At 38.9% G+C, this 121896-nt stretch overlaps 4 protein-coding genes across 7 annotated transcripts in view; 1 reads left to right on the top strand and 3 right to left on the bottom strand.

The window, feature by feature from the left end:
- Positions 1-234: 234 nt before the first annotated feature.
- Positions 235-51603, bottom strand: bcam (basal cell adhesion molecule (Lutheran blood group)). The gene is made up of 16 exons (XM_082151004.1): positions 51371-51603; positions 15513-15640; positions 14765-14978; positions 12149-12225; positions 11894-11990; positions 11007-11189; positions 10782-10906; positions 10555-10699; positions 9373-9488; positions 8208-8349; positions 6048-6172; positions 5794-5935; positions 4410-4448; positions 3471-3612; positions 3283-3382; positions 235-3178 (listed from the first exon to the last, which is right to left on the bottom strand). Exons 1-15 carry the CDS (start codon positions 51432-51434, stop codon positions 3286-3288), a joined length of 1836 nt encoding a protein of 611 aa, XP_082007130.1. The 5' UTR covers positions 51435-51603; the 3' UTR covers positions 235-3178; positions 3283-3285.
- Positions 51604-70772: 19169 nt separating this feature from the next.
- Positions 70773-78205, bottom strand: rps19 (ribosomal protein S19). The gene is made up of 6 exons (XM_082149449.1): positions 78140-78205; positions 77402-77478; positions 77180-77280; positions 72050-72233; positions 71637-71691; positions 70773-70829 (listed from the first exon to the last, which is right to left on the bottom strand). Exons 2-6 carry the CDS (start codon positions 77476-77478, stop codon positions 70803-70805), a joined length of 444 nt encoding a protein of 147 aa, XP_082005575.1. The 5' UTR covers positions 78140-78205; the 3' UTR covers positions 70773-70802.
- A 7100-nt stretch (positions 78206-85305) lies between these two features.
- On the top strand, positions 85306-91610 carry LOC309484332 (adenosine receptor A1). The gene is made up of 2 exons (XM_082150561.1): positions 85306-87051; positions 87240-91610. Exons 1-2 carry the CDS (start codon positions 86711-86713, stop codon positions 88045-88047), a joined length of 1149 nt encoding a protein of 382 aa, XP_082006687.1. The 5' UTR covers positions 85306-86710; the 3' UTR covers positions 88048-91610.
- A 63-nt stretch (positions 91611-91673) lies between these two features.
- cadm4 (cell adhesion molecule 4) overlaps positions 91674-121896 on the bottom strand; it is a 162775-nt gene continuing 132552 nt past the window's right edge. For 2 of the 4 annotated variants that reach the window (XM_082150556.1, XM_082150555.1), the window contains exons 5-9: positions 117477-117567; positions 110379-110551; positions 104714-104791; positions 96656-96784; positions 91674-92747 (exon numbers count right to left, since the gene is read on the bottom strand). In XM_082150556.1, coding sequence (XP_082006682.1) covers positions 92638-92747; positions 96656-96784; positions 104714-104791; positions 110379-110551; positions 117477-117567 — 581 coding nt within the window. In that variant the 3' untranslated portion in view covers positions 91674-92637. The remainder of the gene's footprint in view (positions 92748-96655; positions 96785-104713; positions 104792-110378; positions 110552-117476; positions 117568-121896) is intronic. The other 2 variants (XM_082150558.1, XM_082150557.1) reach the window with 1 other exon arrangement.

The following is a 121896-nucleotide window of genomic DNA, read 5'->3' as shown; positions in this document are numbered from 1 at the left end:
ATGATTAACAAGATCATGCATGATATACTTACCTGACTGTTACAAAGATAAAAGCCTGTTAAATATGAACTGTCATTACAGGTAAAGAACAAAAACTGAAACTCCAAAGGGAAACTCGAGATGAATGTTAAGGTGAGAAACAACGTTTAACATTCTCAATTGATTCAGCCATTTAAAGTGTTACTTCAAGGTTACAGCAATTTTAGAACCTTTTGGACACAAAACATGAGACAGTTTGGGATTTGTTGTTGTTTTTTTGGCAGTATAAACTCTACACAGTTCCAATCAGAAGAAGACAAGCTACAAAGTTCACAAATGCGTACCACAAAATATACAGTAGACCTGGAGGGCATAAGCATACATACAGACATCCGTAAAGTAGGACACCTTTTTCAAAACAGCGATCTTCTTTCTTGCAATACCAGCTAAATTTGCAAAAACATTCAGTAGTTAAGACATGTAGCCTATATCCTCTTTAAGAAAAACATATTTTTCCTTTTACAATATAAAAAAAAAATGGTGTTCAAATATCCTGGTATGCAAATATTGACCATAACTCTAAATCACACATCGCACTGACAGAACATATGAGTACATTTTGCAAAATTATAGCAGTAAATGTGAAAAATAGCATTAAGATAAAAAGTACAATGAATTCCATGAGGAGTCTGAGACAGAGGCCTTTACAAACTGGCCATCATACTTTTTCCAGTGTTTGAGATGTTCAGAGGTGTATTAGCTCATGTTCCATGTGTCTAGTGGAAAATTAAAGCATACGGATTCATTAACACTCAACTACATACAAGGACTCAGTAGGTAAAGAAAAATAATGTTAGGCTATATCCAAACAAAACCCTTTCCCACCCTCTACCAATCTAATTTCTCCTCAGTCCCCTCTTTAACCTCATTTAATTGTACTTAACCAATCTAACAATCTAGAATCACTGTTTTGTTGGTACAGAAAAGCACTGCATGTATGTGCATATGTGTCTATGGCCTTATTGAGAAATTGTCTCTGAGTGTTGCTCTGACATGCAGAAGACTCGACTCAAAGAACAGCAGATTGTGAATCTGTTATTTGAAGCAAATAACAAGGCTCGTGGCTTTGTTAAACATTAGGGCCTGGGGAAAAAATGACAGGGTGTTCCAACAACATAGTGATTCTAGAATGTTCCAGCTGTGACATCTGAACAACAGTGTGCTATTATTACTGAGAAAGATACACAAAATACATATATATGCAAAACACAAAACCCTGGAACATCACATACGAGCTTAAAGAAATCGCTTTTTATGTTCATATTTTGGTTTAAAAAACAAAACAAAACAAAATGAAAGCTGCAATGAATATCAATATTGATAAATAACAAAAAAGATTATTACTCTGTAACAACAGTGGAAAAATTCTCTGTCCCTCAACTGTTCCTTACTCTCAGAATTGAAAGGTATAGTTCACCCAAAAATGAAATAATTGTCATCATGTACTCACCCTCATGTCATTGCAAACCTATATATATATATATATATATATATATATATATATATATATATATATATATATATATATATATATATATATATGTGTGTGTGTGTGTGTATATGTATATATATATCCCATTCATACAATGAAAATTAGTGAGATCCAGCGTGGTTCGGAGTCCACTAACTTTAATTATGGAGAGTTGAAACTCTTCAAAATATCTTCTTTTGTGTTCCATGGAAGATTGAATTCACATTTAGATTTGGAATGACATGAGGATGAGTAAATGATGACAGAATTCATTTTTGGTTGAACTATGCCTTTAACAACTAAACACAGAGCAACAACTTTTAAGTAAAAAAAAAAAAAAGGCTGAAGGTGTTTCATTTTATATGTTTCTCTAAATGTATACATATTGCCAACCTAGTGATATTAATAGCGTTGGTAAAATAAATTGAAGAAAAGTATATTGAGACAGCATGTGCATTTAGATTTGTGCTCATTAATATTTTCCAATCACTTTTTAGCACTTTAATCATTCAAAAAGAAAAGTTCAGGTGAGAATATATAAACTAATGAACGCTTAATCCCACTAGGAGCCATTTTAAAATACAAAAACCCAGAAGATAGGCCTGACCTGTCCCATTACTAACCCATGTTTAATAATTAAAGAGTTGGGTTAAAGTCTTTGAACATGTTCAAGCTTGTCGAGATAAATTCAGTGCAGTACAGAGGAAATGAGATGATTGAGTTAGTTCTGTAATTCTGAACCACTTCCACAACTCTCAGACTTGAGCTAAATGGGTCTGTGCATTCAGATATATGCTCTGAGAGAGATTCACACACACTTTCATTCTTTGTGTCACCTCTGGCTTTTGGTTTCAGCTCAAAACATAGGTGTAAGACAATAGAGTGTGGAATTTAGGACATGGTCTTAAATACGGGCAAAAACATAAATGTTTGACTATACAAAAGCCGATATGAATAACAGAGTTTTTACATTTCACCAGTGTTAAATGTACAGCCAGACAGTGTATGTAATGGCACATCCAAAAGCTTCATGCAGATCATGACCAAAACATATAGTGGTCTGTAGGGTCTACGACTTGGGATAATGGCATGTGTGCAATTCTCAATCAAAAACGTACACAGTAAGTGCAGTGTGTAATGCAAAAAGTGGCTGTACTGCACTATTCAACAACATGAACTAATCAACATTACCAGGGTGCAGCACAGTATGAAGAGCAACATCCAGTGTCCACAGTGACTTTTCTGAATTGTTTTGGGTATATGAACACTGAGCTGCATTAAGTCATGCTTTATTCTATAGAATTGTACTGCCCAGCAAATTTCTGATTGGACAAAGATTGCCTTGATTACGCAATCAGGACACAGTAGTGGCAGATTTACATTTATTGCCCCTCCCACTTCTAAACTGAAACCCACCCTCAGTTCAACATCATAGCCCAGTTCAACATCATAGCCCGTCCTACAAACCCCCCCCCCCCAAAAAAAAAACTGTACAGCAAAAACAAATTCATATTCTTTGTCCTCCATCTTCTCTCTTCTCCTCCACATATCTTTGTCCTCCATCTTCTCTCCTCTCCTCCATCAGATCACTCTTAATTCCACCACGTCATCCTCTATGTCTCTGGAGATCTTGTTCTTATTTGTCTCTTATCTTCTTCGTTTTTAACACTGTGAAAAAGGGAAAGGTTGTTAATGAACGCATGCTATTGTTATTCCACAGTGCTGAATCAAAACCAGAACCACTGTGCTAAACCTAGTCTTTGACCCCTCACCTGTTATGCATGAGGTTTGTTTAACAGACCGGCCTCTTCATTGCCTTTCTCACTGGACTTCATCTCCACCACTATATCACCTTTCACCTCCTCAGATGCCCTGCAAGGAGGAAGTACAAATAAAGAAGAGATGAGAATGAATATGTGGACATGTGGTTTGCAAGTATTGGTTATAATGGTTTACTTACACATCCTTCTTGTCCTTTTTCCCACAGCTCAGCTTGCCCTTCTTACTGAGGAAGAAGAGCAGAGCCACCAGGATGAGAAGCAGCAGAACGCACACCACCACCGCGATCACGACCGCACTCGAACCCCCCTGCTGTTTCTCCGCTGAGAAGAGCGACAGAGAAAAGAGTTGGTAAGAAGTTGATGGTTAGTGTGAAGAAGTAATACTTATGGGTGGGGGAGGAAGAGAAAGGGGGACACAGAGGGATAATGTGTGTGTTGAGGAGGGTGGGGAGGAAGTAAACCAGAACAATGACCAATTGTTCTTTTGTTGACAGTAAATGCGAGACCCATAAAGTAGTCAGTGTTAAGGTCACAGTTTGAGAAATTATATGCAAACACACACATACAGAAAAGAAGCAGGGGTTATACAGACCTGTTTTAAACATGGGGTTTCCTTCGAGCAGCATTATGGGAAAGAGAAAGTTGAGTACCATTGAACAGCACACGGAAAAAAATTAATAAAAAAAACCCCACTCCAGCATTAACCCACAAACACACACATAACGAGGCCCATCAATGAGATGAAGACGAACACACACACACACACTCTCTAAAGTGACTGCACAAGCTAAACATTTGACAGCACGCTCAAGGAAAGGACATCAGTATTAAGCGACAAACACCCCAGACACAGAGCGGAAGGAAAGAGAGGAAGGTAAAATAGAACAGAATCCTTTATTGTCCCAAATAAGGGAAAAGTTAAAGGTGCACCATCAACAAAATAGAGGACAGACATCATACAAAGATCACATACGTAATACAATATACAATATACACAGTGTTTGGAAACCATACATAATATACAGTGTAAAGAGTTGAAGAGTTAGATTATGGAGTATGTACAAGAAAGAGTCCTGAGAGGGAGAGGAGGAGCAGAGAGAGCTGGGACAAGTGTCTACCTCGGTTAGCAGCATTGGGATCTGAGCCTTTTTCTGGATCTGCACAGATGAAATAAAAGAATGAGGTTTGGAGAACAGCTAACATTTTACACATAAATCTGGGTCTGTTAAGACACAAGGTATGTTCGGAATTGTATACTAAATACTATTTATTAAAATGATTTGCATTAATGAAGAAGCCTCATGCCCAATTAAACTGCATGCTGATAGTTTGAATTGATTAAATACAGATATGACATGTCATTTCCAATAAAGTTAAATTGTTGAAATTTCAGAGGTCTACAGAATTCATCTGGATTTGTGATGTAAAAAATATCTGAGTAAATACAATACTGTTCAAAAGTTTGGGATCATTTCAAAAAAAAAAATATATATATATATATATATATATATATATATATATATATATATATAAATATATATATAAAAAAATCCTGATTTTCTCACAAATAAAATAATAAACAATGAGCAAGATTTTAATAAGCAATCTCTCTTGAGCATCAAATCAGCATATTAGAATGATTTCTGAAGGATCATGTGACACTGAAGACTGGAGTAATGATGCTTTGGCATCACAGAAATAATATTAACATTTAAAATATTTTAATCAGAAAACAGCTATTTTAAATTGTAATATTTTTTCACAACATTTCTGTTTTTACAGTATTTTTGATCAAATAAATGCAGCCTTGGTGGGCATAAGAGTCTTCTTTCAAAAACGTTTTAAAAGAATTGTACAGTCTCCAAACTTTTGATCAGTAGTGTATAAAATGGAAATTATTCTGAAGAGTATTCAAGGCCATGCAACTTGAGATTTGACAGAGCAACATTAATGCACGCTGTTTAATATTCGCGAACATGGTCTTTTTATACAGTGATGTTGCTCTTTGCCCATAATCCCACCCTCTAAAAATTATATATCAGTTCAGGATGACCAATAACATTTTCCGAAAAAGTGCAGTATACAGCCAGAGCACACTAGGTAAGATACCCACTGTGCACTTGTCCTTCACAAGTGTATTAAATGAACTAGAAGCAACATCCATGAATTTTTAGATCTTCTCGACTTAAGCAGATTCCAAAATTCTCACATTCTTACACAAAATTTGATTAAAAAAAACTTAATAATAACAGTATTCATATTTAGCTGAGATATCTGGTTGCTACAGGCTAAATTAACCAGACAACAATAAGGTCATGTGACTGTGTCCCAAAGTACTGTCTGAACTAGATAAACTAGATACTAAACTAGATAAAACTGGAAGTTTCTGTCTGATATTTACCCATTGCTGGATTACGAGTGGGGTTATTTTTAACCCAGTCATTTTTAGAGTGTAGTATTCCAATCCTAACATTGCCTCAGTTTTGAGTAGGAAGCACTAACCTGATTTGAGGGACACCTTGAAGTTCCTGCTGTTTCTTCCATGCTCATTGTATGCTTCACACATCACACCATTCGCCAGAACCGTAGCTGTGGCCTCAAGAGTGACCGTGCTGATCACCCTATTCCCCACTACTGTCACTGACTACACACAGACAAACAGACAGATGGATAACATTACAAAATACAATGAATAGAGTTTTCTCTGATCTAAAGATCAAGTTCAAACCGAATCTATTTGGAGCACACAAATGCACCTCTTTGCCTGAAGGTTTCCAGATGAATTGTGGAGAAGGATAGCCAAGAGCAGAGCAGTTGAGAGTGACCATCTCTCCCACCTTATCAACCGCACCATTCCCTGAATCATCAATCTCAGGTTCACCTTCAAAACAAAAGCATGTGTTTATTATAAGTCGCCAATCTTTGAGTTCATTTGCTTTAAGCCTGTCTTTGAGTTGTAAATTCCTTGATATGTTTGTCAGCCGTTCAAAGAGGCATTCAAAACTTCCACATGTTCATCCTAACAAATCTACTTTTCATCTAATACATCCAAATGTTTGGGTGAGGACGCTAAACACGTCATCTCTTTTAATAGCGCAAAAAAAGCTGTTTGGACAGGAGATATCAAGAAACTAAAAAATAATATCTAGTCTAAATAAATAGAATAATGTACATTAATGTGTTTATTCTTTTTGACAGTTGTTTTTTTTTATGATTATGAAGACAAATTAGGATACCATGGCAAACCAAATTATATAAAACCGATGAAACCACAAAACCTGGCATGGAGGTTTGTATATAATTATGACATATTTGGCTGCTATTTTTATTGTATATAATTAAGATAAAACCATGTGACTGTGATGTTGTTTCTGCAACAGCTTCAGCTCTCTTACACACGAGTGAGCGATTCCAGACACAGCAACGGAGTCGACAACCAGAGTCAATTACTGTGCTGGAGTCGACTCCGACACTAGGGCTATTAAGAGTCAAGGAATCGACTCTTTTGGAGTCGACTACCAAACGCTATCCATATGGCTCTGAAAACAATGGCGGCATCCTACACAGTAGCCATGACATCATATTCCATGTGCTAGGTAACAGTGGAGAATTTATGGACCACACTAAATTCCTCACCATCCTTTCGTGGAAACCAGGAAGGTGTGAACTACACCCATGAATAAATGCCATGAAGACGTAAAGAACAAAACCAGGAAATCAACTGTAGAATGAAAGTTTTCCTGATTGCACAGATAAGATAGATGGCACACTGCCTAGTGTTACTGTATATGTCACATACTGCAGGACGACAAAGTGTTTAACTCATGTTAGAGTTTTATTATAGGAATTAGTTCAACAGTAACTGCTCGTACTGTTAAGTGGCCGTGGAAATATATCTCCCATTCATTTTCACCACAGGCATTTCAGGAAGTTGCCTTGAACCAAATTAAAGTGCACCGAGCAAAAAGGTCTATATGAGGATCAGAAAACGGATGAGTTTTTTTCTTCTAACACAACTCTACTGCTTTAATGCAACTTTCCATATTATCTAGCTAAGCAAGTTTGGACTCTTTAAACATTCAGGAATTCTTATCAGAATAAAAGTATTTACAAGAATGCAAATGAGCAGCTTAATTAAAGTCTGGGAAATTTGTTACTTTCTTTACACCCTGAGTTCTGGGTGTAAAAATTGAATTTGTATAGCGGAAGCAAATTGTAATGGATCATAATTAGCTGTAAATGTGAATGTTGACAATGCCATTTAGTTTGTAAGCATTTTGTTTACTGCCTGAAAACCTGAATCATTTAGCTGGTTTATGAAAAGACAAACATTTCCCATTATCCTTCATGGCAGCACAAGAATGATAAAACACACAGATCAGCGTCAATTACACACCTAATGTGCTTTCTTTACTCTTCATTAGGGAGCATTAGCGGCAAATGGCTTCTTGACATTTTGGTGGGCGGGGATAAATATGAAATAATTTGTTCCCATTTTCCATTGACAACATATGAGCCATTGTAGTTTTGTCTTTAAATGTTTCATAATTCTTTTTCATTTAATTTTTGATAAGGAGATTTTGAATGGTGTTTTACCTACTATTGAGCTCGACTGGTCAGCCATGACACTGGCCTGACCAACATTTTAATGTTCTTACAATCGCTGCAAGTTACTCTAGATTAAACATAGCATTTTCAAACAAACACGCTTTCCTTCTGACATTGAACTCCTACCTGCATCTAAACAATGTTCACACAACGGAAACCAGCTGGTATAACAAGCATCAACTGTTTGTTGACAACTCATGTTCTATCTCTGCAATACAACCTGCTTTGTCATTGATGACAGCTTATATTGACACTTTGCACTGATCAACCACAATAAAGCTGTATGTGTCCGTGTATGCACTTAGTACCTCTGACGTTAAGGGTGACATTGGCTTGTTTTTGGAGACCTGGCACTGAAGGTACAGCTCCGACACATATATACACACCAGCATGAGCCAGAGTCACGACCTGTATAGTCAACGCCCCCGAGTTCAACAACATCTTTGAGTCCTATGAAATACAGTGAGATGAAATGAGATGTTGATTCAAATGAGATATAGTATAACCCACTATTTCTATTAGCCAAAAAGTGTACATCCATACAATATGAACAAGATTTTTTTTTTTTTTTTTTTTTTTACCTTATGTCATTCCAAACCCACAAGACTTTATTTTGATGGTCCCTTTTACACATTCTGTTGACTACAAGTGACATTGCACCACATGTCTACTAACTCTCATTATGTGTTAGTAGAGTATTAGTAGACTGGTAGGGTTAGGGTTAGAATAAGTTGGCAACTTGCAAAGTTACTTATTCAGTAGAATGTCTGTTGGAGGACCAACACAATAAAGTGTTAGCAGATACTAAGCAGACAGTCTACTAATACTTCAATGAGAGTTAGTTGACATGTAGTTGAAAAGTTACTTATAGAATGTCTGTTGGAGGACCATCACAGTAAAGAGTTAGCAGATATTAAGCAGACATTCAACTAATACTCTAATGAGAGTTAGTTGACACATAGGTGCAACATTGCTTATAGTGAACAGAATGTACAAAGGGGACCTTCAAAATAAAGTGTTACAGACTTTGATTCTTCTTTGAAAGAAAAATTAAGATATTTTTAATGAAATCAGAGGTTTCTGTCCCTCCACTGAAAGTCCAGGTGTCTTAAAATTGAATATGCGATCGCTTTCTATACGACCTTTCGTGTTTACCATATGTGATGCATATGTGTGTTTTTATATGCGAATAAAAGCTTAAAAATAAATCTGTTCATTATATAAAGCAAAAGTTTCTCTCCACAAGACTTGGATTAATACCTTGATTAACTTTTTGGATCTTTTATGTTTAGGTTACCTGTACTTTCAATGGAGGGCCAAAAACATCTCATGTTTCATTAAAACTATTTTCATTTGTGTTTCAAAGATTTAACAAACTCTTAAGGGTTTGGACCAATATGAAGGGTAGCAAATGATCAAAGTGAGGTACAACAACTGGAGAGGGGATGGAAGCTTGTTGAAGTTTATACTTGCCTTTATCCAATGCACGGTGTAGGCATCAGATGACTTGGTCTTACACTGAAGCTCCACAGTATCTCCTTTAGAAACAATCAAGGGGCTTTCGGGAGTCACTTCCACAGGGTCAATGTCTGACAGAGCGACACAAGAATGAATGTAGCTATGAGGTGATGGAAAATTCAACTAAACGTGAACTTAGCAACTGATCCTTTTTTAAGCCCCACCCTCAAACATTACTGACAAACCTTAACAACTGCCATTTGCCATTTTCTCAGACAAGCTTTTGCTCTTTTCTAATGTATCTAATATAGAGAGGATCTGGGTGTTTCAGAATCAGAATAGCTCCAAAACATCTGTGCTTGGAAAGTTAAACACTCGTTATCCAAAGATTTTGTAAAAAGATATTGTATTGTCATGGATGAAAAACAAAAATGTATTTGTGTTGATAGCAACTAAAGTGTTCACAGCAGCAGAATGAATGTGTTGTATAAACATTAGGAACAGTTGTGTTCCCTTGTAATCACTTTCAAATTATGCTCTTTTCAGTTTATGTTGAGAAGCAGTGATGTTATTGTAAACTTAATCTAAAGTTATTAAAAATGTATTTTCATTAATTAAAATAAAGCTGAAACAAAATAAAATAAATATAAGATGAAAAAATAACAAATGAAAAATAGAAACAGAAATGTTACTTTGGCAAGTGAATTGAAATAAGTTTAAGTTCAAGTACTAAAATTACTTAAACTAGAACTGAAATCAAATTAAAGCAAAATCGAATTATATACAAATTGAAAAGCACTTAACAAAATTACAAAAACTTAAGCTAAAAAAAAACCCCTCTAATAGTAGCCTATATAAAATAATACAAAAATAACAACAAACATAAAGAAAAATAATAATGAGAAGCGTTTGCCTTGATTGCCATGACAGTTTTAAATGAACTTAGTGTGTAATTTTACATATAAAATGTCACGATTCATTCCAGACCATGTAAGAATAATATCCAGCCGATTTTTAACACATCATAAGCACATTTTACTGATAATCACACTATTCTTGGAAATCTCTTTTTTACGGTTCTGTAAATCTTGTCTGAATTAGCGATGGTAATGAAGAATGTTTAACAAAGAATCAGTTATGCATGTCATTTAATAACTTGCCCACATTTGTATTTATTATAGAGTTTGGAATACTTACAGTGCACGTTTAAGCGTAGAGTTTTGATAAGTTCGACATCATCTAAGGCATCAAAGTCATTAGCGTCACACTGATAGATTCCACTATCCTTTCGAGTGACACTCTTCATATGTAATGTGCCATGCTGTCCTTTCAGTTGTGAGCCCTTACAAGTGAGAGTAAATACGGGAGTGAAAATAATATACTAGATCATTTGGCTGTGATTTACATATTACTTGGCCTCTCACCTGAATTTTAGCAAATTCAAACTCTGGCTGAGGGTTTCCATCGGTCTCACACACCATCTCCACATCATCCCCCTCTTTGATTGGCCCCCGATTCTTCACTTTGAAGTAAACATTTTCTGTCGAATCTGATTGGAGGAGAGCACAGGATGAGGAGTTTGAGACGTATAGTTGACGCATGAGGCACGGGTTAATGTTTCTTTGTAAGTGTGTGTGTGTCTGACTCACAGAGCAATGAGAGGTTGAATTTATCAGAGTTCTCGTGTAGGGTTTTGTTTTCAGGCATGACGTATTCCACCGTGCAGTGGAAGACAGATTTAGCATCGGCTTTAACCGGCTGCATGTACAGCGTGCTGGTGATGGTGAACAGGCCTGAGGCTTCCTTCACCGAACTAAGTATCATATAAGTTTCTGAGAAAAAGAGAGGAACAAGATTAAATTTACAGTAAGAGATCTAAAAGTGTGGGAGGAGTCGCAGAATGCGAATTTAACAGATACATTATGTATATATTCTGAAAGGTATTTAATATAATATATTACTGCTCACAAGTTTAGGGTCGGTAATTTTTTTATGTTTTGGAAAGAAGTCTCTTATGCTCACCAAGGCTGACATTAATTTGATAAAAATACAGTATAAACAGTAAAATTGTTAAATAATATTACAATTGATCTATTTATCTAATATTTAATCTAATCTAATCTAATCTATAATCTAATATTTATTTAATATTATCAATTTTTCTATTTGAAAAATGTCATTTTCAGCATCATTACTCCAGTCATGAGTTGCATGATCCTTCAAAAATAATTCTAATGTGCTGATTTGGAGCTCAAGAAACATTTTTAATTTTCAACAATTCATTTTTTGTTACAACGTAATTGTTTTTGTTGTCACTTTTGATCAATTTAATGCATCTTAGCTGAATAAAAGTTTGTTTGTTTTTTAAACAAATGGCCCCAAACTTTTGAACGGTAGTGAATATAAGTCCCCCATTTGAATCCTACATGTTTGGACCCCACTATGATTCCAGTAATTCTGCAATGGGTGGGAAAGAACATTTAAAGGACTTTAAAGAGCTGACTTATTCTGACCACTTTTCAGATTATGCACTTACTTTCCTTTTGGCTCTTTTCATCAGGCAGCGGATTGTCGTCTTTAAACCAGATAATACGAGGTTGAGGGTAAGCATTCCTGCTGGTGCACTTGCCCACCTAAACAAACATACCACACAGAAATTTGACATGCTAGATGTTTTTATAAGATTTTTGACAAGCTTTTCATTAAGTCATTGTAAGGCTGCACAAGTGAAATATACATTTCAAGACTCATAGCTATCATATATAGCTAAAAACATCTACACAAGATTTACCTCAGAGGAGGAAGTAGTGTCATGACTGACAGTGATGGCCTGATTATTGTCTGTTATCACTGGTTTCTCTGGAGCAACTGTGAGAGGAAAAGGGAAGATCATTTTCATTAATAACTTAAATCAAGTCTGAGATATGGTTTCCTAAACCAATTACATGCAAATGGCCACTGCAATTGGCCATATAAATACCAACACATTGAGGGGGAACTCAATGAAAGAATCATGACAGCTGATAACTGGCTCTTTAAAATGTGCGCTAAACCATATATACCCAGGATGCCCATTTATAATTTTCTTCTTCAACTTTTTATCATTATTTTAATGAATAACTGCTGCCATGATCAAAAGAAATATACACAAACATCTCTTTTTTCTAAATAAAATTCAGTTTACCACCTGCTTTCTATGGGCGGTAATACCGTAACGTTAAATGTGTCAGTCAAATTGTGCTGAGTTTTGTGAATATGGCACAATATAACGAGCCTAATTTGCATGCATAGGCGCGATAGTGTCGAAAAGAATGACATTCACTCAGTTTAAAATGGTTTTGCCAGGTATAACTGGATTGGAGATAGTTGGTGAATAAGAATAAGGTTTTTGCACTTAAATACCTTGTGCAAAAACTTTTGTGAATTTGCTGCTTAATTTTGCCCATGGAAACATGAAAAATTAGCTAAATATGTTAAAAAGCAAACATTAAGATGCATTAACATTATGACACTTCCAGCTCCATTTCCAAATTACGCTGCAGCCACTCCCCAACCCACCAATTCACACGCAAGGTCATCATATCACTGCTCCCAGCTGTCATCTGGTTCAAAAATAAACTGAATCATTTTTAATAACATTAAGAGTCGTGCCATTCTTTCCAGAGCACTTAGTTTCGGTCGGTCTCTCAGTCACCAAAGCATCGCCCTCATGTCTTAATCTTTCTCAAAAATATTTTAAAAAGACACTTAAAATAAAGACCCAGCACAGAGAACATGTGTGAGTTTGCATGTCTCTTTCTCTCTCTACATAAGGACATGTCCCTCTGGTGCAGCCATTAGCCATGAAGCAGGCAGCAGCATTCGTCTCCTGGGAGGAGATGCCATTGTTTTCCAGTCCCACTGCTCTCATTCACAATTATTACAGCCATTACTGCCTCTCTCGCTCCATGCAGTCTGGGACCGAAAATGAACAAAGAGTCTGTTCTGCTGTTTTCTCTGATCTGTGTCTGATCACACACACACACACACACACACACACACACACAATACTACGCAGCCTACGCCCTCCTACACACAAACAATTGTCTAGTTTTTCATAAAGTGACCCTATCACACAGAGCTGGGGGAGGGTCTCTAAAGAAATAATGAATTGCTGAGCAGGGGGCTGAAAGTTCAATACCATCTAATGCAGGCCAATTAGAGACGCAAAATAATAATAATATAAAAAATCTATAAACCGTGATAAATTAAATATACCATAAATTGTGATAAATATGCCATGTACCCTGACTGAGGTCTATAATATATAATATACATACAGTGTTACACCACCTTTTACAGTAAACTCAAAGTTCATTCTATGGGTGCCATCTCAGTGATTAAATATAAATACAATTTCTTACGCACTTTTTTCAGTATAATATCTAAACATTCATCTAACCATTTGAGAAGATTTATTTGTTAATCATATAAAATTTTTTACATACATTTTAATATAATAAACAATTCAATCTAGTCAATATTTTGTTTTTCAGAAACCGTGAAATCCAATCAGAATTCTTTTAAGAATGGAAAGTTCAAAATAACAGCATTCATTTTAAATTGAATTTTTTTTTTTTTTTTTTTTTTTTTTTTTTACAATTTAACATTTTAATGCATCTTTGTTGAATAAAAGTATTCAAAACTTTTGAATAGTAGCATATTAAACATTTTTCTTGTTCTTGTCAAGACAGTGTATCTTGTTGTTTTACGATTGTTTCAATATTTTTACAGGAAAACGAGATGATCTTTTTACTGTGAATTTTACAGATGTCAAATTCTGACAGTTGCAGTTCTGACAAAAAAGTCTGTTTATTCTAACATCTATTTTAGTTTATGTATTATTTGGCACACAAGAAACATGATTATAATATCTAGCTCTACATCTTACATTTGTGCTAGTCAGCCAATCATGAAGACTCTACAGAAAACACACCTCATCCCATCACTGATTAGATGTTTCTCCCTTAATTGTGTTTTCTCAGTATAAGATCTCCCAGCATTTCTGCGATCAGCGAGGCAAGGACAAGCAGCTCTTGCCTTAGGTCAGTGGTCATTAACACAGTGCTCAATGCACATAGAGCTTTTTGGCTCTCATAATTCTTAAAATGACATCCATCAAACATGACAAGTGCAATCACTCTATTAATCAATAGTGTCAAATGCAATCTGTACGGCCATAATTGACCCCGGGCCAACTCAAAACAACACCCAAGACTAATGAATAGGGGTAAAAATGGCTGGCCATATGTCCCATTGAGTTTATGGAAATTGTGAGAGGAGTGGATACAAGCACTCAAACCAAGTATAGGCTAAGCTAATAAAGACGTAAGAAATATGACATGCATTCATTTTCAGTCAGACTTACAGAAAACCTTGACCTCGGTCTTAGCTTCAGACACCCCAAAAGGCCCTGCGGTCACTTGGCAGTAGAAGCTTCTCTCATCTTCCACCATGACTGGGGAGACGGAGAGGGACAAGTCCTCTCCCATGTTTAAGCGTTCTGTCAACGGTGTGCCAGCGTCAACACCAAAACCTTGCGGAGACTTGTAAGCGATTTGCTTTCTTGCATTTGCGACTTCCTGAGGATGATGGAAACACAAATTCATCAATGCAGTACAGAATTTGGTCATTAGGAGTCTTTAACTACTATGTACTTACATCAAAAAATAAATAATTGTACAATGTACTTACTTATTGTTTGTATGTTGTATTGCAAATTACTTTTGTTGTTGAGGTGGGTTAAGGGGTAAGGTTAAAGACGGGTTTGGTGGTATGGTTAGGTTTAAGGGTGGGTTAAGGGGTAAGGAAAGGGTCAACAGTGTAATTATAGATTACATTTATACATTTAAAATGGTTTATTTTATAAATATGATTTTTTTTTATAAAAAAAACAAACAAAAAAATTATTACAGCTGAAATTACATTAACTTTTTTTTAAGTACAATGTACAGTATGTGCACAGTAAGTGCATTGTATCAAATGATTCATTTAAATGCTAGTACATAGTAGTTAAAGACACTTAATATAAAGTGGGACCCAGCATTTTACATGATCCGTATATAAAATAAGAAAAGCAAAACAAGTTATATATTCTAAGTCATTCATATACTCACAATGTACCACTGGACCACAACATTAGAGGTGGGCTTAGAGACGACGTAGCTGCAGGGCATTATGGCGGTCTCTCCTTTAATCACCTCCACCACTGGGGTCACAGTGACCGTTACAGAAGCCAAACATACTGTAAAGAGAAGGAAAAAGAGACCAAAAATTACTTGTGTGATAGCAATGATGTCTATTTTAATTGAGAATTGGGATTGTTTTGGCGGGAAGGATCGAGGGCTGGATGGGCGGCAGTGAACAACACTCATAATAATTTGCCAGACGGCTTTTCACTGCAGCAGTCTCGGAGTCACACGCAGTGAGAAATGATCCACACGCTGTGAGACTGAAACAGCCATTGTGTTCCCGCTGCCACCAAACATGAAGCCCAGCTGCAGAGAACCAGGTGCAAGAGAGAGCAAGAAAAAAGACTGCTGATAACCCTTTGCTCTCGTGAAATCGGGTAGTAGGAGTCCACAGTAGGGCTGGGCAATATATATTTGCAATTTTGCAATATAATATATTTGCAATTTTGAAGGCAATATAAAACTAAGCAACATTATGAATATTTAAATATTTTAATGCGTTTTTAATTTCTCCATTAAGTTTCCTTAAAAAAAAATTGTTATGCAGCTTGAGATGGCTGTGAAAGATATTTTAAATGTGTCCATTTTAATTCAATAGCAAAAATGGTGTAGAAATTGCATTAATTTTAGTGAATCTTTCCAAATTGTCTGTTTTAAATTATGAATCTGACAGATGCTTTTGTTATATAAGCACATATCCCATAAATCCATTTAAAGATCTTAATCTTATAACATTTCTAATTGCTGTTTATTGTTTCACAGCTGTTCAAAAGATTGGGATTTGGTTTACAAGTAAAAAAAAAAAAAAAAAAGCAAGGCTGAATTTATTGGTACAATTTATTTTATTTTATTTATTAAAAAAATTTGGGGGGTAACATTTTTTTTTTACAAATTAAAAACATTAAAATAACTGTTTTCTATTTGAATATATTTTAAAATGTAATTTATTCCTGTGATGGCAAAGCTGAATTTTCAGCATCATTACTCAGTCATCAGTGTCACGTGATCCTTCAGAAATCATTCTAATATGCTGATTTGCTGCTCAAGAAACATTTATTATAATCAATGTTGAAAACAGTTTTGCTGCTTAAAATTAAGACTTTTGATCAAATTAATGCATCCTTGATGAATACATTTCTTTAAAACAAAAACAAAAAAAATCTTATTGACATTTTAAACAGTAGCCTATATTGGTGATATATATGATATATAAATGAATAAACATAATTTTTATTTGTGTTCATTTAGAAAAAACAAACACACAAACAAACAAACAAAAAAACAAAAAAACTAGAATAGATAACTAGATTTTTCAAAAATGGCCATGCTGCCTTGTTTAGAAATATCTCAGGAGTAGTGTGGCATCCAGACAGACAATAATCTCTTCTAAGATCCTCCCTCTTCCCTAGATCCCTCTGGCTGATAGACAAAACACATAAACACACCCACCAGCAGATTCTCATGACTCCCACCAGGAGCACAGAACCCAAACAAACAGCTCATGATCACTCTTATACAGTGCACGCTGTCTGAAGGGTTAAAAACAGTTCAGAAGAGAGCTACTTCACATACTGAGCTCTACAGAAACAGTGAAACAAAGAGAGTCTGTACTTTCCCTTTAAAAATAAATCAGCACAACAGATGAACCAAAGCACAGCAGTCAGGTCCAGAAGTTGAAGGGTTCTGCATTAGCACTCAATTAGCACTGAAATGGGCTGATGTGGACAACACAAGTCATCTAATGTCAGAATACAAATGATTTGTGTATATTCGCTAGAAGCTTGTAGTAACTATTTGCGTCAATAAAGTTCAGAGTGCCTTACAATTGTGTGTGTGTGTGTGTGTGTGTGTGTGTGTGTGTGTGTGTGTGTGTGTGTGTGTGTGTGTGTGTGTGTGTGCGTGCGTGTGTGTGTGTGTGTGTGTGTGTGTGTGTGTGTGTGTGTGACATTCCTCTTGTGATTGACAGAACGCTTCACAGATCTCAGTATGTTATAGTGGGGTCAAAGGTCTCTCTGTCTCCCATACGTTTTCCTCTGTAGTCTATGACATTCAAAAACAATACTCCTTTTTCATATCCTTTCTCATATTAACTGTCTCCCTTGATTTGACTCCCTCCTACATCTCCATCACTTACTATCTGGTCCTGTCCCAAATGCCAGCCTTTGCAGTGGTATGTAGTTCATCACCGACTGTTTTGTAATATCCACTGAGAGTATAGTGATCCAAGAGTGAGCACAAAGGTCATCGCAAGGTCACAAGTGCACATTAAAGAACTGTTCACACCAAAGACGATAACTACAATAACTACTATAAATTTTTATTAATCGTTATTATTCTTCGAGGATATGGAAGTTCGCACAAACATTATAACGATTACAACACAGAAACTATATAATTGGAATCACTTTCAGAATGATTTTTACCAGCTGAACGATAAAACTCTTACAGCCAATCAGAATGCATCCTGCTTTAAAGAGGTTGAGCATTTAAAGCAGCAGACGACCCATGGAAGGATTGGTAGGAATGCTTTGGAAACCTTTGTTTTCATTCTTCAAAACATATATTTTTTTGGTTGTCCTAACAAAAGTAAACGAGTAAATGTTTTATGTTGAAAGAAATTAAATTTTTATGTGAACTATCCCTTTAATATGTCTGTTTAAAACTCTCACCCCTTTCTGATCAATACCAGAGAATGTCTAATAGGAAGAGAATTGGCACTCTCTGCTTACTTCCGGTTTCTGGACTGGCTGCAGTAACACGTCTCTGTCCATGCGGGGGCGCTCGCAGGCGAGTGCAGAATGAATGGAGGTCTATGGCGAAAAACCCTCAAAATACACTTTTCTCAGGATATAATTTTTTGTCTAGTAATTTGAATGTTGTATTCGAAAGGAGATGCAAAGAAATTACACATTGCTTGATGTTAGATTTTTTAGAGTCACTTATTTGGTTTAAAATGTCAATGACGTCAGAATGCTGACGTCATTAGCAGAATGCTAGCGTGTTATGGGCAACAACAACTCAAACTGTAAGAAATCGAAAAGAAATAAGTACTCGTTCATTCAACTTTCGACCTATAACCCATGTTGAACTTGCAAAACCTACAATAAAATCTGAGATTTCTCAACGGCAATCGGGTGAAAGAGACACATTTAGCCGTCTAGCCCCATAGACTCTCATTCAGTCTGCACTCGCCCGCGATCACCTCCAGTGGAATTCTAATGGAACTGCAACCAAGATCGATACAATGGGGCTAATAGGAAGTGCCAAGGCTCTCCGTAGACGGGCTCTGTCAATACTACTTCTTTTCTGCCTAGGGGAGCAGCTGGACAGACAGAGGGGCAATTAAGGGGCAATTAGTGCCTCCTCTGTTCAATCTCCCCCTCAGCAGGGGCGGGATGGGGTGCGGTCAAGGGCACGTGCGGGTGGGTGCGAGTCATAGCAAGTGGTAAAGATAATCGGATTTAAAGAAAGAAAGACAGCATGCGTGATCAGTGGCAAAAGAAGCAGATGGACAGGAGACTTTCTGACTGTGAGCAGCAGACACATCGACAGACACTCACACTGAGAGGAGACCGTACGTACACACACACACACACACACCCTCACATTCAGTATTTATGAAGCGCATCAGGTCGGCACACTGCATTCTGAAAACTCAAGGCAGTTTTGAGACAGATGGATCGTTTCAGTACTGGCAATTGCTGGCGAGACAGTAACAGACAGAAACGGGCCAGTCAATTTCAGAGAGACAGAGAGCTGCCTCTGTAAAAGACTTCTGTTATACCCCTGAAGTTCTACCCCAAAGTTGTAGCTGAATACTATCCCTCACACACGCGCACACACAGTAGGAGAACAGACGCCGCTGTGATAAGAGCCAGCTGCCTCTCCACTTCAACTTCCAATGTCTGTCTTTTTATTTTTGTCCTCTTTTTACTAATCTTATACCTCTCTTATATAACAGTTCTTGTCCTCAAATTTGATTGGCTCAGTGAGCTGACAAACAGTTCAACAGCACTGACTTTTCACTGCTTCTATCAGTCTGCTCGTCTGTGTTTGCACGTTCCAGACAAGACTGTCAGTCTGTATATTAGTGGTGGTTACTTTTCAGTTTTTGTTTCCACAGGTTACATCGCTACGCATTCAGGAACGAAAGAAGTGACTTATGAGTGAATCGTTGAATCATTCAGTCAATCGTTATTATTTAAATTCACCATGAAATCGAAATTGACTATTTTTATTTGTTTAATGGAATGTTACAGTATTTATTATAAATGATTAATCCATGCACATCATTATTTTCTAAATTAACGTGCCCTCTAATCTTTAATATAAAACATTAACATCCCTCCCCCTCAATCACAATTTCTTTTTCATGTCGACTTTCATGTCGACAAAATAATGTTATTTGTGTAATATGTTTTAAATATTCTTTCATAATATATTTTAAGGCAGAGGCTATTTACAGTGTAAATTGTGATGTTTCTACCAAGTGTACAAAAGCAACAAATATTATCTGTTTACACCAAGTGCAAATAGCAATATGCCATTCACAAAAAGAGCAAATTTAAATACTATAAAGTACGATAAATTGTGTAAGTAACAGTGGGCAGACTCAGTGCCATTTTTAATCTAACAATATGCCCTCCCCTCTATTTTATAACTTCTTTTTTTATGTTCTGGCTGGTGCCAACACATGCACACACAGAGGGAATGATGTATTATACAAATGAATGATGTGTATACAGTACTTTTCCACTGGGCGGACATACTGTACACTTTTGCAGGCCCGCACACACATATGGTTTGATATGTGGAAAGGTGATCGCTCCCTCATGGCCAACAGTTTCAAATGTAAACTCAATTTTCCATTAACACCCTGTCACGGGTACATCATCTGTCTCTTCTCTGAGGGCTCAAGCAGCAGGAGCAGCACTAACTGCATGTGTTTCAATTGGTGCTCACATGTTTGAGTCCGGCTTGCAACAGTTGCCTCGCAAATCTTATTCCTTCATTTCAAAATGGCCTTAGGTCAAAAAACATCTCACTCCTTAAAGCTATAGTTAATTGTTGTTCACTGAAAAACTGAATTATCAATAGACTAGTTTAGTAGTGTGTTTGGATGCTGCACACAGAGGTTATAAACTGTGAGAGAGTGTCTCATGGGAGCGGTTTGAGATGTGGTGTGTGTGTTTGTGGTTGGAAACAAAACCAACAACCTTCTAAGGAGCCCTGTGGCTGATCTTAGTGACTGTAAAAAGTCATTGTAACCATTGCTGCCCACAAACTATGATAATCTAACAGTTCTCTGAAAGTATCTTCACTCTGCGTTTATATATCTGCTTGGCCACTTTCAGTTTACTTTTATTATTAAAATAAAACTTGACCTTTCACGCTTTTCATTTTATTCTGACTACCTTTATTATATCCAGTCCATAAAATAACCTCCTGAACCAAATCCTGTTCAGAACAGTCTGAATGGATAGAAAATGTCTGTCTAACTGCATGTGACAGTGGGTGAGCACAGCTGAAAGGTTTCATTAATTCAAAAGGTTCTGTAAAAACTGTCTGTGCATCTGACACAACCAGCGAACACAGCTGAAATCAATCACTGGGGGCAACTCGTTTTTGTTTTGGTGAACATAACATAGGATAAATTCACTTGAGAAACTGCATAAGAGATTGTGATAGACTTTTCATAGAAAAACTTCAGAGAATTTATTATGATTTAAACGCGTTTTATTTTTCTCAGACCACTGGACAAGAGTTTTTCTTGTTGGTTTTTCTTGTTCAAAATGTACTGAGATTCATGCTTTTAAATTCTCAAATAAGTTCTGGTCTAACTTAAAACTGCAGTAATAATTGCTTATAGGCCTAAAAGCAGAAGTATACTTTAACGCATATAGAATTTTAATTCACTTTAACCTCTTTAAGAATTTTTTTTTAGACCCTCAAGTATGGATTCTGCATACACAAACAGATTCTTATATTTAAATGATATAAACAGAAATGCATACAGACACAAACAACATGAATATTCATGAGAAAATATCCACCCACACATGTGTACAGTACACAAACAGAAAAAGTGTTAACCTTGCTGATTTTTATGGAGAGCTGTAATTTTCAGCGATTATGTTGTGCTGAATATTATTGCTATGGCAACAGGGTAGCAGAACTGCCGATGGGGAAACAGCAGTGAGTGGGAAGGGAAAGTATCAGTGCTGCCTCAATGTCAGTAGTTACAGCTGGATGACGTTCACTACAGCCGATGCTGACAGCAGATGTCAAGACTTAAAATGCAATCCTTTTGACACACAAAGTTATTGTATGCATTCATTAGACTTAGAATATAGTGTAAAAGCCATATGGACCACTTTTAGGGAGATTTATTAAACTAAAAATATTACATTGTTTTTGTTCATTGAAATAAAATATAACTATTTGATGGAAAAAACTTCCATTTTAAATGCCTTGGCAACTAACTAAAATAAGTACTAAAATTACTAAAACTGAAATAAAAATAGAGTTAAAAATAGTCAAAATGACAAGCAAATCAGAAAACTTAAACTAAAATTGAATTGAAAATTGAAAATAAAATAAACGCTTATTCAAAATATTAATAAACATAACAGTACATAGATAATACTAAAATAACACTGCTGCTTTTCTTTTTGGTGGTATCTTTAGAGCTTGGCACTTTAACTACAGTGGCCAGTAGTTTCTTCAACAATTCAAGAAACCATGCAGGTTTAAAACAACAACAACAGCATGCAGAATAAATACTCACAAGACCTCAAAATGACATTACAAAACACTAAGAAAACAGCTGCTTCAGAACAGGAAGTGGGTGGGAAAAGTAGAACTTCCTTCCTGGCAGCTTATTTACAAAAAGAGTAAACTGTAGATAAAGAGTATCTGTGAGTATGTGTGTGTGTTTAAAGGATGTGGAGGGTGGAGAGGGGCATGATGGGTCCATGTAAGGCCTGGCATCCATCATCACTGCCATGATGAGACAAGAACAGGTGCAAGAGCACCAACAGCAGCTGCTGGCTCTCTCGTTGACTTTGACACACACACACACACACTGGCACACAAACCCTCAGTCACAAGGCAAAGAGAAGAGATCAGGGTGAGCAGAAAAAGACAGACACGTACTGGAGCAGGAGAGAAAAAGAGAAATAAGTGAGAGAAAGAATGAGAAGTGAAACTGGGTTTCACTGGGATGAGTAGCAGGAAATTGCCAAAAGCAAAAAGACAGGAAAATTAAAGAACTAAACTTTTAGTCCATAGGTTGATCTACACTTAGAATAGCCAGACATTTATCCTACAGTCACCTATTACACCAACAAACTGAGACAAATTGAAACCATGTGAATTGAGTCACCCTAGTCAGACGCTCTGAGCATTTGTTTTGCATTTCGGTACGTTTTGTAAAGTGCATGTGTGAGCCAGTCATCAAATGAAGACATTCCTCATTATCAATACACTTTACTCAACTTATTTGATAATTCCTGTTTGAGTTAAGCACATGACTGCCATAAACCAGAAAGTGGTCACATCTGAAGCACATCTTTCCCTGGTTAGACTGCACTTACACTTTTACTGACATAAGACTAAGGCTTGAATATTTACTTTAAGCGTTAAGGCTTAACTGACTGAGATTTAAAGACTGTCTGTGTGTGTGGTCAGAGTCTTCTACTAAAACAGAACATCAAAAGAGCATTTAATCTTTTGGCTCCTGCCAAGCGCTAAATTCCTCCGCCTCATGCATCTCTCTGTTTTCCTTTTGGGACCGTGGACCTGTGACAAATGACGCTATAGTATATATTTACAGTCATGCGGTTATGATTGCATGCTATTGGTTGTTAAACATTCAGCCATACTTTACATCATTGACTAGCCTGACACACTTCTCTGCACTTTAGTGACTCTGGTACACAAATCTCTCCTTCCTTCTCTGTTCCTCTTTCTCACCTTTGCTTGCTTAAAGTTGCTGTCAATTGCAGTTTGAAACCCATTGCATTCAGTAGTTTGGTGCCAATTTAAATTTTGTTGCTATTAAAAATAAATTGTGTTTTATTGAAGAGCGATCTGAATGGTGTACAGTCACATAAGACTGTACTAAAATGGTTTCCTTTCAAAAGTGTATGATGTGGGTCATTCCCCTCAATGTATCGCCATGTTGAAACGACGTGACCCACCATGTTTCTCTAAATAAAGGAGAGACTTCTCAAGCTCATTGATACACCACCTCTATAGACTTAAAACTGATGAAGTTAGGTGAAGAGCAAAAATCAGACAGTGAAACAGAGATTTTATTTAGCAGCAGACATAAGAGGAGAATCAGTACCAGAGTCGAAGAAAAGCAGAATAGGGCTGAAAGCGGAAGACAAAAAAACGTGCGCAAACATCGGTACGGCATACACAAGGTGGACATATTTGATGATGGAGAAAATCCTGAGCAGTGATGCCCAAGTTGTTTTTTCGTTGGAAAGGTATAAGGAAATTAATTATTGTGTAGACCGATCTCTAAAACTCACTAGTATCAGTGTAATTTAAATAAAATTCAAAGACAATCATGCTGCTGCTCGACGTTGACAGAAGGCAGTGCAACGTCTAACACTATTGTGGTATCAGTACTTAACTCAATCAGAGCAAAGAACAGCAATGTTAAAGCTAGCTAAAGAATTAGTGAATTTTTCTTTAAGCAGAATATTCAGTGAAGAAAAAAAAAAATAGGCATGACTTCCATCTCATCCCATATTGGTCGAGAACTGGCTGGATTGTGAAAAGTCGGCATTACCAAAGTCCCTTTAAGACAAGTCATTTCACTCGGCGGCCATCTTTAAAACGCCTCTCGGGGATGCAAGTGCAGCTCCTATCTCTTTGAATGGGGAAACATAAAATTCACCAAAACTTAAGCCAAGCTTACTGTAATGAGGTTAGATGTTGGAGGCAGGAACCGGCGAACGTTCAACAACTTAATGACGTAAAATAACCAAACAACAAAACAAAAGTAAAGACAGTAGCCCCTCACAGACGACTGCTGTCACATATAATAAAAGAAAACACAACATAAGTCCAGGCCTGTTCCTCTCTCGATCTTCACCTCCTTTTATGCTTCCGCTCCTCCGTGAGAGATACGAGACCTGTGCGCCGCGCAGGTGTCGCTCATTATCAATCACGCCACTGGCCTCGCGCCATTCTCTCACGGCCCTCGGTCTCATCCTGCTCGCCAAACTTACAATTAAATTTCATATTTGAAATCACCAATGGAATCTGAATATAACTGTCTCATAAAAATTTTTTTCTAAACGCTCGAATCATGACAGAAAAAAATACAATTTCAGGCTGGATGCGCATGCACAGTGGAAGCGCGCCTCTCACTGTTCTGATGTATTGGTAAATCGTTGGTAAATTGAATTTACCAATCGGCGATTGGCTCTTATTTAGAAGGCGGGACTTATTCTGGCATATTGAGCATTGCACTTTTCCCTGTTCAAAACAATACGAGTGACGCGTCTTGTGTAATTCTATAGTCTTTGGCATTACATACCAAATTTTAGCCAAAATGGAGCTAAAACCTTGCTTGAGTAACTATTTTGCTATCAGTAAACATTACTTAATAGGCCGTGTGGCCTAAGTTACATTAGAAGAAAAGGAAAGTCAGAAGAAGAGCAAGTTATTATGTCCTGATTAAAAATTACAAGATTTCCTATAGGCTGGAATACACCACACAACAGTTTTTCTACAGATTTTTGCCCCAATTTGAGTCGGCGCTAGTTGTGAAAGTCAGAGTTAGTCCACATATTTTCAGCAGTCAGAGTTTGACAAATTTGACAAAAAAATTGCATAGTGAATAATGAGCACAGACTCTTGCCTCACACAGTCCAGCGGACCTCAAACTTTTTCCCCCAGACCCCACCCACACATAACTGGGCACACACCTTAAAGCCCCACACAACCAAAACACATAACACATGAAAGAAGACACATGCACCTAGATCACACCTGATATAGAACATAAACAGACTTGCTACACTACAATAAAAGGAAGCACATTAGAAAAGTAAAAACATGATTTCGTATTGACTAAGTCAACCATAATTATTATTTTCCAGGCCCTCTCTCTCTCGATGATAAAGTAAACCCAGGACACTCTAGTTTTTCTATAAATAGGTAAATAGTCTCAGTATCTTGATGTCTGAGGATGAACAGTGGGAAGTGGTATACAAGGTCAGTTCACACTTGGTCTTTTGTGCTGCTGGCATTCCACCCCGCTATTGCTGTCGCCCTGACAATGGCATCACGAGTCAAACACATTCAATCTGAGGGCCAGCCCTAACAACAACACATAACTTGAGAGAAAGAGGAAAGAAACATCGGAAACTACATTTACACAAATAAAATGGAGCAATGTGAAGATCACATTACGATGATCTGTATGATAAAATTAATAAAAGATGGGTGTTATTAAACATGCACTTCATCATCAAATGCTAAATCTATGTAGGGGATATATTAAAAGCTATCCAATACACTGTTCTGCATCTATAATTTATAGTCTGGTTAGTTAGGCTGGTGCATTTTGTCTAAGAAGGTTATGCCGCAAATCCAGAATGAATAATTCAGACAAAATATATCCTCTGCAGCCAACACAGCTGATGTTTTATTCTTTTTTTACTAAGTAACTTCAAATTTAAATGAGGAAAATATCCAAATCTTAGATATGTAAGCTTGCACTGCAAGACTAAATATAGAAGCATATCTGTTTGCCAAAATGACACAAATTATATCAGAATACATGATGTATGTCACTTAATCTGATCATAGTTCGTTATGCGGTCAGCAAGAAGGGACGGAACGCAATATCAGGGCCCGTCTCGAAAGTTTCAAATGACCTGTTTCAGGAAACTCGATTTGAAATCGCCTCTAAGGAACTGGAATGAACCTCACATGACATTGACAAAACTGAAGAGATGGGATTCTTATTAGGGCATGTCAACAAAGAGGCAGATATGAAAAAAATAGTTAATATTTAATGCTGAGGGACAACTCCCGCTCTCCCGATCACCTCACCGGCCCCCAGGCGGTGCAATTACAGCCCCGTATTCCTAACTTCGGCTCCCAGAGCAGAGACCAATGTGAGAATGAAATCTGGGGAGGGAGATGGGGTACTCTTTGGGGGTTGGGCGGTTACATTTGAGAGCGTAGAGTGCAAAAACCCCAAAGATGGATGGATGCAAATGGGGAAATATAAAAAGAGACAGAGATGTCTAAATGGAAGGAGTCTAAATGCTCCAACTGAGTGCATGTCTGCACTCACCCATTTATTTGAGCAAAAAATGAGCATCTATAGCAGGAGCCAGATATATGCATTGTTTGGCAGAGCAATCAGTTGGACTAGATGGCAGTTAATGGTGGAACAGCCAGTAATGGACATCTAAAATGAAGTGAATTAAATAGGAGAGCTCTAAGAGAGAAAGAGGTGGAATAAAAACTGAAAATGGAGGCAGGCAGCAGTAAAAAAATAACTTGATTGACAGCAGTGGGGTGGGAGTGGATGAAGGGGTTGTGTGGGGTGTATTAGTGCTGACAGTTACTGTATGAGAGCTGCCATGCTGCTGGTGTTTTAATCCTACAGCTCCCGCATCCACAATGCAGGCTCTGCTGTACCACCCAACCTCATTATTGAGATAGAAGGATAAGGAAAAAAGAAAGAGAGCTGAGTCAGAAGATAAATAGTAGGGCCATGTGAGAGAGACATTACGGCTCGAGTTAATCTCGCTAAAAGGGTTAGGACAGCGAGCGCTGCCCCTTCACTCTCTCTCTCTCTCTCTCTCTCTCTCTCTCTCTCCCTCTCTCACACACTCGCTTTCTCTCCATCCAGAGCCACTTCACTTCTCTACTCCTTCTCTCTCTTGCTGCGTCCCAACGTTCCCTTTGTGCAGCATGGTTTTCTTCGAGGAATGATAATAAGTTGTATTTATAAATATTGAGCGGACAGAGCGGTGTGTTTAGGGTGTAGATAACCAGAAGGAAAAGGGGTTATCCTGGCTCAATCAACAGAGCTTTGTTCCAGCAGGAAATATGTTTCCAAGGAATAAAAATAAACATGAACCCATAACACTGCAAAACTGTCCACTGAGGTTCCAGATATCTATGTCAATTATATCTCTATTAATTTCTCCTGAAATCCCTTCATATAAAAATAATTAAAAATAATTAAATTATTGTTTATTTTATTTATTAAAATGACTGATGTTTGGCTAATTGTGTATTTTTATACAATTGCTCACAAATTAAAAACATAGAAATAGATGAGAAAATTGTTGAAAAACATAGTCATTTTTTTTCATTGGAAATTGCAAAAAAAAAAATTTGTTTTGAGTTGACCGGAAAAAAATTTTGATGAAAGAAAAAAGAAAAAATACTGAGTGTACTTCACATCATTAATGAGGGAATAAACTGCAATTGTGCATAAAGCATTGTAAAATGAGATAATCTGATGAAAAACACACAACTATTGATTTAAAGTTGTTGATTGCACACTACTGTTCAACAGTTTAGGGTTGGTAAGATGTTTTAATGTTTTTCATTTCACATTTATATATAAAACATGTGAAATGTTATTGTTATTATGAATGGTATAGTGTAAGTAAAGAAACAATATATTTTATGTTTATTGCTGAATAATGACACTATTTTCACAATTGAATCAATTAATTTCCTGTTATCACTGTAAAGCTGCTTGAAACAATCTGTACTGACTTGACTTGACTATTGTAAAATAATCAGATACAAATATATAAGTAGTTTGAGAGAGAAGGAAAACCGAACCAATTACATCAATCACAATGCTTGACCTCATTTTAATCTCCATGTCTAAGAGAAAAATTGGAACTGAGAACTGAGATCTCATGTTATATAGTTCCTCTCTCCATGTTTTCTTATTGGTCATTATGAACTTAAGTTCAAACGAAGGTCTGCTTTCAGCCAGGCCACACACAAATACATGCTTCCCTCCTCCAGCCCTCTGCTGCTCATGTCAGTTTTAATGCTAGTCTCCTGACTTCAGTTAACACTTCTCCTTTTGTCTGCTCTTTCACTGTTTCTTTCACCCTCCTTAAGCTCCACATTTCTCACACTCAGGTGCTTTATTAGCTGGACAATGGTGCGGGTGACTTTTGAAGGGAGGGGCTATGAGGTGGGGACTTTGCGGGTGGCTGGGACACAAACTTCATAATACGCAACCGTCAAGTAAACTTTACTGTAGCTTTACTGTAAACTGGGGAAGTAACAGGATCCTACAAACAAAAAAATCCTGCAACTTTAAGCCCACAAATTTAAAGATTTAAGGAGATGATTATGCATTACACCACATTTTGTTTTAGCGCACAGTTATGTTTTTCACCAGGCCAGTTTTAACACTGGGTTCAGTAACGTTTCACATTTGTCATTTTGAAAGGGGGTTGGCACCATATCTAACCCTGGGGTATGAAGCCCTGCTGAATTGCTGTGCCAAAAAAGTAGTGTGAAACAATGCGGTACTAGAATGTTAGACAGCCAATCATATACAATACAATGCCTGTCTCATTAAATATTCATGAGCTCTGCACAGAAACTTTCATGCGCTGTGTATAGTTTCAGTGTCTGAGGGAACCTGTAAAAAATGTCAACACATATTAACTGAAGTGATGACATTTCCATAAATGAAACAGATATTAAAATGGGTTATGTGCTTGTTGCATGCCGTAGTTGCCCGATCTATGTTATTAAACCTCATAAACATGCAAATAAGAATCTTAAGGTTTACAGTGTAAAATTTCAAATTCTAAATCTAACAGACTGCACACAATTACTTACTAGTGAAGGTTTTTTAATTAAAATTTGTATTGATTGATTAAGATAAGAATACAGAGGATAAGCGGTTTAGAGAATCGATATATACAGTATATATATATATATATATATATATATATATATATATATATATATATGTGTGTGATAATTTTAATTAATATATTTCCTCATTTCTACTCACTTTTCTCTTTTTTTCCCTCTCTCCCTCATCTTTCACCCAGTCTGGCAGGAGCCCCATTCTATTTAGTCAGGAATCCCTTTTCCTCTAATGAGCTTCGGTTTGGCAGCAGAGAGGAGAAGAGGGAGGGAGGGATAGTGACTCCAAACCCTGAGGCTGCTGATGTTTGACTGTACATCCCCGAGCCTGCTTTCCTGTCAACCGGCATATAGTTAAACTAGTGTCGTTTTCCTTTCCCGTTTCCAGGTTGGTGAGAATGGGAAGAGAAGGAAATGAGGGCAGGATATAAGAAAATGAGCATCTGTTGTGGGCCGAGCGATAAACGCCGAATGACTGTGCATAATTACATCTGCAATGCGTATATTGACAGCTTCCCCCATGAGCGAAAATTTAATCAAATGATACGGTGTTAATCCGATAGGATTAAAGGAGACTGTTATCATAACATTGCACGTCTCCATGGTGAAATACAATAAGTGGAGTCTTGTCGAACCGGTCCCGTGAAAACAGGGAAAGCGAACACCGGGGAAGATCTCATGAGGTCCACTTACCGGAGGCCCCGCCGCTGTAGTGACCGCAGTCTGTGTGTGTGTGTCAGGAAAAGATAGCGAGACCCACTGGGCCGTGTAAATCTCAGCTCTGATGGAGTAAATCGGAATCTGAGAGAGAGTTTTAAGAGTCTGAGTGGAAGAAGGGAGGACTGAGGGCTGATAAGGGGGATGAGAGGGTGAAGGACAGAGCAAGGGAGAGGAGCAGGTCAGGGTTTGCTTGTGTCCTGCTGTTTTCCGCACAATGCTATTACAGTCAGTCCTGCACCTGCCTGCCTCCTCTCCTCTCCCCTCCCCTCCAACCTCTCTCTCTTCACTTTTTCTCAGCCTCACATCTCTCCCTCCAGAATGTCTTTTCTTCCCGCTGCTTCTGCTTCTTTTTTTTTTCTCTGAGCCTGTCTCCGGTATAAAGTGAGTCTGTTTACAATGTTGACAGTGCTAACAGCAAACTGAAGGCTAAAGGTCAGATTCACACACATACACAAACTTTCAAAACACCATTTCATCTTTCCTCTCCACTGTTTCACTCACTGTTCAGTTGCAGATCAGAATTTTCTATTCTATAGAAAGTTTTTATATTCCCTTTGCAAAAAAGTACTATGGTGGTATATGGCACAGTGATAACATCAGATGGTAAAACCAAGGGACTTCAGAATAAATGTACAATATATTGGGGACCATATCAGAATCACAATATTACTGTATTTTTTCACTGGCATTTTTTATTGCCATTAGTCTTTGTTTTAAGGTTTCATTGTTACAGTGTAATTATAAATATAGGTACTGAGTAATAATAATTAACAGCATGTACTTACTACAGGGTTAGGGTAGGATTAGGTTTTGGTTGAGGGTTAATTGCATGTAATTATGCATTATTTACTGTTATTACAACGTTAAGAACATGTAACATATGTAACAAGGACACTGTAAGTGTTACCCACTTTACAATAAGGTTCATTAGTTAACATTAGTTAATGTATTAACTAACATTAACTAACAATGAGCAATACATTTGTTACTGTATTTATTAATCTTTGTTAATGTTAGTAAGCTGTTCATTGTATGTGCATTTAGGATCGCAAAATAAGTATTATCTCCTCAATTTAAAAAGTTGACATGTCTATACATGCAAATGAGATTAACTAATTTAAATACGGATTACAGGTTTGGTACTATGTTGGATAGTCACTTTTTTTAAAGCATGGACCACAAACAAAGAATAGTGTTATAAATGTACGTAATTTTTTTTAAATGAAAATATTAAAAACTTAGCTAGTTTTACAATTTTAGTAACTGTGCAACTGTGTCATTACAGTTTGTGAAAAGAATCCATATATTGGCTATTGTTCGGTAACATAACATGACTGTCGTATCTGCCAAAAGAAATATTATAAATAAAATTATATTACATTATTTTAATATTCCATTGAACTTAAAGAATACCATCCATGATATATGGTACCACTATGCCAAAAAAACATGATAATACCATACCATTTCACTTTTTTGCAAATTTCCTTGTTATTCTCCTTTCCCAAACGATTTTTATCAGTGTATTTCAGTGTTTGGAGGGGATTTATGTATGATTATGGCTGGTTTTAAACTGGCGGGACAAAACATGTCATGCCATCACCACCCGGGACTGTCTGTACAGGTTATCAGTGTCTCGAAGCAAAAACACAGAGCTAAGCCTCTAGTATAAAACCACTCTTCCATTTTATCCCTCCATTTTGCTTGCTCTCCTTCACTACTATACCAAGCCCTCTGTTTCACTCTCTCTCTCTTTTCCCTATTAGGGCGGATTAGCTTTATAATGCTTGAATGACCGTGAGTAAGTGGAGGGTAACGAGTCACGGTCTTACAGGCGCTTGGGGTTTGTGTCTCTAGCTCTGTAACTCAGGGCACTGAGCGTGTAAACAAGTCAGAGAGTATGACAGAGGGATCGATGCAGCTCATAGCTAGCTTATCCATCTTATCCCCGTTAGCGCAGCTCACTCTATCTTTAATGATTCCACTTCTCTCCTGTGCAATTACAGCACAGATTCACATCATTCCTCATCTTTCTACTGTACTCTCTGCCTTTCTTTTCATCCTCTCCGTGTCAAGCTGTCAAGGTCTTGTGAGCCACTTTGATTGATTAAAACAGAGGGTCACCTCTTAGCACAGAGGATGCTAAAACACACAACCACAGACACGGAGGGGCACTTGCAGACCTTTATTCATTTTGGCAGGAAATTCAATTTGTTGGGAACTGAACTTAATTATGCAAAATATTAGCAACAGAGCATGTGAGCAGTGAAGGCAGGGTTGTGCTAGTGTTTTTGTTTTTGTTTTTTTAAGTCGAAGTAATAATGACTGTTTGACAGTGCATTATGCTGTAAATTAGATGACAACTTACCAAATAAATATATAAATAGACACAAAATAACTCATAGTATGAGTTTACACTATATGATTTGCTTATGCGAGAAGAGACCACAGGGTGCTCCCACCAAACTGAGCAAATAAATGCAATATTAAAATACAAATTAAAAACAATATTAAATGTTATATAACTATTATTTGTAATTATTTAGTAAAATATTTGGAAAAAATATATAATATTCAAATATACAGTTTAAAAGCCATTTACAACAATATTTTACTGCAGGGTGCTGCGGCTGACTAATCAGAATCAAGTATTCCAGAGTGCCATATAATGATGAAATGTAGATGCCTGTGTTTTATCTCACTCTAAAACCATTTTGTTACCTCTCCATCATATGCTTAACACGTTAACAGCCTATAATGCAATTGCACATCAGCAAAAATTCACTACAGGTTAAATAGTGTTAATGGAGCAGTTTCATAACCATATTAACGCATCACTCTCACAAATGTACGGAAATTGCACAAAGATGATTTTTGTTAATATGTCTGGTGCTCATGATACTCGATAAAACAAACAAAAAATCATCCTGAAAGAACTTTACAGAGGAATAAACCCAAAGTGAGCGAGGAAGAGGAAATGGAAAACCTGGAGCGATGATGAAGTGAACTGATTACAGAATGCTTTTAGTGGACTTTAAGGGAAATTGTCGATTCACTCCACTAATATAGTCTGATTACCAACACAACACAAAAACTACTTTGTGTTTTTGTAGTGGAGAAGTACACACAAAAACAAAGAGTACAACAAGTACACACAAAAATTACTTTGTGTTTTTGTACGTGTTGAGTGCCGGAAAGGCCTTTCGTTTTAACATCTTGCCTCATATGTAATACGCACACATGAGATAACACAATCACATGTTAAACATTTTCTCTACAGTGTGTTTTTGCTCTATCTGCGCTGGGACAATATGTGTTTGTATCATGCTTTCATTACCTGCGTCAGTTCTGAGTTCTGTGTCATGTGAGCAGCAACATTCCACACACCGCATACATAAATGCAAAGAAGTTTGAATTCCATTCATATTGATGTAACGGATAGGACGATAGCACTGAGACACAGATGAACAGATTGGATAGACGAGTGTAGACACATGAGTTGCTCACCAAAGCATTTCCACTATGTATCTGTATGGGATATTCAAACCTATCTGTCCAATTATGAGACCTGGAATATATCAGTCTGTTAACACACACACACTCAACCAGCACGTCCACTTGCCCTTTCCACCCTGTCGCAAAAAGGGGTCGGCTATAACTATACATACATACCAAATCAGAAAAAAATAAATGCTTCCTGCTTTGTATCCACTGGGAAAAGCCCTAAATTTGAAGGGCGGAGAGGACAACAATTGACTGTCAACAAGTTTACAAGCAGGGGGTAATTGTCTTTGTAGGACAGTCACTAAGGGGACAGAGATAGATGGGGAGGGTGTGTCCCCTAAGATGGACTGAGGCGGGATGGAGGACTGAGATGGGTGGCGGGGTCTAGGGTGGGGTCAGGTCAGGTCAGGTCATGCACAGGCCTGTCTTTATTGATTGCATTATTATAAAGTTATAAAGCAGAGATCAGAGTTAAGACATCACAGAAGAGACAAAACACCCCACATAAAAACCCTCATTAAAGTCAGCATGAAATCAAATTTGACTTGATTTAATTTATTATTAGACATTTGGTATATGGTGTAATCAAGTCCCAATTAATTCTAGTTAATACATTTTTCTCTGTGGATATTCTGCCTTGCTCTGAAATACATCTGAATATAAAAATTAAATGGGTGTTTAAATTACTTAATTACGTGAGACGACGGAGACCATGGAGTGCTACAAGAATCAGGAAATTTTTTACTGTTCTAGAGAATATCCTGTCCCACTCAGAAATACGCTGGGTGCTGAACAAAGTTTCATGTTGACTTATATTTAGGATAAGAAAAACAGTCTAATAAAACTAGTTCAAATTAGCAACATAGGAAGCTTAATGAAGAGCAAGGGTTTAAATCCATTCTATGGAATTTCAAAGATTTCCCCTCCAAAGCTAGCATTAAAAGACCTACTTTTTAGTGAATAATAGTAAAAGCACATTAAAAGTTTAACAACAGAGCAGAGCTCAGCCTGTGCTAGCTGCGGTACAGATTGAGATCTGCAGTGTGAACTGAAGAATGGTCATTATCTGCATTAGACATAACACGTCTCAACCTGCAGGAGCCAGGAACTAAAGAGATGAGAGATAGTATGGGGGGGGCGGAGAGCATCAGGGATAGAGCGCTAGAATTAATGAGAAGAGCCAGAAAAGTCTGTAAACACAAAAATGGAGATGAAAATGGAGTGTCAGTACACACACACACACACAAAATGAGGGAGGTGGAATAAAACATCATGCTGAGGACCACACATGGAATCCATGACACCATCCCAGATTGAGATAATCACACACACATTCTCTCATGGCTGTTTAAAATATGTCATTCAATGTCGGATGTGGAGACAAGGGTTCCTTAAGGCTGTGGGTAGGATATAAGGATCGGATGTACATATTATTGCATCTTTCTCTCTTTTTATGATCATACAAAAGGGTTTCTCTATTTCTGGGACGCTGCTTGTTGCTCACGCCACCTTCCATTAATGCTGTTGCCTGTAAACACATCTTTATCTCCGTATCCGCCCCTCAGATCTGACTCCCGACATTCTACCACCTACTGAAAACATTCCTTGATTTACCTTCCTTCCCTTAAAAATAATACGGATTCATCACGGCTAGTGTCTTGTATCCTTAAGGTCTTTGACTTAATATTGAGGTTACATACAAAGACACGGTGTAAAGATTTTGGTTTGTCACATACAATGGTCAAATGTACAGTTTAATTTCAAAATACACACACATTCAACTTTTTTGGACATTTATTCAAACAGAATCAAGTATTCCAGAGTGCCATGTAATAATGAAATGTACATCTTTTATGCCCATACCAAAGACAAAGACAGACAAGGGTAGAGTAAATAATCAGATCAAGGTCAGCTGGAATATTAATTCATTACTTCCTCAATAAATACACAAACATACAGATACAATACTGCTCGTCACACCGATAGAACTGACGATACATCCACGCGCCTAATTTCTCAAAATAGACATATAAACACGGGCATGAAGAGGACGGAGGGGAGGAGACAGGCTGGGGAGTTCATGGTCTGCTGAGGAGCAGATAAGTTTAAAGACAAAGAGTAAAGAGAAAACAAAGACATGAAGGAAGAACCAGCATTGCCAGAAATATCATTAGGGCGGCAGCCGGCAGGTGACAAATTATCGCTTTAATCAGAATTCCAGCTGGACAGGGAGAGAACAAGAGAACAAGAGAGAAAAGAGAGAAAGAGACTTTGCAAACTTGACTCCAGAAAATAAAGCTTAAATTCCTCAATGGACATCAAAACTGAGAGGTTGGGGTTGTCTTAAATTATAGCATAAAATCCAGTCTGGACCAAAAAAAAAAAAAAAAAAAAAAAACTTTTTGTAAGTTAAATTGAATTGTATATCATAAATAGATTTATAACACAGCTGACTCATGAAGATTATCTTGAGTGTTACTGAATTGAAGCTTTGTATTTTTCAAATACTGAAAAAATACTATGCTGAAATGCTGAATAATGCTGAAAAAACCCCACAAATGTAAGACCACAAACCAGACTTAAATAAAACAATACAAATATAAATTTACAGATCTGTTCAGAAGAGTAAAAGCTTAAACATAGAAAGCAAGTTGTTTTTATGTTTAGGGGCAGCCATCCGAAACGTCAGCCCTCCAACCCCCAAAGCAAACCCCCCTTGAAAGTCATTGTGTAATGCAGCCATGTTAAAACTATGGCTTCTAGCAACAGAGGTAGTGATATCTGATTCTAGAAGGAAAACAATAAGGAGAAAAGCTATTTTTTTTTAAATTAATGAAATTGAACAGGCTGCTCAGCTTCAACTGTTCTGGCAGGACGGACAGAACCTTGGGCATGTGCAGATAAGGATAGTCGGAGAGAGCTGTAGAGGAGGGCAGTGAGCTGGAACCTTGGGTGAAAGAGAGCGATAAGAACAGAGGCTACTGCTGTCTCCTCTGTGTCCCATTGTTTCTTTTGCAATTCAGAAACAAGGAAAATCGGAAGACTAAAGTCGCTAAACAGCCACTTTCACACTCAGTATTTCAACTCAAAAAAATGTTTTGTGCCATGTTACCTGATTTGCACAATCCTGAAGAGTGCTACTAAGACGCAGACAGCGCATGCAAATAAACAACACTATCAGTGGATGCAAATCCTTCTTACTGAAATTAATTTCCAGAGAAATTATGAAGACGTGAGAACCTTCCACAAACGCATACATGATAACAAGTAAAAGTGTGACGCAGAGCTCAAATATAAGAAGTATTTGAAAAACATGATAAAAACAAACATTAAAGGAGCGTGATGTAATCTCGGTCTTTCTTCTGTGCTGTGATTCATTGTCTGACTGGCGAGGTAGGCGAATACGCACACATCTTACATGAAAAGGCATGTCAAAGTTTATCCACTAAACATCACACAAACACACAGTCGAGCTGTGCACAGCTGTGTGTGGAAGAAGGAGAGGAAAGTGTCAGTCATGGAAACTAGTCTTTCTCTGCTCTATTAGACCAGTAACTAAATCCCTAAAGAGCTACTGTGTCATGAACAATTTGTCTAGGACCCCAGGGGGTAGCTGTTTGTATTGCCTGAATACAAAATAACTGAAAATTTGTGTGCAGAATAGGCTAAGCTAGCAGGCTAATCGGCTAGCAGTGTGCTAGATAGTAATCTGAGCAGTAAGCTTGCAAAAACAATATATACTTTGATTATATACTATTAATTGTAACAATTTAAAAGACATTAATGATCATAATGGTCATACTTCATAAAGACATTTATTATGATTTTTAATCAATTCAACAGGCTGCGTTGTAGCTGCGTCTGAAGTCACATATTTGCGTCTGGTACTACATTTGGTGTGAAACATACTTCGATGTATGAATGAAATTCAGACGTACTACATCCGCCATGTTGTCAGTGTCATGTGATCTACCAACGTCAGTTGTGTCGCTACACTGCCTTTCACAACTCCACTCCCGTGGCATCATTAGATAGTAAAGTGTCCACTGAATGTGCACTCCAGAATCAAGTAGTATGTCATCCGTTTTTTGTTTTTTTGTTTTTTTACACTGTGATTTCTACATTCTATATTCACATATTATATACTATTATAGTAAGCATACGTGGATGCAGCATATCTCTTTCATACATCGGTACTAAATCTCTACTGGAGAATCTAACTTAAACTAGTAGCTGTGTTTTGGAATATGATAACTGGTTTCTAGCTGGTCAAAGCTGTAGTCATTAGTGTTATTTTAGTATATTTATAGTATATTATAGTATTTATTTATATTTTGAATTAGCATTTAGTTTTATATCATTATAGTTTTAGCAATTTTGTTTTGCCGTTTTGTTATACATAGTACCCTGTCAACCAGCAAATAACTAGCTTGAATCAACTTCGACTAGAAACTAGCTACTGTGTAGCATGTTCCAAAACAAAGCTTCCATCTTAGGCTTTTCCGACAGGGAACACACCTGGAGAAAATTGCACCACCCCAGGCTGTGTCCTAACTCTTGGATAAAGTGTGGATTTTAGGATGTTTGCTGAAGGTAGGGGTTTACAAGGCTGGAGGGGGGCGTCCATGTTCAAGCAGGTATGAGGAAGAGAGAACAGAGTGACAGAAGAAAAGAGTAGAAAACAGCCATCTGTCGCCTTAAAAACAGGGGGGTGCAGAGGGAGAGAAGGGGGCAGGGTGTTGGGGCAGTTTCTGCCTGTCTGTCACTCAATCTGCACCCTCTAGATTTTTCCATGTGCGATCCGCTCCATTCTTTATAAATGAATGACACGGCAGGGGCTTGAGGAGTCATGCCTTTAAAACGTGTTTTTATGAATGTGTGTGTTTGAGAGGGCTCACGGTTACTGCCCCAGAGCAGTTTCATCCTGTTTTCATGACTTCATTGTTTAGTTGGTGTGTTTGATGTCAGGCTTGAGCTCCACTCCAGACAAACCAACACAAGATGCCAACTCTACCGTAACACATAGCACTTTGTGTGTAGGGAGTTTGTTTGACTGAAACAGAGCAATGATCCAAGCAAATAAGAGAAGTGGAACGAAAGAGACGTTGGGAGAGAAAGAGAGGGAGACTGCGGCCAGATATGCCAGTGAGTTTGTGTAAGCTGATCTTTGGAGCCATGAGTGTCCAGCTGTCTCACTCCCTCTCTGTCACTCCATCTAGAGCTCTACACAACACTGTAAACTATCATTCCCAGAGACAGAAAGATGGAAAGATCAAGAGAGGGTGAAAAGAAGGGAGCGCAACAGAAAAAAAGAGCATACAATCTTGCCTGTTCATTAATTAGTGTTCCAATCATAGACCTTAGTAGATGTCATATGTAACATAAATACATATCTTAAATACATGAAAACAAAAAATGTCATACAGATGACAACATTTTTAAGTAAAATAAAATAATAGTTGTGAGTTGGGCTGGATTTTCCGTTTAACAAATGACAGACGAGGGGAAAAGATTTGAATGCAAAGTAATTACAAACTTTAGCTTTAAATCAACCATTAAAATTAAGGGTTTGATGTTAAATGTGGCATATATTCTGACTAAGGGCTATGGTAAGGAAAGTTTTCTGAACAGCAAGCTTCTAATTTTTGATATGGGACACCCACAAATGTTAGATGGACCCTCAATCCATTTGTCCAGCACATACAGGAAGCAGATGGAGAGATGGGTGGGGATTCTAGGAGGGGTGAGGGCAGATCATGGGGTAGAGGAGGTTGACTTTGACATTGATTACACCACCTTGTGTGTTGGAAGGGGTGTGTAGTAGTTAATGCCAGGACATGTTGCTGGTTGATGCCACCTGGCCATATAGCAAAGATGGCACGACTGACATTGGTTGGCAATGCTGCCCTCACCATGGAAGCACCAACAGGCAACCCCCGCCTTCCCCTGCCCGCTCTCGTCCTCCCTTTCTCACAGATCCATGGCAGATCCGATCACCAGCTGGTACTGCTATCGTTATACTGGGACCTCCCAGGCATTCCACTTCCTATTTTTAAATACAGTTAAATCTAAACTCTTCTCTGGAATGAAAAAATTTAATTTTCACACGCTCCTGTTTTGATAGCAATGCACCACCAACACACCTCTAATATCAACACATGCATATTTCCACCTCTAATATCAACACATGCATATACATACTGTAATATTATTTATGTCAAAGCACATTCCTGAAACACACTGTCAACACACTTAAACTTAAAGGGATGGTTCCCCCCAAAATGAACATTCTGCCATCATTTACTCACCCACGTATCATTCCAAACCTGTGACTTTTTTCTTCTTCTGGGGAACACAAAATAATTTCTGAAGACTTTTTTCTGCAGTTACAGTCTATGGATACTGGGGCCTTCAAGCTCCAAAAAGGACCGTGAACGTATAATAAAAGCGGTCAATTCGATTGATGCACTATATAAGTCCTTTAAAATGTGAGAAGCAAACCAAAACTTATTTCAAAATGCAACTCAACTGGATCATTGAGTCTGTGATTTGAACTTAGCCAATCAGACTGAACAAATCATTGAGACAGGTTTCGTGAATCAGATCAACACATTCTAGTCAAATAATTCATTCACAAGTTAGAAATCACCACTTCTCATTAACTCTCATGAACGTAAAATATGTCAAGATTTTTAGTGCATAACTTAAATTTTAGTCTATTTCTCATACAAAGCTATTGTACAGCTTCAGAAGATTTGGAATAAAATGCACGAGTCACATGGGTCACTTGTTTGATACTTTTAATTGCTTTTGGTCCCTTTTAAAGCTTGAAAGTTTCATTTCCCGTTCATTGTACAGTAACTGCATGCCAAAAAGCATTGAAAACACAGTCAGTCATGACACAATGTTCAATTTTGGGTGAATTGTCCCAAACCTCAGAAAACAAAGTGACCTTTGACCTTCACTAACACAGAATCCTCTCCTCAAAACAAGGTCTTCTCCTCATTCTGCAATATGTTCCCTTTCTGTACCTCAATCTGTCCAACTCCATCACTCCCTTCTCCCCTCGTTTTCCCCCAATCCAGCCCCTCTGTCCTTCTTTTTTCCTTTCTATCATTACCCCCTCCCAGCCCTCTCTGCGCTTGTTCTCTCGCTGTGTCTAATCACTCCGCATTAATACCTGCATTCCGGCAGCCCCAGGAATGTCTTAACAATGTAGCCTTGTCCTTAACTGCTGCACAGGTACAAGAGCATGTGTATGTGTGTGTGTGTGTTTGTGGTCACATGTATACAAGTGAGAAGACAAAATGGATTTAAATGCCCTGGACCCACATGACCAATAGATAAATAAAATAAAATAAAAGCACTACCATTCCAACTTTTGGGGTCGGTACAATTAAAAAATTAAATAAAAAAGTTTTTTGTTTTTTTTTTAAATGTAAAAAAAGTTTTTGATAGCAGTCTCTTTCAAAAACTTTTTTTTAAAAAGCTCACCAAGGCTGCTTCAATAAAAGCTACAGTAAAACAGTAATATTGTGAAATATTATTACAATTTAAAAGAACTGTTATTTGAATACATTTTAAAATGTAATGCATTCCTGTGATGACAAAGCTGAATAATATGCCAATTGACTTTCATAGATTTTTCTTTTACATAGGAGTCAATGGGGTCCGTCAACTGTTTGGTTACCCATATTCTTCAAAATATCTTCATATACAAGGTTATATATGTCAAAGCAAAACTGCAACTGAATTCCACAGCCATCAGCTGCATTTTGATAATTACTCGTATTGGATTTTATTTTCTGTTCTGATTATACTGGCTTGTATGTACGACTTGTATGACTTACATGATGTCACCATTTGCAGAATATAGTGACAGCAGCTAAAGAGAGGAAAAACAAAAAGAGAGAAAATGAAAGGGGCTTCCCCAAAAGGAAAAAGAGAGACGTTAACAAAGCGAGTGAGAATGAATGAAGGACAAAGGAAAGGGCAGAGCAGTGTGAGAAAGTTGCCTTCAGCCCAATGAGGTACAGTATCACACTCACAAACGGGCAACACAAGCATTTCAAAGAGACGGGGAGGGAGGGAAAAATCTCCAGATCTACCATCTGATCCAGGATGGATGATTTTAATGAACATGTGTCCTCTGTTCTCGCTCCATCAGCCCTCCCCACTGCACCAGTCAATATGCGCCCACACGCCCACTCCTACTCCCACTCCAACTGTTAATTGACTAGGGAATTCCACGTGCCTGTTACCATGATTACTTGGCAGGGAACGAAGGGGTTAGACTGACCGCTGTCCCAAAAATGTTCAGCCAAGGTGTGGAGTCACAGCCGCCACTGTCAGCGGGCGTTCCACACCCCATATGAGACACGAGGAGGACCAAAGACACCAACAACACCAACAAAGTCCCTCAAACATATGCCCAACAGATTCTATCTTCCAGTGCGTGTCGACATCTTCCCAAAATAACAGTCTAATTAAGTCTGTCTTAAAGAGTCAAAGCCCTGTGTGTCTTAGTGCAGAACCATTTCATGAGCTTGTGTCTTTTTAACGAACTGAACTAATCCATCCTAAGCCAAATGCCACCATTGTCTGTTTAATTGTATTTTAAGAGATTCTGGACTCTGTGAGGAATAGACAGCAAACAAAGAATTACTGGCCCTCATGAAAGCTTAATTTGATCGCACAAAGTCCATATCCTTTGATAATACATAACAAGATTTTCATTTGTGCTACATTTTAGTTCTCAAAACTCAATAAACCAGTATATTATGATCTTCTGAGATCCTGGCGCTGGTAAAGAAATATCCTTCCCAAAAGAGTTGAAGCATAATGTGAATCTTACAAATTTCATCTGTGTTCTCTGCAAATGAAAATTACATCCAAAACCAATTACTGTCCATTAATAAGATTTCAATTGAGAGCAAATGGATGGCTACAACCTTTAAGAAATGACAAGGTATGAAACCTGAAACTCAATAGGAAATGTAGCCATGCTAGCTGTCAGTCATGCTGGTATACCGTAGAGGGAAATCACTGATTGGTTGAGATTATGCAAGGAGGGGGACCAATGCTGGAGCCCCGCAGGCCTGAATATGATTATCAAGCTGTGTGTCAATCAGAAAGGCAACAGAATTAGAGTTGGCACTGCGGTCCTTGGGGTCCATCAGACCACCTTCCTGATTAGCTATCAGCCAGGGACAGTGTCATTAACCACAAACTAAAGCAGAGTGCTTGCTAATCTACAGGGATGAAGGGTTTCGAAGGCGAGAGTCGAGAGAATAAGAGCAATCCCAAAATAAATAATAAGTCATGTTTTCCAGTGAAAATGTATAAACATCTTTAAAATCAGATAAATGTATTTAAGAAGCAAAATTGCATACGATTGCATAAGATAAACAATTAAGTTTATTTTATTTTTCTTTATTTGCAAAAAATATATTAAAAAAATAGGCTATATATTAGCAAGGGTGTGTTAAATTGATCAAAAGTGATAGCTAAGACATTTATAAAGTTTAATGTTAAAGATTTCAAAGAGATGTTGTTCTTTTGAACTTTCTATTAATCAAAGAATCCTGAAAGGTTTCCACAAAAATGTTAAGCAGCACAACTGTTTTCAACATTGATACAGAGATTTCTTACTGACCCCAAACAGCTGTTGCGTGATATATACAGTATATATATATATATATATATATATATATATATATATACACTGAAGTCTTATGAAGTCGTTTGTAATTTTGCTAATGAAGTACATTTATCATGTTGTTTTAATGATGTTTACATATTCTCAGTGGAAAACGAGACAAAAATACTGATCAAGAAAGTGAATTTTTAAAGAGCAAGAGCAAGACGTTGGTAATATAAGTCTTCAGCTCCTTGCTATATAACTTCTTCTAGTGCTGGTCATATTTAAACACATGTTCACACAGGTTTTACAGCATACAGGACAGCAAAGTGTGTGTTACAGAGACAGAGCAGGCTGAGGGGGTTGAGGTTGAGTAAAGCGAGATACACTCTTCTCCCGCAGGTAATCACCTGAACATGTGTCTCCTGAATGAAATGTGATCGGTCACCCAATCTCAGCGTGTGAACGGGAAGCCCCAATCTCAGACATTCAGATCCTCCCCAAACGTCTGACTCGCACACAATCCCTCAGGCCACGTAATGTGCAAATATTATAAATGTTTTTTTCACACATTTGAATGGCCAGAAACCACCTTGCTATTTTGCAGCATTTTTCAATCATGTAATATAATGTACCTCAGACACAAACATACTCCCAAATGCACTTCATTTATTTTAAATTCACCAGAGGGCCTTGTGGTGCTTCACGGGTCAAGCACTATTAAATCAACAATGCGGCTCGTCAAACAGTGTCCATTTTCGTTGAAGAGGTTAACAATGCTCGGCTAACCATTAACCAGATCACTATTAAAAATAGTGTCTCAAGGAAAAAAAGTGTCCTTCATGTTAAAGGCACACACTGTGCAAAATTTTGAAAGAATGATTGTGAAGTAGATTGCTGATGATAAATCACAGTCAGAAACACACAACATGGATGTCTAGTTTCACCCACTGAACTATGATTCAATATTTAAACAGTGATAAACAAAATTGTAACGTGTAAGTGAACATCAAACAAGAACCAAACTTTTTACATTTCTCGTAACTAAACGATCTGTGTGTATATTTTTCAGGTGGTGTGAGTGCAAACAAAAGATCAGGATTACAAATAGTGTTTGTGTGTGTGTAATCTTCAGCAAGACCACATCTTGAAGGGTCTGTCGAGTGCGGGGCAGTGAATAGCTCAGCCTGGGGGGTGCGCTCGACTAACCAAACAGCCGTAAGCTGAGGGCTATAAAGGCTTTTCTCTCCCTTGCGTCAGAAGACTGTTCTCCAGGGAATGTTTGCCAGCTGATAGTATGAAGACAATGGCAACAGTCTGTGTGAGGAAAAGGATGTTTAAAGAACTCTTAAACAAGCACTGTTTCAACATGACTTTGTTTTCAGTCACATCAGGTAAAGCTGGCACAGTTTAAACCAGGTGCGATGGAGGTCCAACTGAGATGTGACCAAATGACCAATGGCGAGAAAGTAGCTTGTGTATACATTGTGTATTTCTGTTGATTTTGCGGGTGTTATAAAAACAAATAGTTGTTTTAATTGGCCATTGTTTACTATAGTCTCCATTTTCCCTACTTTCACAACCTGCAAATATGAAAGTGTTAAGACTCTCATGCAAACTTCAGATGTCATCAGAGTTAATAAGTGTGAATAATTTCTGTGAATCATTTAATAACTTGACTTGATTATATTTAACTTTGAACTTTTTTTAACATTAACATTTTGAAATGCAACAATGGCTGCAAAATCACTATTTAAAAGCAAATAAATTAAAGAAAATATATTAACATTTAATAATATACAGATGTTAAAACATTTAAAATTTTATATAAAATATTATACATACATATATATGAGCAATATCACACTCATAGCAGTGCGAAATGGCTGTAGGCCTATATCAGTTCGACGGCAAACATGAGTAAATATATAAGAAACAACAACGTAGTGTCTTTAAAACCCCTCTTTTGTACAGAAACAGTTGAGCCTAAGCCTCCTTTACTAATTCTAAAACGTCACTTTAGAGTAAACGAAGGAACATTGAGTTGGTTCATTGAAGCTTGTTGTATTAGAGTAGCCTATAGTGATCAACTAAATGAGTGTATTACCTGCATCTGATTTAGCATTCATTCTTCAGGTCGCTGTCCATAATATTATATAAAAAAATCTTTTTTAATTACTTTGTCAGAAAAACACCTTAACCAGGTTTAGCGTTTTGTTCTAATCCTCATATTTAAAATATGATATATATATTTTTATATATAATATTACTACATTATATTTATGGATATATGTATTTTCAAATATGTTATATTTATTTAAATATTAAATAGTTTATGTAAAATATAATGTTTTAAGCTATTATTGCCCAGCCCTATATGTAATTAAGCCACAGATCACCGATGACAGAAGACAAGCTGTAGAAGTGCGCCAAGATGAAGCATTTCTTGTAAACCAAATCCCAAAACACTGCTAGGAGAAACAAATCAATGCAGAACAACTAATGTCCATCTCTAAATCGATACTGGTATAATAGAGCTTAGGGAGATGCGGCAATGTACTACTACAAGATGGCCGATAGTATAGCATGACCTAAGTTCCTCGCTAAAAAACGATATTTTCCCCAAAAGGAAACCCATCAGCCCTGAATCCATTAAGAATGCCTGTGAGAGGCCTCAGGATTTGCGTCGGCCAATCGCCCTTACAATCTCCACAGCTAAATGGATCAGGCGCTCTTAACCTCGTCTCCCCAAAGAGCCTCTGAAGCACCAATTCTTCAAAGCACTATGCCCCAGCACACAGATGCAGCTTTTCACTGTGCCTCATATCCTTCGGCTCCCCACTTTAGTATCAGACCACTTCAACATCCTTCACAGAAAACAGCCATCGCACTCACACACACACCATATCTTCCGCATACTGTTTCCTGTATGCCACTAATAACAGTCTTGAAGCTGCAGCCTTGGAGAAATCAAAGGGCACCAGGCTACCGAACTTCCTCTATCTCTGTTTCTGCCGTGCCAGGATGCTTTGTAGTGTGGGCAGAGTGTTTGAATGCTGAAGGACTGGGCAGGACCCAGATTTCATGAAAGATGGGAGGATTGGTGGGGGGCTTGAGTGCAGACAGAGAAGAATAGGGGATGAGAGATGGAGAGATGTTGCTTTTTTATGAAAGAATGACTCAATCAGAACTGGTTATAAATTTTGAGTGAAAGAGCTCAGCAGGTCTGCATGAATAAATTCTTTCCTGGCATTACAGATTCTATACAGACATGCTGTCTGTCCTTTCGGTCAACCTCTGTGTGTGTACGAGGCAGTTATCTATGCCGGAGCACGCACAATACCAACTGTAAATCACAGAAAACATCAATGGTCACCCACTGATCGCAAACAGCACCCCCATTACTGAAAACAAAGAGAGAGACTAACATACACAGAAGCAAGCCAGACAGAGCTAATCCACAGCATTAAAACTCTCAGTGTGTGTTGTGTGTCTGGTAGTGTAACATCTGCAGCAGCATCAGATCAGTCAATACGTTTACATTCACTTCAAAAGTACAATTTAGTTCAGCCAAAAATTACAATTCTGTCATCATTTACTCATCTTTTTTGTTCCAAACCTGTATGACTGTTTCTTCTGTTGAACAGAAAATAAGATATTTGAGAGAATTTTGTTCATTTAATGAAAGACAATCAGGTCCAAAACAACATCGACTATCACGGCATGGAAAAAGAACTGGAGCCATTTCTGAAAATATGTTGTGTTCCACAGAAGAAAGAACGTCAGACAGGTTTGGAACAACATGAGAGAGTAAATAACAGAATTTAATTTTTTGGGGCCACAACTATGCCTTTAATAATTCCCAACACATAAAACCAGGTACTTACGAAAAAAAAAAAAAGATTTTGTATTATTAAACATATTATACAAAATGATTATAAATGATTATAAAGCTTATCCACGATTGCCATCAGAATTGTTAAAGTGAATTGTAGTAAATTGTTTTAGTTTAAAAGTGAAATACTTTAATAGTGACAACCTTCATAACATTAAAAATAATGTTAAATGATATCCAACGTACTGTATATAAAAGTGAAAAAAGTAACACATTTATGGTTTGGGGTTGATAAAAGGGTATTTGCGCTTTCCTGATATCAGTTTAGTTTATTTATCCCTTAGGAAATTAGTTTTGGGGATACCCAAGACAAAAAAGATCAAGAAATACTGGTTTAGATGATATTAAGATGAAAGATGGGCTGCTTAGTATCTCTCATTCAGAGTGACCATGTGGTTGCTGCTGCTTTGTGCCAGCAAGCAGTGAGCTTTCCTCAAACCGGCTGCCAAAAGAACTGCTTCCAATCCAAAAACAAGCTTTCATGATGGGCCTCAGAACAATTAAAACAAGCCTAAACACTCTTGATTATAATTTAAGGTGTTATGAATCATTTAGACTTTCTTCTAAGTAACATCCTGTGTCCGAATGTGCCTATACTTCCATAAGTGAAAAACATCCCTACTACATAAGTGAAAAACAGTACATAAAAAGAAAAGTATATCTGAATTCACAATATAAAAGAATAGGCAAAAATGACCCTATACTTCTGCCGAGATTGTGAACTGTGCAGACAGTGGACACTTTACTATCCCATGATGCCACAGTAGAGAAGTTGTGAATCAGAGAAGTGACGCAATTGATGCTGTAGGTCACATGATGAGATGTCTTAATTATTAAAAATTATTTTTTAATTATTTATTTTTTACACCACAAAGTGAGCTCTTCATGTGAGTTCTTCAAATGCTGTACCTCATCAAATAGTATGTGATTTCAAGTGCAGCTACAGTTATGTCAATCTGTAAATGGCATTTTTTGATAATTAAGTCTAATTTCCACATTCTACAGGGTCATGAGGCTGTTAAACCACTAAAATGTGACCTATGTGTAAAAAAGTATCTATGGTCTAACACCAAAGTGCCATATTGTGATCTTGGATCAAAACCATGTGTGTTGTGGTTGCGTGACTTGCTTTCACTGGCAGCCTGCGCGTCCATCTGTGCCGAAAGAAAGAGAGGCAGAGAAATAGAGACGGGATAGAAAGAGAGAGAATCTGGGGGGTTGAAGAGTCAGGGGGCGAGATGTAACCTGTCCCTTGCTGAATGCTTCTCATTCCAAGCAGTGACTCCCCCCTCCTCACGGGCATGAATCACAAAGCTGATCCGAGAGACTGGGGCCCACAGCAGAGAGCCAAATCACACACTCTACCGCCTCTTTCCACCGCTATCATCATCACCGGCCAAATTAGCACCTTGGTTTGAACAGTTACACAACGTGTGGGTTGAAACTGCACACACAGGTGTGCGTGACTAGCTTTATGCCAGGTGTGTGTGGATGGATATCTATAGGAGCTTTGAGCTCGCAGAAGCTACCTCAGACATAAGATTGGCTTTTATCTGCTGGCCCAGCACAAAGAGCAGGTTTTAATTTGAAGCCTCCTAATTCCATAATAATTACTGCCGGCTGCAGGGGGTGATGTGTGTGCGTGCTCACGTTTGATGCCGCTGCGGTTGGGGAGGTTCTGCTGAGGAGAAAATTTAAGCAAGGAAATGACTGGGGGAAATAGACAAAGAAGGGAAGCGTGTTGTTTCTGCGCGGCTCCTTAAAACTCAGCTGACAAGCTGTCTCAACAATTTTTTACGCCACCTACTGACATCCCACCACGATCAAATGAGCAGCCACCAAGGTGCTGCACCGATACCGCCTCAGAATACTCAACTAGGGATTGAAAACGCAAATGATATTGTTGAAATATCACCTGAGAGGTTATTGCTTTGGTATCAGTGCTGGTGGTTACAGTAACAAGGTCATGTGGCTCCGATATGAGGCTGGACGGGAACCATTTTAAATGCTAATCACTGAGACTTCCATTATGAGGCAAATTATATGAAAGCTCTAGCAGAGGCTGGCACACCTCTGGGAGAGGTAGGCAACAAATTGAAATGAACGGGCAGAGTTCCAGCGGCTGTCATTTGGCAGTTAAACGCTACAGATCAATTGAAATTTATGCCCGGAAAGAGGATAAAGTCATCAAAACAGGTTTTCCTGAGGACACGCACAAAGGATGCATGAAGATGCTGCAGTGTTTGTGGAAGTGTAGCGATTTTCAAACCCACTGAGCCTGAGAAGTCACAGATCATGTGGGACAGGTATGAGCATCAGATCTGACAGATATTGGCATCAAAAGAAAGTAACTGCGGGTCCCATGATCAGCCCAATTAAAGGACATGCAAAAAAAATAAGTGAATTCTTAATGACGTTTGAGTTAAAGAGAGAGAGAGGGAAAACAGCTACAGAAGAGAAGATCTCACAGGACCTGCTTTCAGAGCAACAGAAGCATAACTGATCAATGCATTCAACACCAACGCAGCAGCCCGGAGACTTGACTGAGCTCATCAGAAGAAACACTTCATCTGTCTGTTGCTCCACGTGTATTTTCAAACTCTGGACATGAGAGGAGTCTCAAACAATGGAATGGTGCAGAGGGATAAGATAGGTAAAAAAAAAAAAAAAAAAGGACTTCCGATAGCCGCAGAACTGAAAGAAGGTGAGAACACTGGAAGAATCAGATACACAGTAAGGGAGGGGAGAGAGAGAGAGCCTTAAGAGCAGACAGAAAGATAAAACACAAGTACCTCTGGGATGGAGAAGAATGTATGCCTGGGAGGGTTTTTTTGTTTTTAGTTTTTTTTAGAGGGAGCTTCTTTATATGAGTGTTTTTACTCACAGTCATGTTAAAGTGGAAAACATATAGATTCTCAATACTGACTGAAGTCAAATTGTCTGTCATAAATGTAAATTTGGTATCAAAATGAAATCTTACCCACAAGTCAAACAGTGTACTACTTTGCATTTAGGCTTCATTTTAAAAGTGGTAATACATCAACACATATGTGAGAGAGGTGGTAAAGATGGTCAGTCTGAGGCGGAGCAAGAGGAGGGGCCACGTTGCCCCTGTGCTGAAACATTATTGGTCATAGGCTGCCAAACACTTCAAAGCAGAACAAAACTACTAACTGAACCGCAGGGTGCAGACAGTTACGGCCCAATGACCTTGGGAGCACAAAGCAGGTTCATATATTCTGACAGAATACTAACAGATATTATTTGACTTCTATCAGGCTCATTATAAAATAGTTAATTGAAGAAAAAAAAAAGATAGTTTAACAAAGGAAAATTGATAGTTGCGTTCATCAGAAATTGATTCAGTGTATTTGTCACAGAAACAAATGTTCATGCATATACCCATATTTTAACTCTGGTATTTGTATTGTAGGCTACATAATAAGATAATGGCACAGAAGCACACAATTCTGGTCGTTTTACATCTACACAAGATTTCTGTAATAAATTCAATAAATAGTTTAGTTTTAAATGTCGAAAATGTTTAACCGCATTGTAAACACAAGGTGACGAGTTAACAAAGATTTTATTTAAGCCATTATTTAAGAATATATTATCTGATTTAAAAAAAATCTAAGAATGAGGTTTTCTAAATCCAAATATCAATAACGCGTAATAATAATACTGACGTGATATGAATTTAGAGTCTGGCAGCCGCACACTTGAACTCGGATGAAAGCAAGCGCGTCTATCCGGCGACAGCGCGCGCGGAGCAGGAGCGACCCTCCTCAAAGACCAAGACCAGTCCAGGTTAACCCTTGAACCATTACCAGACTTAAACATGAGCAACATACCCTCATAGACGCCGACAGCCACAAAATAACCTGTATAATACGTCCCCCCTAAAGTTCCTTTCGACACTTCAACTTGCGCTCACGGTAACAGGTTGTTCCAAGAACCAACAGAAAAGTGATCTGCTCTTAATTTACTCCACATTCAAACAAGCCATTTACGTTTATTCACTGAAAATTATTAAGTAAAGCTTGTGATTGGTTAAACAAAACAATAATCTATGCTTTTAATTAGCCTATAGTAAAAACCTATTCTCATTTGTAGCCTCCTTACCTTGCAGCGCTACAGCAAGCAAGGTGCAGCAAACCCCGAACCGTCCCAACATCGTTCTCTCCATAGTTGCGTCTTAACTTGGCGGCTTTGTTTCGCGTCGCGTCGTTGTATTTCTCTGCAGCGTCTCGTCTCGGTACAGCTCCTTCGCGCTCACACGCAGCAGTCTAGTGCGCTCCCCCGTCCTTCTTGGCGCAAGAAATCTGATGCGGATGGCAGTGACTTGGCTGATATATTTGCACAAAAGGTGACCGTGCGCCCCTCCCCTCTCCTCTCTCTTCCCAAACGAGTAAAGTGCTACTGGAGTGAACACATACAGCCAAGAGACGAGTAAGACTTTTACACGGTATACCAACGGCTAATTATAAAAAAGGTGATACTTTGAATACAAAATTATGCGAGATTAGTTTAAGAATAAGATTTATCTGTCACAGGGCTGTTTTGATGCTCTATAAATAGCCTATGTAGTAGCCTAACTTACTCTTGCACAAAACGTGGGGGGTAAACATATATAACGTGTTTTTGGCTATAGATTACAGGTTTTGTGTGATTGACATGTAGGCTACTTGTTTCTAGCTCTTCCATCGGTTTAGACAATGTATTTGTGTGTCCCTTTGGAAATAGTCTCTAAGCCCACACTTGGTTTCAAACAGGCATTCCTGGGATAGCTGGAGCAAAACAGCTGCTTCACTTTTCTCAGGGCAAGAGTTGGGTGCGCGGGAGAGAGAGTGCGTTATCGAACCCGATAAGAGGAGAGGGGCTTGGGAAATGGAGTTGGGCAAAGAGATGAAAGAATATGAGAGAGAAGACAGGAGGTGGAGCTTTTGTGTTGGAGGGAGAGGATGCGGTGTGATATATTCAGCTGTGTCATTCATTGCTGTTATTTTGCGCTATTCCTGGGTCATGACAGCACAGCAATGTATTAAACTGCCTTTCTCATGACGCCTGAAGTGACTCTTTGCACTTCAAAGTTCACATAGACACCAGCTATGCACAAGCATTGCTTTAGCTATACTCTAACGCCTGCAATGCACAGAAGTTAGGGAATATTCAAAGGGTCCTCTAGGAAAAATGGGTTAAAGCAAAAGTCTGTTTTCAAGAAACAGCCGATAAGGCCTTGCTTTGGGAAATTTCTTAAAGAAATGTATATTTTCCAGTAACAATAACAACAGAGATGAGGCAGACTGATATGAAAAGCATGGCAGGAATAGTTCAACCAGAATTTTTTTTTTTATTTTTTTTTTTTTTTTTTAGGTGATTGATTTATGAATTAATTGATTGATTAATTGAGTTATTGATTGAGAGGAACTGCCTCCCTGGCCACTGAGAAAATGCAAATAGACAAAACTAACTGAGCACCATTAAAGTAGTGCACAAGCCATACAATAGCTTTGTCTGACAAACATAATGGAAAATGGAAAATGAGATTTAAACGGAAATCTAAAACGGAATTTAAAATCTCATGTTCCAAAAAGCATGAAGATTCTTTAAAATCCATAAAAAAAATTAAAAAATAAAAATAAAAAACAGGTTTGGAACAACAAGAGGTTCCTTTAACAGGAATTACTCCTGTAAAAGCTGCTGTATGGCACAGAGTTGTGAGTTTTCCTGTCTCAGCTATAGGACAGGAGAGCATACTAGTAACTGAAACCGACTCTGTGACCTTTCCACTGTCCAGACTCTGCTCTTTGAAAACATCAGAGCCTCATGTTGACCCCGAATGTTGTAGAGATCCAAAGTGTGTGTGTATGTGTGATTTTCACCAAAAGTGTCATTTTCTTTGGGAACAATACCATCAGAAGTACTCTGCATGGCTGGATGACAGAGGGATGTAATGATAAAATGATGAAAAGGGAGCGAAGAGGTTAGAAGAACTCTTTGATTCTTGTGTCAGGGTGTGACTAGCATGGGGCCTGGGGGAACAACGGGGATACAGAACAGAGGAGCGGAGAAGAGAGAAACAGAATGATAAATTGAGGCTTAAGGGAAAGGAAAGAGGACTGCACACCAGCCAAGTAAATCAGAGAATGAGTAAGGACAGACCAAAAAGAGCATGGACCGCAGAATTGAATTAGATGCACTTTTTACATTATTTTCGCAATTATAGGTTATGTAAACTGCTCTCAAACGGCCTCTCTCTATTTTGTATTTGCCTACATCTTTTCAGTCGCGTATTTGTTTACCCTCGAAATCAATTTTATTATAATGGTATTCCTGCAAAAGTTTATTTTATTTTTATTTTTTTTATAAATGCTGAATACACAAGACACACAGGGATGAATAATCTTGTAACCACAGATGTTCTTTTTATAGACAAATTTTGTATAGAAGCAGGGGAAATAATTGGCTAAATAAACCAGTGCAAATTTTTTTTTTTTTTTTACGGTAACACTATTTCACAGTCTTTGTTACACGTTACAAATAACAGTATGCATAATTACATGCAACTAACCCTAATCCATAACCTTAACCCTATACTGTACTTAATTAATATTACTCATTAATTAAATGTATAATTGCACTTTAACAAAGACACAAATAAAGTGTAACCAAAACCTAAATTGTCGCTGAAAGATGCACAGTATATTTCACATCAGAAATACACGTCAAGGTCCTGATCACCCTGTCAGGCTTTATTTTACGATAATAACTGGCATTATTCCCCCTGTTTTATAATCATACCTGTACAAACATTGTAAAGCTTTCGCAATGAAAAAAGTAAATTACAATGTACAACAAAAACAATCAGACCCACAAACAAGATAAACATATATTATATATCAATATAATCAATATTATAATCATACTACTGATGAAGTCCTCTGAGGTCATTTTAAATACAATCAATAATTAAGACACTGTAACGGTTGTGTAGCGTTTGTTTCTCCTGTGTTCATTAAACGTATCTTCATTTTGCATTATACTCCGTTACGGAATATATTTTTTTATCCTTTTGTTATGGACTTGCTGGCCATCCAGCTCTGTCTTGAGCAAAAGAAGCAAAGCCTCGAGGACCACACAAGGAACTTTTTCGACATGGCGTGCCACAACAACTTTCCTGATTTCGCTCTTTGTGTTTTATATTTCTCCAGCCTGAGCAAGCGGTCCAAGTCACTCTTATCAGTGGATGGTCCTAAGGGAGATTTCGACACATTTGTGGAATGGGTGCTGGTGAATAATGGATTGGCGTTTTGGCATAACATATCTTTAAAATTGAGTCAAGGTTCTATATAGAACCCCACTGGACCTTTCATTCTATTAGAGGAATGTCCACCAATAGTTTGTTTCTTACCATAGCATTCATAGATTATGAATGTAATTTGATTCTTACGACTGATCATGCTCAAACGTGCCGAGTCGGAGACAGTTGTGTTCAGTCGGTGTTCACAGTCGGTGTTTAAAATCTGCTCCAGTCATTGAAAAGTATGTAAGTGTGTTCAGTTCAGTCTTAGAATGTTTCAGCTAGTCTTTAAGTGTATCCCCGGCATAAGTCAAGGACAGATTCTGCTCTATTTCCCAGGAATAACCATCATAACACTAAACCCACAAGCTACATGTATCCTTTAGGTCTAGCCATAACAGTCTGTCATCATGGCGGCACAGTGTCGGGATCCAACCCAAAAAGTTTGCATATTTGTACCAGTCATTTCGGCGTGGCACGTGGGCGGATGTGCTGACATTTCGGCTGCAGGGTTCATCCTCATGAGGGCTTTCAGTAGAACAATAGAGCCTATCATTCCTTCCCCTCACAGCCTGACTGAACATCTTTCTTTACACACAGAGCAAATTATCATAAACTACAGACCACACAGATCAGAGCTCAATGTGGGTGAACTGACCTTAACTCATGCCAGAGGTCAAAAGAGAAACTGAGGAAGACATGGTCTTCATTAAACACAGTCAGTGTACAGAACTGGATTCATAGCTCAGTGCACAATGACACTTACGTTTACTGTAAACTCATGAGATGACTCACTCAAAAGAACTGTGGGTTTCAAATTCACTGCCTGTGAAACAATGCACCTAATAAAAGCCTTTGTTTAATACTCACATACGACATACACACAATACATACTAGAGGGGTTGAAATGGGCATATATGGCTTATTTTCATTGCATTAATAATGATTTTACTGGTGTAATGATGTTTTACTACTGTATACACATACACTAACACACACATATTTAAAGAGACATTAAAGGAAAAGACTTACATTATTACAAAAGATTTGTTTCAAATAGATGCTGCTTTTTTGCATCCTGAAAATAATTGTTTGCATAAATGTTATGCTTTCCATACAAATATTTAGCAGAACAACTGTTTTCATAATTGAAAATAATAAGAAATGTTTTGTTGAGCACAAAACCAGTATATTAGAATGAGTAATGATGCTGAAAAGCAGAAGAAACATACTTGAAACATAGGCTAGTACTTACCCTCTCAATTAAAAACTATACCACAAACTTAAAAAACGTACCACACATTCAATTCCATAAATGAAATAATTTCTCTCTGAAAAAAATATTGAAATATTCATACGCTGAAACAACATCCCTGGAGAATTTAAACCTTTATCCACTTTTAGCACTCTGTTTCCACACATATACGCCTGTAACACGCCTGAGGTCCATTTCCGCACAGAGTCGAGAAAAAGTCTATGTGAGCTCGAGTAGAGATGGGGGTGTTGGAGCTTAAGGCAGAGTGAGGATTTTTTCAGTGGAAAAATTCCTCGACTCGCTTTAAAGATAAATAATAAAAGTTCCACAGAATGAATTAAGTGGTAAATATGGATGAACCAAAGCTTGACTGTTTATGTATGAAGAATACTAATGAGGCAGCCAGTGTGTGTGTCAATAAGTCATGCCAGCAACAAAACATTGCATAATCCCAAACACAAAGACTGCTCTCTGATCTGTGGGCACATCAAAACATATTTACACCTACAATACAGCTCAAGTTCCCACAATTGCACATGGTGATTAAACCAGTGCAGTATGCAGCGTAAACAAGAGCATTTTTACGTCTGAGCTCAGATTTCTTGTCTCTAGAGTCAGATCATGGCAGTGTTTGTCCACCTGTGCATCCATTAAACTGTGCTTGTCCGTGTGTGTTAGCTGGTTTATCTGGGCCCCATCTGTGTGCAGTGAGTGCCTGTTTCAGTGCCAAACCCCAGTGATGTCACCTCCCCTGAGTGGCCTCCTCCTTTGAGGGGACCCCCAGACTAACCCAAACCAGCGCACACACAAACTTCTGCTCTTTATCGACCCAACCAGCGCGCTAATCCTTGCCCATTGCCTAGTTTTCTTCTCACAATCTTATTTTCTTCCACATTTCCTTAACCTAATCTCCTTCTATGTTCCGCCTCATTCCATTTATCCTTGTTTCTGCTTCCTCGGTCGCTCAAAAAGGCCTTTCTTTATAATTCCATATCTGTTCGTCTCGCTCTCACCCTCTATTACTCATGATGATGGTCATTATCTTATTAGCCGCCAATGACGGTGCATTCAGGAAAGAGAACCTATGACACACGCTCCGGCACAATGACGGAGCGCTGGCACCAATGCCAGTTTTATGCTGAGATCGAAGAGAGAGAGCTGGAAATCCCAGCCTAAAGCAGTCAGTGCAAGCAAGCTCCTTACCGCCATGATTTAGCACTGTGATCTCTGCTGCCAAGCTCCCAGCATACCCGCTCATCGGGACGAGTGTGGCAGGGCAGCGGAATGGCCATGTGCTCCTTTAATCAAATTACTAGATGATTCACTCACGTCTGCTGGCGGAAATAGATTGCAGAGATCTGCAAAAACATGACATTATTCAGGTTAAAAGGAAACTCAGCCGTTTTCACAAGCCAAGGACAGCGTAATGTACTGTACGCTCAATGCAGTAATTTTTTGAAAAGGGTTTAGGCTTCATTTACTGCTTAGGCACGGGAGCATAAATCAATAGGAATCATAATCAATACTCAGCATATGGTGAGGCGTAGCATCCCGCGGGAGAGAGTGTGTGATTGTGAGTGTGTTCTTCAGGCTCGGTTGGCTTGAGCTGCTTCTGTCCCTTTGATCAAGCAAGCGGGTCTCTGTCAGCCCCCCTGCAAAAACTCACACTCACTCAGTCTCTCTCACTCACACACACACACATTTCAAATGCTTTATTTGGATTTACAGTTAAAAAAGCATTAAGGGATGATGGTGGATGACGAATTATTAAAAGTTAATGCACATGGTGCTAATGCAGCCACAATGTGAAGCAAAGTCACAGCTTGGGTGTGCATTAATTATCAATAATTCAACAGCCGATTATTCTGCTTACATCGCAGTAAGCGCATAAACACATCTTGTGGGGAGAACTTCTCTCTTACATCATTGATTTAGCATCTTGTTTAGAAACAGCCCGAAATCTTGTTATCAGAGTGGTGCTTTATTTAAAATGATTATTTTTTAATTTATAAATTCATTTTGAAATAAATGGAAATAATCCTATTGATTATCATAATTTATTTGTAAGGAAATAACAAATAATTCATTTCAGTCAAGATCTGGAAGTACTTCATTTGGCCATGCTAATAATTAACACCTTAAAACATCTGTCAGCCAATCAGACTCAATCATTCAACAGAGGCTTATCATGTTAGATCATCATGACAGGATCCATTATACAGATAGAGAATCTGTTAATACTGAGCACATCTACAGGTCAATAGTAAAATGTCTATTTGTACAAGAGTTCACTGAGGATAAACAGGATATCTGACAATATAGTACTTCTTTTTTCCTAGTCAATCTGAAGATTTTGTATATATAGGTCAACATGTCAAAGATACCAATTATTAAAATAACTAGATGTTACTTTCAAGTAAGGCTGGTATTTACTAGGGTAGAAGTAAAACTCCACAATATACAGATCAAAACAACAGCTAATGCCCAGGGTAATAACTATTTTCTTTTTTTCTTTTTTTTTTTTTTTTTTTTTTCCTTTCAGCATTATCAGTAGAATAGCAACAAATAATTTCTTCCATTTGTGATGTACATCTGAGTGAAACAGACTATTAAAAAAAATTGCAGGGGAGGACTTGGTTCTAACCATCGGTTATCCATTTGCTAGAGGCAGACCTGAATAAGTCACCAGACCAAGTTTAGCGTTTCACCTGAAAATCAAGTAAAGGGTGCCTTTATAAAGTAGATTTCCATTTCATGGTGACTTTAAATTATTATTTTTTTAAAAACGTGTCTTCGAAAAGAGGGCACTATAAATAAATAATATAACCAAGATATTTTGTTTTCTTTTAAAGAAAGCACAGGGATTGAGGGAAATTTTAAAAGGAAGTTTGTTACCATTTAAATGAATTCAAATAAAACAATAGATACTTTTCAAACCTGAAATAAATTCCGGACACTTTCTGTTAACATTGCAATATGTTTTATAGATGTGATGATATACATGCATGGACACCTGTGTATACGTGAGAGGAGCTGAATCACCTTGGGATCAGATAATTAAAAGAAACAGCAAAAATCACTCAGAAAAAAGTTCTAAGAAAAGTTCTGTTAAGTCTGCCTTAAGTGTCCAAATACTTTTTGGGGCAACTGTAGGCCTATATTAATGATGTTAATGGTGTTAATGGTGTTTCTGAAATGGTGCAGTTCTTCAGCACTATGCATAATACATACTGTATACACACACACACACACACACACACACACACACACTTCAGCACTTCATCTCTTCACAATCTGACTCACGTTCTTACACCCTCAACTTCAACATCTCTCTAACATTATACACAATAGATCAGTTATTCTGTCATAGAGAACGCTGCTCACCACTTCCTGGTGGAATAATGCTGCTTAATACTCTAAGTTATGAGTAATCTGACTCAGCATCTCTCACTCTTCCCGACAGTGATGACTTCACACTGCAGTCAACAGAACGAGCGCTACCACTGGCAGGACTATAAGAGAAAGGGGGAAAATGCAAGAACAATCGATTGGTTTATAAGTGGAAATAATAGATTTTCTCTGAGTGCTTTTTAAAAGCGTACAAACAAATACACTCTTTCTCTTTCTTTGCTCAGTTCTCTCATCCTTTCTTCTCTTTTACTCCTCCACATAATCCCATCATTCCCTCCTCCTGTCTCTTTGCGCTTTTTCCCCCACATCGGGCTGATCCACTCTTCATCAGCATGCAAAGCGGTTGGGTTCCAGCTGTGAACAAGGGATTGAAATGGAAATAAAGGAGAGCAGAAGAGCAGATTACACTCCTCCAGCCCACGTTCTGCCTCTTGGTTGGAGAAATTGGGGAGAAGGGTCAGAAGAAAAGGTGGAAGGAAAGAAAGGGTATTTAATTCAGGTCAGAACTGGACTACTTAGGCTGTACAATGCAGGACACAACACACATAGAAGGGCACTAACAAGGGCAATATTTGTGTACTTAAGCTGCTAAGAGCACAGGGTGAAAATTAAAGAATGAACGGCATTAAAAGGAAGTTCAAATGATAGTTTAAAGGCAACTGTAAGGTCTTGAAGGAGTATTAAATCTAATAGAGGTAAGGAGCAATGTACATATTTTGTGGCCTTAAGAAACTAATCATACAGTTAAAGAAACTCATTCTGCAATAAAGTCAGGGCTGGAAATGACACAATGGGTCAACAAACGGAATAAAACATGCTATTGGATACATTTTTTTTTGTTTAAATCAGGCAGCAAGAGCAGAGTGACAGTTATGCTTGCAGGTTGCAGGCCACTTTAATGGGCAAGAGTCTTTGTACTCACCCAACCATTACTCCCATAGGGCAAGGACTAGTAGCAGTGCATTGTTATTCATGAAATGCTGTGTGTGCTGTGCTACAGATTTAAAACACAGCCAGACATGAGACACAGCTGTAACAGAAGCACCACGGTTGTGATGAAAAATGAAAAAGAGGGTCATTCATCAAAAGAGAGGGAAGCACGACTCCCCATTACTGTAGAGGAGAAGAGCCTCAGGCAAACGCATAATGTAACACTAAATGTCTGTCTGTTACATTTGCGCAGCCTTAAAGCAGGTTCAGGACTTTCATCTGCTTCTGAGTATGCAGATGACTTTCTGAATGAGACAAAGTGAGATGCAAAGTTATAATCTCTAACACGGTTTCGCAGAAATTATTCAAATACTGTACTTTAAACCCACATACTTCCATTTCTGCTCTGTTAGTCATTTTCCTAATTAACCTGTAGTGTAGCAGACACCTCACTTTTATTTCACAAGTTTCAAAGTCTCTTCTGTCCCTTTGAAAAGACAACGATAGGGAATGCAATACAGCCTGGCATGCTAATGGGTCTCAGAGCAATGACACAATGTCTCCTTTCTGGAACACTGTCCCAACATTTCACTGTCCTGACTTTGACTGTAGCATTAGCATTCCATGTGAGCTCTCTCCTGAGCTTTCTCCTTTCTCCTTCAAAGGCAAGGGGACAGTCAGTGTTCTGTAGACAGTGTTCTCAATGTCTCACAGTGGCTCCGCACTACCTGATGGACAAGCTCTAAGACTGGAAGATAAAAGATCTCAGATCTGGTAACTCTCTTTCCAGCTCACCAGTTCTCTCTCCCAGTTCTGATACAGCTCAACTGCACGAACATGCAGTCTACAGACTGTAAGAAATAACAGGAAAAAGATTGAGAAATGGAATGATGGCGAAAAATGAATTGAAAAGACTATCAATGAGGCTTGCCATACACTACCATTCAAAGGTTTGGGTTCAGCAAGATTTTTTTATGTTGTTGTTTTTGAAAAAAGTATTTTATTCTCAACCAGGCTTGACCAAAAATACAGTAAAAACAGTAATGTTTTTATTCCTGTGATGGCAAAGCTGAATTTTCAGCATCATTACTCCAGTCTCTAGTGTAACTTGATCCTTCAGAAATACTAATTTGGTCCTCAAGATTATTAATGTTGAATACTGTTGAGCTGCTCAGTATTTTTGAAGAAACCAAATAGATTTTTCAGGATTTGTTGATGTATAGACAGGTTTTTTTCTTCAGAATCATACCAGTGTAAAGGTCTTTACTGTAAATCTTTATTTACTACTTTACTTTATATTCATAATGAAAGCTATACCTGATTAATCAGCGAAACAGCAAGCCAGACAGCAAGTATGAATATGACTGGAGGTAGGAGTAGCAATGAGCCTTTGGTGTAGGAATCGCTCGGGTTGCAGTCTCCCCTACTATCCTATCCCGCGGTTTAAAAGACAAGGTTTAACCTAGTCCCGGACTAAAATGATATGTTTGGGCTTTTTTAACTGAAAGCAACTTGCATGCTTATAAAAGCTATTAAATGCCCTTATTGAACTAAGGTTCAAGCCTAATCATGGCTTAGTCTAAGATCTGTCTGTGAAACCGGCCTATGTTTCCCAAATTCATGCATAATCTGGCAAGAGAAATACACTCTGTCACACACACATTTCATGTACTATTCTACTGCATCCACTCAATTATTAGGCACTCCTACTTACACACAGCATGCCAGAACTCTGAAAGGAATGAGGGTAGAGAAAAGTGGGAGAACTTTGCCCAAAGTAAAATCTATATATTATTCTATTCAACACATCCCTAAAACTGGAGAACTATCATACCATCAGCACTGACCAGCCATAAATAATCCATTCCTGTCTTTCTAGAGAGTTCAGCCACTCTGATAACCCTAACTCATGCGTGTCTGTTCGGGCTGCTCTAACCAACTGCAGGGATCGGGACTGTTACACGAGACTTAATAAATAACTGCAGGTATGTGCATGGCTTATGTTCACATTCCTCTGGACACTGTCCGAAGTAAATATTTAATACCAAGGTGTTGCAAAATTCATATTCCTGCACGGAGGAGTGGGAGGAGTGGGATGGTGGATGTGCATTGTCTGCATAAGTGAATGGGAGAGGAATGGAATGATAGGAGTAAACGCGATAGGACTCTGGGTCAGAAGCTGTTAAGATAAGACCACACATACTCGGGGGGGATCAGAACAGCTGAGAGTTTATAGTGAACAGTGCATTGAGTTGAAAGAGAGGTGAAGTGATGGTAGCCACTGAGGGGGGTGGCACAGGTGAGAGAAATACAACAGAAATAGGAGAGTTTTCTGGTTATCTTTTTTTGTGATTAGATAAGAAGGACTTGTTTAAGAGCAAAGACAGAGACAACACAACCCCTTACAAAACCCAAACAAGCTTGTATGTGACTGTTGGCTATTTGGATGGGTGGGAACAGATTATCCTTCAGAATGTAGATGTTTCTGATAACATCATGTTTCAAGAACGCATACTAGGTGTCATTTCACACCTTACTATATAATTCACTTTGGATTAGACGGATCTTCTGGATTTACCAGATGTTTACTCATAGATACATAGATGCATCATTAGTGGCTGTTTCTATGGGCCACTATACATAAGCCGTCTGCCATATTGGAGCGGTCAAAGCCGGTCAAATGTCTGTGAACATTCGAAAGTAAGCGTTGACTGAGTATAGATATATACAATAGAAGTCGCCTTGGCTACTGCAGTTCATTGGAACGAAACCGTAGCCAAGGCGACAGTATATATCTATAACCGCCCGCGCTCTCAGATCACTTGGACGTGGCTGTGTACAAGAGGTAACAACGATATAAATACTGTTCGTTTTCTCACACAAACCGCTCGTTTCGTGTCTTAGGCCATCAATGTGTACTTACGATGGGGAATTGTTTAATTTGGACGATGGGGAATTGTTTTAATTTGGACTCTGTGCATGCTCTTTGAGGCGGTGACCATAGACCTGCATTATATGACGAATAATACGATCTCTTTGCAATGGACCCCCTTGCTGAAACAAAGTAAGGTGTAGGCTATATTTATGTTCCATGTGTGAGACAAACAGTGTGATATCATAAGCAACAGTTATGCTTATATATAATAAAAAAAAATGTAATATTACCTGTAAAATATTCACTGTCATTTTAGATGTACAAACCTGAAAATAAACATTTTCAATTCAATTTTATTTGTTTAGCTTTATATATATATATAGTTCCAAAACAGAGAATAGTGCCTTAAAACCCTCCCCTTTTACTTCCAGATACCGACTGTTTCACTCAGACTGATCCAAAGATTTTCACCTGAATATGATACAACAGGGAAGAAAAGATTATCGCAACTTCCCTAATTGCAGCTAAATGTTAAAAGTAGTGATGGGAGAAACAAAGAACACTGAACTTTTCTGAACATTGAATCAATTAACGAATCATAGCATTAAAAATGAAGTGTCTGTAATGTGTTATTTCTTATTGTGGGGCTTGTTTTATAGAGAGCTTGGTTAATCAGGCCAATAAGAGACAATTAACTAAAACTCTTCCTTTTTATTAGCCTATACAAATGTGTCCACTACTGACCCATCGAAAAGTTATGACGTAACGAAACCTCGTTTTTTGAAATCGTGTGGTTCGAAACAAATGATTCACAAAGGTTTCGAAGCTTCACAAAGCATGTTTCTGAATCACCCATCACGACAGGCTCCATCATCTAAATCCTTGCTGCATTTGCGCTAACAGAATGTCTGCTGTCTGTAATGTGTTGTGTTGATTGGAGGATTTCTGGGCCGTGCGCTGCTTCCTCAAAAATAACTGTATTATCAGTGAAGTCTCAAAGCCACTCAACACCCTTCTTCTGTTTTTCTGCAAGGATACATTTGTGACAGCGGGTCAGGATGACAGGGTGGGTAAACGCATGGACAGAATCCATAAAAAGATTAAGATATAATCGAATGTTCCTGTTAAACAAAGCTTTTGTTTGGTTGTGTTGTTAAAACTGTTCTCCATTTATACAGAGCTCTTCCATTTCACTGCTGAAGTGTGGGTAAATATTATTTTCCCTCTGTCCTGGCCATGGCTAATCTAATCTTACCGTCCACTAGCTGAGGTAAACAGCCATTGTTGTTGGTGTTGAATGTCTTTCTGAAAAGAGAAAAACCGATTTGAGTAGGAACACTCACAAAACACATTATGTAAAAGTAAAACACTTGCAGTGGGTAGTTTCCCCTGGGGTCTATTGAAATGCCAGTGAAAATGAGTCGAGCAATGTTAAATATATTGGTGCCTTTAAAGGAAGCACAACTTTCTGTTGAGATTCAGCGTTCTTTTCCATTCGACAGCGTGGCATCTCACTTTTTAAACGAGCGCGTTCTTTGTGAATGGTCCCTGAGACTGTCTTTCTCTCCGACTGTCGCTGACACTCAGCTTCTGCGTGGCGTCTTTGTTAATCTACCCATCATGCTCTGTATGTGTTTGGGGCAGGTGGTGTAGTAAGTCCTGGTGCTTTTGTGTATTAATCTTCTGTGTGGCTGTGTGATGTCTCCCTGTGTGTGTGGCACAGCCTCAGGCCAGACAAGCCTGTGTTGTCTTTACTCAACAGGCACATGGCATGGCCTGCTCCCTTGGACATAACACCTGTTTTGAGGGCAAAAGGCGAGCTATGAACAGATGCAGGTTAAAAACACTGTGTTTGAGTGTGTCTGTTTGGCACTTGATCTGGGTTCGTATACGTTTGCCAGACATAGTCAAACACCTGTCAAAGGATGGACCAGAGCAGAGTCAAGTTTAAAGGAAGAAAAACTATTAGGAAGATACAAATTAGGGCTGGTAATTTAGCATGCCAATTTGGTATGATTAGTCAAAAAATAAAAATATTAACATTAATTTGCATTCACATAAATAGACATATTGCATTGATACTTCTATTATATATAAAAGTTATAATTTCATTGCAATTTTACATATTTAATACCCATATTTATATTTAATAATAGGGCATTTTCCAACCATCAGAGCAATTGAAGCTTGAACTACCAATTTCACAGTAGTACTCTTTTGTTTTGTTAGAAATAATCAATTGATTATTCTACTTTCAGCCCTAGTAATAAAAACAACTCTTCATATTTTTTTGAAAGAATTTTTATTTATTTATTAAGTGTTTATCTAGCCTATCTTTTCTTTCTTAAATGATTTGAAGAATATTACGTTCACACAGCAGCAGAATATGGTTGTCAGTTCTGTAGCCTCTCTGAATACTTAATGGCTTATGAAACTAAAACTTCTTTAAAAATCATATGGGAAAAACATTTAAGGAAAAAATAATTCCGGAACAAGCACTGAAAAATGTGGGCAGACACTGTTGCACTCTATGCAGAAAGCGTTTTTGCATTCCACTGCATTCCATTTTTTTTCAATGTAAACACAAATAGACGGAGGTCTTTAACCATTGCTCAGATCTCACGTCTTCAACAGCGTCTTGCGCATGACAACGCGCAAGATTCTAAGAACACTGCGTTCAAGTTAAAAGTTCAACTTTTAAAAAAACGCATAGACCTTGAGCTTTTTTTCATTCCACTGACCTGCGTCTCGCATTTTAAACAGCAAAAACGCGCTGTGTGTGAACCGGCTCTATTTTGCTGCAATCCAGCGCTATCTCACGAGTCACGATCAATTCGTACGAGTGAGTAAAATGTGACTGATTTGTATGAATTCGTACGACCTCATTCGTACAAATTCGTACAATTTGTCTAAACCCCAGACCCCAGTTTGGATGAAAACTGAAACGTATTGTTAACTTGTTTTTATGGAGTCCAGTGACGTTTAATAAAGAGTTTGTTTAAACATTTGGATGGTTTAGACATCATGAATCTACATAGACATGCTCTTATTGAGAATTAACTGAGTTTTAGATGTTGATGTTTCATTGAATGTTTTATTTGAAGTCACCAGAATCGTGATTAATGGCTCCTTTATTTGAGCTCTTGACCCTTTACTCTTCTTTTAGTGTTTCTCTGGCTGCTTTAACTGTATTTTAATAAAATACATTTGTTATGTTGAGAGAAAATATGATCAGATGTTTCTTGATGATGTCATAATCAGCAAGTGCTGATCAAGTTTATGAGTATATGGATGGTGCGCATTTAATTTATTTATGTGCTGTTAGTTATAACAGAAAATTTTCAATCTTGTGACACTACATCATGCTGACACTACATCATGCTATCCAGCAGTGCAGAATAAAAAAAAAAGTTTTCTGAAAATTTTCATCTGCAGCAATATCCAGTCAAACACAGACATCAAGAATCAGCGTATGAATCTCAACAATGGTGACAAACGAAAAGCTTCATGCCGCAATGGATGAAGTCATGGATGAGATTTGTACTATGGTGGCACCCAGCATGCATTGCAGCATTAAGCTTTTTGTTTGTCACCTTTGTTGAAATTCATGTGCTGATTTTTCATGTCTGTTTGATATCATAGTCTGTAAGGTTCTATACAAACTGTTTATTTAAAATTGTATTTTAAGCTAATAGCAATATGCAAATTTTTTCAAATAATCTTTCAATTATTAAACTCTTACTGAGCTTATCAATCTTACATGTTCATGATGATAATATTTTCATCTGAACATATTTTACTCATGATTATTTCTGCTGTTTCAAATGTGTGATAATAAAATCACATTTATAGAAATCATAGAAAACTAATGTTGAAGAGTCAAGGGTCAAGAGCCCAAATAAAGCTGACACTAATCACGACTCTGGTGACTTTAAAGGAAACATTCAATGAATCGTCAACACCAAAACCTGTTAATTCTCAATAAGAGCTTCTGTAGACGTCTGACAGAAATAAAGTCAATCTGGTTATTAATAACAAGTGAAAGCAGCATTTGAAAAAGACATTGAAAAAGAGGCATGATGTGATTGGCTGCAAAAAAAACACAACCGTTAACCTTTAAGTTTTCATGAATTAAGATTTTATTTATTTATTTGAATGTATTGCTTTATTTATTTTAGAGTATTTTATGGAATACCATATAAAATATAGCCTACCTATCATTTTTTTCATAAACACAAACTGCCCTCCACCCAGTACTATTCTATCCAGAGTTTACATTTTGTGTGCTAAAATCTACACGTGTCAAAATGCTATCTACACAGTCACATGTGTTGTTTTTTGACATCTCTTTTTGCAGTGTACGTCTATTAAAGAGTGTATGTGTATAGAGAGAATCGCAATGCTAACAACTTTTTTTTAATATAAAAGTTGCTAATAACTTCTGGATTTGAAATAAAAATGGTGAGTATGTGTTTGTGGTACAGCCGCGGATCAGTTACGCACTGCAAACGCAGCATATGTGAAAGCACTATATATGCACTCCACACGGAGTTTGTGTGAAACAGGCGTTAACCTCTGCTTTCTCATCTTTCACATCACACTCCACTGTTATGGTGGCCATTTCAGTAGATTTACTCACTAACATTGTTGTGGAAACATAATAAGCATGGAAACTAAAATATGGTAGTTTATCGTGCTCAGTGGCGGCTGCTGGTCTTTCCAAGAAGGGAAGCTCATTTTTGGCCTACATCATAAAAATTGTCTTAATAACTTGTAAACTTAATAAAGAATAAAAAAGACATGAACCTCCCCTATTTTCCTCCGGTGGTCCATTCCAAATACTGAACGGTCCCTTATGAAAACAATGCCCTGGAAAGATAATAGACGTTGAAGGCTGCAGGGCTCGGAGTTGTCGGCGACGGCATCGTTGGAGGCCAAGCCGCACTCAGACAGTAGCAAGTGAACAAACAGCAACACCTTCTAAACCAGCATTCTTGACATTCTCAAATTCTCTATCACTCAAAGACATGTTTATCTTTCTCTCTTGCTTCCAAATTACAGGGTAGAGACAGAGAGAGGAGTGGTTCAGGTGCTCCCAAACAGCTGGCGAGTTGAGTGGGGGATATGAAAATGTTATGAAATGAGTCAGGCTATCTCTTGAGAGATGAAGGACAAACGCAGAAACGCCAATTATGTTGATGACTGATTTTGTAGAAAGAGATTCTGTATTTACACGACCATTGATAAACTGCCGCGGAGCTGTGGACACAGAGAATGAAACATCTTCCCAGGGAACATCTGAACAAACATTGTGTCAAGCAAACACAGAACAGTAAACAACACAAATCACGGGACATTTCAACTGTCTGCAGTGACACCGACCGACGTGAACAAAATGTGTTGATATAATCGTATGTTTTGACGATATGTCATTTATTATGTAAGAAACTATTTTCTACTTACATGTTTTTCCTTAACGAAAGTAAATGGAGCATCATGAGTAGATTTTATTTTGATGCAGCGCAGCTTCGCGGTCCATTCAAATCTTGATATTTGCTGCCCTCTGGCGTTCATTAACCGTAATTAGCCTAAAACTAGAGTCCAACCCAAGTTTTTGCCACTGGTGAATTTATATTTGCCGTTCTTATCCAGCCATGAGCCTTTAACTGTAGCCTACAATATTACTTTATTGGCGAAATGATGTCCCCATTACAAAGAGTCTTTTTCGCTGCATATGTCGTTAGCTTAATTCAAAATATCATAACTGCTTTTAGCAGAGACGCACACATGATTGTCATCTAGCCTTATTGGCTAGTACGATAAAAAAAAAAAATAAAAAAAACTTAAACTGAGTTAGAGCAGCAATTTGTTTACATTAAGCCATCCATTTAGCTGCTCGACCCAGTGACCTACAAAATGATTCACAGGGTTCCCAACTCTCACGCATTTGGCGTGAGACAAGCGCTTTCAGGTTCTGTCTCACGCTCATTCTGCCCAATTAAATCTTACGCCAAGTTGCCAACCTTGCTTTTGGTATGAAACAAAGTCTCAGCTTTCAAATTTTTAAAGTTTTGACACGAAATTCAAACAAAAAATACCGTTTTGGCACACTTAACGTGGCATAACATATCGCTGTAGCGCCTCAGTTGAAGCCAGAGACAATGAAAAAAACATGCTTTGATCTCGCCGGCGTCGTCAGCACACGGTCACGTGGTTCATGGAGCTCTCATTAGTTCCAAACAAACCAGCGGTGTCAATAAATTGTAATGGTTTTAAGCAGGATACAGGTATATGCAGCAATTTTTGGTAAACATTGCATCATAGTGTGCATTGATTATTACGTCGAAGACACTTACAGTAGGCCTATCACTTTATTCTGGAGAGTGATGGAGAGGCAACATTAATGTTAATGTTTTTCTTGTATATAACCCTCAGGTATTCCTTCCTTATTGATCACACTCATAGGTGGTCAAATGTGACCATACACTTTTTTTCATTAAATGTTCTATATTGTAGCTCAATAATATTTATTTCATATTTTGAGATCTTTTAGTACTATATTCTATTTGTGCAATAATTATGGTCCATTAATGTTACAACTTAAAATATATTTTTTTCTAAAAAAATGTATTACTTAGATTACAATAGAGTAGTATTTAAGGTTAAAATGGAGAAAAGGGGTTTACATTTTCTGGTTTAAAGGACCAGAAAAATAATAATTTCCATTTGTAATGCCATGGTTTACACAGTAGGTACCTGTATGGCTCTTTAATAAATATACATGCATCTACTAGTCTAGTTGCTAAAAAGGCAAACTGCATTCAACAAAATATTGTCTTTATATGAACAGTATAGGCCATATACACACACACATGAATTGATATTGAATCAAGAATAAATAATGAAATAAATTTGGGGTCACGGCTTAAAGACTATATAGGCGAATGTAGGTCCCATGGCCAAACCCTTTGAGAACCATTGTGTTAGATAACCTAAACAAACAAACTTAAAAGGGATAGTTCACCCAAGTTCAACCCTCAAGTTCTTCCAAACCTGTATGAATTTATTTCTTCTGCTGAACACAAGATATTATGAAGAATATCAATAATCAAACAGTTGATGGACCCCATTGACTTCCATAATTTTTCCCCCATATTATGGAAGTCAATTTGAGATTTTCTTGATTGGGGAAATAAAAGATCATTGGTTTTAATATTCAAAGAAAAAGTTCATACAACAGGTTTCAGCATTTGAAAAAAAATAAAAAAAATAAACATGATCCAGGTAGTGGAGAACACTCTGGCTGCCAACACAAACCAAATGGACTTTATACCGTACAAGCCCACATGATGGCACTGCAACCACACAGTTCAGCTCAATATACAGCGGTTCCACTGCCATGCATTTATCCATTAACTGCTCCAAATTCCTCTGCCAAAACCAGCAGAAGGGAAATAAAGACACTTGTCTTAATGAGTAAATCAATCAGCATCCATGCCAAGTTACACAAATCCAGCCTTACTGTACATCAGACTCCAGGAAGATGATGCAAGCAATTTGCCTGAAGCACCTGAGACTGAATTAATGCAAAATATGATAAAAACTGAAAACAAAAAGAACATCAAGTTTACCTATGGATTGAGGGGAGGAATGATTTTTTATCCTTTTTTATTTTTACAGAACATTAAGACAATGTCTTTATTACATTTAAGCTTTTGTCCCTGAAGGAAAAACAAGAGACACTAGACAGTGGTTGGTTTCTCAAAAAAGTTTATTTTACACTTCAAGATTTCTTGCTTGCAGTAGCAACCTGCAACAGATAATGAAGAAAAAGATCAGGATTAAGAGACATCGTCACATCAGTCTGGTTATTTCCTGCACCCTGTCGAACCAAAATCCGTGAGAAACAAATCAACAGTGGAGAACGATTTAGGAGCCTTTCAGGTTCTGGTTGCCAGGAGATTAAGAAAAACTTTGGGATCTATACTGACATTGTTTTTGCTCATGCCACCAATGAGAAGCCAAGCATATCAACAGAGTCCTGGAAAGAGTCAGAGTGCAGAAAACAGCCAAGGCAAGCACAACACAAGAAAATCACGTTAACTCATCTGAATTCAGCTCATTAAGGGGATCAGGCAGAATAAAATGCCGCCATACGGCAGCCCAGCGAGCATGAAATTCAATCGGCTTGTTTACTTCCTCCAGCATCGGATTGGCACACAGCGGTAGCTCGCAGGGAAAGCGGAGGACCAACAGAGTGGCGAAACGCAAGCAAAGGCTTTGGAGGGGATGTGCATGCATGTAGTACTGTGTCCACATTAAATCAAAGCTACTGCAGTCAAAACTTAATTGTAAGGCCTTTTAAGTGAAAATAGGTTAATCACATTCAGTACCTGGATCTGCTCTCACTCATGCTGCATTTGTGCAGCAACATTTTAATTCCTTTAATTCATGTGAATTCTGAGAACCACCATCTGTTGTACAGCATCTAACTAACTTCAGAAGCCTGACTTGACTACTTTAATAGCGATTTGCGAATCCCCCCCCCCCCCCTTGAGTATGTGTAATTTTTTTTACACATACTCAAGCTGAAAAATACCAATAAGCAGCTTCTTACCTGCCCAGCAATTCGGTCCAGGTCTCTGGTCCCCTGAGGGGTCAGTCTACGCCCACTGGGAAATAGAAACAAATGAGAATTAGTTGGAATAACCACAATATAACCATTTTTATCACAATAACAACATAGATCAGAGGTGTCAGAACCTTCTTTGAGGACCACTGTGCCTCTGTTTGGCTCCAAATTGCCTCAACACACCTGCCTAGAAGTTTCTAGTATGCCTAGTAATGATTAGCTGGTACAGATGTTTAATTGGGGTTGGAGCCAAACTCTACAGGACAGTGGCCCTCAAGAAGCAGGACTGGACACCACTGATATACAATATACACCACTGCCCCATTAGGAAAATTTGGCTTGGGCTTAGTGTATATATAGATCATATATAATCAAAGGCAAGTCTGCAGTCTACTCACCCATTGGGGTCTTTCTCCACCATCTTAAGGCCCTCAAGGGCCTGGAGCACTTTACGGGCCACGTTCTTAGAACCCACGCTGAAGTGAGAGGGGCACACGCCATTCCTCTTACGCCCACCGTAGATCTTGGTCATAGAGCCCACGCCAACACCTCCACGAAGGTACAGGTGACGCACTGTAGAGGCTGAGAGAGGACAGAGGGTCAGAAGAGATTTCTTCAGGGCAGTGAAGGACAATAGAAGGCAACATGCCAAGAAACCACCAAATGCAAGTCAATTCAAACTCACAGCAAAAATGCAGAGCGCACAGCATAAAATCTCTAATATCAGTACCAAACTAAAACTCAGCTCTTAAATATACACAGCGAGTCAAGTGGGATCTTTGCTTGTTTCAGAAAGTCTAATCAGTTTCTCAGCACACACCAGAAACTGCTGACACATTAACAGGACAAGGTCATTAATAATAGAGCCCAATCCTGACACAATTGCTTGCTTTTACCATCCATTGTTTTCCACCAGATTCTCAGAGTAGACATTAAAAAGCCACTAAACTTTGTCATCATTTGAAAAACATGACATTTGTGCTTACAGCACAAAGCATTCAAATGGATCATCAAACACAAAACAGCAAAAAGTTCACCACACTAAAGACAAACATACACTGTGCGAGTTCAGACACTCGGGAGGTCGTGAGCTTAACATTAGTCATGTCAAAGCAGCTAGAACACAGTACGACTGTACTGCACGGCGAACTCTTTTAAACATTTGAAAATTATCAGGAGGTGCCCATAATGGACTCTGCTCGCAATTCCTCTCACACAATGCAATATACCATAACAGCATAAATGATTTAATGATTCTCCAGAGAGAGAGAAAAAAAAAAAAAACTCTTACTGCTAACATTTCCACACCGAAAAGCTGGACAAGCAGTTCAATAACTTCATTGCTCAAAACGCACATCTTAACATAAATGTAAACCTGCAACTTATGTGCCGAGTAGCATTAATGCTGTGAAAATATTTATATATTACAATATTAGATATACAACCAAAAACTTATTTTATAAGGCAAGCATTTGATTATGTATTTTACAACAGTGTTTTTTATAATCTTTGGCCAAATGTGATTGAAGTTTAAACTGCACAATTCTTGTGGTCACAGGGCTCCAGACTAACTTTTTTTATTAGGAGCACTGTAGCCCCTGACTTAAACTTTTAGGAGCGCAAGCAGAAAATTTAGGGGCACATCTTAAATCACCTTGCAATGCAATTATTCACATTTTCCCCAAAAATAACTGTATTACTGACAAATGCTTTGATAATAAATAGACTTAACGTACAGAAATTACAATGTGCAGTTTTATTTTAAGTTCACAGGGCTCCAGACTAACATTTGAGGGCAGCGGCACTAAGTTCTACAGAAAGTATCTGGTAGCACTGTGGGATGACAAAGCACTGAGCTTAATTTGAGGTGTAGATAAAATTAACTTGAACTATTATCATTCATAATGTCTTAATATTAATTCAAAAGCAAAATGAGTGACAAAATAGATATTAGGGAGTGAAAATAGCCAATAAGCACCCTCAGCAGCTATGTTTACAATGGTAATTTAATCATTTTTTTTATTTTATTTTTTTATAAGTGCGAGTTTTCCTACTTATTGAAACTTTTAGTTTTATAAATAGAGACAATCTTTAAAGGATGAACAAAAAATGTTTTGGTCAACACATTAAAAATAACATTTAAATATGATATAGTTTTGAAGTGCTGGAAAAAGATGTGTAGGCTACTGTTATAACCACAGTATACCATAGTTACAGTTAGTGTTACTACATTAAATCCATGGTGAATGTTGCTGATCTCTGGACCCAAAGCCTTCTATAACTTGTTCGTTCATGGCACATGTTTCTCCTGGTTTCCACGTCAACGCTGTTTGATCTGATATGGTTTATAACAGAATTCTGCGTTGAATCTGAATGTTTCTCACTGGATCTCGCAGCGATGTTATTAATTCTGTCGCGAACTCAATGGATTTCTTCACTGGATCTCCACGATGTAACAGTGTCGCGTGATCGAGATCTGCCCGCGACTGGCGAGAGAAGCTCTGCGCGGTCTATTATTGGTTCAAACTATTAAACGGTCCGTGACGCAGAAATGAGTAGCGCAGTTTTTTTCCGCTTTCATTTTGATTTGATTTATTAACATGTCACGGCATACTCTATGCTTGAGGCTGAGATTGTGTCTAACTAGCATATTGTTTAAACTGCGAAGTGCCTGCACTGTCTGCAAACTTCGTTTTCCCCGCAGTTCTGGGGTAGTGACTGCAACATTCGCAGTTCATTAAGTTCGTCTCCTTACAGTACCTCAACCAGCTGAATTCTCGCAGCCAGTCTTCCCGAAAATGGTGGGTTCGGGCCTTTATCACCTCACAAACCTCTGATTCTGAATCATCATCCAGCTGTGTGTGTGACATTGATATTTGTCTCCGTCTCCTTCCCACGGACGTTTACGCGCGCTCGATTATTTCTAGGACCCTCCCCCTCCACACATTAGCCAGTTACAGTGGCCATTCCCAATTCTTCTCACACTCATTGGCCTGCCACACATTCCGGATTCATTGACGCGCCCCTTCCGTTTAACGTGTAAAAAACAAAACAAATTTACTGGTCGCACATGTGCGACTGGATGAAAAATTCAGTCACACACTCTCAAATTTTGGTCGCAAAATGTGACCATTTGGTCGCAGTCTGGAGCCCTGGGTCATCTCAAATAATTGCGATTGGATCAAATAACCACAATCAAATGATTAACCAATCACGACAGACCTATATTTCTATCTGTTTGTTAATACTGTTTTATATACACATCACTGCTTGCCATTTATTTCTGAACCATTTACATCACACTTACTAAGAACTTGAAACAATGTATACTTAAAGGGATAGTTCACTTTGAAATAAATTTTTGGTATGTTTTAGCTTACCTCAAGGGCATCCAAGATGTAGGTGTCTTTTTTTCCGCAGTAGTTTCAATTTTGATATTTTTAGGTCAAACCGTTCTTGTCTGTCAGTCATATAATGCAGGTCTATGGTCATTATCTCAAAACACAAGCACAGAGTCCAAATTAAAACAATTCCCCGTCGTCCAAATTAAACAATTCCCCATCGTAAGTACACATTGATGGCCTAAGACACGAAACGAGCGGTTTGTGTGAGAAAACGAACAGTATTTATATCGTTTTTACCTCTTATACGCAGCCATGTCGAAGTGATCTGATCTGACGTGTACGCAGACTGGTGCATAGATATATACACTAGATGTCGCCTTAAAGACATTCGTTCCAATTAACTGCCGTAGACAAGGCGACATCTAGTGTGTATATATCTATGCACCAGTCTGCGTACACGTCAGATCAGATCACTCGGACATGGCTGCGTATAAGTGGTAAAAACGATATAAATACTGTTCGTTTTCTCACACAAACCGCTCGTTTCGTGTCTTAGGCCATCAATGTGTACTTACGATGGGGAATTGTTTTAATTTGGACTCTGTGCTTGTGTTTTGAGATAATGACCATAGACCTGCATTATATGACTGACAGACAAGAACGGTTTGACCTAAAAATATCAAAATTGAAACTACTGCGGAAAAAAAGACACCTACATCTTGGATGCCCTTGAGGTAAGCTAAAACATACCAAAAATTTATTTCAAAGTGAACTATCCCTTTAAACACTTTACACAGTATTTAAGCAACTGGTTCATATTTAACATTTCTAAGGCTACGTACACACTTGTCAGTCCAAATCCGATTGGAATCTGATCTAAAATTATTGTGGCTTTTATGTTGCTTGAGTCACAAAAAACATCCAAAATCCGATCAGACAGAAACAGAGTTCCAGAAATGCGATTTGAATAAGATTCCAAACCACATATGAATGTAGCTTGGAATGGATTTCATTAGATTATTTTGCTGTTCACACTGCTAAATCTGATCGGATACGTACAAAAATCGGATTGGGACAGTCTGAACTAGTGATGCTCCGATTGATCGGCCGCCGATCATGATCGGCCGATATTGGCAAAAAATAGCTTGATCGGCAACCCCCAAAAGTGCCGATCAAAAAAGCCGATCACGTGACGTAAATAACTCGCGCAACTTTTCCGCATGCGCGGCAACACAACAGCAGAGCAGAGCTTGCTTAACAGTGGCAAAATGAGTTCTCCTATGACGGCAATTCAATGGCAATTATAAACGAGCGCACAACTGATGCTGGCGCGCACGGTAAATTACATTCGCGAGAGGATAACAGATCTACGTGCGAGGAAACGGGAACTCGCGAGCTCATTCAAACCCTGCGCGGGCGCATGACATCTCTGCCCTCGCACGCGCGCATGATCATTCCCCACACTCTCGCACTTGATCTCCTCTCGCCTGCTGATTTTGCTCGCTCGAACACTTTTATTTTTGGCAGTCGAGGGGCGGGACTCGGGGACTTACTGTTTTAATAACCTCAAATGTCATTGTCATTATTTTATTTTTTGGATCTGATGTAGTTAGTTCCTCAACTACATCCATTGTAGTCTGCCTGACCCCTCTTTGTTTTGATAAATTATACTGTGCCTTATTTGGAAAAGGTGGCCTACAGTAGCCTTATGTTATCTTGTTTTCTAACTACAATTAAATAAATATTGGTGGTTCTTCAAGATTTTCTTGACTCTAGCATATTTCCATTCTGTGATCGGCAGATCATGATTTTGGTGATCGGTAATCGGCCCCAAAAATGCTGATCGGAGCATCACTAGTCTGAACCTAGCCCGAGTATTCAATAGCATACTACTGCATATTAAGATTATAAACAAACATTGAACTTTATTGGTATTGACAACACATGCATACCAATCATATGTCTATTACCAATAATGATGCTTGGTACAGAATAACTGAATATAAAAGCTAAAATTACACTGACTTGACAAATTAAGATACATGACTTTTAATTAAAAAAATATATTGAAGAAAGGTTAAGTGTGGTACATGGCTTAAGTTAACGAAGGTAAAGCCTGAGTTGAGCATCTTTTTAAATTGTATGCACGTCCAAGAGCTCTTGTAAAAGAAATGGCACACTCACCAGCTCTGACGTAGAACCAGTTCTCATCGCAGGGAGCTAGCTCTTTATGCTTGGCCAGCTTAACAATATCAACCCAGTCTGGCACCTTTAGCTTCCCCGACCTGTCAAAACAATAGGCTACAAAATAAACTACACTATAACTTACACAACCCCAAAAGGGAGTCTCGAAAAAACCAATGGACATGACTACAATCAACACTGAACACAAACAGTTAAACTGACTTCTTGAGGAAGGCTGCCAGCGCACGGACAAACTCCTGCTGGTTGACGTCTTTCACTGTTACACCACCGCCTGGCATCTGAAAATCATAATCAATACTAAATTTAAGTCACATATAAGCCTATTTTACAGTTTCCTTTAACAAGAGCAAGTCACATGTAAAACGATTAGCTATTAGCTAACACTAATATGAGCTACACATGTAATAAAGTCTACAGATAGTGGGGTCTATTGCAGAGACAGAAAAACACTCATTATTAATAATAGCCTAAATATAATTGTAAGCTTAAGTGTTCGGTTTTGAGTGTAGTTGGGTGTTTGAAACGGCGTTAGCAATAAGGCTAACGACCACGTTAACACCGAAGAGGAAAAAATATGTACACAAACAAGCTCTATTGACTAGCAAATAAATAATACGACCGTGTTTTAGACCATGTAACAACTATGCTTTTATTACTATTAACTCATGGTATTTTTTAACGCAGTTAAGTAATGCATGCTGAGTAGACCAGGCCTCAATACGACTGCATGGGCGCAGCCATTGGAACACCGGGGATTCTTAGCATGCGATCTAATTTCAAAAAAAAAATTAAACTACGAGTCTCGTTTCAGCGTCGTTTTATTGAGATTCGGTGTTAATATGATTACTGCTACATTACAAGTTGGATATAGGGTCAAACTAGTGACACAAATGGGTAAAAGTCACTTTATAACCTAGAAAGATACGGAGTATGATTTACCTTGCTTGTGGACAGCAAAACGAAGAGGGACGTGCAGGGTTTCCTAGGCGTGTTAACAGGGGCTGGTCGCGTTTGTTATCGCGAGACTTGAACATGGTGCAGTGAGAGAGTCAGGGCCTGTGCAAATTTTGGGGTCTAGTAAGAATGTTTTGTAAACAAACAAAAAAACGTATATTTAAGTATAACATTTTAGTGTAATATAGTAGCTATAATAGGCTATGTGTTCAGTGGGAACACATACATAAACATAAGTGTTTAAAAGCTTTTGGTTTCCATTTCCACCTACAAAGTAGGCCTACACTTAAATTTGAGACAAACATTTTGTCAAAACATTTAATAGAAAATCAACATAAATGTTCTATAACAGAGAGAGTCACACTGGGATGGCAAGTAAGCTATTATATTAGTCAAGGGGGGAAAACAGTATAGGCCTAGGCTATATTGAAGCAGGACCCACAGAATAATTTTTAGGGATAACTTATCAGGGCTGCGTTTCCCAAAAGCATCATAAGCCTAAGTTGGTCGTAGAGACCATTGGTGGCAATTGTTCTACGATCAACTTAGACTTACGATGCTTTTGAGAAATGCGGCCCTGGTCAAAAACTATTTATTTCTATAAGGTCAGTCATACAGTTTGAAAATTCATCTCAACTTTCCCTTATTAAAACATTCAAGGAAAAAAAAATACATAGACCGTTTTTCACCATCTTAAACTTATGAAGTGAGTGAAATTCGCTTCTGTCCACAAATCTGATCCAAATTTGAATTTATTTTTATTTCTGTTCTTTTTGAATCCATCATTGTGCTAAATCTATCTTAATACTCAGCCACATTCAAAAATGCTTGATACATTGATGTTCAGCGTGTGTATGATTATGACCATAGCAAATTAACAAATGTGGCTTTTTAGCAATTTTTTTTAACAAACTAACTTGAGTTGAAGTGTGTCAGGTATAAGAGTGGTTTTCACAGCAATGCCATAGTATACTATAGAACAGAGGTGTAAAGAGTAGCTGAAAACCGTATTTCATTAAAAGTACAGATACCTTACAATGAAAATGACTTCATTACAAGTCACAACTCATAAGTTACCAATTCCAATACGATTTAAGTAAAAGTCTTTGAGATTCTGATTTGAACAGTATACTTAAATATTTTACCTCTGCTGAATGTATACTCAAAGATGCACTAGTCCCTAACACCTAAGAGACATGCCAGTGAAGAACTGAAGAAACAGTTGATTTGTGAGGAGAGTAACCACGCTTATTTTCTAAATGACAAACAATGAACACCTGAAAATTGCAATAAATCAAGGTCGACACAACAAAATCTGAAATGTCTACAAACACTCAAAAAGGGTGTAAAAAAACCAGACTATTTATTTTTTGTGATTTTTTTCTTCTTTTTTCAGGTCATTAGATTGTTTGGAGCATAAGAAATTGAATAAAGGCATTTTTGAAAAAAATATATTTTATTCCTATGTTATGCTATGTCCTCTGTAGAGGACACCATGCAGTATCCATTTATTAAGAAAATTAAATGACATGAACAGGCAAAAACAATGTGTTTATTTTTTCTTTATTCACCAATACATTTTTTAGATTTCAAGCTTTATTTTATCCAAACTTTGAATAAAGATGATTCACAACCATGTTATGAAATACATAATTAAGTATTTGATTTACCATTTTACTTTATGCTATATGCGTGTAAACATGGCCAACATGGCCATAAATGCCATTCCCATTCTATGCAATGCATCTATACACTGTAACTAATTTGCATATTAATGTGTTCTTGGGGCAACATGTAATGGAAAAAGGCGTGTAATAATGGGAGTAATAATTAGGAATATTTTCACAAGAATATTGATTTATAATTTATTTCCCTATTCTCTTGTTGTGTCTCTAAAATGTCTGATATGCCATAATGTAAGTCCTAGTGTCCTCTACAGAGGTCATGTATGAAATCAATGCCCTGTTTTGTAACAGAGAGTGGTAACACTTTACAATAACAGGGCATGAATAATCATGTACTAATACGTGAATTATTACTTCAACATGAACTCATGATTAGTTAATATATGAACTAATCATGAACCAATGAAGAGCAATCCTTATATGACAGGAGTCATAATGATTCATGCACGAATAACAGCAGCCTTAAACATGTTAGTACATGTTTGATAGTTAATGCATTAATTAACGTTCAGGGGTAAACTAAATCAATCAGGCTCCGTAAGAATGAATAAGAAATATTTTGACTTTGAAATGCACAATGTATTAGTCATAATTTAAACTATTGACATCAGCAGCTTCATCATAAACATTACTGAAAGGCACACAATTAGTTTGTCATTAATTTCACTGATCCTGCTTATCAAACAAAATACTAAATACACTAATAATTGATCTTAAAAGGTCCTAATCTGTTTTGTGATATTCTTTCCTATCAAACTGAACCTACTGTGACTTACAACAGTTCCTGAGGAAAATGTTCACAAAAAGAATAGCCAAACAGGAAACATGAACTAAGGTCAGGGGAACGTTTGCTGGGATCAGTACAGTTCACTCTCCATCCACACAGGCCGTGATGATACTGTACCTCCATTCTCTGACTTTTTGAAAAGCCACACAACATCACTTAACTGGGCTGAATACTAGTTGTAGTACACGTGTATTTGATAGCAAGTTTATGATAAAACATGAGCTGAAATTGTTAAGTAGGTAACAGTGAATTAATTATGATGTGCCTCTTCAAGTAAAGTCATGACACAATGATGTACTTACAAATCATTGACTAAAATATGAATAAACATATACAACAAGAGTGCCATCCTTATACACCTATGGAACAAAAAAGAAAAAGACAAAGATAAAAATTATGTGTAACGTTAGTTCTTGTATTTTTATTTATACAATTAAACTTATACAGACTTAAAAGAAAGCCCAAACATACCTGTAAAGACACACATAAGGCAAGTTTACATGTAAAAGCTATACGCTAATGCTAATCGAAGCATATAGATTTAAACAACAAAAAATAGTTAATTAGGCTAACGTTACTGTACATAACCTCCTGAAAACTCCCAATTAATACAAAATAAATGCAAACATGTCTTTAATGATTAATTTGTTAATTCATTATTTTAATTGTCTTTAATGAATAATTTGTTTACCAAAGCAGTCAACATTTATGAGATTAAAATGGCAGCATTTCCATACACAACTAACCATAGCAACTAACCCAGAGCCATAGCTCTGAACCAGAGCCATATAGAGAAAAGAGTTGCGACACTTCCATAGACCTTCGTTGTAATCAATGGCGGCGCTCGTAACCGCCTACTTCCGGGATTTGAAGATCGGAATAGTTCTAAACACTGTCATTTGGCCGTTGGACCCCATTCACTTACATTGCTCCGCGTCGAGTTGTTCCAGAGGTAAAGTTGCTGAAATATCGACCTCTTTTGAATTGTCAACTGTCTAAATTGTATCAGAGGCCCTTTGCGATGCTTATACTGGTCTTTATTTGTATATGCACAGCGTAATTATTTATATTTTATCTTGGTTGTTTCAACCAATTTTCAAGCACTGCATGCTAACTAGTTAGCTAGCGCAACGTCGTCAGCTGTGACAGTAACAGTTAAGAGTTCGGTAATGAATCGCTACCACCTTTATACCACCTTTATAGCAACTTTGATTTTATTTTTTTAGGATTTAACTTTTCATTATGTGACGTGATGGAGGGTTTTATATCATGTAGTGCCACAATAGAACTATATTTGCATTTTTCTTGTTCACTCACACAAGCACGCATTTTTGTTGTTTGTCATTGTTTAATAAAAAAAAAAAATTATTTGAAAACCTTCATTTGTATCAGCCATGCTTAATTTATGTCACAAGTGCTGTATTGTAACAGACGTTTAAATGATTTATTAGTTAATTGCTTAAGTTACTTTGAGTTACAGCTATACCCTTACTCTTAGAAAAATCTTCACTCTACACTTAGCCTACTTATAAATCCAAACATAAAGCGTAAATTTGTTTTTAATCTGTTAAAGTTTTGATAATGTGTATGGCTTAATCATAAAATTATATTCTTAGTCTTAACATGGTCATGTTTTACATTTGTGGTTCTGGGGTGGTCTCTTTCATCAGAAGAAATGAGCTAGCTTCTGTGACTTCAGAACGGACCGTCACGGCAAACCTCTGCGTGATCACGAAGGTAGGCTAATGGCTGGATCGGAATTTATATCAAAATCATGAGAATCAATAGCCTAATACAGGCCAGTTGTGCTAAATCATGAGACGTTTATTATCAGATTAATGATATGCCAAAGTTAAGTTGGAGCCGCTACAGCCAGTGCTATTACCCATGCGAACATGGACACTAAGCTTTTCCCTCCAAAAATATAACCTAAAACTTCTAAATAATGCAGTATTTTCGTTGTCACCCTGCCTCTCCAAATGCAAAACTGGCATTAAAAAAATGCAATACCAGCTGAAAAAGTACTTGGGTGTGTGTTTTATTTCATATTACCGTTCAATAATGCAGTCGCTGCTGTCTGTCCCATAGAATAACATGACAGCCAGCGTATGTTTTAGAACTATTGGGGCTTACATGAACCACGTGACAGCCATAGCGGCGACATCAAAGAGTGTCGCAACTCTTTCTCTCTATGGCTCTGCTCTGAACTAACCGATCGAGCACCGAGTGCGCCACTAATGAGTGTCCCACCAGAAACAAAACCCTACATACCTTAGTTCCAGGAAAGAAGAAAAGTAGCTATTACTAAACATAGCCTAGGCCTAAATGAGCTATAAAAATCAGAAAACGGTTTAGATCAGATTAAATTTATTAGTGGTAGTTATTAGCCTATTTTCCATGTTTGATTAGGTGGATCTGTGTAATTAATTGCTAAATAATCATGTGTCATTCCAATTATTTGTCACAAAACTGCAGATGGTAGATTATGATATTACAGATTAAATTATGGCAGTATTCAATTATATGTTTGATTCAAATTTAGATGACTTCTTATGTATTCTTACGGAGCCTGATTGATTTAGTTTACCCCTAAATGTTAATTCATGCTTTAACTATCAAACATGTAATAACATGTTTAAGGCTGCTGTTATTCGTGCATGAATCATTATGACTCCTGTCATAGTTAAGGATTGCTCTTCATTGATTCATGATTAGTTAATATCTTCACTAATCATGAGTTCATGTTGAAGTAACTATTAATTCAGGTATTACATGATTATTCATGGCCTGTTATTGTAAAGTGTTACCCAGAAAGTCATATTCTTATTTAAAACTCCATAAGGTTTTGCTGAAATGTTGAGTTCTGACAACCAATTAGAAAATTTGTCAGATTTAAATGATAATTACAAAATATGACCAATTTCCATAAGAGAAGTTTTTTTTTTTTATAAAAAAGTTAGGTGCCATGCAAAATGTAAGGAGTAACTGCATTACTCATTATAAATGTATTTGGAGTAAAGCGTAGGCTATACACTTATTTAAAAATGTAGTCAAGTAGAGAGTAAAAGTTGCTAACATCTTTCATACTCTGTAAAACTGCAAAGTAGCCAAAAAAAAAAACTTAAGTACAGTAACTAATTACTCAAATACTTTACACCACCATTGAATAATTATTTTGGGTTCACCTTTAAGTGAACAGTTCTTAAAATATTTTTTTTTTATTCTTAGCGAAGAACATTTTAATAAGAAGAAGAACCTTTTGTTCAATGGATAGGTTCCATGATGGAAAAAATGCCGCAGCCTGCTGATAGAAATGCAGAAGGCATGTGAAAGTCATTCACTCTTAACAAATTAAAAGGTTATTTCATTTATAACATGATGCAGCTGGGGGCTTGATCAATCCAGCGTGCCCACCACTGCATCCGTCCATCTCTCTAGACCAGGGGTGTTCAATCCTGCTCCTGGAGGGTCCACGTCCTGCAGAGTTTAGCTCCAATACACCTGCCTGGAAGGTTAGTGAGTCTGAATATCTTGATTAGCTGGTTCATGTGTGTTTAACTAGAGTTGGACTTAAAGGATTAGTTCATGTTTAATTAGGGTTGGATTAGTTCACTTCAGAATAAAAATGTCCTGATAATTTACTCACATCATACAAGATATTCATGTCTTTCTTTCTTCAGTCAAAAAGAAATTAAGGTTTTTGAGGAAAACATTCCAGGATTTTTCTCCATATAGTGGACTTCAACGGTTATCAACGGGTTGAAGGTCCAAATTGCAGTTTCAATGCAGCTTCAAAGGGCTCTACATCGATCCCAGCAGAGGAATAAGGGTCTTATCTAGCAAAACATTTATATACATTTATAAACAAACAAAAAAAACATATACTTTTTAACCACAAATGGTCGTCTAAACTGCTTGAAACACAGGTAAAACTATTTATTTCTTATTAAAATGTTGTGACTTTTTCTTAATTTAGGGTCATGAATGTGCATGCAAACTTTCGACACATGACCCCCCATGGTTTCCATGCAATTTTCCAAAAAACAACCCTTTGAAAAACAGCAAAGAGTCAGGTAAAAACAGAAAACCTTTATAACATGTCAAAGAATAAAAATAACATACAAAGTGTGACTTAAGTTTACTAAAAATTGAAGACTCGTCCTCTGAATCATCCAAGGAGAATCCTTCATATTTGAGTCTCAGTAAAAATAAATTATTTGACCAGATGTTAGTTTTGGATCTTAATTAGACTTTTGAAACGCTGAAAATAAGTGTGAGAAACCCACTTTTTATGAACCTCACAAATGTATGAGACCCATACATAACAAAAGGTAAGAGGTCTTTTTAACAATAGGAGTTCATCATTTCTCATTATAGCCCAAGTATAGAACATTTTATATTGGCAAATTGCATGGAACACAATGAGGGTCATGTTGACCCCTAAAAGGCATACCCATTTTTTTCAACACAACAGGAGGGCCAGAATACTTTTCTAACCTTAAGACTGTCTTGTGAAGTTCAACAGACATCTTATTAGTACAGTCTGTTTTTTCCTCAAAGAAAGGCAATGATGCAGCCTTATTGAGCCATGGTAGAAATCTATCATTTCATACCCTGCTGAGAACTGAATTAGTTCATGTGCATCGACACCTAAACTCCCAAACAGATAAGCGCTTCCTCTCCCCTTCATTCTTCTTTCTACCCAATCATTCCTGGCATATCTGTTTACTTAAGATAGAGCCGTGGCGTGCGTAAATCGGTGCTGGTGCATGTCAGTCGCAGACTGTGCATTTCTAAGTGTGTATATGTGAGCTGGGGTCTTTATGTGTTCCTGAATGAGATTGATGTTTGTTTATGGTGGCGATGCTGCCCTTTGTACTGGCCAAATGGAATGGGCAGTTCTGCTCACACACTTGAATGGATTGATAAGCCTGCACACAGTGTATTGAACGGAGGAGTTGTGGAAAAAATGGTTTATGGTTATGCGTTCACTCCGTCCATCAGCACATTTCACCCACAAAGCGTGTGAGAGGAATTAGCATTGGTTGACAGATTCAATCCCAGAGCTGACAGATTCATATTTATCTTCGCGCCTAATAACGGTAATTACAACAACTCTTTTCTCTCATCTTTAATTCAATTGTAAATGCGTTGGTTTATTAATTAACACATTTCCTGTTCCTTTCGCCAGAGGAGGACCGTGAACCCGCGAGTGCTTGTTGTATCGTCGTTGGGCTCGTAGTTGATTAGCTGGAGAAATTAATTGTGTGGAGAGTGAAGTGAAGAACAATTACAATGAGAGCGGCACAATGAGACGACTTCTAACTTTTACACAATTAATTATTTCAGTTCAATAAAAAAAATTGAGTGAGGAAAACAATGAAAGAACAGCAGGCCCAGCCCGCACATGCGAGGAGCCAACCCGGTCACACTAAATGCGTCTCTATAGCACGCATTGTGTTTATCATGCAATTTATACGCAAAAATGAGTTTTTACCTGCATATGATACGCATGGGTAGGTTTAGTAGTGGTGTGGGGTACGTATGTATTATACGTTTGGTTAGGATTAGTGGTGTGTATTATACGCCCGCAATAATTTTTCATTACTATGAAGCACTCACAGGCATTCTCCGACTGATTACTGTCAGTGGCTGTTGAAAAGGTCAAACTCATTATGATAAAAAGACAGGTGGCATATTGAAGCATTTCGGGGGATATTTTAACAGCTATTTTATGATGCAAATATGTATTTCCCATTGTCTGGGCACAAAATGAAATAACCTGTCTGTCAGAGCAGCGTGGCGCTACGTGATTGGGTTGTCACAGCGGCTGTATAGCTGCTTGTGACTTTTCAGGATTTTCACAGTTTAGACTGTGATCACATCCGCCGTGTGGAGGCATCTGCCACAACAATCTGTGCTAACCTTTTCAATGGAGTGTAAACTTCAAATGCCAGGAATATCTTCTCGTATTTTATTGTCTTGCATCCAGCTTGTTTAAATTAAATTGTTAAGCCACTCTTGAATTAGTTTGTATTTAATCATTGAATAATCATTATCATCTCCCTTTCTCTCTTAGGGGTCATGTATGCTGTGTGGCTATATTCCCTGATTCAGTGTGTAATAGCGGTGCTGGTGATCGGAGTGTGTGTGAGGTTGTGCTTGGCTGCTGGTTCTGTTGCAGCTGGGGCAGGAACTAGAAGCTGGAGCACATCTGCATGCCTGAAACTTTGCCTCGGTGTGGTTGGGTCAGCGGGCAGTATTGTGGTCGCTCCTGTGTCTGTGCTGTTGAACCTGAGGAGTTCCCAGTGTCTGTACACCTGTATCGCTATGGTCTCTTGCCCCATACTTGTCAGGCAGTTCACTGTGTGCCTTCTGCTTCTACTCACGCTTAACACACACCTGCAGTGCCGCCTGGGGAACAGGTGAGTGTGAACATCCCGACCTTGTTTTGCAGTGTTTATGCTCGAAAAGTTCAGCTAGTTCTCAGCTATTTTGATTCTTGCATATGTGAAATCACATTAAAGACTCAGTTTGTGCTGACTATAAAATCAGAGTATTAAATTGTGCTGAATATGCTTAAAATTCAGGACGGAGCTTATGTTTCTTTCAGATATGCAGGCTTAGTGACTCGTAGGCGGGTTTTGTGCTCGGTGCTGCTCTGCTGGGTCATTTCAGTGATCACCGCCTTCAGCCAGTTCATCGTTTCCAGCTCTTCTGATACTTGGGGAGCTGCTGAGGATGACCGTAAAGCTGGACTCGGGGTGGAAGAATGGCCTGAATCAAATTACACCACCCCTGCCCTCCCTCCCAAACGACCCTACCCCCAGGATCGCTCTGTAATCGGCCAGTTCTTGCCTTATGGAGGTTTTCTATCCAAGTTTCTGGTGGAGGACAATGAGAACTTCACGTATGCAGAGATCCACGGCAGTCACTGGGGCATCTGTGCCACCGACACCATGCTCAGTCCGGTTTTTCTTGTGTGTGTTTATGCCGTCACCGTGTTTGTTATTCCTCTGTTGGTTCTGTTGGCCGTGTATCTGGACTTGATGTGCTTCATGCCACAGCAGAAACGAAGCTCAGTGTGGTCTCGCTCCTTGGCTCTCTCTGTCTCTCTGCTGGTAATGCTTTGCCTGCCCCTGCACATCACCCACGCTTTGTTACTCTTCGCCCCGAGTGCCACTAGACCCGACTGGAGCTCTCTGACAGCCTCTGTTCTTTTCCAGACGTATAGCCTAGTGCCCCCACTCCTCTTCACCAACACCTCTCAGCAGCTAGGCATCGAGAGCTCCTTGTTATCCGCGCCCAACCTGACCTCAAGGGTCATCATCTCTCGAGTCAAAGCTGTGGGGAGTGCTTTCCGTTCAGTGGAAGATTACCGTCACCCTGGGCCGACACTGAAAGGACCTCCAGGGATGTGATGTCATGTGAAGAAGGCACTTACACCTAAAGTTGTCTGTAGAGTCCTTGCATGGGTTATATGTAATTATATTCAGCAGTTGAGTAAAACTAATCCAATATTAGCTAATCTCAGATGCCAAGCTTTATTTGTATTAGGGTCAGCCCATGTCCTTTCAGATGGAATTACTATTTTGTTCATACTTTGTGTTATTTGAGACCATGAACTTTTATTAATTTATTGTAGACCTACATGCCACGTTTATCTTAGGTAGTCATTCAATGGCCAATTACATTTAAATGGGCACATTTTTTTGCGTTCGCAATGAATTCATTCCGGTTGATGGTTCCAAACTCTATTGTTATTTGTACATGCTATTCGACAACTTTTGAAAGTCCAGGACAGATAGTGGGATCTACGTATTTTGTGTCTTGTACAATGTGACGAATAGATTTAATCCATCAGTTCTGTACACCACAAAGGTAAACTGCATCTTACCTCTTTATTTCCTTTTTTTAAAAACAAGCCTCTCCTGTGAGACAGATTGTCAAGCACATTTTACATAACACTGGCATTTAATCATGCAAATTACATTTTGAAATCAAAACAGGAAAGTCTGCAAAAAGGTTATAATTTTGCAGAAAATTTTCATTTGTGGAACATAATGATCAAAGGTAAAATATATTTGTTGTTGTTCTTTTGAATCTATGTAGTACAGTGTAGAAAGTCCCAATACAGGAAGCAATCTGATGGAGCGTTTACATGTCTAATATTATCAAAGTTTTACACCAGCCATTTCAATCTAAATTACATTTGGTCAGTTTATTCTAATTGGCGATATTACATGAGACATTTTCATTTGGACTTGGCCAAATGTTAACCTGAAAAAATTTTAACATTTCACATTCTGTTTATAGACTTGCACATTTGACAGTCAATCAAGTCTGGTTCTAATATCAAAACACATTTATTTGTACCGTTGGTTTTGTTTTTATGATTAAGGCCCCAATACCACCCACGTCTAAAAGTGTTTTTTTTTTTTTTTTTTACTTTAGGGGCCAATTATGAAGATATTTGAACTCAGTGGGGACTCTGAAACATTTGGAATTGAAGGAAATAGGTTTGTCTATGTTTCTACAAATTCCCATGAGGCCAGTAATCGTAATTCTTGAGTTATCATACCCTAAACATGACTTCCCAGATAAGAGTTTTTTTGGATTGGAAATAATGAATACTTCAGGGGGCTGAAAAAAAAAAGTTGTTGCAATGAGCAAGAAAAATTAGTCAGATCTTAGTTTTATGTCACTAACAACAAATAAACAGCAAGCCATGAACCAAACTGGTGCAGAAAAAGCCTTTTCTGTTTGGACATGTAATGAGTCATTAGAAAGCACTTTGTAAATTCCTGTTATGTTGCAAAAATGGTCCAATAAATATTGCATTGCAGCCATGTTTAATCCCAGTGATACTCCAGGATTAAATGGTAAAATGATTTAACCAACAATCTCAGAAGAGTTTTATTTGAATACATCAATAAGTTTTCATTCTTATGCATAATTAAATATAGTATATCAAAATGTGTCCCATCAATGTATAAAGCCAATGCAAGCTTTTAATCTGAATGTTTAATTATAACAACTATAAAAGCATATCAAGTGGGAGAGACCACTTAAATGCATCAAGATAATTAACCACTCAATAACTCCCAGGGAAAACAGGATTCCATAGCTGTTTTGATTAAACGCGTACTTCTTATGTGCAGCTCGAATAAAAGCCCTGTTTCATACTAATTGGATTATTCTTTTTGCTCACTCGTGGCAGGCCTAGTGTAAGAAATGACTCCTTTTGTATCTGAATATTTGTGTTATGATTTTCATTTCTTCCTCTCCCTCCTCGCCGTCTGACTCCCCCAATCCGCCCCTTATTCATCCAAGTTTCAAGCATGAAATCCTCCATCTAACATTACTTTCACTCACTTTGTCTTTGTATAGCCCTGACTTTGATTTGTCTGGTGCTTTTTGTTTCTTGATCATTGTCTCACTCATTTTTCTTGCAAATGCTTTTCTCTCTCATTAAAGTGTGCACTAACCTGCAATGCGAGGTGAATTATTGAGTGAAGTTGGAAAACAAGTAAAAGCTTTCCCTAACCGAGAGCTCATTCGATTGTTCTCTTCGCTCGAGAGCCTTTAGCTTCCTGCCGAAATGACAATCTTTCATCACTAAAAGCGGCTTCAGTCAATTCATCGCACCTGCTCTAGTCCACATCCTCTTGAATAGGGTCACTGCAAGGAGCACGGAAGCTTCAAATCCGTCACGCACAGAATGTAACGTTCATCGTCCTTGGATAAAGCTGAAGGAAAGTTTGACGCGCTGTTTGACCGGCATTTGGTTTATTACCCATGGATCTGCCTTTGAGATGTCAGCCGAGGTCCAGTAAACAAAATTACAAGAGATTGATGAAGTTCAGATAAAGTCTACGGCTGTCATTTTTCATTTGAACTCTGCGTTTGGAGTTTGTCAGCTCACTGAAGCATAACTTGCTTCTCAGAAGCCCCAAAATTAGCAACTTATCTCATCTGATCATGCTTTGTGAAGCATTAACTCATAGGCTACTAAAAGGAAATTGCTAGCATATGTCCTTCTTTATCTAAGGAGCTGCTAAAAGCGAGCAGAACAGCAGGTAATGCAGGGTGCGCTTTGATTGCCATGTGACAGTTACTGTTTATGACAGGTTTCTGCAGAGACTTTCCATCAATAGAGGACAAACACATCGATCAATCATCCTCCCCTAGCATTTAAATTTAATCCCACCCCTCCCGGAGCGCTCAGCAAGTGACTTCTGACACATTCATATATTGATTGCAGTGGAATAATGGAGGAGTACTATTTTAATGCACCTGCTCTCTCTCTCTCTCTCTCTCTCTCTCTCTCTCTCTCTCTCTCTCTCTCTCTCTCTCTCTCTTCGGTGTCTCTGCTCTTTTGTCATAAGAGTCTTATGATTCATCATTCTCAGTCACACAGCTTTCATCTCTGCTGGCTGCTTCTGCTAATTAAAATATCCTCCCCTTTTTCCTCGCTGCTTTTCTTTATTGCCGCTGGTGAAACTTGAATGTGTCGGCTTCTCGAAGTCAGAAAATCAGTCATTCTCGCGAGATTCTTTAAGTATTTTTTATTTTTTTTCGTGCTTGGTATCTTTCCCCTATAAAGATGTACAGTTAGCTATATCAACAGCGACGCGAAGACTATAAAATAAACAGGAAGTGAAAGACGAGGAGGAGACGTGAAAGACAAATAGGGAGAAAGACACAAAGAGGATCAAGAAGGAAGGAAGAGAATGAAAGAGGAGAGAGAAAAGTGGGTACACAGCTGTTTCTACTAAAGCATGGGAAGTATACAATTTATAACATTTACAATTATAATAACAGTAATAATAATAATAATAATAACAATAACAACAATCATAGTAGTCCAAATAATAATTAATAAAAACAATTAAGACCTCCGATATCTTTTAAAGACAAACGAAATATATATTTTTGTGAATTTTGATTTTTTTTAAAGATGACGTAACAGTAGTTTGTTCAGTTTTGCACCTCTAAGCTAATATTCTGTTAGTACGATAGCATCGCTTGGTAATGCGCGCAAAAGTTTTTTTCTTTTTTTCTTAAAAGAGTCATTTAATTTACTTTGTAGACTTTTTCCATACAAATAATGACTTTAGAGATATGTTTCATTGTGTAAGTGTTTTCGTGTTGAGCAATCAAAAAAATATCGAAATTCCTGACATGTTCTCTACAAACTCCCTTCCTGTTTTTTCTCACCCACGTCGAACTCCTCGCGTTTCCACGTTCTCAATAACTCTTTGCGATAATTAAGCCCCTTTTTACAGTCAGAGCGAGCGGCCCGCTCCAATTCATTCTGCTCATAAAAGAGAACATGTCTAATCCCTTAATTATTAACAAACAATAGTGGAGAGATAAAGGAAGGAGAGGAAGGAGCATTGGAGAGCGGGAAACAGAGTCACCGAGAGAGGATCAAAACGAGAGGAACTTTTCTTCACAAGTCAACAGGTTTTGGCCAACATGAGCAGATAATGGAGTTGCCGGATGAAAAGCGCAGATGAATACTTTATGAGGACGGCTCTGAGCTTGCAGCGCTGTCGTTGGTGGAGTTATTCTCTACCAACTCGGTCTCTGAGGCCCAGCCACTTTGGCAAATGCAAGGGATTTCAATTTGCTCACACTGGGACATTCAATAGCTCATAAGCGCTATGCGGGTTCCCGCAGCAATGCCGTCTTGGCCGGTAATGGATCGGCTTGTTTTGAATGGACACTTTTCTCTCCTGGACCTACAATTACGGCTAGTTGTCTATTGTACACAAAAGAGTGTGTGTGATGGTCTCTTTCAATCATAATAATTATCCTCTCCTATCGGCTCTCTTCCCCTCCACCCTGCATGTCTCCATCCTCTCCTTCCCACTCCAACTTCATATGGCACGATTGTGATTCCCTCTGGTTGTCGTTGTGGTGGTGTGTCTGTTTGGGAACAGTGTGTGTTGTTGTGTGCACTCTGCAGCGGTCCAGTGTTTCTGAAGAGCTCCACTAGGGCGGCACTACAGTAGGTACTCCTTCTTGCCCTGGCTGGCATCATTACCGTTGAGGAACGCCTCCTGAACCTCGCCGTGTTCATCCAACCCACTGGCCTCATGAGTCAAATATGAACCTAGAGAGAGAAAGACACAATTTAATCATACTTCATCGCAGGGATTAAAAGAAAACCTTTAACACATTAAATCGCTTGCTGAGTCCAATTTAATGTATTTTTATTGAAGCAGGACACGATGAAGAGCTTGTGGCTTGATTCCTCTATTGACTTTCATCCAATGGGGGACCAGGGCTAGTTGAGGTGTTTCAGCAACATTAAAACAAGTAAAACAATTATGAAACAACACAAAAAAAACTATTAATGTAACAGCAAAAATGTCAAATAAATATCAAACCATTGTTTGATTAAAAATAATAAATTAAATACAAATGAATAAATTAAATAATATTTAATTAACCGAATATTTAATTAACATTTAAAACAAATGTGATAAACTAACCAAGCATATTAGTGAGGTTTTATTATGTTCAATTCTGCATACAACAACATTCATTAACAGCAGAATTCACAAAAATAAACTAATTTAAGAGGTTTGTGAACTAGTTGTTTGAAACCATCAAACAAAACCACTGCTAGAGAAAACACATTTGTAATTGGACTTTAAAAACCTTACTGAGATACAAGTCTTGTGAAAACTTCCCCACATTAGTCTTTTTACTATTATTTATATATTATTATAGTATTACTTGTTACAAGTATATATGTTCAGTTTTCATTTGAGTTTTTCTTTCTAATTTTGTTATTTTCTTTATTTGTTCTTTGTTCATTTTTATTAGTTTTATTAGTTATTTCTATTTAGCTTTAATTTATTTATATTTATAAACTTATTTTCTTAGTTAAGCAGCGTTTCCACCGAAATTACCCAGAACAATTTGTCCCAGAACCTTTTTCCCTGTTGCTTTCTGCGTTTCCTACGCGATACTGTGAAGATTAGGCAAATTAGTCCGGTGACGTATGACTGCACGCACCGCAACAGATATTTAAAAAATGGTGTTTGAAATGAAATGCTGCGTGGAGTCAACCAATCAAAATGCATCATGAACTCAACCAATCAGCATGTTCTGCGCCCAATTCCTACCCCTTAAAGTTCCTGAACTTTGAAAAAGTACTACCTCGCAAGCAGGGACTTTCTGAGGGGGAATTTTTTATCCGGAACTTCATTTAGACCCTGGTTCCTGTGGTCGAAACACACCGAGTACCACCCCAAAGATCCTAGTTCCTGGGGAAAGTTCCTGCTGTGGAAACGCGGCTTTGGTTGCCAAGGCAACATTTCTCATTTTCATTTTTTTCATCAAATAAGTTTTCATTTAATATTTATATGTTATTTCAGCTTTATGATTTTTTTATACTTTCACTTTTAGTTGGCAATAACAATAGCACCACATGAAGCCTAGCCCGGATACCTCTCCATATTTTTTCCCTTGTGTCTTCACCTTTCTCCGTGTCCTCAATCAGTATGTCTCAAACTAAACTGGCTCTTGGGGATTGATGCTGTCCAGTTGGATGGCATCAACCTTCCATGCATCTAAACCTTCTTCTCCGGAATCAAGTTTACAGGGCCAGCCAAAGTCATCTACTATAATTGGGGGAACTTATGCAGATCAACTTTTAATTAATCACAAAACTCATTAGGCATAATCACCTCTGACATTTTACTGCACAGTCAGCGATATGGTACAGTGAAACCTTTTTATTCACATCATTATATGACACAATGGTTTTGCCTCTGTGGCTCGGGGACAAATAACTGAAATAACTAAGGCAGAATTGACTCTATGGCACCGGCACGACACAGTTTAATTAAAAAAATCGATCTTATGTACGTGCAATTTTACTTTCTTAAAATGCAAGCGTACAGCAGAGGCTGATGGGGTCATTAAAAGCAGTGATGTCGTGGACCGCGCGGGACAAAGACAATGCATCAGAGCTGTAATGTTCCTCTTCCTCTTTCCTAAGATTAATCACTTCCATTCTGCCTTTCCAGGCACCCCAAGGTTAGACAGGATCAACCCTAATGCTCTCTGTCTCTGCGCCGATGGGTGAACTAACTGTTTCTGACTTTGATTGGCAGGTGGGGTCGGGTTTCTCACAGCCCTTTGCCTCCGCCCTAATTTGCGGGTGCCGTGATCTTTATTGGAAACTGTGACACACTGATATGACCAGAAGTTCTTAAAGAGGTAATTAAGTTTTCTTTATAGATACACTACGATACGGTTGACGGAAAAAGGCAATTAAACACGAGGCCGTAGCTACTTTTCCACAGGCTATTTTTATATCACAGGTCTGGTACAGTCCTTTGCAGATGATGTTCTTTCTTTCTCCCATCTTTCCTATGAACATATTTACATGTAAACTTTCTGTGTGCCCTCAGAAACACACACACGCACGCACGCACGCACGCACGCACGCACCAAAGGGCACATTTTCAATAGTCAAAATATGAAATGCCATTCAGGAACAAAGTACCAGTAAAATAGTAAAAGTAATATTTTAACTAATATATTATACACTTCCGTTCAAAAAATTGGGGTTGATTAGATTTTATAATGTTTCTGAAGGAAATCGCTTATGCTTACCAAGACTGCATTTATTTGATTCAAAATATAGTAAAAACAGCAATATTGTGATATATTATTACAATGTAAAATAACTGTTTTCTTTAAAGGGAAGCTATTATGCCCCTTTTTACAAGATCTAAAATAAGTCCCAGGTGTCCCCAGAATGTGTCTGTTTCTGGCTCAAAATACCTCACAGATCATTTATTATACCATGTTGTAAATGCAAATTTTTTAGTGTAAAACCATGCTGTTTCCGTGCATATATCTTTAAATGGAAATGAGCTGCTGTTCCCCACCCCGCTTTCCAGAAGAGGGCAGAGCCATTACAGCTCATGCCTTGGATACTCTGTATAAAAAGTGAAAGCAGCGTAATATACAGTACCTACTGCTATATATGCTGTTAATATGAATCAAACAACAAAAGGAAATCAGAAAATCACTTGCTGGTCTTGACTGAATAACTTTAGTAGCTTTATTAAGAATACATTTCTTACTTGAATGCTGCTGTTAAATGCTCTGGCGAGGAGATAACCATGGCGGACTGTGTACAGGTCACTCTGGGCGGGGTCTATGCTAATAGGGCGGAGTCTGTCAGCAGTTGTGGGCGGGGCCTAAGCATTTGTGATGTCACATTGAATAGAAACTGCAAACGGCTTGTTTTGAGACACTGCTTATGATTTATGGGGATTAACAAAAAGGAGAGGGTGGATTTTTAACATTGTAGGGTGATTGTGTACACACATTTATGTTCAAACATCGTGTAAAAGTAAATTTAGCATAATAAGTCCTCATTAATAGATTTTAAAATGCAATTTATTCTTGTGTATCAAAGCTGATTGTTCAGCAGCCATTACTCTTCAATGTCACATGATTCTTCAGAAATCATCCTAATATGCCAATTTGGTGCTTAAAGACCACAATTTATTTGAAATAGAAATCTTTGATAACATTATAATCATCCTTACTGTCACTTTTGATCAATTAAGTGTGTCCTCTCCCCAATCTTACCCCAAAAATGTTTGAATGGTAGTGTTTATAACTAATATTATATAACCGAATACTCTGAATTCTGATTGGACGAATGTAAAATAGCAGATATACAAAACACCTGCAAAAACACAAATTGAATGTGTCCTGGCTCAGAAACTGTAAACAAAAAACTCTGCTTTGCATTTCTTTCCTGTAACAAACACCATTTGATAAGTTCATCCTCACATCTTGCTCTGTGTTTTCATATAACTCCATGTTTCTTCATGGCCGTCACATGAAAATAACATTTATCTTCCCTCACACACACTCTCTTTCTCTACTGCTCAGTTATTTTTTACTTTCTCCCTCTCCTTAGAAGGTGAGGCGCATCATGTCATTGTGTCACCACAGGTTAAGTGTGTGGAGAGAGGGGGTCACCTTTCTGTCGGACGGAGCACCAGATGGTGACGATGAGGACACAGATGACAGTGAAGACCAGCAGAGCCAGGATGCCCCCGATCACTGCATACGGAACAGCACTGTGGGTTTCCACCACTGCTCCAGGGTCTGAGATACACACAAACACAAAGAGAACGGATTTAGCTTTATAGCATTTGGACTAAAAACAATTCAAAGTGACTTGTGAAAACAAAGAAAGAGACAGAAATGTGATTAAAGTATCCTGTTATTTTATTGCTTGGATTTGTTTTTGTCTTTTTTAGTAAAAAAAGACAATGACAGCAGAGGTAAGATGGGTGTGTGTGAAGTATACCATACAGTTTTTTTCTGACAAGATAGGAAACAGTGAGAGGCAGAGAGACACTCTGAACCATCAACACATGAGCCTGGACTCCTTAAATATTTAACAAGCTGTTTTCACCACACAGCAGTGGGTAGAAAAGAAAATGGGAGGCATGGAGAAAGAGAAATACAGAAAACACATACATAAAGAGCAGAAGAGAGAAAGTGGCACAAAATGAGAACCTAACCTGAATGACTTTATTTCTATGGAACAAAACTACAATGATAGTTCTTGACCATGGCTGTTTAACTCTGAAAGCTATAAAATGGTAACACTTTACAACAAGGTCTCATTTTTTAACATTAGATCATGCTTTTGCTACTTAAAAATGAGCATTATGAGATTTGAACAAACTGACATTTTAGTTATTATTCACTGATCGTATATCATCAGTGAGCTGTTAGTAAGTTGAACTGTGATTTGAACAAATCATTCAGTCCAGTTTATGAAATAGATCAATAAGCTAATTGAAAATAATTGAATTACTCACTTACTCAATGATCAGGTTGCAGTGGTTATTGAGTTAACAGCTCTCTGGAGAGGAAGATTATCAGTTAATAATAACTTTAATATCAGTCTGTTTCTCACTCTAATTTATCCTTTATTTTATTTCATTCATTTTTGGAGCTTAAAGGGATAGTTTATCCAAATTGTTTAATTCTGTCATCATTTTCTCACCCTCATATAGTTACAAACCTTTATGACTTCTTCTGTGGAACATAAGATGTTAATAACCAAACAGTTTTGTTTACCATTGACTTGCATTGTATCCATATCTTCTTTGTGTTCCACAGACGTGAGGGTGAGTAAAATAAGAATTTTCATTTTTGAGTGAACTAACCCTTTAACAAACATAATAATAATAATAATATGTTTATTTTATATAGCGCCTTTCATAAAACTCAAGGTCGCTTTACAATAAAGTACAAATAAACATGACATAGAAACAATACAAATAAACTGAGATGGATAACATAATAGATAGAGATACATAAAAAATCAGATCATGGAGTAAGGGGTCAGGGAAACAAGCAGCAAAAAGATATGTTTTAAGGTGGGTTTTGAAATCGTGTAATGATGAAAGGTCACGGATTTGTTGGGGAATAGAATTCCAAAGAGTTGGGGCAGTGGTACAAAAAGCCCTTCCACCAAATGATGATAGTTTGTGCCAATGGATCGTCAACAGACCGTGTGCGAACTGGGGTGTAGGTATGGATGAGATTAGAAATATAGTTGGGGGCAAGACCATGGAGTGCTTTGAATGTGACAAGGAGTATCTTGTATTGAATACGAAAGCGAACGGGTAGCCAATGAAGTCTGTGTAAAATCGGAGTATTGTGGGAAGATATCTTTGTGTATGTGAGGACCCTAGCTGTAGAGTTCTGAATATATTGGATCTTATTTATTGATGAATTGGGTAAGCCATAGAAAAGATAATTGCAGTAGTCAAGCTGTGAAGTGATGAAAGCGTGAACTAGGGTCTCAGCATCGCTGATATTCAGAAATGGACATAAGCGCACGATATTACGAAGGTGAAAGGCGGCAGACTTAGTGAGCAAGGAGATGTGTGGAAGGAAGGAAAGAGAGGAATCAAAGATTATACCAAGGTTTTTGACAGTGGTGGAAGGTTGAACCAAAACAATAATATAATAAAGCAATATTAACATTGTTGACACTGAAACAGGATGTAATTTGAGGTGAACCAACAAGAAGTAGCTCTGTTTTATCAGTGTTGAGTTTGAGAAAATTACTGGTCATCCAAGCATTTATATCATCAATACAAGCTGATATGGAATTTGTCGGGAAAGGAGCATTGCGTTGAGAATGGATGTATAGTTGGGTGTCATCTGCGTAGCAATAGAATTTAAAGCCATGATGACGGATGATGTTACCTAATGGGAGCATGTAGATGATGAAGAGAAGAGGCCCAAGAACAGAACCCTGGGGAACACCGTGTGGGACAGAGGCAGAAGTGGACTTAGCCTGGCAAACAGAGATGTAATGCTGGCGACCAGACAGGTAGGAGGTGAACCAGGATAGGACAGTTCCAGAAATACCAAGAGCAGAGAGTCGTGAGATGAGAATACTGTGAAAGATTGTGTTGAATGCAGAGGAAATGTCTAGAAGAATTGGAATACTAGTCAGTGGCCATAAGGAGATCATTCACAGCCCTATGAAGTGCTGTCTCAGTACTGTGGAGGGTGCGAAAACCGGATTGAAAACATTCATAGTGGTTGTTAGATGACAAATGTGTTTGAAGTTGAGCAGTGACCCCTTTCTCAAGCAGTTTTGAAAGAAATGGTAGATTTGAGATTGGTCTGTAGTTGGCCATGTAAGAGGGGTCGAGGCCAGGTTTCTTTAGGACAGGAGTGACAGCAGCAGTTTTTAATTCCAGAGGAACAGCACCAGTACTTAGTAGTTGGGAGATGGGAGATGAGAAGTGAAATCGGCAGGGAAATGACAGGTGCACATTTTTTAAGTAAAGCAGTAGGAGTGGGATCAAGATGACAGGAAGATGTGTTTGCTTTGTTGATTAGCTCAGAGATATAAGCAGGGGTTGGGGGGTGGCAAAATCAGTGAGTACCAGGTGTAAAAGCAGTGGGGAAGTCGTGTGTGGAGACAGGAGAGATCATGGATGGGAAAAGATTATGAATGCTATCGATTTTATTTTGAAAGAAATGCAGGAATGACTCACAGAGGTTACTTATGGCAGGTGCAGGAGGGTTGGTGAGTTTATTGACTACAGAAAACAGTGTTTTAGGTCGAGAGGATGCATTAATAATAATAGTAGAGTAGTAACTAGAGCGTGCAGTATTTATAGCAGATTTGTATAACTGAATATAGTCAGTGTAAGCAGTAAGGTGAACAGTCAAACCACTTTTCACGTAAAGGCGTTCAAGACGACGACCAACTGTTTTTAGATTTGAAGTGAAGAAGTGCTGGGGTAAACCAGGGAGACATGTGTGTAGAAGGTACAAATCTACTTTTAAAAGGGGCATGTATATCAAGGGCAGTGGAAATACAGGCATTATATTTGGTAAGGATATCGAGGGACAAAAATGGTGCTAAATAGCACTAAAAGTGGTTCATTGGCTTGTAATCATAGGGGAACCACTTTAAGTGCCATATAGCACCTACCTTTGTCAAATGGTGCTATGTAGAACCATAAGAGGTGCCAAATAGCACCTTAACCACCCCAAAGAACCGCTAAAGAACCGCTGAAGAACCAAACTGGGCTTAACAGGTTCTTTAAATGGTAGTGGTGCTATATAGCACCTTAACCACTGCAAAGAACCCCTGAAGAACCGCTGAAGAACCATTTTTTTTTTGTGTGTAGTGTGTTCAGTAATATCAGAGATATGAAATTGTACAGATTCAGAAAACAGTAATGGATTAACAGAATTGAGGTTATGGTAGGTTATAGTGGATTTCACCCTGAGGCGGGGAAGAGGCATTTCACAGTTTAGTTCGATGAGGAGGTGAACAGACAGTCCAATCTGAGAACCAAGCACGGAAATATTATGTAGACCAGCAGTGCAGACCAGTGAATATCCACTCGACAAGATCCAGTGTGTGACCTTTTGAGTGTGTAGCAAAATCGACATGTTGTACAAGATTGAAACATTCAAACAATGACAAGAGTTCATGAGTAACATGTTCACTGAACCCTCATTGGAGCGGTGTGAGGATAATTTTGTGTTATTCTACAGGGCCGTTGAATGCTTGAATCTGATTGGTTGACGAACGTTCTAAGGTGTGCATTATTTTCAGGGAAACGCACGGCAGTAGTTCCAGGCAGGTCTTGACCGCATTACAGATCCATATCACTTCGCGTAGTCAACTGTAATAACGGAAAATAGGATACAATTTATAACAAGAAAAAGCATTTAGCCCCATGCGCTTGATCTGCAATTTTCAATGTCTAGCTTCACAATCAATAGAAACATGCAGTTTAATTTGAATAAATAAAGTATATAGTCCTATCTATAATCAATACGGATTTTTATTGCAGATAATATAACAAATAAATAATTATTGATAGGCCTACTTGTTAAAAGGGCTTTGTGTTTAATTTATTTGGCTATAGTCTACTGTCATCTGTCAATAATGGGGGAAAAAAGAATGAACGAATTAATTAAAACGAATTGAATTAATAAATAAATAATAATATTGACGCACATGCTTTTCTGTCTCATTATTGCAACATCTCTCTCTAATAACTGCATTAATAACTGCATAATGAATGTAATTTGATACTTATGACTGATCATGCCCAAACGCGTGTTCAGCGTGTTCAGTCTGTGTTCAAAGTCGGTGTTTAAAATCTGCTGCAGTCGATGAAAACAGTCAGAGAATGTGTCAGCTAGTCGTGTGTCCCAGCATTAGTCTGCTATCAGCGGCTCAAACCTTCGTTACTAACTCTAAAATGACGTTTTGGAATTAGCAACGGAGGCATGGGATTAGATGTGGAAGCAATTAGTCCTACATACAAGAGCATTTTAATGACAAAAACTTTACAAACGTCTTGAAATACATAATCTGAACAATGTTTCGAGGTGTGGTAACTGTAGTATAAGCGGAATAATTGACTTCAGGCCGTTGAATTATTAGAAAAATAATGCACACCCAAGGTAACGGCCACTCCGTTACTAATCATTTTTCTAATAATTCAACGGCCTGTCGTCAATTATTCCTTACTTATACAGAATAGCGTATAGCTTTTTGGCCACTTGAATGAGTAAATATTTTTTGAAAACTGTTAGTTTAAAGGTAAAGTGTGTAATAATGTTTGGTTTTAAAAAAAACTTCCCCTGTTTTACCATTGGTAAGCCAAACTGATAGCCCCGCCCCCAAAATCACACCATTGGATAAGCTAATGTTGCCGTGTGGGGCTGGTTAGGATTCTCAAACAAAAAGAACAATGTTTTGACCACAGAGCCTCAGTGTTTACACTTTTCAGGGGAAAATAAACCTACAAATGGCTTACTTACAGTTGTCTCTGCACATTAAGATGGGATAAGAAAGTATTTAAACATCAAAAAAATTACACACTTCACCTTCACCGCAAATGCTAGAGAAACAGCGGGAGATATAGAGAAAGGGAGGTTGCCTTTGAACAGGCTGTCGAGTAACATTTCATTAAGATTCGTTTCAGAGACGATGAAAAATTAACGCTGCTGCCCGCCTCACATGCACTTTTCAGGGAACCAGCCACCTGGCGCTGAGAATGTGACATTAAAGAGACCACAGCCTCTGTCGCTTCCACTTGAAATAGTCTTTCTCTCCCAGTCTGTTCTGGAAAACATAGTCTTTACCCCCTCAATTCTTGCTGGATATTGGAGACAGCAAACAATACAATTCAGAAAGAAGAGGAGCAAGACAGAGAAAAAGAAATGAGACTGATGGAAAAAGTTTGTGTGAGAGAGCGTGAAGAAAAGAAAAGCAAAAAGTCATAGATGCAATGACTGTGCACTTTGAAGTGCACAAAATGAAAACGCATCTAATATCTTCCTCTGCAGGTCAGTGTGTTGAGGTGTGAGGTTTGTGCAGTGTTGCGTGATGTCGATGTCTTGCAGTACAGTGAAGTCTCTCAGTAGTTCTGTCAGGTGGGATGATCAAGGGCTTTCGTCTGACCCGACCTCACATCCCACAACATCATGAATGACAAGCGATGCTGCTGTAGAGCTGGGCCTCTTTTAAGGGGTCATTGTGCTCTCTTTCTCACTCTCTTTCAGCATGTGTTTCTTCATCTGTTCACAGACTCTTAAATTGTAATGAAAAACATGGCACAGCAGCTGAGTAGATCCTCTGGAGAGCAGCGCTAGTGCTTCAGATGACAAGGGCACTTGGAAGACAATAGAAGTGTGTGCACATACATCTTAAGGAACATTAATAAACACAAAACATGAATGAGAAGATGAGAAATTAGGCGATTTAGCAGGAGAAAACATATGGAACAAAACCGGTTTAAAGGCAAGCATCGGAGCAGAGCCATCAGGGAAGAATTCGCATATGTTGAGGAGGAGAATGAGGTGGAAGACAATTAAAGAAAACTGGATTTGCATTTCCTGAAGGAAATAACAGTGCTTGCATGGTAGCAAACAAGGAAATATAAAAGTTTTAGATAAAGCGATTGAAAAGTTGTGAAACCAAAGACAGAGAGAGAAAGGTAGAGATTGACAGTAATATGCAATATAGATGGATAAATAAGGTAGCTTCTGTGCCTAGTGTCCTTTATAGCTTGAAGACACGTACAGACAGAACAGAACAATCACAAAGTAGACTGTAAATATTTGCAAGTTAAAAAGACCAACTGCAGTTCAGTATGCAAAAATCAGTTATGTCACCGCAGTCAGTTAAATTTCAATCATCGAAAAGATGTGTTCAAATATCGGAATTAACGTGATTAAGATTCCGACACGAAAAGCATTCACATCCTTGTAGAACTTGTAATTGCAACTTACTTATAAATTTGCTAAATTGCTGTGACTTTAGCATTAAAATGTGGTAAAATAGTTTGTTTAATATTTATCTGTATAATAAAAAAATATTTCTGTTTAATAATTCAGTAGCACTTTATTTTACAGTCCTGTTCCCCATGTATATACTATGTACTTATTATAGTAATTGCAATAACTGGGTAATAACTAGGTACTAACCTTGAACCTTCCCCTAGACCTAACCTTAACCCATGTAGTTACCCTATACTACCCAGTACTTTCTTAGGTAAAAACACTGCATGTACTGTAAAATAAAATGCAACCAATAACTTAAATAATTGACTATTGTAAATGTCTTAATAATGCAAGATTACGGTAATCTAAAAATAAATGAAAGACACAATACAGTTTAATGTAGCTAGCACAGAGTTGAATAACTACTATTTAATGAACTGCTAAATAATCTAGTTTATTAATAAAGCATTTGCATAAGGACTGTTACTTGTTTTATTTTGGTTTTGTCTATTGATTGCTCAAATTAAACTATTAAAGAGTTGGCAAGAAAATGTTAACATACAATTTTTAAACAAATATAAACTTTGCAATAACCAAAACATAGAAAGCATAATATGAGTTGCCCAAGGCAGTGTTTAACAACGTAAACATTTATTTCCCCCCCCAATTTCTAAGCATCCATTTAAAGTAGAGTGTGTTTTGGATAAAGTCACAAAAATTACTGAAAAGTTTTGACTCTAATATATCATATCCGGTTGGATCATGTCACATACTGTCAAATCGGATCTGAAAATTCTGGTTTCACAGAAGATCATAACTCCACACAGCTGCAGTATGACTTTCATTTGTTTTATAGTCTGTCAAAACCAGTGAAAATGCAGCATAAATTATGAAAATTATTTACAAATCAAATGATGGATGCAGAAATGTGTGTAGAAGTCAAAGAATGAGATAAAGAAAAAATGTATTGCATTGCTCATTGTGCAAGCACTGTAATAAAACTGTCACTCATTATTACACATGTGAAGAGGTTAGCCAATAACAAAAGAGGTTGTTTACATCTTTTTAAAAGCTCCTGTGGAAAAACAGCCTGTTTTATTCTAAGGGAAAGAAAAACATTTTAAATCATGTAAACCTAAAGCATGATTGTTTATGGTGGAATAAACACTTCAGGGAAAAAAAAGTGAAGGGAAATGAATGATGAGTACAGGTAAGGTAAGGTGATGGAAGAAGGGTTACCTTTGTATTCCTTTGTAAAACTGGAGGATGGAAGGGTGGGGTGAGCGATGGCAGGATGAGGGTTGGGAGGGACAGACACTACAAGGGAATGGCATTACAACAGGGTTATTAACAATCTACTAGGAAACAAGCAAAATGAGGCCTGTCATTGTATATGTGAGTGTACAAGTGTGTAAGCAAGAGATAAACAGTGTTGTTCATGAATTGCACCCCTCTGCCAGGGTCAAGGGTCTCTATGCGGATAACATCTCCAGCCAGCAGGGTGCAGCAGCTTCCTGTTCCACCCTTTCATCTCTCACCGCTGCAAAATACTGCAGTTACCGTGCACCCCGGGCTCAGCACTCTCTCTCTCACTGTAATCTTCAATCCCTCCATCCCAAAGATCATCAATCTTGCTGCTCTGCTCACCATCCTCCACACCTTCTAATATAGGCACTAGCCTCATCGCTCTCTCAGTCTCGACCCATCTCGTTCCTGTTGCTGGCTCGCAGCTACTCTCTCTGCATATGGGTCTATCCTTTTTATGCAACAAAGAGCAGCAAGTTTTCGGTTTGCGTATGTGTGTGGCCTTCAAAACTCAGAGGGATTAACAGCATGGTACCAGACTGATCAATAGCCAGACACAGATCAATATCCAGAGACCACCCTGACTCTTCAGCTAATCATCTCTCTCGTTCCTCTCCTCTCAAATCCTCTTGTCTTCTACTGTGGCAAAACCTCTCACATTTTAAAACATTTCAGACTGTTAAAGGGACAGATCCCCCAACATCTTAAAGGTATAGTTCTCCTAAAAATGATTCTTTAAGGCATAGTTAACCCCAAAATGTGAATTCTGTCATTATTTACTCACCCTAATGTCATTCCAAACCTGTATGACTTTATTATTCTTTAGAAAATAAATAGAGAAAAGTTTTAGGCCATAAACAAGGACAGGCAGACATGACACAGAAGCTCCATAAAAGTTAAATAAATGTTGTCAATATGACCATTTCCAAGTCTTCTGTATTCTTAAAATTGATTTGTGTAAGAAACTAACTAAAATTAACATTGTGATTCACTGATATCACTAACAGAACCGCTGCAACCTGATCAGTGAGCTGAACTTGAGAACTGAATCAGTTTAATTTGGAAGCCATTCAGAATGTTTTGTGAAACTGCAGCATATTCATTGAAAAGATCCCAAATCCACTGATCAAATAAATTATACTTTCATAAATCCGCTACTCTCATGACCACAAAAAAAAAAAAAAAAAAAAAGAGAGAAAAAAAACCACTCACAGTGAATGATGACTTTGGTTTGGTCTGTTTCTCAAACAAAAATTTTGCATACCGCTTTCAAAGACAAATCATGTGGATCACTTTTATGTTATTTTATGGTGCTTTTGCATCCTTTTTAGGCTTGAAAGCTTCGGTCCCAATTCATTGTAATTGCATGAAACGCAGTCTTCAAAATCTTTTCTTTTGTGCTCAGAAGAAAGAAAGTCATACAGGTTTGGAATGACATGAGGGTGAGTAAATAATGACCACATTTTTGTTTTTGGTTCCCCTATTCCATCACTCAGATCCTTTTTTTTTCTCATTACATTTCCTATCCCTCTTTCCATTTGCTCACACTTTCTCGTTCCTTACATTTCTGTTTTCCTGCACTTTTCTTCAAAACCAATAATTTAAAAGGCCTTTCTTCTTTCCTTCCTCCTGCACATCATTATGGATCAGGCTGAAAGCTGATAAACATTTCATCACACAAATGTTTGGGTGAGTCAAGTCAGCAATGTTCTCTGCGTTTTTGGGACAATGGGTTTTGTGCCACATTATACCACCAAAGAAAGAAAGGGTGGCAGATCTTCAAGTTGTGTTCTAATTCTCCATTTACGGAGTCCGTAAATCCCAAAGTCTCTCACCTCTCCCCTCTCCCCTCAAAGGCCAAGTCTCTGTCGTCAACTCGACACACTCCTTGATTCGCCTTGCTTAATATTCCTGTCATGACTATCCAAAGGTAAAAAATGACATTTTCAATTACTATATCCCCTCTTGCTCATGCTTCCTTCTCTTTTTCCAAAGTTTCACTTCATTAATAAAGTGCCCATGTTATTTCTCCCAATTAGAGCCACAGCTCATTACTGCACTACATCTTTTTCTCTCTCCTGCGAGCATTGTTGCTTCTCCCTCCATCTCCTTTGTCCATCCCTCCTTTTCTCTTCTCTCATTTCAATCTCAGTGGCTCTCTGAGGCCATTCGATTGTAATGGCATTTATCGGCAGCAAGGTCCATCATGGCTAAGTACTGTTTTACATAGGCATGTCTCCAAGGGACTGTCCTCTGACCGTTTGACCACTGAACAAGCATCATATGTGACCCTGGATCACAAAACCAGTCATATGGGTATATTTGTGGCAATAGCCAAAAATACATTGTATGGGTCAAAATGATCATTTTTTCTTTCATGCCAAAAATCATGAGGATATTAAGTAAAGATCATGTTCCATGAAGATATTGTGTAAATTTCCTACCGTAAATATATAAAACATAAATTTTTGTGAGTGAATGCAGCACAATCACCAACATAAATGCAGAACTTTAAAGGTGATTTTCTCAATGTTTCGATTTTTTTGCACCCTCAGATTCCAGATGTTCAATAGTTGTATCTCGGACCAAATATTGTCCTATCCTAACAAACCAGACATCACTGGAAAGCTTATTTATTCAGCTTTCATATGATGTATAAATCTCAGTTTCAAATAAATTGACCCATGTGATTGGTTTTGTGGTCCAGTCTCACATATGTGGAAGTGATTACACAAACACACGCGCGCACACACACGCACGCACACACACACATTTGCTTTTCTGTGGTGAGGTCTTTCTATTGACTATTGTTTTTATACTGAGTTAATGACATTTTCTATCCTCTCACCTTAAATATAACACTCACAGAAACATCTTTAGATTTTCATTAAAACATTTAACATGTTTAAGACATTTTCCTCATGGAGACTTTTGGCTGCTCCCTTCAATGTAAGTGATTTAAGGTTTAACAGTTCTTGTGTAGGCAAAACCTGAAGCACACAGATACATTTAAATAAATCAAAAAACGTATCAATACACAAAAAAAGTTGTTTTGGTAAAAAAAAGTATGCACCAAATATATATGCAAATGTAAAAGTTTCCAGACAGACAGAGATAAAGCAGCACAGACAGGCGTACCTGTTGAGCCATGTGGTAAATAAACACTTGCATATCAGTCAGAGTAAATTGCAAAATTCCTGAAAAAACAAAGTCTCCTCCTCCTCTGTCCTTTTGTCTTCCTCATTTCCCTATCTGTGTCACCTCTCTCCATTGCTCTCTGTTGCCTGATTCATTCTGTCTTTCTCTCATCTACCTTCAGTTTATAATCATCATCCTGTTCATACTGGCTAGTTGCTCCTCATTTTGCACTTCATGGTCACTTTAGACATAAAATAAATCAGTGGGAAAAAGTTTGTCAGTGCGAAGCTGCAAGATATTTAGATCAGCCCTCATCCACCCTCTCGTGTCACTGTGACTGCTGACTCATCATCTCAATAGCTCTCCCTCATCCCCTATCAGCCTTCAGAAGTCATTTCTCTCTTTTTAGTTGCACTGAGCATAGGATTTCCAGCGGATGAAACCTAAATACGCTGATACCGCTGAGAGTTAACAACAAATCTTGTTCATTTACTCCCACACAAACACATTAAATGGGGAGGCATGTGTTCTGTGTAGGAGAGGCAAACAGACAAAGAAAGGAAGGAAGGAAGGAAGGAAGGAAGGAAGGAAGGAAGGAAGGAAGGAAGGAAGGAAGGAAGGAAGGAAGGAAAAAGGATTGAAGACATGATGAAGGGAAGGAAGGAATAGAAATGGTGATAGAAAAATAGGAAGGAAGTGAGGAATGGGAGGGAGGAGTGAAGGGGGAACAGGATGGATGGATGGAAGGAAGGAAGGAAGAAAGGAACATAGGAATGGTGAAATAAAGATAGGAATGAAGCAAGGTAGGAGAGGAAGGGATGAAGGAAGAACAGGATGGATGATGGATGGATGTAGGAAGGAAAATATGATGAAGGGAAGGCAAGCAGGCAGGAAGGAAGGAAGGAAGGAAGGAAGGAAGGAAGGAAGGAAGGAAGGAAGGAAGGAAGGAAGGAAGGAAGGAAGGAAGGAAGGAAGGAAGGAAGGAAGGAAGAAGGAAACAACAAAGGAAGGAAAGAAGGAAGGAAGAAACAAAGGAAGGAAGGAAGTAACATAGTAAAGGTGAAACAGCTAAGGAGGAGAGGCAGGGGTGAAGGAAGAACAGGATGGATGGAAGGATGGAAGGACGGAAGGAAGCAACAAGGAAGGAACAAGGAAGGAGCAAAGAAAACAACAAAATAAGGGAAGAAAAAGAGAAAGAAACATATGGAAGGAAAGAAGAAAGGAGGGAAGGATGAATGGAAGGGAGGAAAGAGAAGGAGAAGGAAAGGAAGGAAGGAAGAAATAAAGGAAGGAAGAATGAAAAGAAGGGACAAAGACAGGAATAAAGGAGTGAAAGGAATAAAAAGAAGAAATGAAGGGGTGAAATAATGAAAAAAAGAGGAAGAAATTAAGGGGTAAGTAATAAAGAAATGAAGGAAGGAAAGAACATGGCAAACAAAGAAATGAAAGAAGGTAGAGGAAGATATGGAGAAGGGAAGGAAGAAAGGATAGAAGGAAAGGTGAAAGAAAAGAAGGAATAAACTGAGGAAGAAAGGAAGGAATGATGTAAGGAACGAAAGGAGGAAGAAAGGAGGAAGAAATGAAGGAAGGATGAAAGAACAAAGGAAGGAACAGAGGAAGGTAGTAGGAACAAAGCAAGGAATAAAGGAAGGAAGGAAATAAATAATTAAGGAAGAGAGGAAAGATAAAAAGGGGAACAAAGTGATTGAAGAAATTAAGAAAGAATTAAAGAAGAATGGAAGGAAGGACAAATGAAGGGAGGAAGAAAGGAAAGAAGGAATCAAGGAAGAAACAAATGAAGAGAGTAAGAAGCATGGAAGGAAGAAAGGAAGAAAGGAAAGGAGAATAAACAGGATTCCTGGGACATTCTATAAAGTGCAGAGGTGTTTCAAAGCTAAGAGGCTCACCTACACAGAATGAGCAGAAGAGAGAGGGAGCGAGGAATAGAAGCGGGATGAAAGACGACATTCCCACCCACCCTTCTGCCTCGTTAACGTGCGTATTTGATGGCTGTCGTTACCATGCGGTGAAAAAAAAAGAGGAAAAAAGAGAAAGAAAGGAGGGAGACCTCTGGGGATCTCATTTCTTAGACTATTTCAAAATACATCACACATCCTGCAGGTCTACAGACACAGCAGAAGGGTTCAGTTCACTGAACAGCCACAAGGGGCAGACCTGGGCAAGAGGGGGAGGACCAAAAAAACACACAAAAAAAACACACCATATTGGGAGCACAACAGAGTTTGTCACATCCAAAGAAACAGTAAACCACCTCTGTAGCTACGAAGAACCCACGCTGTTCTCGAGCGGCAAAGAAAGTGTAGGTGTTTACGTGTATACATTTGGAATTGTTTTGTAATTCTGAGCGGTGTGGAAACAGGCTTCATATAAAAGCCTTAAGACTTTGACATTCAAAAATGTGGGCTGTATTGTAGTTTAGAAGGGACACTTGTTATCTTACCATACACCAGCAGTGTGTAGTGGTCAGCTGCACGGCCATAATTATTATGCGCCTGACAGAGGTAAGTGCCGTTGTGTGATTGGCTGAGGCGAGACACCTGGAGAATGTTGGCTGTTTTCTCCGCCCTCTCAGGAAGAGTGTCGTTCACTCTTGACCACTGGATGTCACGTGGTCTGGAAAAGAAGAAAAGACAATATTTTAAAGAAATAATCAAGTATTTATCAAAGGAGGAACAAGGCATTCAAAGAAAAGCTGGAAAAACAAATCTAATGAGGCACCAGGGAGGAAAGAGAATAGAAATCTCATAACATAAAAAAGATGAAAAACACATCAAAAGAGTAGTATGTCCATGATAAATGTAATTGTGATTCCAGATTACATTCATGTTACACATTCATACATAATTTTTTGGCCATTTTGTGGCCAAGTATGTTCTATCTATTTAATCAAAAGAAATACCTACTCAAAAAGTATGCAGTTTTGAATGTTGACATTTGTTTCACTCTGAATTTGTTTCTTAATTACGCAGTTAAAGGAATCATTCAATGACTCACTGATCAAACACAGTCTCTCTCTCACACAGTAGTATGTGTGTGTGTATATATATATATATGTGTGTGTGTGTGTGTGTGTGTGTGTGTGTGTACACACACAAACACCTTTATTATCTTTACTAAACATTATTGTTTTCTTTTTATAAATGCAATAAGTATGGTGGCCGAACACATGCAAATAGAAAAAACAGCCCCAAAATTAAGAAAACATCTTCATCAGTTTTACAACACACGTGTGCTCCAAATACTCACAACTCGCTGCAAATAGTACAGACCACAACGGAAATGTTTCCAGGGGACCCCAATAAGTGACAAACCCGGCTGGGACTACTTTTTTTATTATTATTTTTTTTCTTGCAAAACATACAGAGATGGCATGTTTATACAATATACAAAATGTATTTAAAATGTTCAATGTCATCAGAATACAAATGAGAAAAGAAGAGTTAACAAAGAGCTGAAAACTAAAAAACAAAACAAAATAGAGAAAAAGAACATGAGGATAAGATATTAATCGATGCATCAGTTACATTGTACAAATGTTGTCATGTTATGTTTAAATAAGTTTCATAAGAAATGTTAGGTAATGCATGGGTCCAAAGATCAGACGGCAAGTTTTAAAGTTGATACACTCACACAGATGTAAAATGTAAATTAATTTGAAACAGTTATGTTAACAGCAATAATAGAAATTTCTAATTGTCGTAAGAACAGCTGTTTAGCTGATGGACACCATGCTGCGTTGTCATGGGAACATCCCAGGTGAAAATAATGAGGAAATTACGTTGTCTTTTGTTGCTCCCTTCGCCAAGTGCGTTCCAAATGGCTACATAATGGCACACAAGTGCCCTGCTCACTCCAAAGTCCCCACTTCAAGGGCTCTGCCCTTCCAAGGAAGTAGGGCATAGGGATGCTCACTTCCGAGCAATAAGCATGTCCCCAGCCGGGTTCGTCACTTATTGGGGTCCCCTGGAAACATTTCTGTTGTGGTCTGTGCTATTTGCAGCGCATTTCTGTATTTGGTTGTGTTGTGAATATTTGGAGCACAATTGTGTTATAAAACTGATGAAGATGTTTTCTTAATTTGCAGGTGTTTTTCTATTAGCATGCGTTTTCTTCAATTGCAGCACATTGAGCTCTCTCGGCCACCGTAAATAAGCCACTTAAGATGCATATATCTTATTTGAGGATACTGGATTTTGTTTTTACTGGAAAATTTATATATTATATACTCAATATTTTGCAGAGAAGAGAGGAGAGGAGTATAGAGGAGAGGAGTCCTAGAAGATAATACCAGGCAGACAGAGACAAAAGAGCATGAAAGGAGGAGATTACTGAAAACACACACACAGACACACAACAGCTGCGAGGTGATCCACAATAGCTGGAGATACACGGAAACTGTAGGGCAAAAAGCCTGAGGCTTCTGTTCTGAGCCCACCGCTTTTGAAACGCCTCATCCCTCATCCACCCTGGCTGGGATACAAGTCTACGTCATCACACCGTAATCCCACGGGACACTTTTAATTACAGCCCTCCCAGGATTCAGGATACAGTACCACACACACATTCTCACATACATGCATGAGCCAGCCAAAGCACTGAGGAATAATAAACACACCCATCCAACAAATGCAGACCGTGTTTAATTGGTGATTAATGTCGGATGAACATGATCGCAATGGCTTTATAACCAAGCAGCACGACGCAGTGTACTGTGAGTTCAGTTACCGTAGAGCGGCATCTGGATCCATCTCTCATCCCTCCCATCAATACACTCATTTATCTCAACCTATCCAGCAAGCGTTCTCTCTGTGGGTGGGCAGTCTATTCTCATTTCTCATCACTGCATTCTGTAATCTTCAAACATGCCCCTACAATTAAACATTAACACGTTTCACACTCTTACTCCTCATCGCATAAATCACATAGCCTTTCATTTCTCTTTCCCAGCTAAAACCCCTCTGAGCCTATCTTTCTTTCCTTGCCTCACTCATTCTTTCATTCCCGCATTTCAGTGTAAAATGACTGACAGCTCAAGCATCCTCTCTATTTCTCCATCTTTCATTTGTGTAGCGGTTCCTTACGAGGCACTGGAGAGGTTTTAATGGCTTTCTGCTCACAGCCTCTTAGGGAAAAGAGGCTCAGTGACCACAGTTGAGCTACAGAAAAACAGAGACTAATGTCTTCTTAAGACAGAAAGTGTCTGTGCTCACAGTGACAGCGGTGAGGTTGACAGAGGAGAACTTTCTCCTTCAAAATAAGCCATTTAGTGATGTAAGAAATAAATATCTCTGAAAAACTCTAAAACTTCATTCCATATTTACCAAAATTGGTAAAAAAAAATTAAAATGCTGGTGAAGGACACTCATGCATCTAAAGTCCCCCTATAGTGTCAAATTCCTTTTTTTTTTCTTGCCTTAAAATAGCCTGAATGTAACTCTACACCATTGCCTCATTTGCCACACCAATCACTCACCCACAACAGATCCACTCGTTGACGATCACACGTTGACGTGATTGGTTACTAGGTAGTTTGTGATGTCAGAAACACCAGCGATTTCAAACCGTGTTTTTGATACTGTCTTTGGTTCTGTCACGAACTGCTCCAAGACACGAAGGTTAGATCCAAATGCAGCTTTATTGGCTGGGGAAATCCAGAGGCGTAATCCAATGTACAGGCTAGGGTCATACACAGGCAGGCAGTCAAAACAAAGAAAGAAACAAAACAAACAGGCAGGGACCAGAGGCAAGAGAGTAATCCAGGGAACAGGGCAAGATATCAAAAACCAAGAAACAAGAAAACCAGGGAAACGCTCAGAAATGCAGTGTAACACTTAACAAGACTTCGCGGTGAGTGACTGAGTAAACATGGTATAAATAGACTGAGACTAACAGGATGATGTGACACAGGTGAATGCAATCAGTGAATGAGGTACAGGTGAATGTGATCAGTGATAAGTGATGATGAGTCCGAGCAGTGAGTTATGGGAAATGTAGTTTGTGAGTGATAATAGTCTTATGTGTAATGTAAGCTGGTGACCGTTACAGAGCCCCCCCTTTAAGGAGCGGATTCCAGACGCTCCTAAAACTGTCCAGGAGGGAGGTGGAGCGAAGGTGGACCCGGGGGCGGGATGGAGGGCCAGGCCCGTGCAGCGGAAGAGGACCTGAAGACTCCGGCAGGGCGGGCGACCAGGGCGGAGCAGGCTGTGCAGGCGACCAGGGCGGAGCAGGCTGTGCAGGCGGCCAGGGCGGAGCAGGCTGTGCAGGCGGCCCTTCAGGCGGCCAGGGCGGAGACGACCCTTCAGGCGGCCAGGGCGGAGACGACCCTTCAGGCGGCCATGGCACAGGAACAGACACCGGCTCAGGAACAGACACAGGGACAGGAACAGACACCGGCTCAGGGACAGGAACAGACACCGGCTCAGGAACAGACAGCGTGACAGCGGCCATCTCTGTTGAGGGCTCAGGTTCAGGCATGTCAGCGGCTATATCTGCAGAGGGCTCAGTCGACGTGGCAGCGGCCATTTTGACCAGAGACACTGGCTCGGTGGCGGCCATCTTGTCTGGAGACACTGGTTTGGCGGCGGCCATCTTGTCCGGAGACACTGGTTCAGCATACGTGACTTGAACAGACTCTGGATCGGCGGCGACCATCTTGTCTGGAGTCACTGGCACGGCGGCGGCCATCTTGTCCGGAGACACTGGCTCGGCAGACGTGACTTGAACAGACACTGGATCGGTGGAGGCCATCTTGTCCGGAGACACTGGCTCGGCGGCGGCCATCTTGTCCGGAGACACTGGCTCGGCGGCGGCCATCTTGTCCGAAGACACAGGCGTGGATTCGGCCATCTTGTCCGAAGACACAGGCGTGGAGTTGGCCATCTTGTCCGAAGACACAGGCGTGGAGCCGGCCATCTTGTCCGAAGACACAGGCGTGGAGTCGGCCATCTTGTCCGAAGACACAGGCGTGGAGTCGGCCATCTTGTCCGAAGACACAGGCGTAGAAAGAGGAAGAGGAACAGATTCAGGCTCAGGCTCAGGATCAGGATCAGGATCAGATTCGGTCTCAGCGGGACGAGACTCTGGACGGGCGGACGTGACGTGGAACTCTGGCTCGGGCTCGGCAGGACTGTCGTGAAGCTCTGGCTCTGGCTCGGCAGGACTGACGTGAAGCTCTGGCTCTGGCTCGGCAGGACTGACGTGAAGCTCTGGCTCTGGCTCGGCAGGACTGACGTGAAGCTCTGGCTCTGGCTCGGCAGGACTGACGTGAAGCTCTGGCTCTGGCTCGGCAGGACTGACGTGAAGCTCTGGCTCTGGCTCGGCAGGACTGACGTGAAGCTCTGGCTCTGGCTCGGCAGGACTGACGTGAAGCTCTGGCTCTGGCTCAGCGCGCTCTGAGCTTGACGGGACCAGCATCAGCGAGGGCTTTGAGCTGGGTAGGACCAGCGGCGAAGAGGACTTTGAGCTGGACAGGACCAGCGATGAAGAGGGCTCTGAACTGGACGGAACCAGCGGCGAAGAGGGCTCTGAGCTGGGCAGGACCAGCGGCGAAGAGGGCTCTGTGCTGGACGGGACCAGCGGCGAAGAGGGCTCTGTGCTGGACGGGACCAGCGGTGAAGAGGGCTCTGTGCTGGACGGGACCAGCGGTGAAGAGGGCTCTGTGCTGGACGGGACCAGCGGTGAAGAGGGCTCTGTGCTGGACGGGACCAGCGGTGAAGAGGGCTCTAGCTTGGCGGGCATGTCGCTTGCTGTCTCAGGTGCGGCGGGCATGACGCTCTCAGTCTCAGGGGCGGCGGGCATGACGCATACTGCCTTGGCTTCGGCAGATTTGGCGTGAAGTGCGGGCTCGGCTGGACTGGCGTGAAGTGCGGGCTCGGCTGGACTGGCATGAAGTGCGGGCTCGGCTGGACTGGCGTGAAGTGCGGGCTCGGCTGGACTGGCGTGAAGTGCAGACGGTGACATGGCGTGCCACGGAAGGAAGCTCTCCAGACATCTGGAGAGTGCCTCTCTCCAATCCAGACCGGAGAGATCAGGGAGCTCCCTCGGGTCGACCTCCTTAGCCCCCAGCCGGTAACACAACTTAATAGCCTCGTCACCCAGAGAGCAAGAGGTAGCGAGAGGAACAAACCCCCAGGTGTACTGGAACAGATCGAGGCTATCCAGGGCCAAGGCCGCGATCTGTCCAGCGAACTCCCGGCTCATGCTGGGAAGATCAGGCGAGATCCGTACTGCTGGATTTCTGGAGGTCATAGCTGCTGGATCTGGGTGTGGCGAAGTCTTCTGTCACGAACTGCTCCAAGACACGAAGGTTAGATCCAAATGCAGCTTTATTGGCTGGGGAAATCCAGAGGCGTAATCCAATGTACAGGCTAGGGTCATACACAGGCAGGCAGTCAAAACAAAGAAAGAAACAAAACAAACAGGCAGGGACCAGAGGCAAGAGAGTAATCCAGGGAACAGGGCAAGATATCAAAAACCAAGAAACAAGAAAACCAGGGAAACGCTCAGAAATGCAGTGTAACACTTAACAAGACTTCGCGGTGAGTGACTGAGTAAACATGGTATAAATAGACTGAGACTAACAGGATGATGTGACACAGGTGAATGCAATCAGTGAATGAGGTACAGGTGAATGTGATCAGTGATAAGTGATGATGAGTCCGAGCAGTGAGTTATGGGAAATGTAGTTTGTGAGTGATAATAGTCTTATGTGTAATGTAAGCTGGTGACCGTTACAGGTTCACTACAGTTTTAAGGAGAAAATACTCATCAATGGTGTTGACTTATGAATTTGCATATGGTTTGTTTTAAAGCATATTAAAAACACCACATAAACATAATATAAACAACATTAAAAGCTTGATTTTCACCACAGGGGGACTTTAACGTTCACTATAAAATTTTATTTGATCCTGTTTAATTGTATTGCATATTGTTATTATGTTTTATTACTTCCATCTTTACTGCTACATTTATTAAAATAAAATAAAATATTTTTTATAATTTATAAATAAAAAATAAATAGTGGCAGTAATTGCAAAACAAATAATAATATACAATAATATTTAATTTTTATTATTTCCACCTTTCACCAAATTCATTTATTAAAAAATATATATTTTATAAAAATAATGTGACAGTAATTGTTATAAAATAATAATATAATATACGTTTTTATTAAATTTTTTCCAGTCACTGTTTTTATTGTGTTCTTTGAAACTGAAATTGAAGGGGAAATAATAAGAGAGAGGTATGGGTGGAAGAATAGAGGACAGAGTCAAGGCTGTTCTCCCTCATGCACAGATTGTCTTTGTTCGGAGTCATTATACTTTATTGGAGCTGGATTCAGATGATCCTCTTTAAGCATTTTGGATTGTTAGAAGATAAAAGCTGTTCCTGTGGGACCAGTTCAGATGATTAGTTTTAAAGCACATGTAGAAACAGAACTCCACACACGCTTTCACATCCATCAAAATCTCCCACACACAAACTGACAGATACATTTAGAAAGAAAAACACATAAACGATCTTGTACACTCACAGTGGGTTGCCGGTAACGGAGCAGGTGAGACTGAGGGAGTCTCCCTCTCGGAGGATGCCCTGAGGGGGAATGATTTTCACCGTAGGAGCAACTGCAGAGATAAAGAGAAAGATAGAGAAAGGGGAAAAAAAAGGAAGAAAGCTTTGTCACAAAGCCCAGTGAGCACCTACTGCCTTTAATGGAAGTATTGTGACTAAGACGGAACCACATAAGTGACTGGATTGGAACAAATCAACTCACTCACAACTGAATGTTTCTCTGGAATTTCAATGGATTTAAATTTGGCCAATGTAAGAGGAATAATAATTATAATAAACACACATATGAGATTCATCAATTTTCTTGTTTAAAAAAAAATGTTATACACTATCATTAAAAAGATTGGGATAAGTAAAATTATTTTTTTGAAAGCAATGTATTCAAGCAAGGAAGCATTAAATTGATAAAAAGTGACAGTAAAGACATCATTAATAATGTATAACTAATATAATGTTAAAAAAGATTTCTGTTTCAAATAAATGCTGTTCATTTGAACTTTCATCAAAGAATTCTGTAAAAACGTACTCGGTTACTAACGTAACCTCGGTTCTCTCTAGAAGAGGGAACGAGTACTGCGTAAGATATCTTACGCTAGGGGGAAAATCCTTTTCCGCGAGATATTGAAGCCAAAAATTATCCTTAATTTTGTAATAATGCAAAACGCGTTGCAGCAGCAATGCAGACATAGGCGAGACAGCTCGCGCGCCTATTGGCTGCTCTGCGGCAACTGCAGCAGCCTATCGAGCGAGGCCTGGCGTGACGTCAGACCCAATCAGGGCACTTCGCGCCCGCTGCGTCACGTCCCGCCGAAATGGGCGTGGTCTAGGCCTATAAATATCGCTCGCAGGCAGCTATTATCTGGTTTTTCATCATCGAAGCAACCAGAGCGTGTGCATGCACGGCAAGATACGCAGTACTCGTTCCCTCTTCTAGAGAGAACCGAGGTTACGTTAGTAACCGAGTACGTTCTCTTACGAGAGGTCTCTCGTACTGCGTAAGATATCTTACGCTAGGGGACCCAGTGTAAAACGCCGTGCATGCTGAGATCTGACACCAAAGACCCAAGGGCAAAAGCCCGGGGTACATATAGTGCACAATCACTCAGTGAACTCACAGAGAGTCCGGGAAGAAGGAGGGGTGCAGCCTCACTTTTCCACATAAAGTAGCGTCGAAGGGACGCAAATTTCATCATACAGACAGGGCGGGGTACGGCCTGAACTGATGGGAAAAAATGTGGGTCTTACACAGTTTGCCCAGCTTTAAACTGTCGAAAATTGAGCTGTGCTCAGTAAACGCAGCATTCTGAGCTGAACGCATCAGGTCAGATAATACTGGTAGTTTAGACCGACAGCAGCCTGGCCTGCAGGGCGGGAACCTCTAGGTTATAAAACCTTATAAATGTAGACGGGGAGGCCCAGCCTGCCGCCATACAAATATCTTGCAAGGCAATCCCACTTGACCAGGCCCACGAAGAGGCCATGCCTCTCGTGGAATGCGCTCTGACACCCAAAGGGCACTGCATGCCCTTGGAGGCGTATGCCAGCGCTATAGCATCAACTATCCATCTGGATAGGCTCTGTTTCGACGCGGCTAGTCCCTTAGAACGTCCGCTAAACGAAACAAAGAGCTGTTCCGTCTGTCTGAAAACAGACGAGCGAGACACATAAGCTCGTAATGCCCTGACTGGGCAAAGGAGGCTCGCGTCTCTTTCCTCATCAGGGACCGGTAGGGCTGACAGAGAGATAATCTGCGCCCTAAACGGTGTGTTGAGGGATTTTGGAACATAACCGTGCTTAGGTTTGAGTATAACTTTTGAGTCATTGGGCCCAAACTCCATGCACGCCGCGCTCACAGAGAGCGCGTGCAGATCCCCTATGCGCTTCACTGAAGCGAGAGCCAGCAAAAACACCGTTTTGAAAGACAGGTGTTTCAAATCGATTGACTGTAAAGGCTCAAATGGCGCACCTTTCATGGCTTCCAGAACCGTAGAAAGGTCCCATACGGGGACTGAGGGAGGTCTGGGAGGATTCAGTCTCTTAGCTCCTCTAAGGAAGTGGATGACTAAATCGTTCCTTCCTATTGACTGACCAAGCGTTGTTTCTGAGAACGCTGCTATAGCCGCCACATAAACTTTGAGCGTGGAGGGGGCCCTGCCCCCATCCAACAGCTCTTGTAGGAAGGAAAGCACCTCCGTCACATCACAGTTTGTGGGTGACACACCACGGGCTGTGCACCAGCCCGAAAACACTGACCATTTCGAAGAATAGAGTCGTCTTGTAGACGGAGCTCTAGCCTGCGTGATCGTGTTTAATACTCCTTTAGGGAGTCCAACATGTACCCGTTGATGGCCCAGACATGAAGGGACCATAGTTCCGGGTGAGGATGCCAGATCGAGCCGCGGGCCTGTGAGAGGAGATCTCTCCTCACTGGTACTGGCCACGGGGCAGTACTTGCTAACTGCATCACGGCTGGGAACCAAGGTTGGTTTTTCCAGAACGGTGCTACCAGCAGTACTGAGCATCCTTCTTCCCTGATCCGTTCTATCACCTGAGGCAGGAGAGAGACGGGGGGAAAAGCATAGAGCGGGCGGCGGGGCCACACATGGGCCAGCGCGCTCCTGCTCTTGGAGAAAAATTCTTGACAGTGAGCGTTTTCTTGAGACGCAAACAGGTCCACTTCCGCTCTGCCGAATTTCTTCCACAGCAGTTGGACTGTCTGTGGGTGTAGAGACCACTCGCCTGCCGGAACATTGTTCCTGGACAGTCTGTCTGGTCCTATATTCATGATCCCTGGCACGTGCGCTGCTCTGAGCGAGCGCAGGTTGCACTGAGCCCATACCAGGAGGCGTTCTGCCAGCCTGTACAGTTTCTCGGATCTGATGCCGCCCTGGCGATTTATGTAGGACACCACAGACATGTTGTCCGAACGGACCAAGACGTGGTGACCTTTTATTTGGGGACAAAAACGCGTCAGTGCGTTGTCTACTGCCAGCATTTCGAGGCAGTTTATGTGCAGGAGCTTCTCCCGTTCTGACCACTGGCCGAAGAACGGTCTGCCCTCGAGCAGCGCTCCCCATCCCGAGGTGGACGCGTCCGTGGACACCACTTTCACCCTCGAGGAAGTCCCCAGGCTTACACCTGATTGGTACCAGTCGTTCGCTTTCCAGGGTTTCAGAGCTGTAACGCATTTCTGATTGACCCTGAGGCGAAGCAAACCGGGTGCCCACGCTTCGCGTGGGACTCGCGCTTTCAGCCAAAACTGCAGCGGGCGCATGCGGAGCAGACCCAGCTGGAGCACTGACGATGCTGAGGCCATGAGACCTAGCATCTTCTGAAAATCTCTTGAGCGGGACAGACGCGCCGCAGCGAAAAGAGTTCGCTGTGCGTCGAATGTCTACCGCGCGCTGTTGTGATAGTCGCGCTATCATGGATAGTGAGTCCAGTTCTGTGCCCAGGAAAGATATTTTCTGACTGGGAGACAGGGAGCTCTTCGCCCAATTGACACTCAGACCCAAATCCTCGAGGTGATCGAGTAAAATGGTCGTGTGTTCTATGAGCACTGCGCGAGATTGCGCTAGAATCAGCCAATCGTCCAAATAGTTCAGCACTCGCATGCCTCTCATTCTGAGGGGTGCGAGCGCCGCATCCATGCACTTCGTAAATGTACGGGGTGCTAGGGACAAACCGAACGGCAGGACTGTGTACTGATATGCCTGGCCCTCGAAGGCGAATCTCAAATATCGCCTGTGACGTGACGCTATCTGTATTTGAAAACACGCGTCTTTCAGATCTATTGACACAAACCAATCTCCTTGGCGAATCTGCACAAGGATTTGCCTGGTCGTGAGCATCCTGAACTGTCGCTTCACAAGCACTTTGTTCAGTTGCCTTAGATCTAGTATGGGTCTGAGACCCCCGTCTTTTTTCGGTACCAGGAAGTATCTGCTGTATAGCCCTCCCTCGCTCTGATCTTGAGAGAGAGGTTCTATGGCCCCCTCAATAGTTTCGTCACCTCGGCTCGAAGTAGATGTGCTACTTCTGCTTTTACCGTGGTCTCGACGCGCGCCACATAGCGGCGAGGGCGTCGGCGAAACTGCAGCGAATAGCCTCTTTCTATAATGTTCAGCACCCACTTCGAAACCCCGGGTAGCTTTGCCCATGCGTCTGCATGGATAGCTAGGGGTCGAATACGAAGCGCGCTCCGCTCGCTCAGCGATGGAGAAGCTTCGGTGTGCTGTAACACAAGCGTGTCGCTCGTGACATTTGAGGCATGGGGCGCGCTGATGACAGCGGGCAGATTGCCCGCGCTCGACTCCTCTGCGGTGGTTAACCGCGAGGGGGAGGGCTGGGCGGTTCCCGTGGGAACTGTCATGTCTATGTGT

This window comes from Leuciscus leuciscus, assembly GCF_965113295.1.
Source record: "Leuciscus leuciscus genome assembly, chromosome: 20".
In the NCBI taxonomy this organism is placed as follows: Eukaryota; Metazoa; Chordata; class Actinopteri; order Cypriniformes; family Leuciscidae; genus Leuciscus; species Leuciscus leuciscus.
Note: the sequence above shows the minus strand (reverse complement) of the source record. Positions and strands in the feature narration are given on the sequence as shown.

Coding starts and splice junctions, on each gene's coding strand:
- rps19 (XM_082149449.1), bottom strand. CDS start 77,478: ATGCCAGGCGGTGGTGTAACAGTGAAAGACGTCAACCAGCAGGAGTTT. Junction 77,281..77,401: donor CTGGCAGCCTTCCTCAAGAA/GTCAGTTTAACT, acceptor TTGTTTTGACAG/GTCGGGGAAGCTAAAGGTGC. Junction 71,692..72,049: donor GTGGAGAAAGACCCCAATGG/GTGAGTAGACTG, acceptor TCTATTTCCCAG/TGGGCGTAGACTGACCCCTC.
- bcam (XM_082151004.1), bottom strand. CDS start 51,434: ATGGAGAGAACGATGTTGGGACGGTTCGGGGTTTGCTGCACCTTGCTT. Junction 12,226..14,764: donor GACCGAGGTCAAGGTTTTCT/GTAAGTCTGACT, acceptor TTCCTCTCACAG/TTGCTCCAGAGAAACCAGTG. Junction 5,936..6,047: donor GGAAACCTTCAGGCAAAGAG/GTGCATTTGTGT, acceptor GTCTGTGTGTAG/TCAGTGACAGTAGTGGGGAA.
- LOC309484332 (XM_082150561.1), top strand. CDS start 86,711: ATGTATGCTGTGTGGCTATATTCCCTGATTCAGTGTGTAATAGCGGTG. Junction 87,052..87,239: donor CAGTGCCGCCTGGGGAACAG/GTGAGTGTGAAC, acceptor TGTTTCTTTCAG/ATATGCAGGCTTAGTGACTC.